The 144,179-nt window shown below is 44.8% G+C and overlaps 3 protein-coding genes across 6 annotated transcripts; all 3 read left to right on the forward strand.

Moving 5' to 3' along the window:
* The first annotated feature begins 3,613 nt into the window (after nucleotides 1-3,613).
* LOC115165370 (1-phosphatidylinositol 4,5-bisphosphate phosphodiesterase eta-2-like) lies at nucleotides 3,614-76,106 on the forward strand. 4 transcript variants are annotated; one of them, XR_003870138.1, is made up of 24 exons: nucleotides 3,614-4,390; nucleotides 15,273-15,419; nucleotides 21,014-21,257; nucleotides 23,017-23,146; nucleotides 26,881-27,051; nucleotides 29,030-29,123; nucleotides 29,653-29,856; nucleotides 31,568-31,688; nucleotides 40,024-40,195; nucleotides 48,073-48,180; nucleotides 49,527-49,682; nucleotides 50,128-50,226; nucleotides 52,630-52,730; nucleotides 52,892-52,977; nucleotides 57,974-58,159; nucleotides 58,369-58,476; nucleotides 58,697-58,821; nucleotides 59,181-59,265; nucleotides 61,238-61,384; nucleotides 62,123-62,202; nucleotides 69,097-69,481; nucleotides 71,820-71,848; nucleotides 72,322-72,401; nucleotides 76,023-76,090. XR_003870138.1 is itself a non-coding variant. In XM_029718451.1 (23 exons), exons 1-22 carry the CDS (start codon nucleotides 4,186-4,188, stop codon nucleotides 71,836-71,838), a joined length of 3,168 nt encoding a protein of 1,055 aa, XP_029574311.1. In that variant the 5' UTR covers nucleotides 3,614-4,185; the 3' UTR covers nucleotides 71,839-71,848; nucleotides 76,023-76,106. The 4 variants fall into 4 exon arrangements, 3 of the variants coding, with proteins under 3 accessions (XP_029574311.1, XP_029574313.1, XP_029574312.1); XM_029718451.1 differs by lacking the exon at nucleotides 72,322-72,401 and having other exon boundaries at nucleotides 71,825-71,848; nucleotides 76,023-76,106; XM_029718453.1 differs by lacking the exon at nucleotides 72,322-72,401.
* LOC115166461 (1-phosphatidylinositol 4,5-bisphosphate phosphodiesterase eta-2-like) lies at nucleotides 72,642-79,851 on the forward strand. Its single transcript, XM_029720360.1, has 2 exons — nucleotides 72,642-72,651; nucleotides 76,023-79,851. The coding sequence occupies exons 1-2, from the start codon at nucleotides 72,642-72,644 to the stop codon at nucleotides 77,879-77,881; spliced, it is 1,869 nt and encodes a 622-aa protein (XP_029576220.1). The 3' UTR covers nucleotides 77,882-79,851.
* A 4,956-nt stretch (nucleotides 79,852-84,807) lies between these two features.
* On the forward strand, nucleotides 84,808-105,629 carry LOC115165371 (probable glutamate receptor). The gene is made up of 11 exons (XM_029718454.1): nucleotides 84,808-85,234; nucleotides 85,335-85,349; nucleotides 87,764-87,841; nucleotides 92,305-92,336; nucleotides 93,336-93,515; nucleotides 95,065-95,291; nucleotides 96,066-96,163; nucleotides 96,661-96,878; nucleotides 100,797-101,016; nucleotides 104,204-104,451; nucleotides 104,979-105,629. The coding sequence occupies exons 3-11, from the start codon at nucleotides 87,781-87,783 to the stop codon at nucleotides 105,075-105,077; spliced, it is 1,383 nt and encodes a 460-aa protein (XP_029574314.1). The 5' UTR covers nucleotides 84,808-85,234; nucleotides 85,335-85,349; nucleotides 87,764-87,780; the 3' UTR covers nucleotides 105,078-105,629.
* Nucleotides 105,630-144,179: the final 38,550 nt, after the last annotated feature.

The following is a 144,179-nucleotide window of genomic DNA, read 5'->3' on the forward strand; positions in this document are numbered from 1 at the left end:
GATGGATTGGTTTTATTCTCCGCCGCCTCAGGCTGGTTTGGTACGACTTAATGATATCTCCAGGTCACTCTCAGCGCCGCCTCACCAAGTCCGACCGCCTCGATATCGGGGGATACTCATGTTTTATTGAGGCAGTTCATTTCTCTAGTCACCTTGTGCTCCTCTTTTGTTTGTTTTGGGTGGCACTCGTAACCTCGTGTAATTGGAAGATGGAATGGGGAGCGAATGTGTTGAAGTTACGAAAGAGAGTCTTTAGTATGATCGTCTTCTGGAACGTCTGAGTGAGTGCTGATGTCAGTGCATCTCAATCCACTTCTCAAAGTAGCTCTCTTGGGGAAATGTGTTATAGCCCAGCACTAACACGCCTGTTTCAATAAATCAGGGTGATTTAAAATGTTGAATACGATGTGGTAGTACTGGGCTAGAAACAAAATGGTGCCCTCAGGAATAGGATGTGGTAGTACTGGGCTAGAACCAAAATGGTGCCCTCAGGAATTGGATCTGGTAGTACTGGGCTAGAAACAAAATGGTGCCCTCAGGAATTGGATCTGGTAGTACTGGGCTAGAAACAAAATGGTGCCCTCAGGGATAGGATGTGGTAGTACTGGGCTAGAAACAAAATGGTGCCCTCAGGAATAGGATGTGGTAGAACTGGGTTAGAACCAAAATGGCGCCCCCAGGAAAGGACTGAGAAACACTGGCCAATGCTACAAGATCACGGAGGCGGTAGGAGTATAGTTGTACTGTAGCTTGCATGAAAGGAATGCAGTGGATCAGTTATGGATTATTTTCCATCCAACAAGCGGTACGTGTCCAGATTCCCCCAGTGAGAGATGCTTTGTTTTCCTCAATCTGCACACTGCGGATGGTGTGTGGCTGTCAAGACCCACCTTAAGGGGTTGTATGAAACCGTTTGTTCCAGGGCTGGGATAACAACTAGACAGATATTGTATGATGTAGCAGAGAAACTGACATTCTCTCTCTCTCTCTCTCTCTCTCTCTCTCTCTCTCTCTCTCTCTCTCTCTCTCCTCTCTCTCTCTCTCTCTCTCTCTCTCTCTCTCTCTCTCTCTCTCTCTCTCTCTCTCTTTCTCTCTCTCCCTCATACACACACACCAGAGAGAGAGAGAGAAACCACATATTCACCCTGCACACGCTAATTGACAAACAAACAAACCAAAACAAAGGCAAAAAAGCCTTCGACTCAATTTGGCATGAGGGTCTGCTATACAAATGAATGGAAAGTGGTGTTGGGGGAAAAACATATGACATTATAAAATCCATGTACACAAACAATAAGTCTGCGGTTAAAATGGGCAAAAAACACACACGTTTCTTTCCACATGGCCGTGGGGTGAGACAGGGATGCAGCTTTAGCTCCACCCTCTTCAACATATACAATATCAATGAATTGGCGAGGGCACTAGAACAATCTGCAGCACCCGGCCTCACCATACTAGAATCTGAAGACAAATGTCTACTCTTTGCTGATGATCTGGTGGTTCTGTCACCAACCAAGGAGGGCCTACAGCAGCACCTAGATCTGTCCCCAACCAAGGAGGGCCTACATCAGCACCTAGATCTGTCCCCAACCAAGGAGTGCCTACAGCAGCACCTAGATCTTCTGCACAGATTCTGCCAGACCTGGGCCCTGACAGTAAATATCAGCAAGACCAAAATAATGGTGTTCCAAAAAAGGTCCAGTCGCCAGGACAACAAATACAAATTCCATCTAGACACCGTTGCCGTAGAGCACACAAAAAACTATACATACCTTGTCCTAAACATCAGCGCCACAGGTAACCTCCGCAAAGCTGTGAACGATCTGAGAGACAAGGCAAGAAGGGCCTTCTATGCCATCAAAAGGAACAGAAAATTCGACATTCCATTAGGATCTGGCTAAAAATACTTGAATCAGTTATAGAACCCATTGCCCTTTATGGTTGTGAGGTCTGGGGTCCGCTCACCAACCAAGAATTCACAAAATGGGACAAACACCAAACTGAGAATTCTGTAAAAATATCCTCTGTGTACAACGTAAAACACCAAATAATGCATGCAGAGCCGAATTAGGTCGATACCCTCTAATTATCAAAATCCAGAAAAGAGACGTAAAATTCTACAACCACCTAAATGGAAGTGATTCCCAAACCTTCCATAACATAGCCATCACCTACAGAGAGATGAACCTGGAGAGGAGTCCCCTAAGCAAGCTGTTCACAAACACAAACAGACCCCACAGAGCCCCAAGACAGCAACACAATTAGACCCAACCAAATCATGAGAAAAGAAAAAGATACTTACTTGACACATTGGAAAGAATGAACAAAATAAAAGAGCAAACTAGAATGCTATTTGGCCCTAAACAGAGAGTACACAGTGGCAGAATACCTGACCACTGTGACTGACCCAAACTTAAGGAAAGCTTTGACTATGTACAGACTCAGTGAGCATATCCTTGCTATTGAGAAAGGCCGCCATAGGCAGACCTGGCTCTCAAGAGAAGACAGGCTATGTGCACACTGCCCACAAAATGAGGTGGAAACTGAGCCCCCCCCCCCACCCGACCCGAAGAAAGCATGCCTCCCTCCCACCCCTCCACATTCCACCCAGCAACCGAGGTTGCCCATCAAATGTAGGGTACACAGTAAACAGTTCAGGGCCAATTTCATCATAAAATGTTTCCTTGGTGTTAAATACAGCCTGTCAACCAACTTAAAACATATCATTTGATGTTTCAGAATATGGGATGCCAAGGTCATATGTTTCCATATTCTGTTCCAGTTAAAGGGTTGTTCAGATTCACATATATCTGTGGACCATACGTTTTTATTTATGGTTAGCACAGAATGCGATTTCCAAGAGTTGTTTATTTATCAAAGAGATCTGTCCTCTCGGGAAGGCCAGATCATTAATTTATACATCTTATCATTGGATGGTTTGGTAGTTAGGTTTCCCGAGGGACTCCATGGGCCAGCTGAGCTGACCTAACTAAATTGTAAATATAAAAAAGAGGAGTTGCCTGGTGTGTATGTGTCTTTCAAATCTTGGGATGTTCTCAACCCGTTACTGTCCATGATATTGGCAAGGGTACGGGTTCCACATTTGGACCATTGGGGTGGATGCAAAAGGCCACGAGGGCTGATTTGGTTAGATGGCGATCTGTCTTTTGAAAAGGAAACATGGGAAGGAACACAAGCTGGATGCTGCTGTTGCGCTAGCCATGGTTCTGAAATGATTCCTACTACAGTGTGCCTATACAATACTAAGTATTGCTTATTTATCTTATAAGTGTGACGTAGCCTATGCGGGTAAACAATCATATTTTACATTTGACATTTTAGTCGGTTTTATCCAGAGTGATTTACAGGAGTAATTAGGGTTAAGTGCCTTGCTCAAGGGCATATCGACAGATTTTTCACCTAGTCGACTCTGGGATTCGAACCAGCGATTCGATCCAGCAACCTTTCCGTTATTATTAATTAGATGACACATGTAGACATATCTGCGAATAGGTGGTTTGGAGACCATAACCTTACTATCATGCCCAAATGATGAAATTGTGTCAAAGCACAGCGAGAGATTTCACTTTTAGAGGTGGTGTATACTGCAAACTTGCTTCAGTGGGTCACTCCATTCCCCCAAGGGGCCTGCGGGGAGGCTTCCCGCCGTTTCAGCGTGAGGGTCACTGAAGCATCCACTCTGCCTCCCATCCTTCAGGATAAATTACAGGAGCTCTGTTTTGTTCTGTTTCCTACACACGTCTCCTATCTCCTGCGTGTGATTAACCTGCCTTTGGAGAGGGACAGTCTGTGGATAGCTGCTAGGGATAGTTAAACACTATGAGCCATTTTCGGTTTGTGTTGGGGGTTTTATTTACTGTTTTAATAAATTCACAAAGTACGCTATAACACGTTTTTGGGTCAAGTGACAGTGTAGGAATATAACAATGTCAAATAAGGATACGTAGTCTGGTGTTTCGAGCTTTACTTGATTGAAAACGGCGCGATTTCCACAACAAGTTGTGTCGCATTGTTTGTCACCGTTTACATTATATAACCTTCGTATTGCCCTTGTTGCCGTTCTTGAGCTGCAATTAGGAAAGTTTTTCCCCTCTAGGGGACATTCTTTGTGTGGGATAGTGATTGCATTATCAATTTCCCAGTCACTTGACTTGAGACATAATTATGTCAAAGGGTTCAAGTTGCCAAGAACCAGACTCTCAGTGGTACTTCAATGATAAGCCATTGAAATGTCGTATTTGTGCGACTTGGTCCAAGGGGAAAAGACGCTACCTTAAATTGGATGACCACCTATTTTCAGTCAGTTGGATAAAATGTCCCAAAGGCTCAGCCGTAAAACCAACGCGTCGAAATCGACCAAAAGGCCAAGGTGAGTTAACGTTAATTCATGGTATTTATATATCATTTTTTCATGTTTTTGTTGGTTGTCATTCAATTCAAATTTAAAGTGCAGCTTCACCAACGTTTGTTTGGGAAACAGGCGAACCATCAAAACATCAGAAGTTGACTATTGTAATGTGTTGTTTTACTCCAAGTTGAGTCATACTGTATACTTCAAAATGCAGTTTATACTGCGCAACAGGGCAAAGCTGTGGGCTATTTGCAGATGTACATTATTAGTCTACTATATCACTCTCCAAAATACATGACAGGTAAAACACAATTTCCCTTAAAATGTTTTTTTCAAGAGAAAGCCAATATGTTAATTCCAATTTGTCTTGTAAATACTAAATGAGCTGCCCTTTGTTTGTTGTTATCAGTTGTAGCCTTCTGGATTACACTTAAAGTTGTAGGTGTAGAATACGTTGTATTCAGGTTATCATTGAACTACATTCACTATTCTCAACAAGATATGCATTGTTATATTGTGTCACAGCAACTGGGAAATAATGGTCCTGGCGGCAGTCTTTAGTTTGGCAGTGAGCTGGCACCATATTGAATATGTCTATAGCTGGCATGCTGCCCCAGGGCAGTTTACTGGCCTGCCCACCCCTGGCTGGCTGTTAAGTTGTAATTGAAGTGCCCCTTATAGCGAGTTGATGCAATGGCAATGACCCCCTGGCTTTCTCTTACTGTAGACCTATCATTGATGAGATTATAATACACTCTTTCTGAAGGCTTATGACTCTGTGGCTCTACATTGAAGCCCCCCAAAGGATGTTCTGGCCAGAGAAACTTCATTGGCCAGTGAAACTAGTACATTGGCCAAGATAGATATATTGGGGGGATAAGGCCCTGTGATAAGCTAGTGTCTTATTTAGGGAGTGTACTGGTACATCAAGCTGCCTCATGCTACATAAACAGGAGATTGGCTCATAGGAGCCTATCTGACTCGCACAAGCCAAGGCTCATGGAAAGCTACTTACTATACATGCAAATTAAAATCCACTTTTTTAATAGTCAGTCTATATTATGAAGGCAATCAGTTTTGTTTGTTATTTAATAGTTGAGTATGTGTTGTGTATTCAATTTTATGTCAGCTTTTGTGCTGAGAAAATTGCAAAAGATAACATTGCAATAGAAAAATACTATATATGCTGCTCTATCTAGACGTAATGCATGGGAACATGTCCTCGAGCACCCTGATAGGAGGAGATGTTAAAGTGTGTGCACAGAGACCAAGCCCCCCCCCCACACACACACACACACTTGTAATCACCCTAATTAATTACACTGACTGCTGGTTGAAGATTTAACGGAGGCATTTTGAATACACGATATCACTTCAATAATCTACTGTTTGTCTTCTGTGTTTCTCACTAAGCGTTGTTGCCGTGTCAGATGTAAGGCTTTGTAACCTCTCTTCCCGCAAGATATAGCATCTTTCAAGTCATTTCATAAGCACCTCTGCTGAAGATGCATACTAGTATTCTATCATGTCTTTGTACGCTAATTTTAGTAGGCCATTAAATTGATATTTTGGAGGGGGGGGGGGTTCAAAACGGGACGCAAGGTGTTTATACAGGTAGTCCCCTCCATTGAAGGTAACTGGAGATTTAGCTGTAATAATGATCCTGTATACCACTGCCTTACTCTGAGAGAGCGAGAGAGACAGCGAGAGAGTTAAAAGGAGTGTTTGTCTCCCCTCGACTGGAGGAAGTGTGTTAGTGTGCGAGTGTCGTCACTTTGATTCCCTCTGATAGCCCCACAGGAGACACTTTCAGGGATGAATAAGACATTTTAATTGGTGCGCAGGAAAATCAATACTTTTTACATCTCTATTAGGGTGCTTTGTTCATTCTCTGCGTCTCTCTCGCTCTCTCTTTCTCCCCCATTTTCTCTTTCTCGCCACACGTTAAGTAAATCCCTCAGACCTGGATTAGAGAGATGTCGCACAGTTTGTAGTTGGCAATCTCTCTTTCTCTCACTACTGCTGCACCCGCATCTCCCTTCTCCCTCGTCTGAGAGGCAGCCTTTTGAAGCCCAGCTGAAGAAACAAATGAGATATAATGGCACAACCCCAGTCTCGCTGCAGGTGCAGGTGCACCTTGTGCACAACAAGATGCAGGTGCACCTTGTTGTCATCCGAGATGGAGGGATATTGACGAGAAGCTGAGAGGAAAATAAGAGGTCTTCTGCTTATTGCCTGTTTATCACTTGGACAGTAGGAGCGCTGGCTACTAAAAAGGCTGTTTAGCAGATATTGTGATTTACTAAAGTCTCTGCAGTCTACCAAGGAAACAGTGGCTGTAAACTAATGAACTATACCAAGGAAACAGTAGCTGTAAACTAATGAACTATACCAAGGAAACAGTGGCTGTAAACTCATGAACTATACCAAGGAAACAGGGGCTGTAAACTCATGAACTATAACAAGGAAACAGTAGCTGTAAACTCATGAACTATACCAAGGAAACAGTGGCTGTAAACTAATGAACTATACCAAGGAAACAGTGGCTGTAAACTCATGAACTATACCAAGGAAACAGTGGCTGTAAACTCATGAACTATACCAAGGAAACAGTGGCTGTAAACTAATGAACTATACCAAGGAAACAGTGGCTGTAAACTCATGAACTATACCAAGGAAACAGTGGCTGTAAACTCATGAACTATACCAAGGAAACAGTGCCTGTAAACTAATGAACTATAACAAGGAAACAGTAGCTGTAAACTCATGAACTATACCAAGGAAACAGTGGCTGTAAACTAATGAACTATACCAAGGAAACAGTGGCTGTAAACTAATGAACTATACCAAGGAAACAGTGGCTGTAAACTAATGAACTATACCAAGGAAACAGTGGCTGTAAACTAATGAACTATACCAAGGAAACAGTGGCTGTAAACTAATGAACTATACCAAGGAAACAGTGGCTGTAAACTAATGAACTATACCAAGGAAACAGTGGCTGTCAACTAATGAACTATACCAAGGAAACAGTGGCTGTAAACTCATGAACTATACCAAGGAAACAGTGGCTGTCAACTAATGAACTATACCAAGGAAACAGTGGCTGTCAACTAATGAACTATACCAAGGAAACAGTGGCTGTAAACTAATGAACTCTACAAGGACAATAGAAGCATACATACATGCAAATCATAACAAAACATTTTCCCTCATTTTGACCTCGGTCAATCCTTTATTTGTCCTTGTTGTATTTCCGTTGGCTTTGCCAGCCAGACGGAACATAGACCTAACTCTACCTGAGTGAATGTAGCCGGAGGCATCCAATCTCGCATTGAGAGATGCAAACGGTGAACCGGTGGCGGGTACCCGCCATCCTTCAGCCATGAGCGACTCAGTGATGACGCGCGGCCTCTTTCCCGTGTCCTCTGTGCTAATGCGGTCTGCGGTGGCGGCCCAGGAGCCATGCCCAACTACGGACCAGGCCCTCGTCCAGAGGGGCGTGAAGGAGACAGTTGTGTGTAAGAGCCAGCAGCATGCCGCCTCGTCCCGCCTGGTGGAAGAGCTCTTCTGGATTGGCAGCAGCATATTGTCCTTCTCCAAGTGGAGGCTGGGAGACATGGGTAAGGATGGATGGATGATACAGTAGCTAGTGTCCTGGAGGACATTTGTTGTTGAAACCGAATGGGGAACTTAGTTCTGCGTGTGTCTCAGGATTGTGGTACTAGATGTTGTTGGCACATGACTTATTTGCTATGCAGCCCTGGTGAGACATGGTACTAGGTTCAAACACTGCTCTACCAGGTGACTGTAGTGAGTGGGTCAGAGGGACTGTGATGGAACAACTTCTCCTATGAGCCTTGTTATTGGTTTCTACTTTTAACTTCAGCGACAGACACCTGTGTGTGTGTGTGTGTGTGTGTGTGTGTGTGTGTGTGTGTGTGTGTGTGTGTGTGTGTGTGTGACATATGGACTCCAGGCAATCCCCTCGAGTTTAGCCTAGTGCTCTAGTCTGCTCTGACAGAGTGCACTAAGGACAACATGACTCCACCCCTTTGGCTCTCCTGGGCTCTTCTTCCACCCAGACTGCACTCCCTCTGGGGCACCAGCTGTCCTGGGCTCGTCTTCCACCCAGACTGCACTTTCCTCTGGGGCACCAGCTGTCCTGGGCTCTTCTTCCACCCAGACTGCACTCCCTCTGGGGCACCAGCTGTCCTGGGCTCGTCTTCCACCCAGACTGCACTCCCTCTGGGGCACCAGCTGTCCTGGGCTCATCTTCCACCCAGACTGCACTCCCTCTGGGGCACCAGCTGTCCTGGGCTCTTCTTCCACCCAGACTGCACTCCCTCTGGGGCACCAGACAACCGTCACTATGGTTTCTTTAACAGCATTAAGGTTGACACCAGCTGACCTCTGACCTCACTCTCAGCTGCCTCCTGGCGGAAAATGTGTCAATGTGTCCGTCACCTGTTGTCTGGCTTCTATTGTAACCACGTAAATAGCTGTTAAGCCCTCACACGGTAAGTAGTAGTCTGAGTGTTGTTACCAATCAAGGTCAAGGGGTAATGTGTTTCACTATAATCATGTAGAGTCACCACAAAAAAAATGTTTGTTATTTTTGTCTTTGTAATTGTTTTATTGTTGTTGACGATCAATGTAATTAATTTGATTCGTTTTCAAGCGAGCAGTTTATTTTTTACATTTTTTTTGTCATAAAAAAATATCTGTAGAATCTCAGTAGCTTTTACGTTGCTGTTTGGATGAAGGTGAAACAAACAAACCACTTGTGTATTTTAAATCAGACCTTTTTGACATAAAGTGATTTCTCCCCCTCAGATTTGATTGTTTTCCTTCTTCTCTGGCACGTTGTTCCACTTGTACGTTGTACATGTGTGATTCTGACATTCTCCAGTAATTGCAATCAAAGAAATTAAGACAAATATGCGTGTTAAATGGTTACTGTAGGGATAATACCATAACAATTGATCTGTTTAATTTCAGTAGTTGTTCCAAGTTTTCTGGGCCGCGGTGCCATTTCGTTGTTGGCTGTCCTCTGTATACAGCAGGCTCATCAAGCACAGAGACTGTATTTCTATCACTGTAAAGTAGGCTCATCAAGCACAGAGACTGTATTTCTATCACTGTAAAGTAGGCTCATCAAGCACAGAGACTGTATTTCTATCACTGTAAAGTAGGCTCATCAAGCCCAGTCATGACATGAGACTGTATTTCTATCACTGTAAAGTAGGCTCATCAAGCACAGAGACTGTATTTGTATCACTGTAAAGTAGGCTCATCAAGCACAGAGACTGTATTTCTATCACTGTAAAGTAGGCTCATCAAGCACAGAGACTGTATTTCTATCACTGTAAAGTAGGCTCATCAAGCACAGAGACTGTATTTCTATCACTGTAAAGTAGGCTCATCAAGCACAGAGACTGTATTTCTATCACTGTAAAGTAGGCTCATCAAGCACAGTCATGACATGAGACTGTATTTCTATCACTAGTCTATGCTGCTGTCCTCTTCTCCTTGTACTGTATAACCCTGAGTGTGTTTCCATAGCAACAGCTCTGGACCCAATAAAGGGTTAGTTTGGAGTGGCCAGTCGCTGGGCGACCTCTTACCCAATAAAGGGTTAGTTTGGAGTGGCCAGTCGCTGGGTGACCTCTTACCCAATAAAGGGTTAGTTTGGAGTGGCCAGTCGCTGGGCGACCTCTTACCCAATAAAGGGTTAGTTTGGAGTGGCCAGTCGCTGGGTGACCTCTTACCCAATAAAGGGTTAGTTTGGAGTGGCCAGTCGCTGGGCGACCCCTGAGGTTTAACTCCGCCTGTTAGAGGAAGTCTTTGCTACAGTACTACTGCAGTATTTCTCTGCCACACTGTACCTGCCTGTTATCTCTTAGCAGGAGCATCTCACCTCAACCTTCATTTGTCACCAGTGTTTTACAATACATTCCTGAGGGACAATTGTTTTGTTGTTGGGAGGGGCACATTTTGATTCTACCCACCTGAATCATTAAGCTGAAACCAAAATGTGCGCCCCCTGTGTGTTCCCAAGAGGGATGGCTGGAGAAACCCTGCATTTTACACACAGCTAGAACACGTTTTATTTTCCTTAACTTCTTTTTAAAACACCTCCCAGTTCTTACCTACAGTGCTTCTGTGCAGTGGAGTTGCATTGTGCAACGTTTCCTACAGGTTCCTTGATGTTATCGTCCTCCTTTATGTGTATCTAACCCAGGTAGACGAGTTTGTCCATAATTGCTCCACTAGCAGCAAATCCACCAGCTGCTGCTTCTTAGAGCTGCTGCATAACTCCAAGAGGGAAAGAGCAAGAGAAGTCCCTCTGGAGGAGTCCTGGAGAAGTCCCTCTGGAGGAGTCCTGGAGAAGTCCCTCTGGAGGAGTCCTGGAGAAGTCCCTCTGGAGTCCCTCTGGAGGAGTCCCTCTGGAGGAGTCCCTCTGGAGGAGTCCCTCTGGAGGAGTCCTGGAGAAGTCCCCCTGGAGGAGTCCTGGAGAAGTCCCTCTGTCCCGTGTGGCTCAGTTCATAGAGCATGGTGTTTGCAACGCCAGGGTTGTGGGTTCGATTCCCACGGGGGACCAGTATGAAAAACAAATGTATGAAATGTATGCATTCACTACTGTAAGTCGCTCTGGATAAGAGTGTCTGCTAAATGACTAAAATGTAAATGGAGGAGTCCCTCTGGACTATTGCCTAATTGATTACAAGACCTTTGATTGTTCAGGCTTCCATGAGCTGTGAATAGCCTTGATGTTTTGAGGTGGGTCATAGCCACTTTGGAAAAACATGCAGTATTCTTTTTCCCATTGCAGAATATCAGGGTGGGGTCAATTCCAGCCAATTGCACTGGATACAATTGAATCGCATTCCAATGGAGAAATCCCATGTCCAAGTCAACAAAGGAATTGAATTGAACTGAAGTGACCCCAGCCAAGTAGAATGATGTGGTGTTCTGTGCACTTTACAGTAGACTGTGGATGACCCAACAACCAATTTATTGACACATTCCATCTGCCCATACCGGCGGTATTTCCTTCTATCATAACTCCTTGACGGCATCGTCTCAGCCATCTTTGTCTCCCCTTCCTCTCTCCTATTTTTGTATGCTGTTCTGTACAGTGCAATCAGAATGTGGCTCACTTTAAAGAGTTTCGTTAGATCAGATTTATAAATTAGTCTGCCTCTTAAAAATCCAACATGGGCATCATGACGGCAGTGGGCGGAGAGGGCTTTCTGCTCTGCTAATTTACCCCTCTCTACCAATTTATCTAACCCCCTCTCTCTAACCCTCACCCCTCTCTCCCCCTCTCTCTAACCCTCTCTCCCCCCTCCACTCTTCTCAGCTGACTTAATTAATCCATCTGCAGGGGAATCATGGGGCACCACTGGGGTTGTCGACTTCTAACACACACACACACACACACACACACACACACACACACACACACACACACACACACACACACACACACACACACACACAGTAGCATAGATTCTGTCTGTCCTGGAGTAGCTACCTGTATCAGGGGATATGAAGAGCTAAGATGAAGGCAGGGTGTTGAGGGATGGATGCAGTCTGTGATGCAGTGTTGTTCTTCCAGAGGGCTGTGATGGTAGCACTGCAGCAGATGGTGGTCTTCACCAGAGGGCTGTGATGGTAGCACTGCAGCAGATGGTGGTCTTCGCCAGAGGGCTGTGATGGTAGCACTGCAGCAGATGTTGGTCTTCACCAGAGGGCTGGGGCTGTGATGGTAGCACTGCAGCAGATGTTGTTCTTCCAGAGGGCTGTGATGGTAGCACTGCAGCAGATGTTGGTCTTCACCAGAGGGCTGTGATGGTAGCACTGCAGCAGATGTTGGTCTTCACCAGAGGGCTGGGGCTGTGATGGTAGCACTGCAGCAGATGTTGTTCTTCCAGAGGGCTGTGATGGTAGCACTGCAGCAGATGTTGGTCTTCACCAGGGGGCTGTGATGGTAGCACTGCAGCAGATGATGGTCTTCACCAGAGGGCTGTGATGGTAGCACTGCAGCAGATGTTGGTCTTCACCAGGGGGCTGTGATGGTAGCACTGCAGCAGATGTTGGTCTTCACCAGGGGGCTGTGATGGTAGCACTGCAGCAGATGTTGGTCTTCACCAGGGGGCTGTGATGGTAGCACTGCAGCAGATGTTGGTCTTCACCAGGGGGCTGTGATGGTAGCACTGCAGCAGATGTTGGTCTTCACCAGGGGGCTGTGATGGTAGCACTGCAGCAGATGTTGGTCTTCACCAGGGGGCTGTGATGGTAGCACTGCAGCAGATGTTGGTCTTCACCAGGGGGCTGTGATGGTAGCACTGCAGCAGATGTTGGTCTTCCAGAGGGCTGTGATGGTAGTGATGGCAGCAGATGTTGGTCAAGGACTTCCAGAAAGGTTGGAAGGAGACGGCCTTCCTTATTAAATGTGGAACTGTTCTGGACACATTCAGAGCTGAAGAGGCAGACACAGTTCAGACTGGGACAGGGGGGAATACAGGCCTATTTTATTATTCATGCTCTGCTGGTGATGTGTGTGTGTGTGTGTAGATGAGTGAGCACTGGTAGCCTATGGGTAGTGTGCAGCAGAGTGACGGTATTGATCAAGCTCAGAGTGTGAGAGAGAGAGGATCCTCCCTCTTGCCGTCTGTTATTTTTGTTTCTGGGTTGGCGCCATGGTAACCCACAGGTCAGTCAGAGGTCCTGCCAATAAAGAGCTCTGCTTGGCTCAACCACTTGCACATAAGGGAAAAGGGGATACCTAGTCAGTTGTCCAACTGAATGCATTCAACTGAAATGTGTCTTCCGCATTTAACCCAACTCCTCTGAATCAGAAAGGTGCGGGGCTGCCTTAATCAACATCTCCGTCTTCGGCACCCGGGGAACAGTGGGTTAACTGCCTTACTCAGGGGCAGAATGACAGATTTTTACCTTGTCAGCTCAGGGATTTGATCCAGCAACCTTTATTTTACTGGCCCAACGCTCTAACCACTAGGCTGCCATGAATACACTATAGAAATAGAAGGACTAGAATGGGAATTCCAATTAAGGTCAATGGGTGGTCTGTTTCTATTTTTCTTAAATAGCCTGACATTGGAATAATATGAACACCCACAATAATAAAGGTGTTGTATTGTTTGCATAGCCCGGCGTGTTTACTTGTTGTTGTTGTTGATATATCCAGGTCTAGTTGGAACTAGTATTTAAAATGTTCTTCTATCCATGTACAGCGAATGAAATGATTGAAACTTTATTGATCCCTGGAGGGGAGGACACAACGGTTTTCACTGGCAGCAGACAGACTGGGCAATAAAAACACAAAGACACAAGTCAGAAGAACACCTGGAGTCTTAGCTGATGTAATGCCTGATAGAAGTGTTTCTCAATGTTCTCATCTCTATAGACTTCCCACAGTCTAATCTGTTGATCTCAGTTAGCCCCACCTACAGCAGTAGAGAGAGAGTTGGCCATATGACTGTATTTTCTGGGTTAAATACACAGAATAGTAGGGTCTTGTTCAGCTTATTGCTGGCACGTGAGGTTAATGGTATAGTGCCATACACTGTAGCCTGTATCATTAGCATCTACGGAGCAGTAATTGGTAAAGCACTTTGAAGTAAGTAGCGATCCGGCTTGTGTCCTGCGTTATGCCCTAGAGGAAATGGGCTGTTTGGGGTTCGGGACTGAATTAACCTGGGCCCCGGGTGCCCATTCTCACTATTGCCCGATGAGAGCCCAGGGAAGCCAAATCAATGGCCAATTAGAGCAATTCATCAGTGGGATGTCTATTACTTATACCCCACGCCCACACACACACACACACACACATATATATATATATATATATATATATTACACACCCTGGTTATAGATCAAGTTGGAGAGTTGGCCATTTCTGTTTTACCCTCGACTCCTAAGCAAATGTCAATGAAGATGTTTATGATTGGTAACCAATGGTAATATATTATTAAATTATGTTGTGATTTGATCAATGGGATTTGATTGATCAATATGATGTGATTTGACACCTGACAGTTGAGAATCTGTAATTGGAAACCTCCGCCTTAGCCAAGGGCTGTGTAGGCCTAGAAATGTGGCACAGCACCAGCTTAATATGGATGCCATTAACTGGGCTACCTGTGAAGGAGCTGTCAAACTGAAACCAAAATAATGCACTGAATTTGGGAGTGATATTTTGGTACCTCTCTCTTTACATGAAGTGTCTCTATCAGTGTTACCCATTTTCCTCTTGAAGTATGTTCGGTGTTTAACAAGCGCTCTGGCCTCGACACCTGTCTTCAACACTGGATCCTACACAAACCGATGGATTCCATTAGCTAACAACAACTGGTCCATGTTTTCCCCTTTAACGTGCTGTGAACTGCACTATGTTTCTGGTTAATTTCCCCTTTAACATGCTGTGAACTGCACTATGTTTCTGGTTAATTTCCCCTTTAACGTGCTGTGAACTGCACTATGTTTCTGGTTAAGGGTATTTTGGGGAGAAGTCTACTCATTCACTCCTACCAAGCAAAAAAACTGGCTATGACAGCCATATTCCTGTGTGTTTGTGTGTGTGCGAGTGAGACCGTGTGTGCGAGCGAGACGACTGTGCGTGTTTATGTGAGTAAATGTTTATCTGCTTGAGCTCCAGACTGGAATTATTTAATTGGTGCTCGACAACATACCTACTCCAATGCAAATGCATGGTATCCCTCATTATCTCAGAGAGACTCTCAAATGAACGCGCACACTCACTCACACGAAAGTGCTCGACACACGTCATACACATGCAGGAACAACGACTCATGTAACAGCTCTCTCATACTCTAACCCCCCCCCCATCTCTCTGTGTTTCTCTCTCCAGTGGAGAAATGCATGAGCTCCATGCAGACAGGGACCCAGATGGTGAAGCTCCGCGGCGGGTCCAGAGGACTGGTGCGCTACTTTTACCTGGACCAACACAAGTCCTGCATCCGCTGGCGGCCCTCGCGCAAGAACGAGAAGGCCAAGAGTGAGTGGTTTTGCTGTCTCGTTTACTGACTGAATGGCTGACCTGCTTAGACTGGGAATTAACAGGAGTTGAGACTTATCTGTTTTAATTGTGCTTGAATAACAAGTCTAAGAGTAAATCTCTTTGGCTAACTGACTGATCCTCATCCAGTGTCTTACATTTTACTTCCCTACTTCTGTATTGCCCTGGAATTAAAAGGAATGAATGATTTCCGCGGTTGGTTTGGTATACATATCAACGTAAAAGTCCTTTTACACTGTCTCACATCAAAAGTCCTTTTACACTGTCTCCCACTAAGCCTATTACTGTAGTCCCAAACAGCACTTCCATCTCTCCCACTAAGCCTATTACTGTAGTCCCAAACAGCACTTCCATCTTTCCCACTAAGCCTATTACTGTAGTCCCAAACAGCACTTCCATCTCTCCCACTAAGCCTATTACTGTAGTCCCAAACAGCACTTCCATCTTTCCCACTAAGCCTATTACTGTAGTCCCAAACAGCACTTCCATCTCTCCCACTAAGCCTATTACTGTAGTCCCAAACAGCACAGGGATCATTTAGGATTCACTTGAAACAAATTAACAATGAATATACATTGTCAAGACGGCTTCTTTTTTTTTTACATTTAAAATGTATTATTTAATACAGATTTGAATCTAAGGCAGTAAAATGTATAAAACTGTACAAGGATGTGAAGTCTGTCACTAGGCACAGTATATAACCATTTCTCTTGATCAGTATACAGTATATAACCATTTCTCTTGATCAGTATACAGTATATAACCATTTCTCTTGATCAGTACACAGTATATAACCATTTCTCTTGATCAGTATACAGTATATAACCATTTCTCTACTGCCTCACCTGTACAGGACACATAATTACTGCAGTGCAGTGAGCTGAGACTGCCATGGTTACTGGGGTGCAGTGAGCTGAGACTGCCATGGTTACTGGGGTGCAGTGAGCTGAGACTTCTAAAATGAACACTCTCTCTGTCTATGCAGTTTAACTGAAATGCATCAACAAACATTATTGTATTATTCTATTTGAAGATTCATTGATTACCATTAAGGCGTATGTAACAGTGTAGGTTCCGTCCCTCTCTTCACCCCAACCTGGGCTCGAACCAGGGACCCTTGCACACATCAACAACTGACACCCCACGAAGCATCGTTACCCATCGTGCCACAAAAACCAACGCAAGGGGAAACCCTAATTCAAGTCTCATAGCGAATGACGTCACTGATTGAAACGCTATTAGCGCGCACCACCGCTAACTAACTAGCCATTTCACATCAGTTACACGTACACTGCCTGAATGTAAGGGAAATGTGTTGTGTGTGTGTGACTGACCTCGTTTCGGTCGTATGCAACAACATTTGAAATTGTGTTTTTTACATTGGATAAAGTAGAGACTTGGAGCTACAAAATGGTATCATACACTGCAGTTGAGGAACAATGGGAAAGCAATTCTGCTTTGAAAGTTGATCAACTTGTTACTCCACTTTTGAGAAAATGTCCCTTGAATGTTTTAGTACATCTACTGGAGAGCTGTTCTTTGTCTACACCCATTCAGCCTTGTTCACACCCTCTAAAGCATTAGCCCCACCCATCTCTTTAAGGATTTTATTATGAGAAAGGAACAACGTGTATGTTGGGTAATGTGCAGTGTTATTATTATGTTGAGTGTATAATATACAGTATCTTTTGTGTACAGGCCGATTTTTTTCCCTTGGGGACATTGAAGTTGGTGTCTTATCTTCCCGGCATGAATCAAAGGCCACAAAGGCTTTTGGACTGATTGTTTTTTCTCAGGTTGGATGACCTATAGACCTGCTAGTTAGTCTTTCCAAGGGGATTACGCATGTTTAACAGGCGCTGGCATATAGAAGAATGATGTGGAGAGAGCTCCTTGGAACCAGACAGAATGCATACATATATAATTAGAAACCAAATGAGGTGATCATCATTCCAAAAGGTTACTTACGACTGAGTCAATCTTCCTGAAAACAGGCCAACGTGAAAGTTGTACACTACTCACCTTTTAGGTGTCAGAAAATTGAATGGGCTTGAGGTAAACTCAAAATGGTCACCGCGTAAGGTGAACTCAAAATGGTCACCCCCCCCAAAAAATAAAAGGGATTACATTGGATTTTTTTTCCGTAGATCTACACTACTCCTCATTTTCAAAGTGAAAGAAAATTATAGAGTATTTTCCTGAATGAACAACATATATCCATTGTTTTTGTAAAAATTGTTCAAGCTCAGAAAATTTAATTGCGAATCATTGATGGACAGCAATATTTAAACTTTGCACATTTTAGTCATGACTGTGTCTGGACCAGTCAGGAACACTCAACTCCTCTTGGGAAGCCATATTAGTATGTATTTTGCATTAATATATGTGTAATTGTCTTGCTGAAAAATACAACTCTGTCCCGGGGTTAGGTTTTCAGAGGACTACGGTGGGTTTTCCGCTAACATTTTACCTGGGCTCGGCTACTTTTCATATTTCTTTTGATCCTGACAAACTCCCCAATCTCTGCTGGTGATAAGCATACCTATAACATGGTGCTGCTTCCACATTACATAAAAATACAGAGGATCAACATGGCATGCACTCTACATTACTGGCCTGTATGACAAAGTGAAAGAAGGAAATCTGCATTGTAAAAAAATATTTTCAGCGACTTAGCAAATAGGACCCCAAAAATTCTATGATTTTCACATAAAAATGCTGGTTTATGGTTTAACTTTGTCTTAATACCTTAGTTTTTGTGTTAAAGCATGACATTCTAAAATGTAAATTCTATTTAATATACTGTTTAATTTACACATTTTTCATATTTACTCTAAATTTAAAGTTTTTGCAATTACTTGCCATGTGGCTGTTTTTAGAGGATTGTGGGTATTTAATTTTTTTTGTTGACTTTATGATACTTTTTCTCAACGTTATCAGCATGTTTGAAGAAAGAAAAGCATGTATTAAGCAGTTTGTTGCGTTATGAGGTGTAATGGATCATGATGAATGGATTTCAAAACTGTCGGGCAAATTGACGTTCAATGACCCAAACCCATTCCCACCATCAACAAAGTCATGGGCACAACCTTCAATGCTAGAAGCACATACATCATCATTCAATGCTTGTAGTTCTACCTCCATTGACTACTAGTGGAATGAGCACTGTGCTCAGCAATGTCTGCTAGTGGGTCAAAATGGCAAATAATAGAAGACCTACATCTTTTTAACATAAGACATGATCACTGAAACTAACTGATCGAAAATATGAAGTAGATCTAATGAATAATATACGTTTTGGAATTGATCAAATTAAGTTTGGACTCGGTTGTTGGACTTGGTGTTTCAAACACTAATATATTATACATAAGAATACCTCATGTTGGAAATAATAAGAAAAGCTGATGAAGAATAGTTACGTAGAACCAACACAACTTATATCCTGTGTTTAAAAAATACACTCCAAATCATCCATTCTGTTTGCAACAAGGCCGTTAAGTAATACTGCAAGACAACACGGCAAAGACATGAACTTTTTGCCCTAAATTAAAAAACTACAAGCTTGGGTCAAATCCAATACAACACAACACGGAGTGAAATCCTCGAATTTTAAGTGTGGTTGTGGCAGCATCATGTTATGGGTATGCTTGTCAATGGCAGGGCCTGGGAAGTATGTCAGGATCAAAATAAATATATGAAAGGGGCAAAGCCCAGGTTAAATGTTAGCGGAAAACCCGCCGTAGTCTTCTAAAAACCTAATCCTGGGATAGTTCTCCTTTTTGAGAGGGTAAATTACAAATTTTAATGCAAAAATCACACGCATGGCTTTCCAATAAGTATTGAGTGTTCCTGAATGGTCCAGTCTCAGCCCTGACTTAAATCTGCCAACCAAATTGACTAATCTTGAGCAATTTTGACAAAAACGATGGATATACAGTTAACTGCCAAAATAAAGGAAACACCAACATAGTGTCTTACTAGGGTGTTGGGCAACCATGAGCCAGAACAGCTTCAATGGGCCTCCTGAGTGGCACAGTGGTCTAAGGCACTGCATCGCAGTGCTTGAGGTGTCACTACAGACCCGGGACAAGACTGTAACTACCAATTTGAATATCATGAAAAAGAGGTAAAAGTACCAAAAAAAAAGAGAACCTGCTTCTTTGTCCCTTGGTATAGATTCTACAAGTGTCTGGAACTCTAGTCGAGGTATGTGACACTATTCTCCACAAGAAATTCCATAATTTGGCATTTTGTTGATGGTGGTGAAAAACACTGTCTCAGGCACCACTCCAGAAAGTGTTCAATTGGGTTTAGATCGGGTGACTGTGACGGTCATGGCATATGACATTATTTGTTTTAATGCTCATCAAACCATTCAGTAACCACTCGTGCCCTGTGGATGGGGGCATAGACATGGTTGCCAAATGAATGGCCTACCCAGCATTTTTATACATGATCCTAAGCTGGATGCTAATGCTTAATTAACTAGGGCAGCAGGTAGCCTAGCGATTTTAAGAGCATAGGGCCAGTAACCGAAGGGTCGCTGGTTCGAATCCCAGATCCGACTAGGTTACAAATCAGATGTGCCCTTGAGCAAGGCACTTAACCCTAATTGCTTCTTAAATTCACTCTGGATAAGACTACACCTGCGTGGAAGCACATGCTTTCAATATACCTTTTATCCCTCATTTAATCAAGTGTTTGCATTATTTTGGCAGTTACCTGTATGTTGCCCTGACAGTTGTTAAAGGTTGGTAGAATCTTATTCACAGCTGTAACGACTCTCAAAGCAGATTCCACAAAGTATTAACTCTGGAGTCTGAAGACATAAGCAATCAACACATTTTTTGTTTTGTTATTATTTGGAAGATTTTTGCTAATTTCTTTCACTTTGAAAATGTGGAGTAGGTTGTGTAGCTCTGTAGGGGGAAAAAAAAAATCCCAATTGAATCCCTTTTTTTAAATGGTATTTTAGGGCAGAAAAAATGTGAATGGGCATATACAGTTGCTAGTGAGTCTACACACCCTTCCAGTCTTCAATCTGTTTGGAGAAAAGAAGCTACATGTTAATGAATTTCCTGTAAAATGTCATTACTATCCCACAAGAGTTTCATCTTAATAACATAGCTCTCCGGGCACAGCAAGCTAAATCGTAGCAATTATTTTTTTTTGCCATATCATATTGCCTAAGTCTCGTAATAAAGACTTCTAAGTTAAGCTTCCATCCCTCCCTGTGCCTCGAACGATTTAGCTGCCCGCTGCATTTCAGCCTCGTTATACACCAAACCGGGTTAAAATAATTCCAATCCCACCAAATTGAATGAACTCAATATAATATGAATATAAGGGTTATGTAAATGGATTTGCTCCATCAAGTGACTTCCTGATTCTCTAAGTTTTAATAGGCTACATTTGAAGTGCCTCTGGTTTCCCTCGAATACTTCCCCCGTCTTTTAACGTGTTCCAGTTGGCAGTGTGAAAATGGTGGCGTTAAGGCCCAAATTCAACGGTCAGAGTTTGTTTCACTTTTTCAGAGTGATGGTGAACTAACCATTTGATTCCTTGCTCCCTAGTCTCCATCGACTCCATCCGAGAGGTGTGCGAGGGTAAGCAGTCGGAGATCTTCCAGCGCTACTCTGAGGGCAGCTTTGATCCCAACTGCTGTTTCAGCCTGTACTATGGAGAGCGCTTGGAGTCCCTAGACTTGGTTTCCAGTACGGGCGAGGAAGCACGCACCTGGATCACCGGCCTCAAGTACCTGGTGGCAGGCATCAGCGACGAGGACAGCCTGGCCAAGAGGCAGCGCACCCGCGACCAATATCCTTACCTGTGCATGTATGGCTCTTTCTGGGCATGGGTTTAAGTCATTGGAGAGCAGGGTCAGGGTCATGCACTGCAGCAAAACGTCTTTGCAACAGAAAAGGAGCGCATGTAATTGGGCAAGTTCAGGTGGTCCCTCCTGGTTTCTTCCCTTGCCTTGTGAATACGACCCACAGGTCAATTGGATTTCTATTCAGGTCAGGAGAGGAATTAAAGTACCATATCTTTTTTGTTGTAGGGGTGTAATTGCACACGTATTCGTACTAAACCGTTCAGTACCGGGACCTCGGTTTGGTCCACACTGTGACCCCCAATGAATACATAAAAAATTATTATAATAATAATAACATTAGGTGATATAAGCTATGCCTACGTTGTGTAAATGAATAAATCTGAGCTGACAAAACCATTTCAGGCTATTCCTTTAAAACAATCATAATAATACATGTTGACGTCACCTCAGTATTCCTACCACCGGAGGGCAGTATTCAAGCAACCCTCCACAGCTGATTCTGCCCACTCAAAATTAATTACAAGAGCGATGGATATGTTTTATACCTACGCATATGTGGCCATTCTCGGTGGTTGAGTAGAATAAGGGGTTTCAACACCTCGTGTGAAAGTGCTCGAACCACGTTACGAACTTCCTCCTCCCACACCCGTTTTCAGCAAACATTTAGTACCCTAAAGCCGAAGTTGTCAATGAATTGGCCAATGCAACGTTGTGTGGCCCTCCCAGGGCAACAGAGCTACTTCAGTGACAGCCCATCACATTACCCCAGAGGGGAAATGAAAGTGAACCGTGATAGACACACCCCTTTTATGAGAGTGCACATATTTTTCTCTTTGTAAGAAAACCTTATAGCATAGGCCTATACAATGTCTGTGCCATGGATTTCACACGCATATTGCATTTTTAATTTAGTGTTGTTGACTAATCGTGTGTTTTCATTCAAGAAAAACCAAAGTGTTATTCCTGATGGTGAGCTCATCAGGCGTTATATGATTCATGATCATATATGGAGTCAGGAATACCAACACTTTTTCTAAAATGAAAAGAAAAATAACTAGAGTGACTGTTGGCATGTCATTTTCCCGCTGTACTGAAAATGAAATGAACCATGACCCCAAAACCGCAATATGTACCGAACTGTGGGTTTGGAGAACTGCTTCTCCCCTACATTTTTGGTGAGGACTTTTCTATACTTGAATCGGTTGGTGATAATTAATAATGATGTAAGCATGGGTGTGCACACAGTGCACTCGCTCTTACACACACACAAGTTATTTCTCTCCCCACACGCAGACATGCGTACACACACTGCGGTTTCGGCATGCCAGCGAGCCTGATGTGCTGATGAAAGGTACATCCAAAAGCTTCCACCTCCTATCACATTGTCTCTGTCAGACGCACACAGACGGCTTGTGTTAAAATTAGACTCTGCTGCAGGGAGTAAGAGCTGTGTTAGAGAAACAGAAGGTTTTGCATTGTTTCACGACTGTTTTGGGCTCTGAACCGAGATGCACTTAGACGACCTATGCTGAACATTGTGAAACGCTAGCTGTACACTTTCTGTTGCAGTCTATACGTGATCAATCAATGACTGATTAATCGCATCAATGTGACCACCTGTGCATAATTAATGGGACAGATCTCTCACAAAGGACTATTTAAAATAAAGTATAACCTAAGTAGGTTTTCACAGGGCTTGTTGTTGTGTGTGTTATCTATCCGTAACCCCTGGTTGGTTTGTACGTGGCTGAAGCAGACGTTTGCGGAGGCGGATAAGAACGGCGATGGAAGCCTGAGCATCAGCGAGGTCCTGCACCTCCTACACAAGCTGAACGTCAACCTGCCCCGCCAGAAAGTCAAGCAAATGTTTAAGGTACACTACAGTCATATTTTTTTATGTGTATATATTTTGAAGGTATTTTCTGACTTTATTGAACAGATAGCGAGGATCACAGTGGTAATAGACAGAGGTCAAAGGGCCCGGATTCCAAACCATGCCGACAATGTAGACGTGTGCCAGAGGCTGCAGCATTACAACTAGACCAGCCAGGACAATGCTACGGTCATATTTTAATAAGAATAATTTCGGTTTTATAACATTTTTCATTACAAAGAATCTCAAAGCACTTAGAAGCAAAATACACAGGCCATTTAGAATTAGAAAGGCTACAGGCGGCTTTTATGGAGGGAAGGAGGAGAGGAGGAGGAGGGGGGGAGGGAGAGGAGGAGGAGGAGAGAGGATGCCTAGTCAGTTGTACAACTGAATGCATTCAACTGAAATGTGTCTTCTGCATTTAATCCAACCCCTCTGAATCAGAGAGGTGCGGGGGACTGCCTTAACATCCACGTCTTCAGCGCCTGGGGAACAGAGGTTTAACTGCCTTGCTCAGGGGCAGAACGACAGATTTTTACCTTGTCAGCTCAGGGGATTCAATCCAGCAACCTTTTGGTTACTGGCCCAACACTCTAATTACTAGAGGGAGGAGGGGGAAAGGAGTGTTATCAATGATAGCAGGGCTCAGTAGTGCATAGAGAACAGGGTGCCATGTAGGATGCAGACAAAATGTCAACAAATCAAGGTATTGAATCAACGTGGGTTGGTGGTTTTAAATAGTCCAAAATCCGTGTTATACTTTCCTTTCTGAGATATTTAGTGATTATTTATCTTATGAAAGAGAAGATGGCCCTTTTGTTGCCAATATGCTTCACTGAAACCATAAAGCCTATGAAAATGACATGTACCCTTGATTTCTTAGCTAGCTTGGCACAGTCTGTGTGGATACACGTCCTGTTAGCATCCGCTCAGGTCCAAGAAAGGACCAGACTGCTTTCTCCAAATGAGCCAGTCATGGTGAAAAAAAGAGTGAGCTGTGGCTTCATTATTTCACAACTTTTAAATTGAGTTCATTCAAGACAGTCTTGACTGAGGTTGTTAAAAGTTTGCATTCAAACAGGTCTCACTCAGTGGGAATGGGGATGTGTCGTCGTGACTGTTATGAAATTTGGGACAGATTTGTCACAGGAAACTATATAACAGGAAAGGCAATTGAGAGGCACCTAGAAATTGCTGATGTGCCTTTTTCATAATGACTCCTGGGCTCCTCCTCAATTTATCCTGCCTAGATTCCTTGTATCCTCTATCCGTCTCCTCTAAACACATTATAGAAGGTCTGATGGAAGGGTCCTTGGACTTTTCACTTAGCAAACAGGCTATGCTATTAGCTACAAACTCCCAGCCATGACACAGCCTAGTGGATCCAGATGGTCCTTTGACAGCCCTGCTAAGATTAGTGAGTTAGCACTGTGTTATCATGTTGTTAGTCTGTTAGCGCTGGCGCCTGTGGCAGTTCCTTCACCCCCAGCCTGTGGCGTAGCTAGCTGCACTAAGCCCTGCCCCCCTTGGGGGGGTGTCACCCATATGGTGCGTAGGAAAACAGACGGCCTCCGGTGTAACACACGATAACACACCAGGGACCAATCTGGACCTTGGTGTTTGTGTGGGTGGGTGTGCGAATTCTTGCTACACTTAGTGTACCACATTAAGTCAATTTCTCCCCCTCTGTCCCTCGAGAGATTTGACTTCCTGTTCAGTGTTGAGACACAGAGGTACGTTGTTTCTGCCAGGTGCTCTTTTTGCCTCTCCGTTGAGCGTGCCGATGTTTGTTTGGGTTTGTACTGGGTCAATATTCAAGTGTTATGTTACATGCGCTGAATACAACGGGTGTAGACTTAACGGTGAAATGCTTGCTTACGAGCCCTTCCCAACGATGCAGAGGTAACAACAGAATAGGAAGTAGTAACACAAGGAATCAAATACACAAGATTAGAGCTACAGTACCAGTCAAAAGTTTGGACACACCTACTCATTCAATGGTTTTTCTTTATTTTTTACTATTTTCTGCATTGTAGAATAATAGTGAAGACTTCAACACTATGAAATAACACATATGGAATCATGTAGTAACTAAACAAGTGTTAAACAAATCAAAATATATTTTAGATTCTTCAAAGTATCCACCCTTGGCTTGATGACAGCTTTGCACACTCTTGGCATTCTCTCAACCAGCTTCATGAGGTAGTCACCTGGATTGCATTTCGAAAAACAGGTTTGCCGTGTTAAAAGTACATTTGTGGAATTTCTTTCCTCCTGATCGGCTCAAACGCACTAAGTTGTGTTGTGACAAGGTAGGGGTGGAATACAGAGGATAGCCCTATTTGGTAAAAAACCAAGTCCATATTAAACTTTGAAAGTTTCTTCAAGTGCAGTCGCAAAAACCATCAAGTGCTATGATGAAACTGGCTCTCATGAGGACCCAGAGTCACCTCTGCAGAGGATACGTTCATTAGTTACCAGACTCAGAAATTGCAGCCCAAATAAATGCTGTACGGATTTCAAGTAACACACATTTCAACATCAACTGTTCAGAGGAGACTGCGTGAATCAGACCTTCATGGTCGAATTGCTGCAAAGAAACCACTACTAAAAGACCAATAAGAAGACGAGACTTGCTTGGGCCAAGAAACGCTAGCAATCGACATTAGACCGGTGGAAATCTGTCCTTTGGCCTGGAGTCCATATTTTAGATTATTGGATCCAACCACAGTGTCTTTGTGAGACGCAGAGTAGGTGAACGGATGATATCTGCATGTGTGATTCCCACCGTGAAGCATGGAGGAGGCAGCGTAATGGTGTGGGGTGCTTTGCTGGTGACACTGTCTGTGATTTATTTATAATTCAAGGCACACTTAACCAGCATGGCTACCACAGCATTCTGCAGTGATACGCTGCCCCATCTGGTTTGCACCTAGTCCCACTATCATTTGTTTTTCAACAGGACAATGCCCCAAAACACACCTCCAGGCTGTGTAAGGGTTATTTGACAAAGAATGAGAGTGATTGATTGAGTGCTGCTTCAGATGACCTGGCCTCCACAATCACCCAACCTCAACCCAATTGAGATGGTTTGGGATGAGTTGGACCGCGTAATGAAGGAAAAGCAGCCAACAAGTGCTCCGCATATGTGGGAACTCCTTCAAGGCTGTTGGAAAGGCATTCCAGGTGAACTGGTTGAGAGTGTGCAAAGCTGTCAATGCAACGGGTGGCTACTTTGAAGAATCTAAAATATGTTTTGAGTTAACACTTTTTTTTGGTTCCTACGTGATTCCATATGTGTTATTTAATAGTGTTGATGTCTTCACCATTATTCTACAATGTAGAAAATAGTAAAAATAAAGAAAAACCCTTGAATGAGTAGGTGTGTCCAAACTTTTGACTGGTACTTTGATCTGGTACCTCCAGTATATAATGTGGAGCTATGTACAGGCAGTACCAGATCAATGTGCAGAGGTACGAAGTATTTAAGGTAGATATGTACATGAAGACAGAGTAAAGTGACTAGGCATCAGGATAGATAATAAGAGTAAAATAAAGAACAAGAGTAGCAGCAGCCTTTGTGTTTGTTGTTGGTATGCAAGTGTGTGTTTTGTGTTTGTGTGAGTGTGTGCAAATAGTATGTTGTCTTGTGAATATGCATAGTGAGTGCAACATAAGGTCACTGCAGATAATTACTGGTTACCTGGACTAACTATTTGCACTCTTCTCCCCAGGAGGCAGACACTGACGACAACCAGGGCACCCTGGGCTTTGAGGAGTTTTGTTCTTTCTACAAGATGATGTCGACACGCCGTGACCTCTACCTGCTCATGCTTACCTACAGTAACCACATGGACCACCTTGACACCAGCAACCTGGCCCGCTTCCTGGAGCTGGACCAGAAGGTACAGTGAGCAGAGCTGGAGTGTATGCAGACAGGCACACACACACGTGCGATCATGCATGCACGCTAGCATACACACCCGGGATTACACACACTGCACATCTCCAGATATTGAAAAGGTATCCATAATGACATGCCTCTGGGTTAACTCTTGCTTTGTCGGAAGTTACTTCGGTGGACCCCTTTAATATATTTCTGTGACTCCACTTTTTTTGTAATTGCTTTACTCTGAGGCAAACACCTGATTTTTAAGATTTGAGTCTCAATAATGGCAGCATGAGGATACACTTGTCGGGACATTTTCCCCCCCTTCCTTCCTGTTTCCATGTCCATTCAACAGATTATGCATATGGCCCACAATATTACTATTGAATTGCAGTGAAAAGCTGTTTGACATTTTGACTCTAATCCTTGACAAAGACGTTTCAACCATTATAGACCAAACGGATAGAATAGACACTTGACTGAAGAAAATACCATCACTTTTGTATACATGCATCCCATTTGGAATGGTTATCCAATACATTTTGTCATTCTAAGTGGTATGCTAGTAACAGAGTCAATATAGCTTTATCTAAAGTGTATAATGTTCAACTTATCAATGTGGAAAAGCTCTTGCTACTGCAAGTTAGAGGAGAGGTATTTTTGCTGACATCCCACTTAGCCCTGCATGCTAACTAAACGAGGAAGGATCTTCTGTTGTGACTCACCCCCATAGAGACTCCGCTAGGTGACAGACTGACACAGTCGTTTCATGGATTTTCTATTAGGGCCTAAAACAAAGGCTTAATAGTGGTGAGTTTGTGCAGACATAGACCCCTACAAGGCTATTAGAATAAGCAGTGCCAATTATAAAGGCTTTGGGTGTCTAAAATAAAATATGATCACCTATCTAATGGTTCTGCGGTAAAAAATAAATCAAAGGGGCGGTAATGAATGAATTAGCTCTGTGCTTTTATAATGAGCATGTGCTTTTTGGGCTAATTTGCAGTGAAGAAAATGAAGCGGGGAGAAAATGCATTTCTTTGGTGTTTGGATCCCAGTTGATGTTTAGTCTGCCCATTTCAGAAGCTGGGGTATATTATTTGGGCTAATTGTGTTTGATGTTCCACAACTCCCTACTTTGTCGGGGAGGTTTGTTGTGGTTTAACTAGGTGAGTTATATCAAACATGATGCAGCTGGGCGGTCTCCAGCTCCTCTCCTCTCTGCTGGCATCATTAGCTACAGCCTGCCTTGGTTTCTCTGATTAACTGTGTTTACTAGCTCTCTCTCTTGCTGTGTATGTGTGCGTGCATTAACTCTCCCATCTCATCACCATTTTCTGCCGCAATACCCAAAGTGTCTCCACTGTACTCACTCGTTAGCCAAACCCATTTATCCACATTTACCCACTTTTTAAAAAGCCCTTCAGCCTCTAGTGATCGGGAATCGGGGCAAAAGCGCGGCCAGAAAGCAGTTTGATGTCAAATCCTTAATGTTTGTAAGTGACCAGGGGAAAGTGGCACAACCTTTTCGCTAGCTAGCTTCTCATTCTGTCCTTGAAACGGCACTTTCCTATTTCCGTCAGTAGTCCAAGCTACTTAGTCCAAACCTCTGTCTCCCAGATCTAGTAGTGTGCAGCACTCAACTGGGGGGGGGACCTGACACTGCGACAAAGTGAGTGTCATCCCCCCCCCCCCCCCCACCCATTTTGGGTCGGCCTGACGATGATTGACATGGATGGGTATCATATCGACCAATCGGCCAGTTTAAAAAGCCAGCTGTCAGGCGGACAATTGGATTTTAGCACAGGGATGGGGGCTAGAAGCCGCATGTGAGGACATGTCTTCATTGGATTAACAGGAATTTATCTTCACCAACTCTCCCAATGTTTACTGTTATGCTGGGGGATTTGATTATTAGTTACTGTAGTCAATCTGTATTTTTTTAAAACTATTTGTTTATTGTGCGTTTGTTCTTGTCTTTTTCTGTTTTGTAGATGACAAAGGTGACCAAAGACCATTGCCTTGAGATTGTGAACAAATTTGAGCCATGCCCCGAGAACCAGATGCAGGGGGTTCTGGGTATTGATGGTAAGAGCTGTCTTCTTGGTTCCCCTTTCTATTGTCCTTTTATCAGTCGAATGTCGCATGTCTCTCCAATCCCATCCCCCTTCTACAACGTCTCTCCAATCCCATCCCCCGTCTACAACGTCTCTCCAATCCCATCCCCCGTCTACAACATCTCTCCAATCCCATCCCCCGTCTACAACGTCTCTCCAATCCCATCCCCCGTCTACAACGTCTCTCCAATCCCATCCCCCGTCTACAACGTCTCTCCAAGACAACCTGAATGATGGCTTCTATGTGGTTGTCTTAATGGTTGCGTTCATTAGGCGCCAAACGGACAACAACGGACTGAAACGGGGAGGCGACTACCTGGATGTTATTACATTTACATTTTACATTTTAGTCATTTAGCAGACGCTCTTATCCAGAGCGACTTACAGTAGTGAATGCATACATTTCATTTCATACATTTTTTTTTTTCTGTGCTTATTGGTTGCAGAATGTTATTTTTTTGTATTTCATTTTTTAAAATTCTGTTTGCTTTGTGACCCAGGTTTCACCAGCTACATGCGCAGCCCGGCGGGGGACATCTTCAACCCAGAGCACAACGAGGTGACCCAGGACATGTCTCAGCCGCTCTGCAACTACTTCATCGCCTCGTCCCACAACACCTACCTGATGGGGGACCAGCTCATGTCCCAGTCCCGCCTCGACATGTACGCCTGGGTGCTGCAGGCCGGCTGCCGCTGCGTGGAAGGTCTGTGGAAGGCGCCGTTCTCTGAATAACGTGCACTCATGCACGCCCCAAAAAAACATTTATTCAAGCAAGCGTGTACCAGTGCACATACAGTTGATGTTGGAAGTTTACATACACCTTAGCCAAATACATTTAAACTCAGTTTTTCACAATTCCTGACATTTAATCCTATTAAAAATTCCCTGTCTTAGGTCAATTAGGATCACCACTTTATTTTAAGAATGTAAAATGTCAGAATAATAGTAGAGTGGCTCAGTTGGTAGAGCATGGTGTTTGCAACGCCAGGGTTGTGGGTTCGATTCCCACGGGGGACCAGTATGGAAAAAATGTATGAAATGTATGCATTCACTACTGTAAGTTGCTCTGGATAAGAGTGTCTGCTAAATTAATAAAATGTAAATTTATTTCACCTTTTATTTCTTTCATCACATTCAAAGTGGTTCAGAAGTTTACATACACTCAATTAGTATTGGTAGCATTGCCTTTAAATTGTTTAACTTCGGTCAAATGTTTCGGGTAGCCTTCCACAAGCTTCCCACAATAAGTTTGGTGAATTTTGGCCCATTCCTCCTGACAGAGCTGGTGTAACTGAGTCAGGTTTGTAGGCCTCCTTGCTCGCACACACTTTTTCAGTTCTACCCACACATTTTCTATGGGATTGAGGTCAGGGCTTTGTGATGGCCACTCTAATACCTTGCCTTTGTTCTCCTTAATCCATTTTGACACAACTTTGGAAGTATGCTTGGGGTCATTGTCAATTAGCAAGACCCATTTGCGACCAAGCTTTAACTTCCTGACTGATGTCTTGAGATGTTGCTTCAATATATCCACATCATTTTCCTCCCTCATGATGCCATCTATTTTGTGAAGTGCACCAGACACTTCTGCAGCAAAGCACCCCAACAACATGATGCTGCCACCCCCGTGCTTCACGGTTTGGATGGTGTTCTTCGGCTTGCAAGCCTCCTCCTTTTTCCTCCAAACATTACGATGGTCATTATGGCCAAGCAGTTCTTTTTTTGTTTCATCAGACCAGAGGACATTTCTCCAAAAAGTACAATCTTTGTCCCCATGTGCAGTTGCAAACCGTAGTCAGGCGTTTTTATGGCGGGTTTGGAGCAGTGGCTTCTTCCTTGCTGAGCGGCCTTTCAGGTTATGTCAATATAGGACTCGAAATACACCTTGAAATACATCCACAGGTACACATCCAATTGACTCAAATTATGTCAATTTGCCTATCAGAAGCTTCTAAAGCCATGACATCATTTTCTGGAATTTTCCAAGCTGTTTAAAGGCACAGTCAACTTAGTCTATGTAAACTTCTGACCCACTGGAATTGTGATACAGTGAATTATAAGGGAAATAATCTGTCTGTAAACAATTGTTGGAAATATTACTTGTGTCATGCACAAAGTAGATGTCCTAACCGACTTGCCAAAACTATAGTTTGTTAACAAGATATTTGTGGAGTGGTTGAAAAATCGAGTTTTAATGACTTCAACCTAAGTGTATGTAAACTTCCGACTTCAACTGTACTTAGAGGTTACATACTGGTACAAATATTGTCTGTCTTGTCTTCAGTCAGAGAATGTAATGGGTCCCTTGTATGTAACAGTTTGTGAGCTGAAGGATTAACAGGGGGGTATTAATTAGCTTTGAGTACACTACCTTCTCATGGTCACGCCATTATTTTTCTTTCCCTCCACCGCAGTGGACTGCTGGGACGGGCAGGACGGCGAGCCTATCGTGCACCATGGCTATACGCTCACCTCCAAGATCCTCTTCAAAGACGTCATCGAGACCATCAACAAGTACGCCTTTGTGAGAAACGAGTAAGAATGTCCTCCTCTGAGTTCTTAAATCTTGTTTTGTCCACAGACATCCTAGCTAGCTTCTCAGGTTAACTCCCTAACAAAAATACCTATATAAATCAAAACGTTTTTTTTTATAGCAATTTTACATTTCTCTCCCACATACCATCTTTTAATGCCTGTCCTTCATCCTGAGCTTGTATGGGAGAATGAGAGGGAATGAGGCGGTGAATTCAATTGCGTTCCGCGTGGTTTTTCATGAGATATAGGTCAGATCTTTTTGTCGTGCACACAATAGCTAAGCCTACCAACATCGTTCCTACATCTTAATGGTAACAATATATCTTTCAGATGTAGCCTACTTTACCTTAGGCTTTCTCATATACTCCAGATATGGTATTCATTTTTATTTTATTTAACCTATATTTAACCAGACATATTTAACCAGACAGTTAAGAACAAATTCTTAGCTACAATGACGGCCTACCAGAAGGGGCGGGGTCTGGGATTAAAAATAAAATTACACATCACGACAAGAGAGACAACACTACATAAAGAGAGACCTAAAACAACAACACAGCATGGTAGCAACACAACATGGTAGCAACACAACATGGTACAAACATTATTGGGCAAAGTCAACAGATTGCATACCCGAGAGAATACTATAAACATCAAGAAAGCCAGTCAGTTGATTATTTATTTATTATTTAAAAAACTTTTTTTTTTTACACTTTTGGTAAACATGGCAAAATAGAAAAAGGCCTATAAAAGGTAGGATCAGCTTGATCTCCCCCTTTAAATAAAAGACACACCGTGGCTGCCTTCCAAGCAATGGGAACCTCCCCAGAGAGGAGAGACAGGTTAAAAAGGTCAGAGAGAGGACTGGCGATGATAGGGGCAGCAACCTTAAAGAAGAAAGGGTCTAATCCATCTGACCTAGATGTTTTTTTAGGTCAAGTTTAACCTCTCTAGCGTCCCACCTGGCCAACATCCAGTGAAATTGCAGAGCTCCAAATTCAAAAACAGAAATACTCACTATAAAAATTCATGAAACATACAAGTGTTATACATCGGTTTAAAGATGAACTTCTTGTTAATCCAACCACGGTGTCAGATTTCAAAAAGACTTCACGACGAAAGCAAATAAATGTTTGTTTTGTTCGATCAAGTCCCTCTTTATATCCAAAAACCTCTGTTTTGTTAGCGCATTTTGTTCAGTTAAACACTGTCTCAAACAACATCTGGTGAAATTGCAGAGCGTGAAACTCAACAAACAGAAATTCTCAAAATAAACATACATAAAAGATAAAATGTTATACACCAGCTTTAAGATAAACTTCTTGTTAATCCAACCGCTGTGTCAGATTTCAAAAAGGCTTTACGGCGAAAGCAAACCATGCGATTATCTGAGAACAGCATCCAGCAGACAAATCTTTTCAAACAGTTAGCAGTCAAGAAGAGGAGTAACAAAAGTCAGAAATAGCTATAAAATTTCTGACTTACCTTTGATCTTCATATGGTTGCACTCCAAAGACTCCATGTTACACAATAAATGTTCATTTTGTTTGGAAGCGCGTGCAAATGTCACGACGAAAAGTCAAAAAAAGTTATATTTACGTTCGTAGAAATATGTCAAATGATGTATAGCATCAATCTTTAGGACGTTTTTAACATAAATCTTAAGTAATATTCCATCCGGACAATTCCAATGTCTTCAGAAAAGAAAAGGAACACAGCTAACTCTCACGTGAGGGCGCGCCTCTGAGCTCATGTCATTTTCTCCCTCATCAACTTCCAGGCCCTCTTGTTCGTTCCATATTCACAGTAGAAGCATGGAACAACGTTCTAAAGACTGTTGACATCTAGTGGAAGCCTTAGGAAGTGCAAAATGAACCCTAAGTCACTGTATACTGGTTAGGGAATCACTTGAAAACTACAAGCCTCAGATTTCCACACTTCCTGGTTGGATTTTTCTCAGGTTTTTGCATGCCATATGAGTTCTGTTATACTCACAGACATCATTCAAACAGTTTTAGCAACTTCAGAGTGTTTCTATCCAAATCTACTAATAATATACATATCCTACCTTCTGAGCCTGAGTAGCAGGCAGTTTAATTTGGTCACACCTTTCATCCGGACGTCAAAATACTGCCCCCTACCCTAGAGAAGTTTAAGATCTCAGCCATGTGGTCCTTGTCAGTAACAACCACATCATCAACATTAAGGGACATGGGCAGCTGTGAGGAGGAGGGTTTTTCTCCAGGTCTTTAACCTTCCTGGGCAAGGTGGGACGCAAACGTCAACAGCCAGTGGAATCGCGTGCCGCGAAATACAAATACCTCAAATGCTATAACTTCAATTTCTCAAACATATGACTATTTTACACCATTTTAAAGACAAGACTCTCGTTAATCTAACCACATTGTCCGATTTCAAAAATGCTTTACAGCGAAAGCAAACCATTAGATTATGTCAGGAGAGTACCCTGCCAAAAATAATCACACAGCCATTTTCAAAGCAAGCATATATGTCACAAAACCAAAACCACAGCTAAATGCAGCACTAACCTTTGATGATCTTCGTCAGATGACACTCCTAGGACATTATGTTATACAATACATGCATGTGTTGTTCAATCAAGTTCATATTTACATCAAAAACCAGCTTTTTACATTTAGCATGTGATGTTCAGAACTAGCATACCTACCGCAAACTTCCGGTGAATTTACTAAATTACTCACGATTAACGTTCACAAAATACATAATTATTTTAAGAATTATAGATACAGAACTCCTTTATGCAATCGCGGTGTCAGATTTTAAAATAGCTTTTTGGCGAAAGCACATTTTCCAATATTCTGAGTACATAGCCCGGCCATCACGGCTAGCTAATTTGACACCCACCAAGTTTGGCCTCACCAAACTCAGATTTACTATAAGAAAAATTGGATTACCTTTGCTGTTCTTCGTCAGAATGCACTCCAAGGACTTCTACTTCAACAACAAATGTTGTTTTGGTTCCAAATAATCCATAGTTATATTCAAATATTTTGTTCGTGCGTTCAGGTCAGTATCCGAAGGGTGACGCGCGAGCGCATTTCGTGACAAAAAAATTCAAAATATTCCATTACCGTACTTCGAAGCATGTCAAACGCTGTTTAAAATAATTTTTTATGCAATTTGTCTCGTAAAATAGCGATAATATTTCAACCGGGCGACGTTGTATTCATTCAAAGGCTGAAAGAAAAAAATTGAGAATTCACATGAACGCGCGTCTCCAGTGTCACTGTTCTCAGCCTGACCACTCACAAAATCTCCTGCTGTTTTTTTGCCCAGAGACTGGAGAGACGTCATTCCACTTTCTGGCGCCTTCTGAGAGCCAGTGGAAGCCTTAGAAAATGTCACCTTACAGCAGAGATGCTATATTTTCGATAGAGATGCCACAGAAGGAGAACAAATTGTCAGACAGGGCACTTCCTGTATGGCATCTTCTCAGGTTTTATGTGCATATTCTCGTTTCTGGGCAAGAGTAGTAACCAGTTTAAATCAGGTACATTTTTTATCCAGCCGTGCAAATACTGCCCCCTAGCCCCAACAGGTTAAATTTTCCAAAACTTATTGGGGTTAGACCCACAGAGAAATAACTGCTCCTTAAAGTAACTAACGTTGGCCTTCTGGATAGCCTGAGTGAACTTATTTCTAATTTGCCTGAACGAGAGCCAGTCAGCCTGAGTATGCGTATGCTGAGCGATTTGCCAAATTGAATTCTTGAGGTGGAGTAACTGCCAGTTCACATTCAAACCATTGGCTGAACCTGTTTTTAATACTCATTGTCTTTATGGGCACGTATTTGTTAATGATACCACTGAAAATATCAAAAAAGGTCTAAGGCCAGGTCTTAAAGGAAGGCTTGCTCATTAAATTTTTTTAGCAAGCGTTTATGACCAATCAGGACAAGTTGTTTCACTGAGCAGCCATTACGAACACAGGCTGTAAAACAGTGACCACTAAGGTCATTACAGAAAACACCAGACTGATACCTATCAGGATTATTTGTGAGGATAACATCAAGGAGAGTAGCCTTTCTTGGGTGTTTGGAGTCATACCTTGTGGGATTGGTAATAATCTTAGAAAGATTTATGGAGTCTCATTGCTTTAGGACTTGGTCAGTTGGTTTAAGCATGTCCCAGTTTAGGTCACCTAGCAGGACAAATTCAGACTTAGTGTAAGGGGCCAGGAGAAAGCTTAGGGCAGGTAGGGTACAGGCTGATGGAGGACGATAGCACCCAGCAACAGTCAACAAAGAGTTATTTGAAAGTTTTAATGCATAAAACCAGCAAATCAAATTGTTTGGGGACAGACTTGGTGGAGACAACCGAGCACAGAAGGTGATCCTTGGTAAAGATTTGCACTCCACCACATTTGGAAGATATGTCTTGCTGAAAAAGGTTATAACCAGAAAGGTTAACATTAGTCTTCAAAACACTCTTTTTTTAACCATGTCTCCTGTAATGTGGATTGGAGCTGTGAACCCACACTTTAAATGTATCAGTTTTAAGTAATAAGCTTCTCGTGTTAATGTGCAGAAAACCCAGGCTTTTACGAGACCAGAAATCAGTGAAGCAGATATTAGAGCACAAGTCAGAATTGGGGCTAGCAACAGTAGATGGGCCAGGGTGTACATGCACATTTCCAGATATAATCAGCAGTAATACAATCAGGGCACGGCAGAGGACAGGGAGAGCTTTGCAGTGTTGATTTATAACATTTGAATGTGTATTCGATCATATTGTACAGCAATTTCATCAGGTAACATGAATACAAAGCCGGCGAGAGGTGGTTAGAATAGGATGGGAGGCCAGAAGTCTGTGTAGCCAATAGTCAGAGTCCCAAGTGTGGGAACAAACAGTCTGTCCCACGGTTGGGTAAACAAGCAAGTTTATAGTCAACAAAGCAACCAGGAGTCATGAGGTAAATAGCATAAAGCACAAGAGAAAAATATAACTTGGGGCTAGCCATTGTAAGTTCAGTCACTTGCCCCAGCAGTGCGTGTGTGTGCTGGAGGTGAGCAAAAGCTCGGGAGAGAGAGGAGTGTAGCGGGTGTACCTCTACCACACAGGGGGAGACAGGCCAGGGCAGACGGTGAACAGATCGCCAGGTGGAATCCAAGCAGCAGTGCAGCAGGCAACGGAAGTAGGTGTCACACCCACTTGGGAGAAGCTTTTATTTCTGGAGGCAGATTTCTTTTAGAAAATCCCAGCTAGCTAACGTAGCTAGCAAGTCTGTCAGTCTTTTCCACGTGGAAAAGGAGGTCGTTAGCTAGCTTTATCTTTTCAGTGTCGGCAAATGGTCCTTTACGACGTCCAAACAAAGTTTACTCAAGGTAGTGCTTTCAGAAAGTATTCGGAACCTTTGACTTATTCTACATTTTGTTTCTACAGCTTGAAATATGTTATGTATTTGTTATTACACACAATACTACATAATGACAGTGATTTTTTTTTTTTTTATTCTTGCAAATGTATTGAAAATGAAATACAGAAATACCTAATTTAACAAAGTATTCCCCCCCTTCCCTCTGGGTAAGTCTCTAAGAGCTTTGCACAACTGGATTGTACAATATTTGCCCATTATTCTTTGTAAAATTCAAGCTCTGTCAAGTTGATTGTTGATAATTGCTAGACAGCCATTTTCAGGTCTTGCCATAGATGTTCAAGATGATTTAAGTCAAAACTGTAACTAGGCCACTCGGGCACATTCAATGCTGTCTTGGTAAGCAACTCCAGTGTAGATTTAGGTTTTTGTTCTGCTGAAAGGTGAATTAGTCTCCCTGTGTCTGATAGAGGGAAAACCTGGTTCAGCCTGATTTCTATGATTTTTCCTGTGCTTAGCGCTATTCTGTTTCTTTTTATCAAAAAAAAAAACTGCCTAGTCCTTGCCGATAACAAGCATATCCATAACATGATGCAGCCACCACCATGTTTGAAAATATGAAGAGTGGTACTCAGTGATCATTTTGTTTTTTTATTTAAAAGAATAATAATTTTTCACCTTTATTTAACCAGGTAGGCCAGTTGAGAACACGTTCTCATTTACAACTGCGACCTGGCCAAGATAGAGCAAAGCAGTGCGACAAAAACAACAGAGTTACACATAGGATAAACAAAAGTACAGTCAATAACACAATAGAAAAGTCTATATACAGTGTGTGCAAATGAGGTAGGATAAGGGAGGTAAGTCAATAAATGGGCCATGGTGGATTTGGTTTTGGATTTGCCCCAAACATAACGCTTTGTATTCAGGACATAAAGTTCATTTCTTTGCAGTATTACTTAAGTGTGGTTGCAAACAGGATGTATATTTTGGAATATTTGTATTCTGTACAGGCTTCATTTAGGTTCATATTGTGGCATAACTACAATGTTGTTGATCAATCCATCCTCAGTTTTCTCCTATCACAGCCTCTCTGTAACTCTGTAACAGTTTTAAAGTCACCATTGGCCTCATGTTGAAATCACCAATCAGTTTCCATCCTCTTCTGAGTCAGGAAGGACACCTGTAACTTGGTGTATTGATACACCATTCAAAGTGTAATTAATAACTTCACCATGCTCAAAGGGATATTCAGTGTCTGCTTTTTCCCCCCCTTCACATCTACCAATCGGTGCACTTCTTAGTGAGGCATTGAACAACTTCACTGGTCTTTGGTTGAATCTGTTCTTGAAATTCACTACTTGATTGAGGGACCTTACAGATAATTGTGTGTGGGGTACAGAGATGGAGTACATTTACATTTTAGTCATTTTCCAGACACTCTTATCCAGAGTGACTTACAGTAGTGAATGCATACATTTCATACATTTTTTTCTCCGTACTGGTCCCCCATGGGAATCGAACCCACAACCCTGGTGTTGCAAACACCATGCTCTACCAACTGAGCCACACGGGACTAGGAGTAGTCATTCAAAAATCATGTTAACCACTATTACTGAACACAGAATATGTCCATGCAACTTATGTGATTTGTTAAGCACCTTTCTACTCCTGAACATATTGAGGCGTGTCATAGCTAAGGGTTTGAATACTTAACTGAAGAAATTGCAGCTTATTAATGTTTTTAATTTTCAAACCATTCCTAAAAGCAAAATTCCGCTGACATTATGGGGTGTTGTGTTTTAGATGAGTGACATAAAATATCAAGACATTTTAAATTCAGGCTGTAACTACAAAATGTGGCCAAAGTAAAGGGGTGTGAATACTGTACTTCCTGAAGGCACTGTATGGTATGCGCCGGATGAACAAGGCTCATGGGGAATTATAGTTATTTCTAAGTCATAAACTATTAAATATGGTTTCCTCAGAATATTCCTATTACTTATAAGTTGTTCTCAGTGCCTCAGTCTCTTTCATTGAATTGGTTCCCTTGAACCAAGCAAGCGTACAAATTGATGCCCCGCTAGAATCAAAGCAATCATAGACTACACAGTGAGTCCCCGGGATCTTTGTTGAAAGACACTGCTCAACGATGCATTGTATTGTACTCCTATGGGCTCACTGGAGCGAGCGAGTGTTTCCACATGACCTGCACACCCACACAGACCTCATCAGAGATGCGGTGCTGCTGTAGGTGATAATCCTATCAGAATGCATGCAAACTGTATACAAGAGACTGTATATAGACCCACAGGTAACAGAAAGCAATGGGGGGCTGTGTGCGCCTTTTATTCTTCTAGTACAATGCATTCTGTAGATAATTGATAAGAACGGCCAGGAATGTATTCAACTTACAACAAAGAATGTTGTTAATTTTTGTTGTTGACTTTTTAGAGGGGTTGAGGGTGATCACATCAGAATGAAACTGAGAACCCATAGCTGTGCTGTCAAGTGTCTGAATAGTGAGAACCCATTGCCAAGGCTGTACCAAAGATGTAGAACTATCTAGATTAGGGGTCTCAACTTACTGTTAAGAGTTAGAATAGTAGAATACACAAGGTGCAATTACGATTTTGTTTTGTGCATCAGCATTTTTCCGTTTGAAACTGTATGCCAGTCACTGACATTCACACAGTTAACCATGCTAGCTAACAATTTTTAGATTGGTAAGTTAGTTTAGTGGCCAGCTACCTAAACTTAGTGGGGTGGGGGGTGTGTATGCACTGCGGCCCCTCATGAGTTCCGATTTTGTGGCCCCACCCCCATCAAAGTTGCCCATTCCTGATATAGATATATCTCTGTCAGTATCTGTGTCTTTGTCCTCAAGTCTCGTATTGATGGTAACCCACGGCCGTACCTGTCTCTGTGTAACCCACGGCCGTATCGGCGTCTCTGTGTAACCCACGTCTGTCTCTGTCAGCTACCCAGTGATCCTGTCCATAGAGAACCACTGCAGCGTCCCCCAGCAGAAGAAGATGGCTCAGTACCTGGTGGAGGTGATGGGAGACAAGCTGGACCTCTCGGCCATCAAGGCAGATGAACGGGGCCGCCTGCCCTCCCCAGACACCCTCAAAGGGAAGATACTCATCAAGGTAAATACTTTGAATTAACACACACACACACACACACACACACACACACACACACACACACACACACACACACACACAGAAGTCTGATCCTCAGCAGCCAGTCTATCCTTATAGACCAGGGGTCTCTCCACCCTCTGTCCCAGAGAGATCTACTGGGAGTGCAGGCTTTTGTTCCTTCCCAACCGTAATAAACCTGATTCAACAATCATGGTTCTGCGGCCTGCAAAAGCCTGCTGGCGTGGACACTTAACATGTCACATCAGCGAAAGGAAGGCGTGGATAGTGTTGCACATTTTGGGGAATATTCAGAGGTGGAAACTTTCCGTGGGAATATATGGGAATTAAAGGGAATATATGCAAAAAAAGAAACGTCCCTTTTTCAGGACCCTGTCTTTCAAAGATAATTCGTAAAATTCAAATAACTTCACAGATCTTCATTGTAAAGAGTTTAAACACTGTTTCCCATGCTTGTTCAATGAACCATAAACAATTAATGAACATGCACCTGTGGAACGGTTAAGACATTAACAGCTTACAGACGGTAGGCAATTAAGGTCACAGTTATGAAAACTTAGGACACTAAAGAGGCCTTTATACTGACTCTGAAATACACCAAAAGAAAGATGCCCAGGGTCCCTGCTCATCTGCGTGAATATGCCTTTGGCATGCTGCAAGGAGGTATGAGGACTGCAGATGTGGCCAGGGCAATAAATTGCAATGTCCGTACTGTGAGACACCTAAGACAGCGCTACAGGGAGACAGGACGAACAGCTGATCGTCCTCGCAGTGGCAGACCACGTGTAACAACACCTGCACAGGATCAGTACATCCGAACATCACACCTGCGGGACAGGTACAGGATGGCAACAACAACTGCCCGAGTTACACCAGGAACACACAATCTCTCCATCAGTGCTCAGACTGTCCGCAATAGGCTGAGAGAGGCTGGCTGGAGTGAGGGCTTGTTGGCCTGTTGTAAGGCAGGTCCTCGCCAGACATCACCGGCAACAACGTCGCCTATGGGCACAAACCCACCGTCGCTGGACCAGACAGGACTGGCAAAAAGTGCTCTTCACAGACGAGTTGCGGTTTTGTCTTACCAGGGGTGATGGTCGGATTTGCGTTTTGTTGTCGAAGGAATGAGCATTACACCGAGGCCTGTACTCTGGACCGGGATCAATTTTTGGAGGTGAAGGGTCCGTCATGGTCTGGGGTTGTGTGTCACAGCATCATCGGACTGAAATTGTTGTCATTGCAGGCAATCTCAACGCTGTGCGTTACAGGGAAGACATTCTCCTCCCTCATGTGGTACCCTTCCTGCAGGCTCATCCTGACATGACCCTCCAGCATGACAATGCCACCAGCCATACTGCTCGTTCTGTGCGTGATTTCCTGCAAGACAGGAATGTCAGCGTTCTGCCATGGCCAGCGAAGAGCCCAGATCTCAATCCCATTGAGCATGTCTGGGACCTGTTGGATCGGAGGGTGAGGGCTAGGGCCATTCCCCCCAGAAATGTCCGGGAACTTGCAGGTGCCTTGGTGGACGAGTGGGGTAACATCAATCTGGTGTAGTCCATACTGACTGTTACTTTTGATTTTGACCCCCCCCCCCCCTTTGTTCAGGGACAAATTATTCTGTTTGTTAGTGACATGTCTGTGGAACTTGTTCAGTTTGTCTCAGTTGTTGAAACTTGTTATGTTCATACAAATATTTATACATGTTAAGTTGCTGAAAATAAACGCAGTTGACAGTGAGAGGACGTTTCTTTTTTTGCTGAGTTTATTAATACCATTTAATTGTAGATGTTTTTTGCATTGGATATACAGTTGAAGTCGGAAGTTTACATAGTTATGTTGGAGTCATTAAAACTCGTCTTTACACCACTCCACAAATATCTTGTTAACAAACTATAGTTTTGGAAAGTTGGTTAGGGCATCTACTTTGTGCGTGACACATAATTTTTCCAATAATTGTTTAGACAGACAGATTATTTTACTTAGAATTCACTGTATCACAATTCCAGTGGGTCAGAAGGCTGTGCCTTTAAACAGCTTGGAAAATTCCAGAAAATGATGTCATGGCTTTAAAAGCTTCTGATAGGCAAATTTACATCATTTGAGTCAATTGGAGGTGTACCTGTGGATGCATTTCAAGGCTTACCTTCAAACTCAGTGCCTCTTTGCTTGACATCATGGGAAAATCAAAAGAAATCAGCCAAGACCTCAGAAAAAGAAATTGTAGACCACAAGTCTGGTTCATCCTTTGGAGCAATTTCCAAATGCCTGAAGGTACCACGTTCATCTGTACAAATAATAGTACGCAATTATAAACACCATAGGACCACGCAGCCGTCATACCGCTCAGGAAGGAGACGCGTTCTGTCTCCTAGAGATGAACGTACTTTGGTGCGAAAAGTACAGATAATTCCCAGAACAACAGCAAAGGACCTTGTGGAGATGCTGGAGGAAACGGGTACAAAAGTATCTATATCCACAGTAAAACGAGTCCTATATCGACAACCTGAAAAGCCGCTCAGCAAGGAAGAAGCCACTGCTCCAAAACCGCCATAAAAAAAGCCAGACTACGGTTTGCAAATGCACATGGGGACAAAGGTCTCTGGTCTGATGAAACAAAAATAGAACTGCTTGGCCATAATGACCATCATTATGTTTGGAGGAAAAAGAGGGAGGCTTGCAAACTGAAGAACACCATCCCAACCATGAAGCACGAGGGTGGTAGCATCATGTTGTGCTGGTGCTTTGCTGCATTAGGGACTGGCGCACTTCACAAAATAAATGGCATCATGAGGCAGGATAATTATGTGGATATATTGCAGCAACATCTCCAGACATCAGTCAGGAAGTTAAAGCTTGGTCACAAATGGGTCTTCCTAATGGACAATGACCCCAAGCATACTTCCAACCTTGTGGCAAAATGGCTAAGGACAGCAAAGTCATATTATTGGCGTGGCCATCACAAAGCCCTGACCTTAATCTTACTGACCTTAATCTTATAGAAAATGTGTGGGCAGACCTGAAAAAGTGTGTGCGAGCAAGGAGGCCTACAAACCTGACTCAGTTACACCAGCTCTGTGTTGAGGAATGGGCCAAAATTCACCCAACTTATTGTGGGAAGCTTGTGGGAGGCTACCTGAAGCGTTTGACCCAAGTTATTAAACAATTTAAAGGCAGTGCTACCAAATACTAATTGAGTGTATGTAAACTTCTGACCCACTGGGAATGTGATGAAAGAAATAAAAGCTGAAATAAATAATTCTCTCTACTATTATTCTGACATTTCACATTCTTAAAATAAAGTGGTGATCCTAACTGAACTGAGACAGGGATTTTTTACTAGGATTAAATGTCAGGAATTGTGAAAAACTGAGTTTAAATGTATTTGACTAAGGTGTATGTAAACTTCCAACTTCAACTGTATTTACCATATCGTATGGAGACAGAAACATAAACATTTTACCTTATCATAAGTAGACATTGCAAATGATTAAATCCTTGCAATAGAAATGAAAACAATTTACTTACGAATGTAACTTTATTTAAATGAGGTAACTCTTCACATGGGATTATTACACTGAACAACAAAAGAAAGGGAATATTGAATGATCCACCGCATCTCCCAAAAACGTTTTAAACATACATCTGTGAAATGATAGTCTAGAAACTAAAGCTTTGGTTGTCTTCCTCTTAGGCTTCCATGTCTTCTCCCTGGACCTTCTCAATGTCCACCTCTTGAACATCAGACTCAGAGGCCTCATCTTCACTGTCACTTTCCAACCTTGTTGAGGATGGCTCGTTGTCAGGCTCAAAAGCCTCAAATATCCCCGGATGGCCACCATTTTGTCAACCCTTGTATTGGTCAACCTGTTGCGTGCTTTGGTGTGTGTTCCCAAACCACGACCAGTTGCTCTCTGAGGCGGTTGATGTTGGTGGGATTTGTTGGATGATGGAGGCAACAGAGGAAAGAGCCTCAGATCCACAAAGTCCCTTCCACCAGGTGGCTGATGAGTTATGTTGGCACGACTGCCATATTGCATTTCCATTCCAAAGCCCTTGCTTGGAAGTGTACTTCGCCAGAATGCCAAGAACCTTGCCCTCATCCAGGCCAAGGTGGCGAGACATGGTAGTGATGACACCACAGGCTTTGTTGATCTCTGCACCAGACAGGATGCTCTTGCCAGCATACTTGGCGTCCAACATGTACACTGTGGCGTGTATGGGCTTCAGGCAGAAGTCTTCACGCTTTTTGATGTATTTCAGAACTGCGGTTTCTTCTGCTTGGAGCAACAGTGAAGTGGGCAGGGCGGTACAGATTTCTTCTCTTACATCTGCAAGCAGAGTCTGAACATCAGACATGATGGCATTGTCTCCCTCAACCCGTGCAATGGCTACTGCTATAGGTTTTAGGAGTTTCAGGCTGCTTTCCACTCTCTCCCAAAATACATCATCCAGGAGGATCCTCTTGATGGGGCTGTCCATATCGGCAGACTGTGATATGGCCATTTCTTGGAGAGACTCCTTCACCTCCAGGAGACTGTCAAACATGATGACGACACCACCCCAACGGGTGGTGCTCTTTTTCTTCTCACTTTGCTTGGTGAGGTAGATTGCAGCTATAACTTGTTGACCCTTCACGTACCTGACCATTTCCTTGGCTCTCTTGTAGTGTATCCATTGTTTTCAGTGCCATGATGTCCTTGAGGAGCAGATTCAACGCATGATCAGCACAACCAATGGGTGTGATGTGAGGGTAGGACTCCTCCACTTTAGACCAAGCAGCCTTCATGTTAGCAGCGTTGTCTGTCACCAGTACACATACCTTCTGTGGTCCAAGGTCATCTATGACAGCCTTCAGCTGATCTGCAATGTAGAGACCGGTGTGTCTGTTGTCCCTTGTGTCTGTGCTCTTGTAGAATACTGGTTGAGGGGTGGAGATGATGTAGTTAATTATTCCTTGCCCACGAACATTCAACCACCCATCAGAGATGATTGCAATACAGTCTGCTTTCTCTGTTTTGCTTGACCTTCACTTGAACTCTGCATCCAGCAAATTAGTAGATAAAGCATGTCTGGTTGGAGGGGTGTATGCTGGGCGAGGAACATTCAGAAATCTCTTCCGATACACTTTGCCTGTGAGCATCAGAGGTGAAGCAGTTGCATACACAGCTCGAGCAAGACATTAATCAGCGTTATTTTGACTACGTTCCTCCATTCAGTCAAAAAACTTTTGATTCCAGGAGGACCATGAGCTGTTGCTATGGATAAGGTGTCTGATTCATCATTTTCACCTTGAATAGAAGTAGAGGGACTTTTGTCAGAGGTTGCTTGTTGTGAGCGATGAGGGAACTTTATTCGCATGGCCAGATGATTCTGCATCTTTGTTGCATTCTCCACATATGATTTGGCACGGTATTTGCAAATGTACACAACTTTTGCTAATGTACACAGCTGCAGTGAAATGTCTCCACACATCGGATAGTTCCCGTGGCATTTTCCTGTAAAGATTAGAAACAAATGAGTAAAACATAAATAATACAATTCCATGTACAGAAATAGTTAAGCAGTTAGATTAAACAACTCCTTTGTAAGATAAATGTTTTCAAATTAAACATGTATGGAAACAGGTGAATTAACACTCCTCAGTTAGCAGGCTCAAGCAAACTAAACCCCACATGGTAGCAAAAACTAACTAGCAGAAATTGTTAACAAGTTACAAATTATTTAAACACACTTTGCTGTAGGCTACTATTTACTAGTTAACAAAAAATAAATACTGTATGTCACACAAAATATATTCACCCCACCCAGTATTGTAATTATAACTTACCAGAAAGCATGTTGTCCTTGGCTCAGACAGTGTAGTAGTGTGGGCTCAATAGCATCTCATTAGTGTGCAAGATCTTGAGAATCAGCTGTACATGTGATGGAAGAGTGAGTACACTGCACATGTGATGGAAGATTGCACTGTTCATGCAGAGGGTTGCAATTCCATTGAATTGGGGATAGTTTAACCAAAATATGCCACAAGACCTAGAATTGCCTTATGGAAATTGTTCAATCTAGCTGACTTTAGCCTAGTGGATGGTCGTGACAAATCGGTCCACGTCAGATGGTTATGGGTCAATGAGCACTCCACTTCCCAGTGCTAGTTACCACACTGTTCTGAGTACCGTCTCACCTCGCAGTGCTAGTTACCACACTGTTCTGAGTACCGTCTCACCTCGCAGCGCTAGTTACCACACTAATCATTTTTACATACTGTTTTACTAATTTCATATGTACTGTATTCTACTGTGTTTTAGTCTATGCCACTCCAATATTGCGCGTCCTAATATTTATTTACATATTAATTCCATTCTTTTACTTTGTGTGTTGTGAATTTTTAGATATTACTGCACTGTTGGAGCTAGGAACACAAGCATTTCGCTACACCCACAATATCATCTGCTAAATATGTGTGTCCAATCGAATTTGATTTGTTCTGAGTACAGTCTCACTTTGCAGCGCTAGTTACTACACAGTCTCACCTCAGCACGTCGGCCCCTGACAGTCAGCCTCATTAGTCGGGAAGTAAAAAATCACTCTGATTTGGCCCTAGTGGGCTTCGGTAGTAATCATCTCCTTCATGCCCTCTGATCATGAAATGATGGTGACTGGCCAAATCAATATGGCCGACTGCTATCCAGCTTTTTTGGTGGGGGGGTACGGAGACGTGTGTCTAACAGACTGAGGCTGAGTATCCCTCCACCATCTGGGGCCCAGGCCCCGCTGTAGTGAATCCAGGCCCCAGTTCTGAAGTCTGCCTTGTGTGATATACTGACTGCCATGTGGCCGCTGCCCAGTAGAGCTGCGTGTGATGGTGCAATAACTGTTACAAGATCATTTGGAACGAGCTGAGGGGACAGATGTTCACTGCAGTTTTACAATCTCATTTTGATTGTGGATCGTTATAGTTTTGTCTGCGTTTTTCAGTGAACTGTCAACTGTAAGTGGGTGGGGGGGTGCACCTGAATGGATTTCCTATGATGGTTGTAAAAACACTTCATACCAGTAGCACACTGACATGATTAACACGGCTCTCTCTCTCTCTGTCCCCCTCTTATGGAGGTATTTGTGGTTGCAGGGCCGTTTGTCATTCAATCAAACTGTTACTTAACAACATGCTAAGAACATGTAACAAAATGGAGCCGTGTTGAGAACGGTGACAAATAGAAACCCATGTAGAACCTACAGACATTCTTTGTCAAGGAGAATGAGCATTTGTCATCTTTATGAATGATATTTCTATTTACAACATTTTGAACGTGAACTTTCTGAACTCTACCCCAGATATACTGGTCTGGGATCAATTCCTGGTGGCAGCTGTAGCTGTTACTGCGGTTACACCTGAAGCACTCTGGGGGGGGAGCTTAATGGTTTAGATATTGGGTAAATGTGTTGTAAAGCCACCTCCTAAGCATTAACAAACAATTCAGAAAGTAAACCCAATTCTACGTTTTCCTTATTGAAAAGTTTTAAAGAGAATTGGAATTGTCCCCGACACACACAGAGGCCATAGAATGGAGTCCTGGTAAAGTTTCCCCACACAAGACACTGATTTTTAAGGTCAGTTTTGTGTCCCCACCCCCTAAAGGTTAAGGTCCAGTACTTACTGGAGTGTTAACTGGTCATAGATCTGTGCCCAAGGGGGATTTCTTCCCATAAAATAATGCTATTGTTAAAACTCTTTGCAATGGAATATGAAACCGTGCGATTCGTATTGGTCGTGATCAGATAGTCCCTCCCTCTTTCGGAACGTTTTCTTTCGTTTGGTGCCTAATGAATATGACCCATGTATTAACGGCACATTTGTCTGCCAGGGAAAGAAGCTCCCATCGAACATCGACGAAGACAACGAAGAGGGTGACGTGACGGATGAAGACAGTGCTGACGAGATGGAGGATGACTGCAAACTGATAAATGGCGCTGTAAGGACCCTACTCTTCCTCCCTCTATCCCTGCGGCCGTTCTATTCTATTGCTGTATCTATTCTATTCTACTGTATATTGTGCTGGATGTTTGATGCCAATTGGAGTCTAGAAACTATCTTTGTCTGACTGTTGCTGTTATATTGTACCATTGTGTTCTGGTAAATGTGTGTGTGCTCGTTTCTGTTTGTTTGTTCTTGATGAATGTAGTCTCAATTAAGCATCTGTCACTGTGAGTTGGGGCTCCCTGCTCATGTCTCGTCTTCGCTGTCATAAAGCTCTGTTTTTAAGGCTACGTCCCAATACATCTCAATGGTGACATCTCCTCGTCCCCTTTCCTTACCCAATCATATGACAATATGGTTGTCATCAAGACCTTTCAGGTTAATGGACCTGAAGGAAAGGAGTTGTGGAATGAAAACCAGAGCCATATGCCTACATGTATGGCTCTGATGGAAACTATTATGATTACTGGAATATAGAGCTTGTTATGTACATATGTCTTGATAAAAAAAAATGCTGAAATGTGCTGCTTACTTACAGTACATCTCAAGGCGTTGCTTATGTGCAGGTGGAGAGGACTGGGAGTTGGTTTGTGGTAAACTTCACCACCTAGTGGTAGAAGCATGCAAATGCTTTTAAACCATTTTGAAATTAAATTAAGCTGCATGTTCAACTTTCATACCCATGGTGTCATTTCAACCTTTACATATGAAACATATTATATAGTACATAATGAACAGTAATCCAATTCTCCAGGATGTCACACAAAATGCAGTGTGACATCCATTATGCATCATTTACATGTTAGTCGTTTACCAGACACTTTATCCAGAGCGACTTACAGGAGCAATTCGGGTTAAGGGCCTTGCTCATGGCCACATCGCCAGTTTTTTCCACCTAGTCGGCTCAGGGATTCAAACCAGCAACCTTTCTGTTACTCGCCCACCACTCTTACCCACCTCCCTGTCATGTCTGTCTTCTATCAGTCAGTTATAAGGATCTTGAAGTCACCAGGCATATTTTCATCAAGTTCTCAACTGATGAAATATGTTATATAATGAAATATGTACACGTTTCAAATGGCGACTTATTCCCTATAGTGCACTATTTAAGGATATTAGTGTTGTCTTCCCTCAACTGCAACAGTTTTCTATCAATGTTGTTGTGTATCTAGTGTCATTGCTGGCATATTGCATGACCAATCATTCCTTTTGTCAATCAGAAAAGGCAATTAGCTAGCTCTGGTTATTGCTCTGTTTTCAGTATCAGTAACAGCCCTTTTTTTTTTTTCTTCACTGTTTATTTTTGCTCCCCCATTCCCTCCCTCCCCTCTCTCCCTCCAGACGTCCATGACCAGGAAGCAGGTGGAGAACGTGGCTAAGAAGAAGCTGGACAACCTGATGAAGGAGTCTAAGATCCGTGACCAGGAGGACCCCGACAGCTTCACCATCGCTGCTCAGCCCCCCTCGGGAAAGACCACCAACAAGTCACCCTCCAAGGTAACACCCACGGCTCTGTAGACCTGACCTGAGTTCAAATGCTACTTGAAATGTTTCTTGTAGTTCTTTGCACTATTGAGACTTTTCAATTGGTTCCATTACAACAGGCAAGCTCACCCACTGCAAATGTAGTCTGCCACACGCACACCCACTGCAAATGTAGTCTGCCACACGCACACCCACTGCAAATGTAGTCTGCCACACGCACACCCACTGCAAATGTAGTCTGCCACACGCACACCCACTGCAAATGTAGTCTGCCACACGCACACCCACTGCAAATGTAGTCTGCCACACGCACACCCACTGCAAATGTACTCTGCCACACAAAATATTTCTATCTATATTCTGCTAGGCTTATTCTACCACTCTCAGTAATATATGTGGTATTTTGTGTATGTAAAGTCTATGTATATAAAGTGTTTGTACTCTCTTTCTCTTCCAGGGTAAAGGTGATGATGGTGCAGAAATAGGGGACGAAGCCAACCCCAGCACGAACAAGCGTCTGGGTAGGACCTTCATGGGCAGCTTCTCTAAACGCAAGGTGGGCATCACCCCCTCCCCCTCCTCTCCACTTTCACAGTTCATCTCTCTCGCCTCTCCACCTTCACAGTTCATCTCTCTCCACCTTCACAGTTCATCTCTCTCCACCTTCACAGTTCATCTCTCTCCACCTTCACAGTTCATCTCCCTCTCCTCTCCACCTTCACAGTTCATATCTCTCTCTCCCCTCTCCTGTCCACCTTCCCAGTGCATCTCTCTCAAATCATTTCAAAGGGCTTTATTGGCATGGGAGAAATATGTTTACATTGCCAAAGCAAGTGAAAAGGATAATTAAGCAAAGTGAAATAAGCAATCAGAAATTAACAGTAAACATTACACTAACAGAAATGTCACAGGAATAGAGACATTTCTAATGTCATATTTTGTCTATGTACATTGTTTTAATGACGTGCAAATAGTTCAAGTACAGAAGGGAAAATAAATAAACATAAATATGGGTTGTATTTACAATGGTGTTTGTTCTTCACTGGTTGCCCTTTTCTTGTGGCAACAGGTCACAAATCTTGCTGCTGTGATGGCACACTGTGGTATTTCACCTAGTAGATATGGGAGTTCATCAAAATTGGATTTGTTTTTTTGTGGATCTGTGTAACCTGAGGGAAATATGTCCCTAATATGGTCATACATTTGGCAGGAGGTTAGGAGGTGCAGCTCAGTTTCCACCTCATGTTGTGGGCAGTGTGCACATAGTCAGACCTGGCTCTCAAGAGAAGACAGGCTATTTCAATAGCAAGGCTATGCTTACTCTGTACATAGTTAAAGCTTTCCTTAGGTTTGGGTCAGTCACAGTGGTCAGGTATTCTGCCACTGTGTACTCTCTGTTTAGGGCCAAATAGCATTCTAGTTTGCTCAGTTTTTTTGTTAATTACTTGACACATTGGAAAGAATTATCTTTTTGTTTTCTCATGATTTGGTTGGGTCTAATTGTGTTGATGTCCTGTGAGTCTGTTTGTGTTTGTGAACACAGTCCCAGGACCAGCTTGCTTAGGGGACTCTTCTCCAGGTTCATCTCTCTGTAGGTGATGGCTTTGTTTGGGATCAGTACTTTTAGGTGGTTATAGTATTTAACGGTTCTTTTCTGGATTTTGATAATTAGCTGGTATTGTCCTAATTCTGCTCTGCATTTGGTATTTTACGTTGTACACGGAGGATGTTTTTGCAGAATTCTGCATGCAGTCTCATTTTGGTGTTTGTCCCATTTTGTGAATTCTTTGTTGGTGAGCGGACCCCAGACCTCACAACCATAAAGGGCAATGCGTTCTGTAACTGATTGAAGTATTTTTAGCCTGATCCTAATTGGGATGTCTAATTTGATGTTCCTGTTGATGGTGTAGAAGGCTCTTCTTGCACAGCTTTGTGGAACTTACCTGTGGCGCTGATGTTTAGGCTGAGTTAGGTATAGTTTTCTGTGTGCTGTCAGGCAACGGTGTCTAGAAGCAATTTGTATTTGCAGTCCTGGCAACTGGACCTTTTTTGGAACACCATTATTTTTGTCTTACTAAGATTTACTGTCAGGCCCCAGGTCTGGCAGAATCTGTGCAGAAGATCTAGGTGATGCTGTAGGCCCTCCTTTGTTGGGGACAGATGCATCAGATCATCAGTAGACGTTTGACTTCAGATTCTAGTAGAGTGAGGTCAGGTGCTGCGGACTGTATTAATGCCCTCGCCAATTCGTTGATATAAAATATTTACAGAGCATTCAAAAAGTATTTCCACCCTCTGACTTTTTCCACATTTTGCTGTTACAGCCTTATTCTAGAATTGATTAAATTGTTTTTTTATCCATCAATCTATACACAATACCCCATAATGACAAAGCAAAAACTGGTTTTTAGACATTTTTGCAAATGTGTTAAAAAAAACTGCAATACCTTATTTACCTAAGTATTCAGACCCTTTGCTATGAGACTTGAAATTGAGCTCAGGTGCATCCTGTTTCCATTGATCATCCTTGATCTTGATTGGAAACAATGGATGATCTCACTCCATTACCAGTGCATCTCTCTCTCTCAGTGCGTCTCTCTGGGGTCCTGTTCAGTTAGGCCCCGGTGAAATGTTTTGGAGCAGAACAGAATGTTGTGTCCACTTCTATCCAGCTGTCTTTGCTTCCTGGTGTCTTCACTCCTGTCCAGGTGTCCCTGCTTCCTGTTGTCTCCACAGGCCCATTTTTAGATCCATGTGTTTGACATGGCAGACTAGACTCAGACTAGACCCTACATAGTCCAATACTTCTGTAGTAAAGTACTGTATAGGGATAGGATGTAGTAATACTGTATGGGATGTAGGATGTAGTAATACTGTATGGGATGTAGGATGTAGTAATACTGTATACTTGCCTGAGTCTATAGTGCCGTTGTGACTGTATTTGACCTTTTCCTTCCAGAAAAAGGCTGTCAAGCTGAAGAAGACCAACAGCCTTGAAGACACCGACACAGACCAGGAGAGCACCAGCAGCACCTCCCGCGTCCCCCTGCATCACAGCAGGTGCTGTTACCGGAGCGACATGGTCTGTTACCATAAACACATGTTATAACTGCACCACAGTTACAGTACACATGAAAAACACTTGTACTGGGAGACACTCTACTGTAAGCATAGATGTACCATAGAACTGTCCCTCTGGCTCATTGGCTGTTCTCCTGCAGGAAGAAGACCATGAAGCTGACCAGGGCTCTGTCAGACCTGGTCAAATACACCAAGTCAGTGGGCGTCTCCGACATAGAGAAACAAGGTGAGCAGGGAGAACAAAAATCTCCCTACCTGAACTTGCTTCGTTATACTGACACTGGCCCATCTCCCTACTTGAACCTGCTTCATTATACTGACACTAGCCCCGTCTCCCTACCTGTACCTGAACCATAATACTGACACTGGCCCCGTCTCCCTACCTGAACCTGCTTCATTATACTGACACTGGCCCATCTCCCTACCTGAACCTGCATCATTATACTGACACTAGCCCCGTCTCCCTACCTGTACCTGCACCATAATACTGACACTGGCCCGTCTCCCTACCTGAACCTGCTTCATTATACTGACACTGGCCCCATCTCCTGACCTGAATCTGCTTCATTATACTGACACTGGCCCCGTCTCCCTACCTGAACCTGCTTCATTATACTGACACTAGCCCCGTCTCCCTACCTGAACCTGCTTCACTATACTGACACTGGCCCCGTCTCCTTACCTGAACCATAATACTGACACTGGCCCCGTCTCCCTACCTGTACCTGCTTCATTATACTGACACTGGCCCCGTCTCCTGACCTGAACCTGCTTCACTATACTGACACTGGCCCCGACTCCCAACCTGAACCTGCTTCATTATACTGACACTGGCCCCGTCTCCCTACCTGAACCTGCTTCATTATACTGACACTGGCCCCATCTCCTGACCTGAACCTGCTTCATTATACTGACACTGGCCCCGTCTCCTGACCTGAACCTGCTTCACTATACTGACACTATCCCAGTCTCCCTACCTGTACCTGCTTCATTATACTGACACTGGCCCCGTCTCCCAACCTGAACCTGCTTCATTATACTGACACTATCCCAGTCTCCCTACCTGTACCTGCTTCATTATACTGACACTGGCCCCGTCTCCCTACCTGAACCTGCTTCACTATACTGACACTGGCCCCGTCTCCCAACCTGAACCTGCTTCATTATACTGACACTATCCCAGTCTCCCTACCTGTACCTGCTTCATTATACTGACACTGGCCCCGTCTCCCTACCTGAACCTGCTTCATTATACTGACACTATCCCAGTCTCCCTACCTGTACCTGCTTCATTATACTGACACTGGCCCCGTCTCCCTACCTGAACCTGCTTCATTATACTGACACTGGCCCCGTCTCCCTACCTGAACCTGCTTCATTATACTGACACTGGCCCCGTCTCCCTACCTGAACCTGCTTCATTATACTGACACTGGCCCCGTCTCCCTACCTGAACCTGCTTCATTATACTGACACTGGCCCCGTCTCCCTACCTGAACCTGCTTCATTATACTGACACTGGCCCCGTCTCCCTACCTGAACCTGCTTCGTTATACTGACACTGGCCCATCTCCCTACTTGAACCTGCTTCATTATACTGACACTAGCCCCGTCTCCCTACCTGTACCTGAACCATAATACTGACACTGGCCCCGTCTCCCTACCTGAACCTGCTTCATTATACTGACACTGGCCCATCTCCCTACCTGAACCTGCATCATTATACTGACACTAGCCCCGTCTCCCTACCTGTACCTGCACCATAATACTGACACTGGCCCGTCTCCCTACCTGAACCTGCTTCATTATACTGACACTGGCCCCATCTCCTGACCTGAATCTGCTTCATTATACTGACACTGGCCCCGTCTCCCTACCTGAACCTGCTTCATTATACTGACACTAGCCCCGTCTCCCTACCTGAACCTGCTTCACTATACTGACACTGGCCCCGTCTCCCAACCTGAACCTGCTTCATTATACTGACACTATCCCAGTCTCCCTACCTGTACCTGCTTCATTATACTGACACTGGCCCCGTCTCCCTACCTGAACCTGCTTCATTATACTGACACTATCCCAGTCTCCCTACCTGTACCTGCTTCATTATACTGACACTGGCCCCGTCTCCCTACCTGAACCTGCTTCATTATACTGACACTGGCCCCGTCTCCCTACCTGAACCTGCTTCATTATACTGACACTGGCCCCGTCTCCCTACCTGAACCTGCTTCATTGTACTGACACTGGCCCCGTCTCCCTACCTGAACCTGCTTCATTATACTGACACTGGCCCCGTCTCCCTACCTGAACCTGCTTCATTATACTGACACTGGCCCCGTCTCCCTACCTGAACCTGCTTCGTTATACTGACACTGGCCCATCTCCCTACTTGAACCTGCTTCATTATACTGACACTAGCCCCGTCTCCCTACCTGTACCTGAACCATAATACTGACACTGGCCCCGTCTCCCTACCTGAACCTGCTTCATTATACTGACACTGGCCCATCTCCCTACCTGAACCTGCATCATTATACTGACACTAGCCCCGTCTCCCTACCTGTACCTGCACCATAATACTGACACTGGCCCGTCTCCCTACCTGAACCTGCTTCATTATACTGACACTGGCCCCATCTCCTGACCTGAATCTGCTTCATTATACTGACACTGGCCCCGTCTCCCTACCTGAACCTGCTTCATTATACTGACACTAGCCCCGTCTCCCTACCTGAACCTGCTTCACTATACTGACACTGGCCCCGTCTCCTTACCTGTACCTGAACCATAATACTGACACTGGCCCCGTCTCCCTACCTGTACCTGCTTCATTATACTGACACTGGCCCCGTCTCCTGACCTGAACCTGCTTCACTATACTGACACTGGCCCCGTCTCCCAACCTGAACCTGCTTCATTATACTGACACTGGCCCCGTCTCCCTACCTGAACCTGCTTCATTATACTGACACTGGCCCCATCTCCTGACCTGAACCTGCTTCATTATACTGACACTGGCCCCGTCTCCTGACCTGAACCTGCTTCACTATACTGACACTATCCCAGTCTCCCTACCTGTACCTGCTTCATTATACTGACACTGGCCCCGTCTCCCAACCTGAACCTGCTTCATTATACTGACACTATCCCAGTCTCCCTACCTGTACCTGCTTCATTATACTGACACTGGCCCCGTCTCCCTACCTGAACCTGCTTCACTATACTGACACTGGCCCCGTCTCCCAACCTGAACCTGCTTCATTATACTGACACTATCCCAGTCTCCCTACCTGTACCTGCTTCATTATACTGACACTGGCCCCGTCTCCCTACCTGAACCTGCTTCATTATACTGACACTATCCCAGTCTCCCTACCTGTACCTGCTTCATTATACTGACACTGGCCCCGTCTCCCTACCTGAACCTGCTTCATTATACTGACACTGGCCCCGTCTCCCTACCTGAACCTGCTTCATTATACTGACACTGGCCCCGTCTCCCTACCTGAACCTGCTTCATTGTACTGACACTGGCCCCGTCTCCCTACCTGAACCTGCTTCATTATACTGACACTGGCCCCGTCTCCCTACCTGAACCTGCTTCGTTATACTGACACTGGCCCATCTCCCTACTTGAACCTGCTTCATTATACTGACACTAGCCCCGTCTCCCTACCTGTACCTGAACCATAATACTGACACTGGCCCCGTCTCCCTACCTGAACCTGCTTCATTATACTGACACTGGCCCATCTCCCTACCTGAACCTGCATCATTATACTGACACTAGCCCCGTCTCCCTACCTGTACCTGCACCATAATACTGACACTGGCCCGTCTCCCTACCTGAACCTGCTTCATTATACTGACACTGGCCCCATCTCCTGACCTGAATCTGCTTCATTATACTGACACTGGCCCCGTCTCCCTACCTGAACCTGCTTCATTATACTGACACTAGCCCCGTCTCCCTACCTGAACCTGCTTCACTATACTGACACTGGCCCCGTCTCCTTACCTGTACCTGAACCATAATACTGACACTGGCCCCGTCTCCCTACCTGTACCTGCTTCATTATACTGACACTGGCCCCGTCTCCTGACCTGAACCTGCTTCACTATACTGACACTGGCCCCGTCTCCCAACCTGAACCTGCTTCATTATACTGACACTGGCCCCGTCTCCCTACCTGAACCTGCTTCATTATACTGACACTGGCCCCATCTCCTGACCTGAACCTGCTTCATTATACTGACACTGGCCCCGTCTCCTGACCTGAACCTGCTTCACTATACTGACACTATCCCAGTCTCCCTACCTGTACCTGCTTCATTATACTGACACTGGCCCCGTCTCCCAACCTGAACCTGCTTCATTATACTGACACTATCCCAGTCTCCCTACCTGTACCTGCTTCATTATACTGACACTGGCCCCGTCTCCCTACCTGAACCTGCTTCACTATACTGACACTGGCCCCGTCTCCCAACCTGAACCTGCTTCATTATACTGACACTATCCCAGTCTCCCTACCTGTACCTGCTTCATTATACTGACACTGGCCCCGTCTCCCTACCTGAACCTGCTTCATTATACTGACACTATCCCAGTCTCCCTACCTGTACCTGCTTCATTATACTGACACTGGCCCCGTCTCCCTACCTGAACCTGCTTCATTATACTGACACTGGCCCCGTCTCCCTACCTGAACCTGCTTCATTATACTGACACTGGCCCCGTCTCCCTACCTGAACCTGCTTCATTGTACTGACACTGGCCCCGTCTCCCTACCTGAACCTGCTTCATTGTACTGACACTGGCCCCGTCTCCCTACCTGAACCTGCTTCATTATACTGACACTGGCCCCGTCTCCCTACCTGAACCTGCTTCATTGTACTGACACTGGCCCCGTCTCCCTACCTGAACCTGCTTCATTGTACTGACACTGGCCCCGTCTCCCTACCTGAACCTGCTTCATTGTACTGACACTGGCCCCGTCTCCCTACCTGAACCTGCTTCATTGTACAGGCACTGGCCCCAAAGATACAGCAGTCGGAATAGAGAAACGTGCAGTATCTGTCTTTAGTGTCCAGACAGTGGTCTCATTTTGTCACTGCAATGAAAGATCAACACATGTTATTCATATATGTTTTTATCCCCAAAGCCAAAATAAAGGGTGTGTGTGTCTCTCGTGTATGTGTGTGTGTGTGTCTTCCAGCCGCCAGCTTCAGTTGGCAGGTGTCTTCTCTGAGCGAGACCAAGGCCCACCAGATCATGCAGCAGAAAGCCGCCACCTTCATCCACTTCAACCAGCGGCAGCTCTCGCGCGTCTACCCCTCCTCCTACCGTGTGGACTCTTCCAACTTCAATCCCCAGCCCTTCTGGAATGCTGGATGCCACCTGGGTACTGGGGGGGGATCCATTTCCAGTTTTAAACTTTTAACATGTTTGGTAATATTGAGCCCCATGCTAGCCAGTGAATTCTCCAATGGCTCGCTCCGAATTTTGATCCATTTGCCCAAATATTTTCTGATTTTAGAAGTGTAGTTGAAATGTTTTTTGATGTTGTTTTTTTTCACTAATTGGAAATGTTTTGATTTGTGTGGTTGTCAGTGGCGTTGAACTACCAGTCAGAGGGGAGAGTGCTCCAGCTGAACAGAGCCAAGTTCAACAGCAACGGCAACTGTGGCTACATCCTGAAGCCGGCCTGTATGTGTGAAGGTGGGCAGCAGCCTCCTCACATTGATTTCATAGCTAAAGGGTTGTGCACACCGTAGCAAAACGTTTTTGCAACAGAAAACGAAAATGAGCGTTTCTTATTTCACAAGTTCAGCCTCCCTGTTTCAGTTTTGTTTTTCTTTAGTTTTGTTCATATTGAATATGACCCAGGTATCTACCATGGGAAAGACTAAGTCTTGTTGTCCCTCCCTGCCTCCTGTAGGTGCCTTTAACCCCATGATAGAGGATCCATTTCCAGGGCAGATGAAGAAACAACTGGTGCTGAAGATCATCAGTGGGCAACAGCTGCCAAAGCCCAAAGACTCTATGCTGGGGGACCGAGGAGAGGTCCTTATTTATTTATCCCCCCCAAATAATTCAATACCGATTTCTCCAAATGACCTTTCTACGGATTTATTTTGAGGAATATCCAAAACCTCAATCATTTGTGGGTCAAATTCACACGGAATGTCCCCATCACAGGAGGCAGGTGAGGGGAGGACCACATCATAATGGCTGGAATGGAATAGTATCAACCACATAGAAAACATGTTTGATGTGTTCGATTCCATTTATTCCGTTCCAGCCAATTACTATGAGTCCATCCTCCCCAAGTAAGGTGCCACCAGCCGCATGTGGTCCCTATTAGTGCTACTACTTGGTTTGTTGAAGCCTCTAACTTTTTTTCTCTCCATCTGCCTTGTCAGATTATTGACCCTTTTGTGGAGGTGGAGATCATTGGTCTACCAGTAGACTGCTGCAAGGAACAGACCAGGGTGGTGGATGACAATGGTGAGTATGTTTGAATAATACGTTGGCTAAATGTGTGTTGCACCGGCTACTATGTCCTATAGGTTGGGTTAAGTCGTCGGTTTAATTTTTGTGTGTGTCTTGTATAATTGAGGAGGTTAGCACCGGCGCAGTGCACTGCTAGCACCACTTGGTCTGCAGACACACCATACCTGAATGATTTATGACTGCTGAGACCGGCTCTCTAACTCCTCTCTCTCTGTATCTCTTTCTCCCACTCTCCTACTTTCCCTCCCTCTACTTTCCATTTCTCTTACTCTCTCCTACCTCCCTCTCTCCTCTCTCCCTTTCTCCTACCTCCCTCCTACTCTCCCTCTCTCCTGCTCTTCTTTCTTTCTTTCTTTCTTTCTTTCTTTCTTTCTCTCTCTGTTTCACTCTTTCTTTCTCTCTGTTTCTCTCTCCTCTTCTTTCTTTCTCTCTTTTTCTCACTCGCTCTCTCTCCTGCTCTCTTTTTCTCGCTCGCTCTCTCTCCTGCTCTCTTTTTCTCGCTCGCTCTCTCTCCTGCTCTCTTTTTCTCGCTCGCTCTCTCTCCTGCTCTCTTTTTCTCGCTCGCTCTCTCTCCTGCTCTCTTTTTCTCGCTCGCTCTCTCTCCTGCTCTCTTTTTCTCGCTCGCTCTCTCTCCTGCTCTCTTTTTCTCGCTCGCTCGCTCTCTCTCCTGCTCTCTTTTTCTCGCTCTCCTGCTCTTTCTTTCTCGCTCGCTCTCTCCTGCTCTCTCTTTCTCGCTCGCTCTCCTGCTCTCTTTCTCGCTCGCTCGCTCTCCTGCTCTCTTTCTCGCTCGCTCGCTCTCCTGCTCTCTCTTTCTCGCTCGCTCGCTCTCCTGCTCTCTCTTTCTCGCTCGCTCGCTCTCCTGCTCTCTCTTTCTCGCTCGCTCGCTCTCCTGCTCTCTTTTTCTCGCTCGCTCGCTCTCCTGCTCTCTCTTTCTCGCTCGCTCGCTCTCCTGCTCTCTCTTTCTCGCTCGCTCGCTCTCCTGCTCGCTCTCCTGCTCTCTTTTTCTCGCTCGCTCACTCGCTCTCCTCTCTTTTTCTCGCTCGCTCGCTCGCTCGCTCTCCTGCTCTCTCTTTCTCGCTCTCGCTCTCCTGCTCTCTCTTTCTCGCTCGCTCTCCTGCTCTCTCTTTCTCGCTCGCTCTCCTGCTCGCTCGCTCTCCTGCTCACTCACTCTCCTGCTCGCTCGCTCTCCTGCTCGCTCGCTCTCCTGCTCGCTCGCTCTCCTGCTCGCTCGCTCTCCTGCTCGCTCGCTCTCCTGCTCGCTCGCTCTCCTGCTCGCTCTCGCTCTCCTGCTCGCTCTCCTGCTCGCTCTCGCTCTCCTGCTCGCTCTCGCTCTCCTGCTCGCTCTCGCTCTCCTGCTCGCTCTCGCTCTCCTGCTCGCTCTCGCTCTCCTGCTCGCTCTCCTGCTCGCTCTCGCTCTCCTGCTCGTTCGATCTCGCTCTCCTGCTCGTTCGCTCTCGCTCTCCTGCTCGTTCGCTCTCGCTCTCCTGCTCGTTCGCTCGCTCTCCTGCCCGCTCGCTCGCTCTCCTGCCCGCTCGCTCGCTCTCCTGCCCGCTCGCTCGCTCTCCTGCCCGCTCGCTCGCTCTCCTGCCCGCTCGCTCGCTCTCCTGCCCGCTCGCTCGCTCTCCTGCTCTCGCTCTTTCTCGCTCGCTCGCTCTCCTGCTCTCGCTCTTTCTCGCTCGCTCGCTCTTTCTCGCTCGCTCTTTCTCGCTCGCTCTTTCTCGCTCGCTCTTTCTCACTCGCTCTTTCTCACTCGCTCTCCTGCTCGCTCTCTCTGCTGCTCGCTCTTTCTCGCTCGCTCTTTCTCGCTCGCTCTCCTGCTCGCTCTTTCTCGCTCTTTCTCGCTCTCTCTGCTGCTCGCTCTTTCTCTCTGTCCATATCTCCTACTCACTGCCCATCTCAATCTGTCTTTCTCCCTTTGTCTCTTTTTCTCTTCCTCGCTCGCCTGTTCTCCCTCTCTCCTCTCCAGGCTTTAACCCCATGTGGGAGGAGACGCTGGTGTTCATGCTGCACATGCCCGAGCTGGCGCTGGTACGTTTCCTGGTGTGGGACCACGACCCCATCGGCCAGGACTTCATTGGCCAGCGCACCATTGCCTTCAACAGCATGATACCAGGTGCCTACCTACCTACCTACCTACCTACCTACCTACCTACCTACCTACCTACCTACCTACATCTTCCTTCAATCCAGCAAACCCCCAACCACTACTGTTCTGCCGCCGGACACTCAACTGGCCTGTTAGTATAGGGCAGGGATCATCCTACTAGATTCAGCTGCGGCACAATTTTGTTTCTTGAGCGGCTGGTCAGGGGGCTGGAACATAATTACAAATCATTTGTAGACTACAAATTGACCGCAAGAAGCCCAAGCAGATATATTTGACTAAAACATAATAATTTCAAACCTTGCTTATATACAATATATCTTTCAATTACACGTGGGGATACTTTAGAACAGGCTTCCCAAAGTTTAATCACTTGGAGATGATTAGCTGGTACCTTTTATGTCAAAATTTGACCCCGGGCCGTCAGTAGGGTAACCCTAGTATAGGCTGTGTGTATATAACTGTTAGCAGTTTGTGTACTAGTGTTATGTTATGAACTGGGAACAGTTCAGTATGTGTTCGTACTGTAGTTGATATAGCTGTTCATAGTTTTATTATTTGTACTGGGAACAGTTGTGCTATTGTGTTGTGCTATTTGAAAACTTTTGAGGCCTTCTCTGATTTTAGTAGTGCTTCATGGTTGTTTCATTGATCTTCAAACATAGTGTCCTGAGATATGAAACATTGTTCTCTTTCCATGTCGCTGGGCTCATTGTCATATTTTGTGTTTATGCTTTTTTTTTTTAGGTTATCGCCACGTGTATTTAGAAGGTATGGAGGCGGCCTCCATCTTTGTTCATGTGTCTGTACATGACATCACTGGTAAGGTAGGTAGGAAGGGAAGTGACGATGGTATTTCACCCACAAGGCCTTTTTAATTGGACCACTTTTTAATTGTGCGTCTCTCAATAATTTTACATTGGACTTCTAAAAAAAAAAAAAAAGAAGTTCCGCTCCAAATACTTTTCAACACAATATTTCAGATAGAATTGAAGTGAATTTTCCCACTAGTCATCAACAGATGGTGGTTATTGAAAGGAAACAAATCTCCATTATTATACAGATGAAGGATTGTGAGTGCCAAAGCTGGGAAATAAATATAATAATTGAAAAATCTATTCAATTAGGAGCTCTCTCTAATTGCCCCGGTAGCAGCTCAATAGAGAATAATTATTCAGAGGTGCCTAATTAAGTAATGAAGTGTCCTTAGCAGCAGCCAACCACGGCCCAGACAGCCCAGCTGTGTCATCTGTGCGTTACAGTTGAGTGGCAGCTGCTGCAGCCGCCACCGTTCTCACAATTAGCACATTTTAAATGGGGACAGATATAGATTACAGTCGCCTCAATAGTGATTATATTTTCTTCAAGCCAGATGCTACTCTCCCTATAGCCAGGCAGTGATATGAACTTGTATTTATGATATAGGATTTTCAGATTAATGACTCAAGTCGCTCTAAATTGATGAACAGTCGACTTTGGATAAATCTAATGTTGTTGGACTGTCATAACATCTTGCATTGAACCAGAAAGGTTAATTGAATAGGTATTGGAAAACTGTAGGCATATTCTACTACAGTTTGCACTTATCTAAAGTGTTCTTACCGGGAGTCAATCAATGCACTTTGAATCAAATTAAACAATTGACTACTAGAGAACTGAAACCATCTTCAATAGTCTCTTTACTAGAGAACTGAAACCATCTTCAATAGTCTGACTATCTACTAAAGAACTGAAACCATTATTATATAGTCTCTCTACTAAAGATCTGAAACCATCTTTGAATAGTCTATCTACTAAAGAACTGAAACCATCTTTCAATAGTCTGACTATCTACTAAAGATCTGAAACCATATTTCAATAGTCTGACTATCTACTAAAGAACTGAAACCATCTTTCAATAGTCTGACTATCTACTAAAGAACTGAAGCCATGTTCTAGTCTCTCTACTAGAGAACTGATACCATATAATATAGTCTGTTTTCTAGAGAACTGAAACCATCTTCAATAGTCTGTCTTCTAGAGAACTGAAACTATATTCTATCGTCTATCTACTAGAGAACTAAAACCATCTTGCAATAGTTTATCTAAACTCAGCAAAAAACGAAACGTCCTCTCACTGTCAACTGTGTTCATTTTCAGAAAACTTAACATGTGTAAATATTTGTATGAAAATAAGATTCAACAACTGACACATAAACTGAACAAGTTCCACAGACATGTGACAATGTGTCCCTGAACAAAGAGGGGGTCAAAATCTAAAGTAACAGTCAGTACCTGGTGTGGCCACCAGCTGCATTAAGTACTGCAGTGCATCTCCTCCTCATGGACTGCACCAGATTTGCCAGTTCTTCTCTTCCACCAAGGCACCTGCAAGTTCCCAGACATTTCTAGGGGGAATGGCACTAGCCCTCACCCTCCGATCCAACAGGTCCCAGACGTGCTCAATGGGATTGAGATCTGGGCTCTTCGCTGGCCATGGCAAACACTGACATTCTTGTCTTAAAGGAAGTCACACACAGAACAAGCAGTATGGCTGGTGGCAATGTCATGCTGGAGGGTCATGTCAGGATGAGCCTGCAGGAAGGGTACCACATGAGGGAGGAGGATGTCTTCCCTGTAACGCACAGCGTTGAGATTGCCTGCAATGACAACAACCACAGTCCGATGATGCTGTGACACACCACCCCAGACCATGACGAACCCTCCACCTCCAAATCGATCCCGCTCCAGAGTACAGGCCTCAGTGTAATGCTCATTCCTTCAACGATTAACGCGAATCTGACCATCCCTCCTGGTGAGACAAAACTGCGACTCGTCTGTGAAGAGTACTTTTTGCCAGTCCTGTCTGGTCCAGCGACAGTGCGTTTGTGCCCATAGGCGACATTGTTGCCGGTGATGTCTGGCGAGGACCTGCCTTACAACAGGCCTACAAGCCCTTTGTCCAGCCTCTCTCAGCCTATTGCGGACAGTCTGAGCACTGATGGAGAGATTGTGCGTTCCTGGTGTAACTCGGGGAGTTGTTGTTGCCATCCTGTACCTGTCCCGCAGGTGTGATGTTCGGATGTACTGATCCTGTGCAGGTGTTACACGTGGTCTGCCACTGCGAGGACGATCAGCTGTCCGTCCTGTCTCCCTGTAGCGCTGTCTTAGGCATCTCACAGTATGGACATTGCAATTTATTGCCCTGGCCACATCTGCAGTCCTCATGCCTCCTTGCAGCATGCCTAACGCACATTCACGCAGATGAGCAGGAACCTTGGGCATCTTTCTTTTGGTGTTTTTCAAAGTCAGTAGAAAGGCCTCTAGTGTCCTAAGTTGTCATAACTGTGACTTTAACTGCCTACCATCTGCAAGCTGTTAGTGTCTAATTAACGACCATTCCACGGGTGCATGTTCAGTAATTGTTTGGTTCATTGAACAAGCATGGGAAACAGTGTTTTTAAACTCTTCACAATGAAGATCTGTGAAGTTATTTGGATTTTTACAAATTCTTTGAAAGACAGGGTCCTGTAAAAGGGACGTTTCTTTTTTAGTTTTTAGTTTACTAGAGAACTGAAACCATCTTCGATAGTCTGACTATCTACTAGAGAACTGAAACCATCTTTCCATAGTCTAACTATGCCTATCTCCTAGTGAACTTGTCATTCTTTTATTTCTATACTGCATTCTATTGTCTCTGTCATCAACACATACTGTAATGACCACACTGTTGTTCATATCTCGTCCTGTTTCCAGATCTCCTCTTTGTCTGCTCTGACTGTATGTTCATCTATTTGCTGTACTCTCCCTCAATTCCCACACTCCCTTCTCTCGCTCTCCCCTCTCTCGCTCTCTCCCCTCTCTCGCTCTCTCCCTTCTCTCGCTCTCCCTTCTCTCGCTCTCTCCCTTCTCTCGCTCTCTCCCTTCTCTCGCTCTCTCCCCTCTCTCGCTCTCTCCCCTCTCTCGCTCTCTCCCCTCTCTCGCTCTCTCCCCTCTCTCGCTCTCTCCCCTCTCTCGCTCTCTCCCCTCTCTCGCTCTCTCCCCTCTCTCGCTCTCTCCCTTCTCTCGCTCTCTCCCTTCTCTCGCTCTCTCCCTTCTCTCGCTCTCTCCCTTCTCTCGCTCTCTCCCTTCTCTCGCTCTCTCCCTTCTCTCGCTCTCTCCCTTCTCTCGCTCTCTCCCTTCTCTCGCTCTCTCCCTTCTCTCGCTCTCTCCTCTCCCTTCTCTCGCTCTCTCCCTTCTCTCGCTCTCTCCCTTCTCTCGCTCTCTCCCTTCTCTCGCTCTCTCCCTTCTCTCGCTCTCTCCTTCCCTCTCTCTCTCCCTCCCTTCCCCTCTCTCGCTCCCTCCCTTCCCTCTCTCGCTCCCTCCCTTCCCTCTCTCGCTCCCTCCCTTCCCTCTCTCGCTCCCCCTCCCCCTTCCCTCTCTCGCTCCCTCCTTCCCTCTCTCTCGCTCTCTCCCTTCCCTTCTCTCTCGCTCTCTCCCTTCCCTCTCTCTCGCTCTCTCCCTTCCCTCTCTCTCGCTCTCTCCCTTCCCTCTCTCTCGCTCTCTCCCTTCCCGCTCTCGCTCTCTCCCTCTCTCGCTCTCTCCCCTCTCTCGCTCTCTCCCTTCCCTCTCTCGCTCTCTCCCTCCCTTCTCTCGCTCTCTCCCTCCCTTCTCTCGCTCTCTCCCTTCCCGCTCTCGCTCTCTCCCTCTCTCGCTCTCTCCCTCTCTCGCTCTCTCCCTTCCCTCTCTCGCTCTCTCCCTCCCTTCTCTCGCTCTCTCCCTCCCTTCTCTCGCTCTCTCCCTTCTCTCTCTCGCTCTCCCTTCTCTCGCTCCCTCCCTTCCCTCTCTCGCTCCCTCCCCTTCCCTCTCTCGCTCCCTCCCTTCCCTCTCTCGCTCCCTCCCTTCCCTCTCTCGCTCCCTCCCTTCCCTCTCTCTCGCTCTCTCCCTTCCCTCTCTCTCGCTCTCTCCCTTCCCTCTCTCTCGCTCTCTCCCTTCCCTCTCTCGCTCTCTCCCTCTCTCTCTCTCCCTTCCTCTCTCTCTCTCCCTTCTCTCGCTCTCTCCCTTCTCTCGCTCTCTCCCTTCTCTCGCTCTCTCCCTTCCCTCTCTCTCGCTTTCTCCCTTCCCTCTCTCTCGCTCTCTCCCTTCCCTCTCTCGCTCCCTCCCTTCCCTCTCTCGCTCCCTCCCTTCCCTCTCTCGCTCCCTCCCTTCCCTCTCTCGCTCCTCCTCTCGCTCCCTCCCTTCCCTCTCTCGCTCCCTCCCTTCCCTCTCTCGCTCCCTCCCTTCCCTCTCTCGCTCTCTCCCTTCCCTCTCTCTCGCTCTCTCCCTTCCCTCTCTCGCTCTCTCCCTCTCTCGCTCTCCCTCTCTCGCTCTCCCTTCTCTCTCTCGCTCCCTCCCTTCTCTCGCTCTCTCCCTTCTCTCGCTCTCTCCCTTCTCTCGCTCTCTCCCTTCTCTCGCTCTCTCCCTTCTCTCGCTCCCTCCCTTCCCTCTCTCGCTCCCTCCCTTCTCGCTCCCTCTTCTCGCTCCCTCTTCTCGCTCCCTCTTCTCGCTCTCGCTCCCTCTTCCCGCTCTCGCCCCCCTCTTGCTCTCCCTTCTGTCTCGCTCTCCCTTCCCCTCTCTCGCTCCCTGTCCCTTCCCCCTCTCACACTCTCTCTTTCTTTCTGTCCTTTCTGTGATTTCAGTTGAACCTTCTTTGTCCAAACGCTGCTTTTAGAGGCAGAAAATTGTTAGGAGTCCTGAAGGCGCCACTCTGAACCCAGGTGTAGTGAAATCCAGTCAGCACCCTGCATGTGCCACATGCTCCTTCCCTGCCACCCCAATAATTTCGCCCATCTGCACCCGCAAGGCAATAACGTCCACCCGTAGAGGCTAACTCATGCCGAACATGAGTTGCGAACATGATTGTGACAGCTTGACTCGTCAGTATCCTCCACCGACCCAAAGTAGATCCAATGTCACTAACATGCGCCGGAGGGAGGGAGAGGTGGGGGAGAGAGCGGGACACAAACACAGGGGACTAGGGGTATTTTATCCATACTCAGGAGATTCCCAGCAAGGAGCACTGCAGGGGTATACAGTTCCTACTGTGTAAGCCACTTGAATGAAGAAAAAAATAAATGTGTTAACGTCATAAAGCATGAACTCTGTCAGACTTGCTCGGATCTTGCAGGAGGGCGTGTTGGGGATCGGGGTGCAAAACTCCGTGTTTGTGGTATTAGTCGGTTGGCATCATTTGTACTGTAATGCCTTGGGCACTCAGTCTTGGTGTAATTCCACTTGGATCTACTTGATGACATTGGGTTGCTGCACATCATGTGCTGAAAGGCAAGCATTTTGAAATGAACAGACACACACACACCAGTCATAATGGTTGTCTCAGTGCAAAGAGTGTTACAGCAGTGTTAATTCGATCGGTGAATGTCAAATTGTGATCTCCATCTCTACATCCCCCACTATGTACATGGTGACCTCCCCCCACTATGTACATGGTGACCTCCCCCCACTATGTACATGGTGACCTCCCCCCACATTGTACATGGTGACCTCCCCCCACATTGTACATGGTGACCTCCCCCCACATTGTACATGGTGACCTCCCCACACATTGTACATGGTGACCTCCCCCCACATTGTACATGGTGACCTCCCCCCACATTGTACATGGTGACCTCCCCCCACATTGTACATGGTGACCTCCCCACACATTGTACATGGTGATCTCCCCCCACTCTGTACACGGTGACCTCTCCCCCCCACTCTGTACACGGTGACCTCCCCCCCCTCACTCTGTACACGGTGACCTCCCCCCCTCACTCTGTACACGGTGACCTCCCCCCCTCACTCTGTACACGGTGACCTCCCCCCCTCACTCTGTACACGGTGACCTCCCCCCCTCACTCTGTACACGGTGGCCTCCCCCCCTCACTCTGTACACGGTGACCTCCCCCCCTCACTCTGTACACGGTGACCTCCCCCCCCTCACTCTGTACACGGTGACCTCCCCCCCCCTCACTCTGTACACGGTGACCTTTCCCCCCCTCACTCTGTACACGGTGACCTCCCCCCCCTCACTCTGTACACGGTGCCCTCCCCCCCTCACTCTGTACACGGTGACCTCCCCACTCTGTACACGGTGACCTCCCCCCCTCACTCTGTACACGGTGACCTCCCCCCCTCACTCTGTACACGGTGACCCCCCCCCCTCACTCTGTACACGGTGACCTCCCCCCTCACTCTGTACACGGTGACCTCCCCCCTCACTCTGTACACGGTGACCTCCCCCCTCACTCTGTACACGGTGACCTCCCCCCTCACTCTGTACACGGTGACCTCCCCCCCTCACTCTGTACACGGTGACCTCCCCCCCTCACTCTGTACACGGTGACCTCCCCCCCTCACTCTGTACACGGTGACCTCCCCCCCTCACTCTGTACACGGTGACCTCCCCCCCTCACTCTGTACACGGTGACCTCCCCCCCTCACTCTGTACACGGTGACCTCCCCCCCTCACTCTGTACACGGTGACCTCCCCCCCTCACTCTGTACACGGTGACCTCCCCCCCCCTCACTCTGTACACGGTGACCTCCCCCCCCTCACTCTGTACACGGTGACCTCCCCCCCCCTACACTCTGTACACGGTGACCTCCCCCCCCCCTACACTCTGTACACGGTGACCTCCCCCCCCGTATGTCAGTACTGTATGTTCAGTTAAATGCTTATCGTGAACCAGTTCATGATGTTAGTTTGTCTCATCTCTTGTTCTCAGGGCAAGGTGACCAGCGGCATCAAAGGGCTGTTTCACAGAAACCCAAAGCAGGCTTCTCTCGACAGCCATGCTGCTGCACAGCTTAGCCATAAGCACACGTTCGGCGCCCACCTGCTGCGCCGCACGGCCAGCGCGCCCACCAAGGTCCTGCCCAAGGTCAAGAAGGGTTTCCCCGAGATCGCCATCAACACCAAAGACTACCGCTCAGAAGGCACCAGCGAGGACCGGGAGTTAGAGGACAGCCACCTCATTGCTTCCTCCCAGCCCCCGCTGCTCCACCAGGGCACCTGGGATACCATGGGCGCCGTTGCCCCCGCCGCATCATGCCAAGGCACCAACAGGCACCACGGCACCAACGAGGCTTTCCACCCCGACGAGGGCAAAGGTAAGGGCTCACCTCTCTTCCTCCGATATTCTGTGAGCGAGCCCCTAAAGCAGGTCAATCGGCTGCACTGCCATGACTCCCTGAATGACAAACATGGAGTGTTTGCCCGTGTGGCCCTCAACAGCAGTGGCAGGATGGGGGTGTCCTCCAACTGCATGATCTGTGTAATTAGCTCCAAGGAAAGCCCAGAGGAGATGGAGTTCAAGGATGAGGAGAATTGGGGAGAGAGGACCAAGGCGTGGACAGAGATGCCTGAGAGAGCCTTCCGCTGTCCCATTCCCTTCAGGCAGGTTCAACCCGAGCCAATGCCCTGGTCGCAGCCCAGCCTGATAAGTCCCTGGCCCAGTCCAAGCCTACAGTGGAGGCCCTGCCCCTGTTCCAGCCCCAGGCGTTCTTCCGACCTATCTCCTTTCCCAGGTCTTGGGCCAGAGCCCATCAAACTCTGGACACCTGTCCCACTGAGGCGCACCCTGACCCCGCTGAGAGGAAGGCCTGCTCCTGCATCATGCCCCACCGGCGCTTCCCCTCCCCTCCTATCTCCTATCTCCCCGCTTGCGACGCTCACCCCCGACTGCCGGAGCAGCGCCCCGCTGCCCAACTACGGCAGTGCTTGCGGTCCGGCCCCTGGCACTACCATCAGCAACTACCAACTACCCTGGCACTACCATCAACTACCATCAGAGCTTGTTGCTCTGTGACAGTCGCAGCAGCTGTGAGAGCCTGGGGAGCCTCGAGCTGGCCCCTATGCTGCCTCCGCGAGGGGTCCTTGACAGCGGCAGGCGTGCCGTGGGCACCCTGCAGCTTGAGATGAACCTCCTCTTTGCTCAGAAGATGGACGAGCTGCGCAGTAATTCCCCTATGTTCTTTGCCAGTAAGGTGGAGCTGCAATTGCATTGTCCACAGTAGTACCCATAGAGGTGTCTTAGAAGCACCCATAGCAGTCCCTTACAGCTGCCATAGAGAGCCCATTGTGCAGTGCTGATCCCCTAGTTGTAAGCCATGTGCTGTGGGCAGTCCCCCCAGAGGACCCATCCTTCAGAGAGCCGATGTCTATGGGTTTATACTGTAGTCTTGACACCCAGGTCCCCTCACTAATCAAAATCAGCCTTTGTCTAGACCTCCGGTTCTTCCACCAATCAAAAGGAACCTTTAGTGTTCTAGACCCCTGGTTCCCTCACCACTCAGTCACCCTTTTGTCTAGACCAACTCTGGACCTCAGTTCCACAGCCTTTCCTCTCCATTGTTCCCCTCTAACCAAGGTGTGAACAGGGCTGATTTAGACCTGGGACACAGGCTGGATGCAATTATTTGTCAGGTAGAACAGAAAACCAGCAGGCTCCAGACCTCGTAGAGTCAGAGTTAAAGAACGCTGATCCCCTCACCAATCAAATTATACTTTAGCTCATTAGCACATAAATTCCCACTAAATAACCATCGTTACTAGAATTGATAAGCTCAACGGTACTAAAAGGCAGTGCATAATTGTAATAATGTGTAGCAAACTAGTAATGAGTTGTAAGAAAAATATTTCATCACTCTGTGCCCAACAGATAAAAGTACAGCAAGTAAAAAAAATGACAACAAATAATGCGAAATTCACTATTCTATGGAATGTAAACCAACTTGTTTGACTGCAGAAAGGCCCCATATCACTCTAGAACTCAACCCCTTGGTAACAATGAACATAAAACATCTCCCCCAAAAGTGAAAGAGCCAAACCATCATATGACTTGACCCGGGGGAGCCCTCCACCCCTCCTTGTCCAAACCATGATGAACACAAGCTGTCCTCTCACCCAGACTTAGTATCTCCCACTCAGTGCATTACATCAAAGGAAATCACAAGTTGGATCATTTTTGGGGGGGAGGTTGTTTCTTCCTTTGGGTCTCAGATTTATGGCGACGTTACAATGAAGGATGTTCACCATACATTTAGCACAATGTATTTCTATTCTATTACTCGTCAGAGAATATTTCTCAACTTTTCTCTTCAATCTTTAAACTCAGCTTCAGCTGCTACCCTTTCACTGAACACAGAGGCTCTCTTGTGTTACTGTCTGTAATTAGTTTGTGGTAAGTTGTACTGTCTTTTCACAGCACAGTATATTTCAGTGGACTATCTGTTGTAGACATGGTTTTTAAATAGTTTAGAAACGTGATATTGTGAAGTTGATCGTTTTGCCCTTATAATTGAGTAGTATTCTGATACTTTATCAATTTTCTCAAATTACTCTACGCACTCTTGCTTCAGCGCTCTCCTCTGCACTGTTCTCTCTCGTTCATCCAGTTGTGCTAACCTCCTTTGTTCTGTCCCTCTTGCACGCTCTCTCTGTTCCTAGTGCAGAATTGAGGGGATGACAAAAGCCAGGTAACGAGAACCCTTGAATGTCTGCACCCTCACCCACTGTTTTCTGCTCATTCACTTGTGCCTTGACTGTCTTCATAATCCCTCCTTCACTCCCTTCCCCCAGTCTCTGTAAGCACCGTGCACGCAGACTGTATCAGCGACTACTGTACCAGACATTCTCCAATAGGAAACACTTGTTTTTGATTTCCGTTGCAAAACAGTTTTGCCTACGTTATGCACTAATGAATACGACCCAGGTAGTCAGAGTCACAGATGGGGTTTAACAACACACTTTGTTGTCAACACACTTTGCACTGTGTTAGGGGCCAGCATGTCGAGGTTGAGCTAGGGACACAGATTTCACGAGAAGGATTTGGGAGTATTTGACTGTGTTTTGGGGCACATGGAGTCTCACTTGTGTGAATCATCATTACGCTCATAACTACACTGCTGGTAATTCCCATTCCATTGTTAACATACTGTTATGTTTTCAGGTCAGAACCTTCCTGGTCATCAGTGTATGCACGCAATTCATCAGAATGAATATTGGTCATTTAGGCATCTATCCATCAAGGTCCCATTTTAATGCTCTATTCAGTCTTTATAGTTTAAACGTTACAGATTCCCTGATTTTTAGAAATGTAAAGGTCATTTCAGATTTTACCGTGAATGCGGTCTCCGCTAAAGAGAGAACACATTGCCTTTTTTTTTCAATCATGCTGTAAATCTGAACTTGCAGGATGCTGATTGAACCCATAAGCATATGTTGAATTGCAGTTATGTTTAGTGTGAAACATCATATTCTTGTACAGTCATGGCCAAAGGTTTTGAGAATGACACAAATATTAATTTCCACAAAGTTTGCTGCTTCAGTGTCTTTAGATATTTTTGTCAGATGTTACTATGGAATACTGAAGTATAATTACAAGCATTTCATAAGTGTCAAATGCTTTTTTTGACAATTACATGAAGTTGATGCAAAGAGTCAATATTTGCAGTGTTGAACCTTCTTTTTCAAGACCTCTGCAATCTGCCCTGGCATTCTGTCAATTAACTTCTGGGCCACATCCTGACTGATGGCAGCCCATTCTTGCATAATCAATGCTTGGAGTTTGTCAGAATTTGTGGGTTTTTGTTTGTCCACCCGCCTCTTGAGGATTGACCACAAGTTCTCAATGGGATTAAGGTCTGGGGAGTTTCCTGGCCATGGACCCAAAATATCGATGTTTTGTTCCCCAAGCCACTTAGTTATCACTTTTGCCTTATGGCAAGGTGCTCCATCATGCTGGAAAAGGCATTGTTCGTCACCAAACTGTTCCTGGATGGTTGGGAGAAGTTGATCTCGGAGGATGTGTTGACAAAAAGTCAAATGTCTCTCATTCTCTTTAGCCTTCCCTGTGGCTCAGTTGGTAGAGCATGGTGTGTGCAACGCCAGGGTTGTGGGTTCAATTCCCACGGGGGGCCAGTACAAAAAAAAGAAAAATGCATGAAATTGAAATGTATGTATTCACTACTGTAAGTCGCTCTGGATAAGAGCGTCTGCTAAATGACTAAAATGTAAAAAATGTACCATTCTCTATACATGGCTGTGTTCTTAGGCAAAATTGAGCCCACTCCCTTGGCTGAGAAGCAACCCCACACATGAATGGTCTCAGGATGCTTTACTGTTGGCATGACACAGGACTGATGGTTGCGCTCACCTTATCTTCTCCGGACAAGCTTTTTTCCAGATGCCCCAAACAATCGGAAAGGGGATTCATCAGAGAAAATGACTTTACCCCAGTCCTCAGCAGTCCAATCCCTGTACCTTTTGCAGAATATCCGTCTGTCTCTGATGTTTTTCCTGGAGAGAAGTGGTATTTTTTTGCTGCCCTTCGTGACACCAGGCCATCCTCCAAAAGTCTTCGCCTCACTGTGCGTGCAGATGCACTCACACCTGCCTGCTGCCATTCCTGAGCAAGCTCCGTGCTGGTGTTGCTCCGATCCCACAGCTGAATCAACTTTAGGAGACAGTCCTGGCGCTTGCTGGACTTTCTTGGGCGCCCTGAAGCCTTCTTCACAACATTTGAACCTCTCTCCATGAAGATCTTGATGATCCGATAAATGGTAGATTTAGGTGCAATCTTACTGGCAGCAATATCCTTGCCTGTGAAGCCCTTTTTGTTTAACTTCTTTGGGATAGGGGGCAGTATTTTCACGGCCGGATAAAAAACATACCCGATTTAATCTGGTTACTACTCCTGCCCAGAAACTAGAAAATGCATGTAATTAGTAGATTTGGATAGAAAACACTCTAAAGTTTCTAAAACTGTTTGAATGGTGTCTGTGAGTATAACAGAACTCATATGGCAGGCCAAAACCTGAGAAGATTCCATACAGGAAGTGCCCTGTCTGACAATTTGTTGTCCTTCTGTTGCATCTCTATCGACATTACAGCATCTGTGCTGTAACGTGACACTTTCTAAGGCTTCCATTGGCTCTCTAAAGCCGCCAGAAAGTGGAATGGGGTGTCTGCTGTCTCTGGGCAAAGTATAGGAGCAGAGTTTGTAAGTGGTCAGCCTGGGGACAGTGAGACTGGAGATGCGCGGTCACGAGAACTCGCCATGTTTTTCTTTCAGTCTTTGAATGAATACAACGTTGCCCGGTTGGAATATTATCGCTATTTTACGAGAAAAATAGCATAAAAAATGATTTTAAACAGCGTTTGACATGCTTCTAAGTACGGTAATGGAATATTTTGAATTTTTTGGTCACGATATGGGCTCGCGCGTTACCCTTCGGATAGTGACCTGAACGCACGAACAAAACGGAGGTATTTGGATATAACTATGGATTATTTGGAACCAAACCAACATTTGTTATTGAAGAAGAAGTCCTGGGAGTGCATTCTGACAAAGAACAGCAAAGGTAATCCAATTTTTCTAATAGTAATTCTGAGTGTAGGTGACCCCGAAGTTGGCGGATGTCAAAATAGCTAGCCGGGAAGGCCGAGCTATGTACTCAGATTATTCCAAAATGTGCTTTCGCCGAAAAGCTATTTTAAAATCTGACATAGCGATTGCATAAAGGAGTTCTGTATCTATAATTCTTAAAATAATTGTTATGTATTTTGTCAACGTTTATCATGAGTAATTTAGTAAATTCACCGGAAGTTTTCGGTGGGTATGCTAGTTCTGAACATCACACGCTAATGTAAAAAGCTGTTTTTTGATATAAATATGAACTTGATTGAACAAAACATGCATGTATTGTATAACATAATGTCCTAGGAGTGTCATCTGGTGAAGATCATCAAAGGTTAGTCCTGCATTTAGCTGTGGTTTGGGTTTTTGTGACATATATGCTTGCTTGGAAAATGGCTGTGTGATTATTTGTGCCTATGTACTCTCCTAACATAATCTAATGTTTTGCTTTCGCTGTAAAGCCTTTTTGAAATCGGACAATGTGGTTGGATTAACGAGTCTTATCTTTAAAATTGTGTAAAATAGTTGATTGTTTGAGAGAATTTAATTGTGGTACTTTAGTTGGTTTTGTATTACGCGCCGTGCGATGCCATTGGCTGTTGGCTAGGGGTTCCGCAGGCGGAACAGGGTTCCGCAGGCGGAACAGGGTTCCGCTAGCGGAACGTCTGTCCTCAACAGGTTAAAGCAATGATGACGGCACGTGTTTCCTTGCAAGTAACCATGATTGACAGAGGAGGAACAATGATTCCAAGCACCACCCTCCTTTTTGAAGCTTCCAGTCTGTTATTCGAACTCAATCAGCATGACAGTGTGATCTCCAGCCCTGCCCTCGTCAACACTCACACCTGTGTTAACGAGAGAATCACTGACATGATGTCAGCTGGTCCTTTTGTGGCAGGGCTGAAATGCAGTGGAAATGTTTTTGGGGATTCAGTTCATTTGCATGGCAAAGAGGGACTTTGCAATTAATTGCAATTCATCTGATCACTCTTCATAGCATTCTGGAGTATATGCAAATTGTCATAATACAAACTCAGGCAGCAGACTTTGAAAATTAATATTTGTGTCATTCTCAAAGCTTTTGGCCACGACTGTATATGCTGTATGCATCATAAGACCCACATAATGATACTATACGAACAGTATGCTACTTGTAGTAATAATTTTGACTGTTGATAATGAATGTAGTCCTGTGCTTACAGATCTTGTGTTTCTCTTCTCCCCTCCCCCAGACCATTACACAGTGCAGAGACCAGCTCCCCCTATTCGACTGCTCGCACCAATCTCTGATGAACTGGGGGACCGCCATCTCACTCACTCCTCTTCCACTCCAGCAGACCACTCATCCACCCGTCACTCCCCACGTCCACCGCTCCCTATATCCACAGCAATCACCATCTTCACCTCATCCCCGGCTTCTAAGAGTGAGGCGGACAGTCCTGTCAACGGTAAGGGGGAGGAGGGTCCCGTCAACGGTAAGGGGGAGGAGGGTCCCGTCAACGGTAAGGGGGAGGAGGGTCCCGTCAACGGTAAGGGGGAGGAGGGTCCCGTCAACGGTAGGGGGGAGGAGGGTCCCGTCAACGGTAGGGGGGAGGAGGGTCCCGTCAACGGTAGGGGGGACAACAAGAGACCACCTGCCCTTCACAGTACTACCTCGGCCCCTTTGACACATGACCCCAAAGACCTGAAACCCTCACAGTACAGCAGAGACCCCCGGGTCGATGATGGCACCTCGTCACTCATGGAGCAATCTCCAAGCCGAGCGGAAGCACCGTATACTCAGTCAGGCCACACAAAGGACGATGCCGAGCTTAAGACTGAGCCAACTGCAGAGTCCCCTGTTGCTCTCGCCTACCCCTCTGTAGACGCCAGCCCTCTGAAAGTCCAGGCCCTGAGAGCTCTGTTTGGCAGCAGCCCGTTGAACACGCCTGTCAGAAGGACCAAAATCGAGGACCACGTGCAGGCGGTGGCTGGGGAGCAGCAGCAGTCATCAGCCATGCCAGAGGTGTGCACCGACGCCACCCTGAACGACCGGCTGTGGAGCAAGCTGGAGCCCAAGCCAGGCAGCCACAGAGACAGCGTGTCCTCATCCTCCAGCATATCGTCCAACGACACCGTCATTGACCTGTCCCTGCCCAATCTGGCCAGGAAGAGCCTCACCTGTCTGAGCAACGGAACCTCCCCGGGCGACAACATCTTCCCGGACCCACCCTCCTGGGTCAACCGGCCACGCTCTGCCATAGCCTCCTTCGAGACGCTGCAGGTCAGCAAGTCCAACCCCAACCTCCTGCAGGGCCACCTGGGGGAACCAGAAGACGAACTGCAGCCCAGACCCCTTGGCGCCCCCAGGGAGCCTCCAGTGGACTCACCCAGCAGAATAACCCAGAGGAGGCACACCTGGAGCCGCCTCTACATGGAAGGGCTGAAGCATTCCTCCCCTCCAGCCAAGAAGCCCTCTGCTGCAGCAGCCCTTGCTGCTGCCGCCACCAGCCCCCTGGATACCGTGGCCTCTATGTCTAAGAGCCTGGGGGACTTGACGTCGGATGACATTGCCTGCAACTTTGACAGCAAGTACCGCAGCATCACCCGCAGCTTCATCATTAGGCCTTCCCGGAACGACCTGAGGCAGGGTTACCATAACCATAATCCCCAGAGGCCCCGGCTGCCCAGCTACTTAACTGAGCAGCTGAGGAGGCTGACCGACGTGGAGCCCCTGACTGCTCACGACTTCGCCCCCCAGGTACCCCTGGAGGAGCCTCAGGAGGAGCCCCTGCTACGGAGGACGTCGTCCCGGAGCCAGAGTAGGGTGCGCTACATCGCCAACAGGGCCAAGCAGGCCCAAGAGAGGCAGAGGCTGCAGGGTCTCAACCAGTCCCACCCTGCTACTGGCGCTGCTAATGCTAGCATTAGCGGTGGCGGTAGCCCCATGGAGGAGCGGGGGAACCCGGAGGGGGCGTGCTGCGTAGCCCGGAGCCCCTGCACAAGCCTGGACCTGCTGAGCCAGCTCAGCCCCCCAGGGCCCCCCAACAGACAGTCCCAGACCTCCCTGAACTCTGACAACAACGAGGTCTTTTTCATGCTCAAGCTCTGAGAATCAGACTCATTTTGGAACTGAGCGTGAGAGAGACACTGAAGCATAACTCATTTAAAATTCCATCCAGCTTTCTAGGAAGGTAAATTGTAATTTTTAAAGAAATGACATTCTGTATATCTTGATAGGATGTGTTTTTAAATGTATTTAATCAAGCAGAATAATACTACTTCCAGACAGTCACAAGCACAGTTTTACTCTGATCAATGTGTTCGCTGCTCAGTAACTCACATCAACTATGAACACCTATACACAGCAAATGCCTAGCTGGTCACAAAGGATAGACTAGTCATTTTTACTACAATGGTCACAACAAACACCAAGTAATTGCTCAGAAATAATAGAAACAGCAATGAGTTGTCTAATGAAAGCAACCTTTACCAATGCACTCATTTGTTTGCACCAAATGAGGAATGTTGGAATGTGATTGAAAAAGCAATGCCTGCCTGACTGTCTAGGTAAACCGTGACTTCCATGTTTGTATATGCCTGACTGTCTAGGTAAACTGTGACGTCCATGTTTCTATATGCCTGACTGTCTAGGTTCACAGTGACGTCCATGTTTGTATATGCCTGACTGTCTAGGTACACAGTGACGTCCATGTTTGTATATGCCTGACTGTCTAGGTACACAGTGACGTCCATGTTTGTATATGCCTGACTGTCTAGGTACACAGTGACTTCCAAGTTTTTATATGCCTGACTGTCTAGGTTCAAAGACTTGTTATGTTTTGAGTATTCATTGTGAGTTGAGCTGATCCTAAAGTAGCAATAGACAACCATTAGTGGAGTTTTACTATTCTAAAACCCTTTTTAAACTTCAAATTTTAACGATATGTATATACTGTACTTTTAAAATGTGTAGAGATGTTCTGTTTTTGTTTTTTTACATATTTATTGAGCCAGTAGTTCTGAAAGTAGCGCTCATGAGACAAAACTTGTCCCCGAAAATTGTGTATTACGACACGTGCAGATATGTGCATCACGTCTTAGCTCTCTCTCTGCTGTGTGTGCATCTTGCTAGCTGTTACTCAAATGGCGAGGGGCTGAAGCTCATTGGCTTGAACTTGAATTGCTAGGGGGCTGACCCATGTGGGGAAAAATGTAGGGAAAATGGCACCGCACACCTTCCAGCTTTCAAACTAGAGATTTCGTGGCAAATTTGAGGTTAGACAGTAATTATTCTCATAGATCATGCATGTATGATTTACACGTTGACACATCCAGCCCAAAGTGTGAGGTTTATAAAATACATACTAGTCGCCAAAGTTCTTGAGCATGTCTTTTAAGATTGAATAATACTGTGTTAACTCATTATATATCACCAGTAGCCCAAACATGTGCTAGCAACATTTTTAAACAACTTAAACAAGTGTAATATATTGCAGATTATGGATTTTTTTTTTTAAAGATTGTTGTTTAGTCAATGTGGAGTCTTTACTGAAAAGAATAAGAGAAAATGGCAACAATTATTTTTTTTCCGCTAAAAAGTCTTAAATCCAACTTTAACTTTTTTTGTGAGTACAGTGAAGTGTGATTTGAGTGAGCTGCCAGCGATTTGGAGAACTGTTATTTTATTCTAGACAACACAGTGGGAGTGTTGTTTTTACCATCAAGACTCTACTCCCGCTACCTGTTTTTTATTTGACTGCATGCTTTTTAAACACTTATGTACGTCTCTCTTATTTTATTATACAAAAAACGTTTTTTATATGGGAACTGATCTGTCGACGACTTCTTGTCTTGCTCAGTGTTCAGGCTGTTGAATGATGATTGGTTACACTGTCTTTGTAGATACTCAACCAGATAGCATTGATCCCATTTCCAAGCATGTTTATTTGTTCTGTACTGTTTGCACTGCCATGCCAGTTCTCTGCAAAACTTTAGGAACAATATTGAAGTAAAAACCAGATGTAATTATGAACTGAATAAAGCTCCTGTATATTAAACAAGCTTATTTTGTTAATTCAACGTCGCACTTTTGTCTCAGTGTTTGGACCGGAGATTTATATTCCAACAAAATGGGCAGCCAGTTGAACTTATCCCTACAAAAGTTGACATGGTTGCACCATGTAGGCTAGTGGTTAGAGCATTGGGCCAAATCAAATTTTATTTGTCTCGTGCCGAATACAACAGGTGTAGACCTTTACAGTGAAATGCTTACTTAAAACACAAGCCCTTAACCAACAATGCTTTAAGAGTAAGAAAAAAATAAAAGTAACAAATGATTAAAGAGCAGCAGTAAATAACAATATCGGGGCTATATTTCCTCGGGGTACCGGCACAGAGTCGATGTGCGGGGTCACCGGTGTCGTTGCTGGATCGAATCCCTGAGCTGACAATATAAAAATCTGTTCTGCCCCTGAGCAAGGCAGTTAACCCACTGTTCCCTGGGCTCCGAAGACGTGGATGCCGGTTATGGCAGCCCCCCACCCCCGCACCTCTCTGAAATGCGGAAGATGCATTTCAGTTGAATACCTTCAGTTGGACAACTGACTAGGTATCCCCCTTTCCCCATGTAAAAGCGCTCGGTTTTGGCAATGCGGCTTCGCTAGCTGCCATAATAATGGACTGACTGCTTGGCTGGAATGTTTTGACCAACCATCAACTCTCCCAACCTCATTATGAACTGCCTGCCTGGACTGTGTTGACCAACCATCACCTCTCCCAACCTCATTATGAACTGCCTGCCTGGACTGTGTTGACCAACCATCACCTCTCCCAACCTCATTATGAACTGCCTGCCTGGACTGTGTTGACCAACCATCACCTCTCCCAACCTCATTGGCGTAGTTCATCACACTCCCTGATGGCGAGAAATGTTCCAGAACAATGACTCGGTCCACAATACATGCCATATATATACATACATACATACATACACACACACACACACACACACACACACGGGCAAAAAAGTATTTAGTCAGCCACCAATTGTGCAAGTTCTCCCACTTAAAAAGATGAGAGGCCTGTAATTTTCATCATAGGTACACGTCAACTATGACAGACAAAATGAGAAAAAAAAATCCAGAAAATCACATTGTAGGATTTTTTATGAATTTATTTGCAAATTATGGTGGAAAATAAGTATTTGGTCACCTACAAACAAGCAAGATTTCTGGCTCTCACAGGCCTGTAACTTCTTCTTTAAGAGGCTCCTCTGTCCTCCATTCGTTACTTGTATTAATGGCACCTGTTTGAACTTGTTATCAGTATAAAAGACACCTGTCCACAACCTCAAACAGTCACACTCCAAACTCCACTATGGCCAAGACCAAAGAGCTGTCAAAGGACACCAGAAACAAAATTGTAGACCTGCACCAGGCTAGGAAGACTGAATCTGCAATAGGTAAGCAGCTTGGTTTGAAGAAATCAACTGTGGGAGCAATTATTAGGAAATGGAAGACATACAAGACCACTGATAATCTCCCTCGATCTGGGGCTCCACGCAAGATCTCACCCCGTGGGGTCAAAATGATCACAAGAACGGTGAGCAAAAATCCCAGAAGCACACGGGGGGACCTAGTAAATGACCTGCAGTGAGCTGGGACCAAAGTAACAAAGCCTACCATCAGTAACACACTACGCCGCCAGGGACTCAAATCCTGCAGTGCCAGACGTGTCCCCCTGCTTAAGCCAGTACATGTCCAGGCCCGTCTGAAGTTTGCTAGAGAGCATTTGGATGATCCAGAAGAGGATTGGGAGAATGTCATATGGTCAGATGAAACCAAAATAGAACCTTTTGGTAAAAACTCAACTCGTCGTGTTTGGAGGACAAAGAATGCTGAGTTGCATCCAAAGAACACCATACCTACTGTGAAGCATGGGGGTGGAAACATCATGCTTTGGGGCTGTTTTTCTGCAAAGGGACCAGGACGACTGATCCGTGTAAAGGAAAGAATGAATGGGGCCATGTATCGTGAGATTTTGAGTGAAAACTTCCTTCCATCAGCAAGGGCATTGAAGATAAAACGTGGCTGGGTCTTTCAGCATGACAATGATCCCAAAAACACCGCCTGGGCAACGGAGTGGTTTCGTAAGAAGCATTTCAAGGTCCTGGAGTGGCCTAACCAGTCTCCAGATCTCAACCCCATAGAAAATCTTTGGAGGGAGTTGAAAGTCTGTGTTGCCCAGCGACAGCCCCAAAACATCACTGCTCTAGAGGAGATCTGCATGGAGGAATGGGCCAAAATACCAGCAACAGTCTGTGAAAACCTTGTGAAGACTTAAAGAAAACGTTTGACCAGTGTCATTGCCAACAAAGGGTATATAACAAAGTATTGAGAAACTTTTGTTATTGACCAAATACTTATAGTTAAGTAATGTGGCAAGAAGGTTTGCTGTGTCTGTCAGCGTAGTGTCCAGAGCATGGAGGCGCTACCAGGAGACAGGCCAGTACATCAGGAGATGTGGAGGAGGCCGTAGGAGGGCAACAACCCAGCAGCAGGACCGCTACCTCCGCCTTTGTGCAAGGAGGAGCAGGAGAAGCACTGCCAGAGCCCTGCAAAATGACCTCCAGCAGGCCACAAATGTGCATGTGTCTGCTCAAATGGTCAGAAACAGACTCCATGAGGGTGGTATGAGGGCCCGATGTCCACAGGTGGGGGTTGTGCTTACAGCCCAACACCGTGCAGGACGTTTGGCATTTGCCAGAGAACACCAAGATTGGCAAATTCGCCACTGGCGCCCTGTGCTCTTCGCAGATGAAAGCAGGTTCACACTGAGCACGTGACAGACGTGACAGAGTCTGGAGACGCCGTGGAGAACGTTCTGCTGCCTGCAACATCCTCCAGCATGACCGGTTTGGCGGTGGGTCAGTCATGGTGTGGGGTGACATTTCTTTGGGGGGCCGCACAGCCCTCCATGTGCTCGCCAGAGGAATCCTGACTGCCATTAGGTACCGAGATGAGATCCTCAGACCCCTTGTGAGACCATATGCTGGTGTGGTTGGCCCTGGGTTCCTCCTAATGCAAGACAATGCTAGACCTCATGTGGCTGGAGTGTGTCAGCAGTTCCTGCAAGAGGAAGGCATTGATGCTATGGACTGGCCCGCCCGTTCCCCAGACCTGAATCCAATTGAGCACATCTGGGACATCATGTCTCGCTCCATCCACCAACGCCACGTTGCACCACAGACTGTCCAGGAGTTGGCGGATGCTTTAGTCCAGGTCTGGGAGGAGATCCCTCAGGAGACCATCTGCCACCTCATCAGGAGCATGCCCAGGCGTTGTAGGGAGGTCATACAGGCACGTGGAGGCCACACACACTACTGAGCCTCATTTTGACTTGTTTTAAGGACATTACATCAAAGTTGGATCAGCCTGTAGTGTGGTTTTCCACTTTAATTTTGAGTGTGACTCCAAATCCAGACCTCCATGGGTTGATAAATTGGATTTCCATTGATTCTTTTTGTGTGATTTTGTTGTCAGCACATTCAACTATGTAAAGAAAAAAGTATTTAATAAGATTATTTCTTTCTTTCAGATCTAGGATGTGTTGTTTAAGTGTTCCCTTTATTTTTTTGAGCAGTATATATATAATTTTTTTTAAAACAAACATCATCCTTTCTATTACATTTGCGACTCCAAGATTTTGGAAGATAAAATGTTGTCATCACACTTTAACTGAACTACAACTTTTTAAGGCTTAAAGCCCTCAAGGCCATCAAAAGGCTTTAAATGTCATCCAGGAACTAATGCCTTGCTTGCTAAAGGATGAGAAAAGGGTTATGCTACATTTTTGCAAAGCACCAGAAGCCTAGTGTTTAGACGGTTAAAGCCTCGTTTATACTTTCGCTCTGCTGACCTGTCACTCAACGGACAACAGTCGACCGTCAACATTTTTTTAGTCTGGCGTTGCCAAGGCAACGGACACCTCTGGTGGAGCTGTTGGCTATAGCCAGGCCGCTTATTTTGTACTGGGAAAGGCTTCACAAAAGACTGCTTCATTAGGATTCCAAGGGCACTTCGACTCCCCTCTTCAAACCATATTTATCAAGTCGGTTGGCCATGGTTCAATCTGGAGCCCTTTTGAGTCACTACTGAACTGAGGGAATGATAGTGTCACCGGGACTTGAATGCCTCACACCAAACTCCAGCCCCCCATAACTCCGAGCTCACAACTTTTGGATTTCTGTGGAAAAAATAGAGATGTATGGAATTAAGTAAATAAAGTTTGAGACTGAACTCCTCTATATGAATTCACCTTCTGTTGCCAGAGTCCCAGGCGTTCTTTTAAAGTATACAACATGAAAAAGACGAGTTAATTGCCCTGTGTTAATCTATTTAGTTAATTTGAATGGGCTGCTTGGGTAACTAATAAGTACTTCTCTGATTATTGAATAGAGTTATTCAAGTCTCTTGGATGTTGTCAAGGGGATTAACATAAACTAACCGAACAAGCTAACTCTGCCCAATACCAAAATAAACAGGTTGAACCTTCATTCAGCTCTTTACCAATTAACTAGGACAGAAAAAACAACTTGTTACCTCATCAAGATTTTTTAGATCTGTTATTCTGCACTAACTCTGGCCACTTCCTCAAAATAATTATTCTACAAACAGATATCTCTCCCTCTAGCACTGTTGTTCTGCAAATAACTCCTTTTAGAGTTAGCTTAAAGAATAGGACACTTGTTTTCAGTGACCACATATCTTCCCTCTGGTACCAACCTCCTGATGATTCCCAAAGGATTCGTCAAGGTCAGAAATCTGCCCCTCATTGCGCCGCTCTTCCCCCCTGATTTCTGGGAACAGTATCTGTTCCCTTGGCTGCCAATAAGGCAGGATGAGAGGGACTCTTGTGTAACCTGACAAAAACAAGCCTTGTCATCTTGATATGCATCACTCTAAGCTGCTAGTGTGCAGCAATCCAAGACTCACAGCCTGTAGTTCCAAATTAGAGAACCAGTCACAGTGGCCTGCTGCTTGGTTAAGTTGTGATCATAGTGTACAGACGGGATTCAGTCTACAGATAATACAAGTACAGTTATTACCGAATTGTTACACATGGACTTAAATAGGGAGATGTTGGGGGCTCTCTTCGGTAACCTGACAACATGCCTATCCATCTGGATTGTCACACATGGACTTAAATAGGGAGATTTTGGGGGCTCTCTTCGGTAACCTGACAACATGCCCATCCATCTGGATTGTCACACATTCACTTAAATAGGGAGATGTTGGGGCTCTCTCTTATGTAACCTGGCCATCTTGATGTGTAGCAACTCTATAAAGCTGCTAAGCTAGCATTTGTACCAAGGGAAGTGAACAAGTGCACACTTTGGGAGAAAGCAGAGATTTATTGGGATGCAACTCGCTGTCGTCCTTCCATGTCCAACCCCTTTATAAATGTGAGTCGTGTGATATCTGCCCCCCTCTCTTTAAACTGCTCCCAACCGGCCCTCTTCATTCACTACTTTGTTTCCATCCTTCCACTTCTCTACCACGTAGGACAGATCATCTAAGGTAAGGAATCCTTGTTGGACTTTTTCCTAGATTATTCAGACAGTACTATTTACTAGTGAATTTTGATTGGCAGCATCTTATTGCTGTTGTACTTACTAAAAAACATTTATAAACATTCTCTTCCATGTGTCATCTATTAATAATTATAAACTGGGTGGTTCGAGCGTTGAATGCTGATTGGCTGACAGCCGTGGTATATTCGACCGTATACCACGGGAATGACAAAACTATATATATATATATATATATATATATATATATATATATATATTTAACTGCTCTCGTGCCTAAGATCAGCCCTTACACATGGTATATTGGCCATATACTACACCTCCTCGTGCCTTATTGTTGAAGTTTATGTGCCGTGAGATGAGGCATGGTCTATTACATTTCCTTTGCATTATGACCCCCAAATTAGAATTTATTGGGAAATTCTGGTGTAGGACGTCCAATGTTTTTATTTGAAATAAAGTTGAATTTGAACCTTGTGACGAACCAGATAGAGCGAACCATGTGTTGTAACTACAACCCAATCTCTAGGTGTGGTCTGTCAGTGAGTTCCAATACACAATTTGGAAAGCTTGGTTAGCAAAAAAGCATTTGTTAAAAAGTCCTACATGAAATCCGATTGCTATAACCTAAGCCAATATTACCCTCAATCTGATAAAATAAATATATATACATATCAGTCAAAAGTCTGGACACCTACTCATTCAAGGGTTTTTATTTTTACTATTTCCTACATTGTAGAATAATAGTGAAGACAACACTAAAATAACACATATGGAATCATGTAGTAACCAAAAAAGTGTTAAATGAAAACATATTTTAGATTCTTTAAAGTAGCCACCCTTTGCCTTGACAGCTTTGCACACTCTTGGCATTCTCAAAACCAGCTTCATGTGGTAGTCACCTGGAATGCATTTCAGTGCCTTGTTAAAAGTTAATTTGTGGAATTTCTTTCCTTAATGTGTTTGAGCCAATCAGTTGTGTTGTGACAAGATAGGGGTGGTATACAGAAGATAGCCCTATTTGGTAAAAGACCAAGTCCATATTATGGCAAGAACAGCTCAAATAAGCAAAGCGAAACAACAGTCCGGCATTACTTTAAGACATGAAGGTCAGTCAATACGGAAAATGTCAAGAACTTTGAAAGTTTCTTCAAGTGCAGTCGCAAAAACCATCAAGCGCTATGATGAAACTGACTCTCATGAGGCCGCCACCGAAAAGGAAGACCCAGAGTTACCTCTGCTGCAGAGGATAAGTTCATTAGAGTTACCAGCCTCAGATTGCAGCCCAAATAAATGCTTCACAGAGTTCAAGTAACAGACACCTCAACATCAACTGTTCAGAGGAGACTGCATGAATCACCCCTTCATGGTCGAATTGCAGCAAAGAAACCACTACTAAAGGACACCAATAAGAAGGAAGAGACTTGCTTGGGCTAAGAAACATGAGCAATGGACATTAGACCGGTGGAAATCTGTCCTTTCGTCTTAGTCCAAATTTGAGATTTTTGTCTTTGTGAGAAGCAGAGTAGGTGAAAGGATGACCTCCGCATGTGTTGTTCCCACCATGAAGCATGGAGGAGGAGATGTGATGGTGTGGGGGTGCTTTGCTGGTGACACTGTCAGTGATTTATTTAGAATTCCAGGCACACTTAACCAGTTTGGCTTCCACAGCCTTCTGCAGCGATCCCATCTGGTTTTCGCTTAGTGGGACTATCATTTGTTTTTCAACAGGCAATGACCCAAAACACATCTCCAGGCTGTGTAAGGGCTATTTTATCAAGGAGGGGAGTGATGGAGTGCTGCATTATGGTTTGGGATGAGTAGGACTGCAGAGTGAAGGAAAAGCAGGCAACAAGTGCTCCGCATATGTGGGAACTCCTTCAAGACTGTTGGAAAAGCATTCCTCATGAAGCTGGTTGAGAGAATGCCAAGAGTGTGCGAAGTTGTCATCAAGGCAAAGGGTGGCTACTTTGAAGAATCTCAAATATAAAGTATATTTTGATTTGTTTAACACTTTTTTTTTGTTACTACATGATTCCATATGTGTTATTTCATAATTGTGATGTCTTCACTATACTACAATGTAGAAAATAGTACAAAAAAAGAAAAACCCTTGAATAAATAGTTGTGTCCAAATGTTTGACTGGTACTGTATATATTTTACTATGTATAACTCCCATCTGACCTCTGGACATGTATCATTATTATTTCTAGACGAATTGTCAGTTTGCTTAACTTAATTTGACACACAGCTTACAATGTTCAAGTTTTTATTACACTCACATATCTGTTGATACAAACTGAAATGAATGAGCTTCTAATCAACAAAATAAATTATGTAAAAATCTATTATACAGTTTAACTTTGTCAATGAGATCTGTGTTTTCGCCTTTTAATTCTCAGGTTCAGAAGGTGACGACATGAAAGCGTTTACCGGATCGGTTGTGTGTGTGGTGGCACTGCTAGCTGTTTGCACTGCAGGTAAATATATCACATGGTATACACTGAGTGTACAAAACATTAGGAGCACCTTCCTAATATTGAGTTGCACCCCCATTTGCCCTCAGAACAGCCTCAATTCGTCAGGGCATGGACAACGAGGTGTCAAAAGCGTTCCACAGGGCTGCTGGCCCATGTTGACTCAATTGCTTCCCACATCTGTGTCAAATTGGCTGGATGTCCTTTGGTGGACCATTATTGATACACACGGGAAACTGTTGAGTGTGAAAAACCCAGCAGCGTTGCAGTTCTTGACACATTCAAACCAATGCTCCTGGCACCTACTACAATACCCCGTTCAAAGGCACTTAAATATTTTGTCTTGCCCATTCACCCTCTGAATGGCACACATACACATTCATTCCATGTCTCAATGCTTAAAAATCCTTCCTCAACCTGTCTCCTCTCCTTCATCTACACTGATTTGAAGTGTTTTAGTAAGTGACATCAATAAGGGATCATAGCTTTCACCTGGTCAGTCTGTTATGGAAGGAGCAGGTATTCCTAGGAACAGGTATTCCCAGTAAAGCTGCTATTATTGCCATAAATCCAGGGTCAGGTTGGTAATAATCCTAATGGTGAAGTTAGATCCTATATCTGTGGTTGGGGCCAATTTGTTACGAATTTGTAACACAAATGATATGTCACAAATTCTCATTTGTGACTAACTTTAGCTTGGTGGTTAACTTTCTAATGTTAGCTAGGTTAGGGTCAAGTTTAGGAATTAGAGTTAGGGGAAGGGTTAGCTAACATGCTAAGTAGTTGAAAAGTTGATAAATAGCCTTAACATATCATACTAATTTGAGTGTCCCAGATTTACATTTATTTCTAGTCAATGAGACGAGGCTGTGTCCCTTATTAAAAACAATAACATCTCCCAGTATCACTTCCTCTGATTCAGAAGGGTTGGGTTAAATGCGGAAGACACATTTCAGTTGAATGCATTGTTGTACAACTGACTAGGTATCCCCTTTTCCCTGCTGCTGTGCAGGGTACTCGTTAACCGTTCTACTATAGTGACCCCTAGTGGTCTTATAGTATAAGTAGTCAAGACGCCTCTGAGATATCTTAGGTTATTTATAGAAATTTTGGGGGAAAATGTTGAATGAAATGAATACATTTAGAAAACATACTGCTGTGACAGACAATAGCCTCTTCTAGAGCAGTGCAGCTTTAATAGAACCAGCCTTTGAAAGTCGTCCAGCATCCCAGCATGTTTTAGCCTGTGGGAAGGCACCCCAAAATGGTTCGTGTCTCGACATCTGACTCTTCCCATTGACCGAGGCTGGACGGCTGGAACCACGTTCAAAGCACCAGGGTAGCATCAGATCTGGCAGCCAACAATTTCTCACAAGTAATCTGAGAGGATGTCTGCCATGGCCAACAAAAGAGTATAATAAATCAATTGAGCTTGAAGTCAATGGCTCGGGGCAAGCCCGCAAAATGACTGGCCTCTCCGTGGGCTTGTAGGTCAATGCCAGCGGTCTTTTTACAAATTACTGTTGATGCGTGTCAGTGTGTCACTGACACCATATGATACCAAGGGAGTACCCCGACTGCGCCGGCACCTCCGCTTCCCCGCCTCCAACTTTGGCAGGGCTTGTTAGGTCCTGAAGCGGACACGCTGAAATGGCATTGGTCACAGTCAATCGACGGCAAGGAAAACAAGTTTGAGCGCCATGCATAATGTCTAAAAGAGGGAGGGGGATTGGAAAGGGTGACTTTCCCTCTTCTGGTGGGGGGGTTCGTTCCAGAACATGTATTTAGGGCAGAACAGGGTGGGTAGGACCACACTTTAATCTCACCACAGGGGGTTTGAAACACAGCCCTGTGGTACCCCGTTACTGTCCCCCTGCATTGCCCCCAAAATGGAAGAGAAAGTAGTCTCTGACAATGAGAGGACGTTTCTTTTTGTGATCAGTTTATATTAAAACTACTGTTATAAGTTTGGGGTCACTTATAAGAGTCCTTGTTTTTGAAAGAAAAACACTTTTTTTTTGTCCATTAAAATAACATCAAATTGATCAGAAATACAGTGTAGACATTGTTAATGTTGTAAATGACTATTGTTGCTGGTGATGGGGTCAAATTGGGGTCATGATAGGGCTGCACCAAATGTTTGATGTATTATAAAAATGGATTATATGTTGTATTAATAGACGGGGATGGGCTATGGGACCCCCCCCTCCTCTACATTTATAGGGTCCTCGACTACAGATTAACTATATATATATATTATTTATTTATTTTTTCATTGTTAGGTTTTAGAATTGTTCCACAGTCTTTTCTTAAGTCTCTGCCTCTTATAAAGAAATGGAGGTCTGTGAGAAAGCATTTTGAAGATAAACAAAGAGCCCTGCAGGGAAGTAGAAGAGATAAGAGGCTAGTCAGACATACCTCTATTATTCAACTTGGGGGAGTGTACATTTACTGCTGAGGCCTTAGAAAACACTGGAACTATTGTATCTCTTGCAAGTTTCTATAGCTGTGTATTCATGGGCTTGTCTGAGGAGTAGCAAGTAATGACGTATGCAGTGACATCACAGGGGGTTGACTACAAGCATGATAAAAGCAACTTTAACTTTTCCTGTGGGGCAGAACTCAGGAGAGACATCAGTTGTATGGCTGATGTTTGATCTTTGACTTCTGTCTACAGCTGTATTTTGATTAAAATTGTTATGATTTATAAGTGCACATTTTGAGTGTTCCTTATTTGTTAAGTAAATAAAACGGAGCACAGAAAAACGGAACCAACACTGGAAACGGCTGATTTTAAAAACAATTTTTTAATGGAATATCTACATAGGCATACAGAGGCCCATTATCAGCATCCATCACTCCTGTGTTCCAATGGCACGTTGTGTTAGCTAATCCAAGTTTATAATTTTGAAAAACTAATTGATCATTAGAAAACTCTTTTGCAATTATGTTAGTACAGCTGAAAACTGTTGTGCTAATTAAAGAAACAATAAAACTGGCCTTTAGACTAGTTGAGTATCTGGAGCATCAGCATTTGTGAGTTTGATTACAGGCTCAAAATGGGCAGAAACAAAGCACTTTCTTCTGAACCTCTTCAGTCTCTTCTTGTTCTGAGAAATGAAGGCTATTCCATGCAAGAAATTGCCAAGAAACTGAAGATCTTGTACAACACTGTGTACTACTCCTTTCACAGAACAGCGCAAACTGGCTCTAACCAAAATAGAAAGAGGAGTGAGTGGCCCTGGTGCACAACTGAGCAAGAGGACAAGTACATTAGAGTGTCTAGTTTGAGAAACAGACGCCTCACAAGTCCTCAACTGGCAGCTTCATTAAATAGTACCCGCAAAACACCAGTCTCAACGTCAACAGTGAAGAGGCTACTCCGGGATGCTGACCTTCTAGGCAGAGTTGCAAAGAAAAAGCCATATCTCACACTGGCCAATAATAGATTAAGATGGTCAAAAGAACACAGACACTGGACAGAGCAAGATTGGAAAAAAGTGTTATGGACAGACGAATCTAAGTTTGAGGTGTTCGGATCACAAAGAAGAACATTCGTGAGATGCAGAAAAAATTAAACGATGCTGGAGGAGTGCTTGACACCATCTGTCAAGCATGGTGGAGGCAATGTGATGGTCTGGGGGTGCTTTGGTGGTGGTAAAGTGGGAGATTTGTACAGGGTAAAAGGGATCTTGAAGAAGGAAAGCTATCGCTCCATATTGCAACGCCCTGTGGACGGCGCTTAATTGTAGTCAATTTCCTCCTACAACAGGACAATGACCCAAAGCACAGCTCCAAATTATGCAAGAACTATTTAGGGAAGAAGCAGTCAGCTGGTATTCTGTCTATAATGGAGTGGCCAGCACAGTCACCGGATCTCAACCCTATTGAGCTGTTGTGGGAGCAGCTTGACCGTATGGTACGTAAGAAGTGTCCATCAAGCCAATCCAACTTGTGGGAGGTGCTTCAGGAAGCATGGGGTGAAATCTCTTCAGATTACCTCAACAAATTGACAACTAGAATGCCAAAGATCTGGAAGGCTGTAATTGCTGATTCTTTGACAAAAGCAAAGTTTGAAGGACACAATTATTATTTCAATTAAAAATCATTATTTTTAACCTTGTCAACGTCTTGACTATATTTCATATTCATTTTGCAACTCATTTCATGTACATACATATACAGTACCAGTCAAACGTTTGGACACACCTACACTTTCAAGGGTTTTTCATTATTTTTACTATTTTCTACATTGTAGAATAATAGTGAAGACATCAAAACTATGAAATGACATATGGAATCATGTAGTAACAAATCAAAATCAATTTTAAAGGTGAGATTCTTCAAATAGCCACCCTTTACCTTGACGACAGCGTTGCACACTCTTGGCATTCTCTCATATATTTACCCAGACACACTGAAGAGCAGTGTGTGGAGATTCTCATGTTTTGTTTTTGTCCTTCCAGGGCCCCCGGTGTTATCCGTCACCACTATATTGGTAAGATATTATATATACATCATGCTAATACTTGTCAAAATTAGTTTAATTGAGTACACTTGTTCAAACAACACTGTGGCTGCGTTTACACAAGCAGCCCAATTCCGATGTATTGAAAGATCTGGTACCATTTAGTCTTCTTCCCCAAAATGTTTAAATAGAAAAAAACACATAGAATCTGATCTTTTGAGTTCCAATTTTATTCCACATTCATATGTGGTTCTCAATGGCAGGAAATTAGTATTGCATCTGTGTGCTATTTCAGAGGATACAGCGGTGTGAATGCGCAAATCTGACATGCGAGTGTGGACAGAATTGGATCTCAGGATGGCTGTGTAAAAGCAGCTGATCATATACTGAACAAAATATAAATGCAACTTGTAAAGTGTTGGGTTCATGAGTTGAAATAAAAGATCCCAGAAATTTTGATAAGGTGCATTCATGGGTCTGAGACCAGCCAACCGGACAGCTGATGAATCTGAGAAGTATTTCTGTCTGTAATAAAGCCCTTTTGTGGGGAAAAACTAATTCTGATTGGCTGCGCCCTTGCCCCAGTCATGTGAAATCCATGGATTAGGGCCCAATGAATTTATTTAAATTGACTGATTTCCTTATATGAACTGTAACGCAGTAAAATCATTGAAATTGTTGCATTCATATTTTCGTTCAGTATAGATCTCGGATGACGTCATACACTAGATTCCACCATTTTAGGGAGCCATTCGTGGCCAGTCCCCATGTCGTTATGCTCTCAATATTGTAACATGACAAAACAGTTGATTTACTGGTATACATAGAATTAAATAGAACACTGCCATTCATTCATTCATTCATCAATTAGACTCATTTGAATGAATCCCTGACCAAGATGGCTGCCATTATCAGCATATTCCTGTCTTATGAGGGTCTATGACATAGCCACTCTGCTAATTTTATGTAACTCTATGCTAGTGTGCATGTTTTAAAATATGATCCACTTGTTGGATTCACTCCCACCAGCAAGAACCATACACTATGACCCAAGGGTCTGAGCTGGAGGGGTACTGCATTGACCTGCTAGCGGAGATTGCCAAAAAGTTGGACTTCAAGTACACCGTGCACCTGGTGAAGGATGGAAAATACGGGCAACAGGACGAGAGCGGCAACTGGTTGGGGATGATTGGGGAGGTGGTCCGAGGGGTGAGTGGCCTGGACAGAAGGGTATACGGTACGCTGGGGGGATTGGACAGAAGGGTATACGGTACGCTGAGGGGATTGGACAGAAGGGTATACGGTACGCTGGGGGGATTGGACAGAAGGGTATACGGTACGCTGGGGGGATTGGACAGAAGGGTATACGGTACGCTGGGGGGATTGGACAGAAGGGTATACGGTACGCTGGGGGATTGGACAGAAGGGTATACGGTACGCTGGGGGGATTGGACAGAAGGGTATACGGTACGCTGGGGGGATTGGACAGAAGGGTATACGGTACGCTGGGGGGATTGGACAGAAGGGTATACGGTACGCTGGGGGATTGGACAGAAGGGTATACGGTACGCTGGGGGATTGGACAGAAGGGTATACGGTACGCTGGGGGATTGGACAGAAGGGTATACGGTATGCTGGGGGATTGGACGGAAGGTACCAGGTGGTGGTATACGGTACGCTGGGGGATTGGACAGAAGGTATCAGGTGGTGGTATACGGTACGCTGGGGGGATTGGACAGAAGGTACCAGGTGGTGGTATACGGTACGCTGGGGGATTGGACAGAAGGTATCAGGTGGTGGTATCAGGTGGTGGTATACGGTACGCTGGGGGATTGGATGGAAGGTACCAGGTGGTGGTATACGGTATGCTGGGGGATAGGTTGCATCATTCAGACTTTATTTATAATTTTTTTTATTTTACCTTTTATTTAACTAGGCAAGTCAGTTAAGAATAAATTCTTATTTTCAATGACGGGCTAGGAACAGTGTGTTAACTGCCTTGTTAAGGGGCAGAACGACATATTTTTACCTTGTCAGCTCAGTGATTTGATCTTGCAACCTTTCGGTTACTAGTCCAACGCTCTAAGCACTAGGCTACCTGACCCCCCTACACTCTAACCACTAGGCTACCTGCCGCCCCTACACTATAACCACTAGGCCACCTGCCGCCACTACACTCTAACCACTAGGCTACCTGCCGCCCCTACACTCTAACCACTAGGCTACCTGCCTCCCCTACACTCTAACCACTAGGCTATCTGCCTCCCCTACACTCTAACCACTAGGCTACCTGCCGCCCCTACACTCTAACCACTAGGCTACCTGCCGCCACTACACTCTAACCACTAGGCTACCTGCCGCCCCTACACTCTAACCACTAGGCTACCTGCCGCCCCTACACTCTAACCACTAGGCTACCTGCCGCCCCTACACTCTAACCACTAGGCTACCTGCCGCCCCTACACTCTAACCACTAGGCTACCTGCCGCCACTACACTCTAACCACTAGGCTACCTGTCGCCCCTGACGATTTTTGTTAATAAGTAGACCGTGCATGGCTATATACAGTACTCATTCACGCTGTGTCACTACTCCTGTTTGTTTTGAACCTACTCGTGTGTGTGTGTGTGTGTGTGTGTGTGTGTGTGTGTGTGTGTGTGTGTGTGTGTGAGTGTGTGTGAGTGTGTGTGTGTGAGTGTGTGTGAGTGTGTGTGTGTGCGTGTGTGCGTGCGTGCTCTTGTCTCCTCCTGTCTCTCAGGAGGCCAACCTGGCGGTTGCCTCTCTGACCCTCACAGCGACCAGGGAGCAGGGGGTGGAGATGAGCACTCCCTTCATGCAGACGGGCATTGGTTTCATCCTGAGCAGGGACCTGGGCTCCGAGGAGAGCCACTCCCTCAGCTTCCTCTTCCCCTTCTCAACCGAAATGTGGGTGGGCATCCTCCTGGCCTTCCTGGTGACCGGCCTCTGCATATATCTGGTGGCTAGGTAAGCTAAAATAATCATCTCCGACCTTATTTTTTAAATGTTTTTATTTTACCTTTATTTATACAGGTTTTTCTCATTGAGATAACATCTCTTTTCCAAGAGAGACCTGGTCCAATAGCAGCAGGGGCAACAACGTTTCAGACAAAACAACTTACATACATTAATGCAACATTAAACAAAACTATAAACACACATACAGTACAACAATTACATATTATGTTAAAAAACACGAAAGTCTTGACTTAAAAAACAGCTGTCCTAAAGACAACTACACTCTTCTATGATGTATACATCGATCAAGTGTTTAAACTCCACCAACGAAACTAGATCATCAAATCGGGCCTCTGCATTTATTTGGTGGTCAGGTGAAAAATCATTATCTCCTTGGCCCCATTCCAAATCAAACCCCTAGCTAGCTATCCACACTAGGCACTTCGGGGGGAATCCTAACTTCCACTTAAATCAAATTTAACTTAGTCATCCTTTGAAGTCAATGAGATTAAATGAGAATTTGACTTGCATATAAATAGAAGTTAGGATTCATCCCTTGCATAAAAAGATGTCAACATAGAAATGATGCGTAATGCTATGGAACATATAGTCTACGTCCATCAAGTATACAAACCATAGCGTGGGAGATTGTAGTTAAAAGTATGTCAACGGAAGTAGAAACTGCACTGCTAATTCATTCTTTGTAAGAATGTGGTTTGGCCGCTGTCCAGAAAATGAAGAAGATGGATCTCAATGCTCACTTTGTTTTTCTGCCCACACCAGGATAAGCCCCTGTGAGTGGGCAGACCCCGAGACAGACGAACACAGCTTCACTCTCCTACACAGCTTCTGGTACATCACTGGAGCCCTGACCCTGCAAGGTAACACAGCTATGAGTCAAATCGCCCCCGGAGTCAAACCGCTGCTTCCATGTCACATGTAAAAGGGAGCCATGCTATTTTGGATAAGGGAGTCTAGACAGGGGTTTCTGTTCCTACTATGAAGACTAGAAGAGTCTAGAACACCATAGAATCTGCTTTACTGTGGGTACACTAAATATGTCCGCCAGTCTGGACAGGGGTTTATGTTCCTGCTATGTAGACAAGGATTGTCTCAACGCAGCAGGTGTTATTACTCTTACATGCATGAGAAATCTATATAATCTTTAAGTTATTTAAAAAAATATTTTTCTACATTGCTCAGTTTAAGAGAAAACTAAGACGGATAAGGAAGACATGAAAGTTTGCACCCTTTCTAGTGTTGTCCAGATGAAAGCAATGGAGTGAGAAAAGTTCCCTATATGTTTTCAGTTCCATTTCTATGTTTCAGTCATATAATTAAATGAAACATAATGTATGTTTGTGTTTTGCATTCTCAGGTGCTGGCCCACACCCTAAAGGCCTGTCTGGTCGCGTTATCAGCGCCATCTGGTGGGTGTTCGCGGTGGTGCTCCTGGCCTTCTACTTCAGCAACTTTAACGCCATGCTACGCTCGGATTCCAAACACGTCTCGGTGAATAACTTCGAGGAGCTGGCCAAACAGGACGTGATCGACTACGGAACAGTCGAAGGGGGATCCACGTTCAACTTCTTCAAAGTATGTGTTGCTTTAAAAAGAAAAAGAAACCACACATTTATTCCTTAGTAAACGTCAAGGTTGTATGGAGCCAGATACCTGCCAAAAGGTTGAACGTATGTATCGTTAGGATTGTAAGAAAATCCATATGTAAAGTGTTAAGATCGTAAGAAAAGCCATGCATGAAACGCAAACATGAAATTTCATCTGTGAACATATGTTGTGATTATGGACCAAGATTTTAGGCTTGAACAAATGTTGTGTAGCAATTCTGACGTACAATAATACCTTTGAGTTTTGACAGTTTCATCTCACCAACAAAAAAAACGTACACCAAACGGCCTATGAGGAGTGCTACCTGAACAAGAATAACACAGTATTAAAAAGCCAGGTAAACCAGAAATAGGTATCCTGCACATTTTCAAGTTAAGTCTCCATTCTTTAATACTCCTCAGTTGAGTTTACTTCACATTTAGGTAGCTAACGTCATGAATTTATTTGCCAGAGCAGGTCTAGATAACACTACCGGTAGTATGCCTATAATAGTGAAGTTTCAGTATGCTAAGTGTCTCTCTACAGCATGGACAAATCTCTGGGTGACGTGGACATCCCCTGCATGCACCTTATCAACATATGACTAATTCAATATTGCACCATCCCATTCTCTGGGCTCTGTCTGAAATCATAACCAGTAGTATCTACCAGAATAATGAAGCAGAACCAGTAGTATCTACCAGGAATAATGAAGCAGAACCTGTAGTATCTACCAGGAATAATGAATCATTACCAGTAGTATCTACCAGGAATAATGAAGCATAACCTGTAGTATCTACCAGGAATAATGAATCATAACCAGTAGTATCTACCAGGAATAATGAAACATAACGAGTAGTATCTACCAGGAATAATGAAGCAGAACCTGTAGTATCTACCAGGAATAATGAAGCAGAACCAGTAGTATCTACCAGGAATAATGAAACAGAACCAGTAGTATCTACCAGGAATAATGAAGCAGAACCAGTAGTATCTACCAGGAATAATGAAGCAGAACCAGTAGTATCTACCAGGAATAATGAAGCAGAACCAGTAGTATCTACCAGGAATAATGACTCAGAATTAGTAGTATCTACCAGGAATAAAGAAGCATAACCTGTAGTATCTACCAGGAATAATGAAGCATAACCAGTAGTATCTGTTTTTGCCGTCTCTCTAAATCTTGCCAAAGCATATTCAGTAGGGGGGGTTAATATGAATTTCAAATAATATGACTTGATTTATATGAGACTTTGAAATGAACAAGGAAGAGGTTAAACGTAGGCTGAGTCTGGCATAAGCTAATTCCCACACTTTACAATAACTCTGTTGCAGTGGTCTTAGGTAGTCTCTCTTCCCTCCATCACGACACCACTGCCCAGTTGAAGAGCTTGTGATCTCCATGCAGCACCACAGCACCATGCGTCTTCTTAAAAGCACCCCTCAGCCTCAGAAGATGCCCTTATGGAGGCATGCAGCCATAGTCATTATACCGTAATGTAGGACTATTTGCCTTCTAGACAAAGTGCAGAGCATGCATGATGCGTGCAACTCATCATTCCAAGATATTTGAACATCTAATTCATCTTTCGTTCCGCGTATGTCATCCGTTCAGTCAGTATGTCATCCGTTCAGTCAGTCAGTATGTCATCCGTTCAGCCAGTCAGTATGTCATCCGTTCAGCCAGTCAGTATGTCATCCGTTCAGCCAGTCAGTATGTCATCCGTTCAGCCAGTCAGTATGTCATCCGTTCAGCCAGTCAGTATGTCATCCGTTCAGCCAGTCAGTATGTCATCCGTTCAGCCAGTCAGTATGTCATCCGTTCAGCCAGTCAGTATGTCATCCGTTCAGCCAGTCAGTATGTCATCCGTTCAATCAGTCAGTATGTCATCCGTTCAGCCAGACAGTATGTCATCCGTTCAGCCAGACAGTATGTCATCCGTTCAGCCAGTCAGTATGTCATCCGTTCAATCAGTCAGTATGTCATCCGTTCAGCCAGACAGTATGTCATCCGTTCAGCCAGACAGTATGTCATCCGTTCAGCCAGTCAGTATGTCATCCGTTCAGCCAGACAGTATGTCATCCGTTCCGCCAGACAGTATGTCATCCGTTCAGTCAGTCAGTATGTCATCCGTTCAGTCAGTCAGTATGTCATTCAGTCGTTTGTCTGAGTTGCAATAGGAACTAAATCAAAGATATTAGAACAGTCTTATCCAGTCTTATCCATTAGTTTATTGAAATCCTTGTGTGTAATGATCTAAATTATCCATAGTTCTTAGCCTATCACTTTAATAATTAAATGTTTAATTTAGGCCTGTCCAAAAATATTTTTAAATAAGCCTTCATCTTGTAGGGATTGCAATTTAGGCTATCATGTAAGGGATAATGGTGTCTTGTGGAATAATTTTAGCACTCTGTGTTTAATAACAGTTTGTATTATAGGGCTCCCCTTAAAAACAGACCCTATCTCACAAGCCTCTAAATACATTTTAAACAAAATAGTTGAAGAAGCACATGCAGAGGCTGATTTAAGGAAAGATCTGGCAATAAGAATAGGCTATAGATCATCTTGACCATTTAGGACCCCTTGGCTATTTCACTCAGGACAGGTTATAGCCAAGACTTAATAAATATATTGTTTTCTCTCATTTATTGATATGGATATAGCCTCTGCGTTATGGGATTGTGCAACGCAAATGGATATAGCAAGTCTACATGCAGAGTGGAATTCACTAAAACAACAGTCAAAATGCCTAATATAAGACCTACAATCCATGCTCCTAAATACTGGAAACAGTGTGATTCATTAGGTTACATGAGCACCACAGTAGCCCCACACTGCTATAAAAATTAATTATGCAATTATTTGGCCATTAAATAACACAAGCAGCATGGCATATTTAGATTGCGGAATAGGCCTAGCCTAAATCATATTTACTTTCTATTTTGCAGCTCAGGCGGATATTCTAGACTCTTCTGTGTCTTTATCATTCTCACACAAGTAATTTGCTAAAGGCCTAAGCCTACACTACGTCATCTACTAGTATAACGTCGTTATTGAATGCAGTTCTAAAATAAGCTCTAGACTTTTATTTTGGAAATTAAACTGGAAGCTGCAAAGCAACTCTAACATCTGGGCTAGAGTTGATTGATTGACTAGCTAACTTTGACTAGCTATATTCAGTTCATGTCCTTTAGTTGGTTGATTGACTAGCTAACTTTAACTAGCTACATTCAGTTCATGTCCTTTAGTTGGTTGATTGACTAGCTAACTTCGACTAGCTACATTCAGTTCATGTCCTTTAGTTGGTTGATTGACTAGCTAACTTTGACTAGCTACATTCAGTTCATGTCCTTTAGTTGGTTGATTGACTAGCTAACTTCGACTAGCTATCTTCGGTTCATGTCCGAACTAGCTATGTTCGGTTCATGCAGATGCCACATTACTGACAAATGTTTGTACGCATAAAAAAGATTTGTAACCAAGTAAAGGGAGACGGAAAGTAAGAATTGAACGTGTAAATCTTAATTCATAGTCGTAACATAGGGTATGTACGTTTCCAGATCTATTTCAACGTTTACGTTTCATGTTTACGTTTCAAGTTTACGTTTCATGTTTAACGCATGGCTTTTCTTACAATCCTAACAGTTTACATATGGATTTTCTTAAAATCCTAACGATACATATGTTCAACCTTTTGGCAGGTATCTGGCTCCGTAATGGAAGTCAATAAATGTATTTTGTTATCTGTACCTGTTCATAGTTCTGTAGATTCCCTTCCATGGTGGGTTTCCTGATGAAAGTGTACACCTTGAACTAGAACGGCTTATGTCTCAACAACATCAGCCGAAATCAATCTTATCAATTTTGCATTTCTACGGTTCCCATTTCGCTCACATTTCCAGAACTCCAACAACCCCACCTACCGACGCATCTACCAGCATATGGAGAGGAAGAAGAGTTGTGTGGCTTCAGTGGAAGAGGGCAATCGACGCACCCAGGAAGGCAACTACGCCTTTATTGGAGAGGCAGCATCTCTGGACCTGGCTGTGGCTCGGTACTGCAACCTGATCCGCAGCAGCGAAGTCATCGCCATGAGAGGCTACAGCATTGCAGCACCCCTAGGTGAGCCGCTAGCAGCTGGTTCCACGGTACCCCTAGGTGAGCCCTTAGCAGCTGGTTCCACGGTACCCCTAGGTGAGCCCCTAGCAGCTGGTTCCACGGTACCCCTAGGTGAGCCCCTAGCAGCTGGGTCTACGGTACCCCTAGGTGAGCCCCTAGCAGCTGGTTCCACGGTACCCCTAGGTGAGCCGCTAGCAGCTGGTTCCACGGTACCCCTAGGTGAGCCGCTAGCAGCTGGTTCCACGGTACCCCTAGGTGAGCCCCGAGCAGCTGGGTCCACGGTACCCCTAGGTGAGCCTCTAGCAGCTGGGTCCACGGTACCTCTAGGTGAGCCCCTAGCAGCTGGATCCACGGTACCCCATTGTGAGACCCTAGCAGCTGTGTCCACGGTAGCCCATTGTGAGCCCCTTGCAGCTGGGTCCACGGTACCCCATTGTGAGCCCCTAGCAGCTGTGTCCACGGTACCCCTAGGTGAGCCCCTAGCAGCTGGGTCTACGGTACCCCTAGGTGAGCCCCTAGCAGCTGGGTCCTCGGTACCCCTAGGTGAGCCCCTAGCAGCTGGGTCCACGGTACCCCTAGGTGAGCCCCTAGCAGCTGGGTCCACGGTACCCCTAGGTGAGCCCCTAGCAGCTGGGTCCATGGTACCCCATTGTGAGCCCCTAGCAGCTGGGTCCACGGTACCCCATTGTGAGCCCCTAGCAATTGGGTCCACGGTACCTCTAGGTGAGCCCCTAGCAGCTGGGTCCAAGGTACCTCTAGGTGAGCCCGTAGCAGCTGGGTCCACGGTACCCCTAGGTGAGCCCCTAGCAGCTGGGTCCACAGTACCCCATTGTGAGCCCCTTGCAGCTGGGTCCACGGTACCCCATTGTGAGCCCCTAGCAGCTGTGTCCACGGTACCCCTAGGTGAGCCCCTAGCAGCTGGGTCTACGGTACCCCTAGGTGAGCCCCTAGCAGCTGGGTCCACGGTACCCCTAGGTGAGCCCCTAGCAGCTGGGTCCACGGTACCCCTAGGTGAGCCCCTAGCAGCTGGGTCCACGGTACCCCTAGGTGAGCCCCTAGCAGCTGGGTCCATGGTACCCCATTGTGAGCCCCTAGCAGCTGTGTCCACGGTACCCCTAGGTGAGCCCCTAGCAGCTGGGTCCACGGTACCCCATTGTGAGCCCCTAGCAATTGGGTCCACGGTACCTCTAGGTGAGCCCTAGCAGCTGGGTCCAAGGTACCTCTAGGTGAGCCCCTAGCAGCTGGGTCCACGGTACCCCTAGGTGAGCCCCTAGCAGCTGGGTCCACAGTACCCCATTGTGAGCCCCTAGCAGCTGTGTCCACGGTACCCCTAGGTGAGCCCCTAGCAGCTGGGTCCACGGTACCCCATTGTGAGCCCCTAGCAACTGGGTCCACGGTACCCTTAGGTGAGCCCCTAGCAGCTGGGTCCACGGTACCCCTAGGTGAGCCCCTAGCAGCTGGGTCTACGGTACCCCTAGGTGAGCCCCTAGCAGCTGGTTCCACGGTACCCCTAGGTGAGCCCTTAGCAGCTGGGTCCACGGTACCCCATTGTGAGCCCCTAGCAGCTGGGTCTACGGTACCCCATTGTGAGCCCCTAGCAGCTGGGTCTACGCTACCCCTAGGTGAGCCCCTAGCAGCTGGGTCCACGGTACCTCTAGGTGAGCCCCTAGCAGCTGGGTCCACGGTACCTCTAGGTGAGCCCCTAGCAGCTGGGTCCACGGTACCCCTAGGTGAGCCCCTAGCAGCTGGGTCTACGGTACCCCATTGTGAGCCCCTTGCAGCTGTGTCCACGGTATCCCATTGTGAGCCCCTTGCAGCTGGGTCCACGGTACCCCTAGGTGAGCCCCTAGCAGCTGGTTCCACCGTACCCCTAGGTGAGCCCCTAGCAGCTGGGTCCACGGTACCCCTAGGTGAGCCCCTAGCAGCTGGGTCTACGGTACCCCTAGGTAAGCCCCTAGCAGCTGGGTCCACGGTACCCCATTGTGAGCCCCTTGCAGCTGTGTCCACGGTATCCCATTGTGAGCCCCTTGCAGCTGGGTCCACGGTACCCCTAGGTGAGCCCCTAGCAGCTGGTTCCACGGTACCCCTAGGTGAGCCCCTAGCAGCTGGGTCCACGGTACCCCTAGGTGAGACCCTAGCAGCTGGGTCTACGGTACCCCTAGGTAAGCCCCTAGCAGCTGGGTCCACGGTACCCCTAGGTGAGCCCCTAGCAGCTGGGTCCACGGTACCCCTAGGTGAGCCCCTAGCAGCTGGGTCTACGGTACCCCTAGGTGAGCCCCTAGCAGCTGGGTCTACGGTACCCCTAGGTGAGCCCCTAGCAGCTGGTTCCACGGTACCCCTAGGTGAGCCCCTAGCAGCTGGGTCCACGGTACCCCTAGGTGAGCCCCTAGCAGCTGGGTCCACGGTACCCCTAGGTGAGCCCCTAGCAGCTGGGTCCACGGTACCCCTAGGTGAGCCCCTAGCAGCTGGGTCCGCGGTACCCCTAGGTGAGCCCCTAGCAGCTGGGTCCGCGGTACCCCTAGGTGAGCCCTTAGCAGCTGGGTCCGCGGTACCCCATTGTGAGCCCCTAGCAGCTGGGTCCGCGGTACCCCTAGGTGAGCCCCTAGCAGCTGGGTCCGCGGAACCCCTAGGTGAGCCCCTAGCAGCTGGGTCTGCGGTACCCCTAGGTGAGCCCCTAGCAGCTGGGTCCGCGGTACCCCCCCATAGATGGGCATGATAAATGGAACGCTGTCCTGTCAATAAACGAACATTGGGAATGTTGTCTTTGTGTTTTTATGGGTGGCCTGCTGTGGTGGTGAGTATTTGAAGTGTGATTCATTACTTGATACACACACACACACTCACACTGACCCCCTTCTCTCTCACATAAAATACTCACACACTAACTCCTTGCTCTCCCACCCTCCTCCGCGAATCTCTCTCTCCTCCCCGTATTTCTCTCTTTTGCCCTCCCCCCGTATCTCTCCCACCCTCCTCCCCGTATCTCTTTCCCACCCTCTTTCCCACCCTCCTCCCGTCTCTCTCCCTCCCACCCTCCTCCCCATCTCTCTCCCTCCCACCCTCCTCCCGTCTCTCTCCCTCCCACCCTCCTTCCCGTCTTCCTCCCTCCCACCCTCCTTCCCGTCTTCTTCCCTCCCACCTCCCTCTTCCTTTTATCTCCTCCCTCCTCCATCCCACTCTCTCCTGTCAGGCTTTCCAATGATGAAGAACATAACGGTGGCCATACTGCAACTGAGTGAGTCTGGGGAGTTGGCCTTCCTGCAGAGTAAGTGGTGGGCCAGCAGCTGCTTGCCAAAGGGTGGCCAAGCCCCACATACCCTCCAGCCCCACCTCCTGAGGGGCCTCTTCCTGCTCCTGGCCCTGGGGTTGGGCCTGGGACTCCTCATGGCCCTCCTGGAGCTTGCCTCCAAGGCCCGCAGTCAAGCCAAGGACCAGAAGGTAAGGGGACATGAGGAGCGGATAAAGAATGGACCTTTTAAAAATATGTTCTGTTTATTGCGATTTTCAAAACTACGCATGAATATTGAAAGCCAATACAATAATTTTCCTCCATCAATCCTCCATCCTCTTACTCATCACACCTTTTTCCTCTCCTATCCTCCCCTCTCTCTCCTCTCTCCTTCGATCCTCTCCTATCCTCCCCTCTCTCCTCTCTCGTTCTATCCTCCTCCCCTCTCTTCTCACCTCTCTCCCCTCTCTCCTTCTATCCTGCTCCCCTCTCTTCTCCCCTCTCCTATCCTCCCCTCTCTCTCCTCTCTCCTTCTATCCTCCCCTCTCTCCTCTCTCTCCTCTCTCCCCTCTCTCCTTCTATCCTCCTCCCCTCTCTTTTCACCTCGCTCTCCTCTCTCCCCTCTCTCCTTCTATCCTCCTCCCCTCTCTCTCCTCTCCTTTCCCCTCTCTTCTTTCCTCCCCCCTCTCTTTACTCTCCCCTCCCATCTCTCTCCTCTCCCCTCTTCTCCCCACAGAAATCCTGCTGCTCAGTGTTGTTGGGAGAACTGAGTCAGCGCTTGGGATTGCGTAGGACAAACGCAGACAAAGAGACGTCAGAGAAGAGCAAAGCGTAAAGGATGCGTTTCACTGGCTGGTTCCTAACAACACCATAGAGTTGGATATGCAAATAAGACCGTGTAAATCCGGTCCTGTCCTTGAGAGCAGCAGTATCTTCCCTATCACAGTGTATCTACAGCTATATGTTCTATTTCATAACGTACCACAAAGCTATCAAGTTCCCTACGTGTAAATACAAAGGCTTGTTAGAATATATTCTTACTAGAGTAGATTCCACTATAGATTCCACTCTGAAAAGGTATTATTAAGCCACTAAAGAAAACAGCAACAATAGCATTTCCTGTCCTCAGACGACATGGGCCACTGCAGAAATGAACTAACAGTGATTAAATATTAAGTTGATACAGGCTTTTCAACTAACCTCCAGATGAATGTGCAAACGTATGTTATTGTAGGCCTATTTGTTGTTGTTGATATGAACAGCTTTTTTTTTGTACTGCCAAAATATGTTGTACTAAATCACATCTGATTGGCTTTTAAGTTGTTTCATTAACTGTTCTGTGTAATGTTTAACTGTCTACCAAATAAATCCCTAGACATTATTTTAAGATGTTGGTTGTCACATGATTTCACACCTAACCTCTCTCTCAAAACTATTTGGATGGATGGAAAGCAAAGACAAAATGGTATGGATTGATAGGCCTACATTTCTTCTATGTTGCTTCTGGAAGGAAGGGGGAATGAACATGCACTTTAGGTTTCATACCGTTTTTTTCCCTCTTCTATGAATATTGCCGCTTCAGTGGTGTTTTCTAAAAGATGTTTCACGACCACTCTGGAGGGACGCCGGTGTTGTGCCGACAAGCTCCCCCCTGCCAGAATCCCCCCCCCCCCCTTTCGCGTGAACGCGTACGCACTCAATTCTTCATTGCTGCGACTTGTTTGCTAGTTGGAATTTTTGGATCACGTTAGGCTGCATTTCATTTTTTATTTTTTTATATCGGTTTGATTGTGGTGGAGGCACTGGTAATGTCAGCAGTTTTCGGTTTGGCTATTTGTTTCAAGTGTATTAGTCTATAAATAAATCTCTTTTCCAAAATGTGGCATCTCTGCCATGTCTTATTCGACTAGTAGTTGTTCTGAAATGTTTATTGCTTGCCTACATTTTACTCCCTCTATGTTTAATATAACACACATACATTCATTATTAATTTTGGTTGCCTATCCTGACGTGAAGTTGGTTCTATAGAAAGTATTTGACCCTGATGTGTGCCTCAGAAAGTATTTGACTCTAGCCACAAAATTATGGAAATTAGAAGGGGGGAGGATTTCGGCAAGGCTATTTTCTTGCCTGCCCAAATTCTCTGCAAGGCCTGGCACACTTCAGAATCATTTTGGTAGCTCATGTTGACCAGTAGTGTGTCCCCCAAAATTAGAGTATAAAGAAACAAACTTTTATATTAGGAACGTTTTGTAATGTTTAAGAAAATAATGATAATACATAAATATTGTAACACTAACACAAAAACATCACAGAAATGTTTTGTTAAACAAACATTAAATAAGAAATACATGTTGATCTTTGCATAATAGATATAAAATTAACAATAAATCAAATATAAAAGACAATAAATAACATAAACAAATATTGGAAAGCTGCAACAGCTCGACTGAACATTTAGTTAACTTTTTATGGAAAGTTTTCCAGGTGATACCGTCGCCTGGAACTCAAGCCTAACCTAGTCTTGACAGGCAGTGCAGACATAATCCTCCAATGATGGGATGGTTTTCATACAGGACTGGTGGAACCATCGTGGGCAGCGGTCACAACCAATCTGAAATGTATGATTAAAAATGTGAATATATTAAAAACATTAAATACATTTTCTTGAATTACAATTATTTCATTATCAGACAAAGCTGATGATTCTACCTCTAGAAATATTACTGCTCATACAAATTTGTGCTCCTAAAAATGTGCCTTTTAGAAGTGACCAAGCAATTACCCAGTTAGTGTCTTCCTCATTATTGTCCACCTCACCACCGAAGTGGCACAGTTAGCTCAGGTCATCTAGCAAAACATAATGTCAAGTAGTCTATATATCAATACATGTCTTTTTCTGAGCAAACAGGGAACAGGGGAATAGTATAGGTTTCTTGTAACACAATTATTTAAATACATGTGTTTAGTGGCCATCTAGTCAGAAGTTGGATCAAAGATAAACTTGAAAAATCCATATAAATGTTTTTTTTTTTTATCTACAATTATATTAAATTAGAAATTGAACATACCAGTGTTTTGGAGGAAAGTGACTGCTATTTCTTCTCTCATAATGTTAACATCTTTGTATTTGAAAAGACAATCGACTCCTCCTTCAGAACACATTCAGCAAACTGGGGGAAAAATTTGATGGGCATTTCAGTTTTCCCCAACAAAATTACGTTACACTTAAGATTATAATCACAAGTATACAACGACACAGCTATAACCTCTCTGGGATATCTGGGACGCTAGTGTCCCACCCGCGGTACACACTATCAACAGCCAGTGAAATAGCAGGGCGGCAAATTCAAAAACAACAAAAATCTCATAATTCAACTTTCTCAAACATACAACTATTTTACACCATTTTAAAGATAAACTTCTCGTTAATCTAACCACATTGTCCGATTTCAAAAAGGCTTTACAGCAAAAGCAAATCATTAGATTATGTTAGGAGAGTACATACATACATTTCCAAGCAAGGACATGTGTCAATAAAGCCCAAAACGCAGCTAAATGAAGCACTAACCTTTGACGATCTTCATCAGATAACACTCCTAGGACATTATGTTACACAATACATGTATGTTTTGTTCGATAAAGTTCATATTTATATCCAAAAACAGCATTTTACATTGGCGCATGATGTTCAGAAAATGTATTCCCACCAAAACGTCCAGTGAATGTGCACATCAATTTACAAAAATACTCATCATAAACGTTGACAAAATATATAACAATCATTTTAAGAATTATAGATAGACTACCCCTCGATGCAACCGCTGTGTCAGATTTTAAAATAGCTTTACGGAGAAAGCACATTTTTCAATATTCTGAGTACATAGCTCTGCCATCACGGTGAGCTATTACCGTGATAGCATATAGCTATTCAGACACCCGCCAAGTTCGGGGCAACCTAAACTCAGAATTTGTATTAGAAATATGCTCTTACCTTTGCCGATCTTCGTCAGAATGCACTCCCAGGACTGCTACTTCCACAAGAAATGTTGTTTTTGTTTGAAATAATCCATATTTATGTACAAATATCTCCATTTTGTTCGTGCGTACAGATCACTTATCCAAAGGCATGACGCGCGAGTGCAGAACGAGAGATGAAAAGTCAAAATGTTCCATTACTGTACTTAGAAGCATGTCAAATGCTGTTTAAAATCAATCTTTATGGTATTTTTAACGTAAAATTGCGATAATATTCGAACCAGACAATAGCATATTCATTCAAGAAGAAAAAGAAGGAGGGGCATGCTCGTGGGACCGAGCATATCCAATCCCTTTGTTGCCAGGCAGACCACTCAGTAACTGAGCTCCTATACTCTGCCCAGTGACAGGAAAATGCTCAAACCACTTTCTGAAGGCTTTAGACAGCCAATGGAAGCCTTAGGAAGTGCAACGTCACCCCACAGACACTGGAGCTTTAATAGAGAATCAAAAGAAGAACTACAATTCTCAGACTTTTCACTTCCTGCTTGGATTTTTCTCAGGTTTTTGCCTGCCATATGAGTTCTGTTATACTCACAGGCATCATTCAAACAGTTTTAGAAACTTCAGAGTGTTTTCTATCCAAATCTACTAATAATATGCATATTCTAGTTTCTGGGCCAGAGTAGTAACCTGTTTAAATTGGGTACGTTTTTCATCCGGCCGTGAAAATACTGCCCCCTAGCCCAGACAGGTTAATCCAACCACAGTGTCCGATTTCAAAAAGTCTTTACGGCGAAAGCATAAAATTAGATTATGTTAGGACAGCGCCGAGACAAGAAAAACCACCACCATTTTCCAAGCAAGGAGAGGCATCACAAAAACCAGAAATACAGCTAAAATTAATCACTAACCTTTGATGATCTTCATCAGATGACACTCCCAGGACTCAATGTTACAAAATACATGTATGTTTTGCTTGATAAAGTTCATATTTATATCCATAAACCCTATTTTACATTGGGGTTGAACTTTATTTTTCTTCCAGAGTACACATTTTTGATTTATTATTGTTATTTTATTATTAGTACTGTACCTACATTCTTAAAAACTAAAACAGAAAAAGTCTTTAAAAAATGTAGGGAAAGCCATAAGAAGATAAAGCACGATGGGATGGGGATTGAGGGATGGGTAGAGAGAACAGTAGAGGGCTCTGAAAACTATTATTGCTGAAACAACCACTTCCTTGTTTGACAAGAGTCTAATATGGCATGATAGGTCACAAAAATTATTATGAAGTATGCCAGGCCTTGCAGTCCCAAGATAGAAGGGGGGGGGGGAATTTCCCCCCTTCTAATTTCCTTAATTTTGTGGCTAGAGTTAAATACTTCCTGTGGCACACACTACTGATCAACATGAGCTACAAACATGTTGCTATTTTCTTGCCTGCTGAAATCCCCCCACTCCCCTTCTATCTTGGGACTGCAAGGCCTGGCACGCTTCAAAATAATTTTGGTAGCTCATGTTGACCAGTAGTGTGTGCCACAGAAAGTATTCTCTAGCCATAAAATTAAGGAAATTAGAAGGGATTCAGAATAATTTTAGTGACCTATCATGCCCTCTGATGTGTGCCACAGGAAGTATTAGACTGTAGTCACAAAAGGAAGTTGTTGTTTCAGCAATAATAGTTTTCAGAGCCCTCTACTGTTCTCTCTACCCATCCCTCAATCCCCCATCCCATCGTGTTTTATCCTCTTATGGCTTTTCCTACATTTTTTAAACACTTTTTCTGTTTTAGTTTTTAAGAATGTAGGTACAGTAGTAACAATAAAATAACAATAATAAATAAAAAATGTGTACTCTGGGAGAAAAATAAATATATAGTCAACATGAGTGCATATCCATAATCACAGTAAACTGTTATAATAATAGATTTTTTAAAATAATAATATAATAAACAAAACTATGACTGAATGTGCCCCATGAATAATCCCCTCCCCAATAGGTCCCTTGGGCCTCAATAGGACACCCCCAGCACCTCCCCCATCGCATCAACCTCCCCCCACCCCTCAACCACAAAACACAATAATAATAGAAATTAAAATAAAAAATATATATACCAAGATATATACAGTTGAAGTCGGAAATTTACATACACCTTAGCCCAATACATTTAAACTCAGTTTTTCACAAATCCTGACAATTAATCCTAGTACAAATTCCCTGTTTTAGGTCAGTTAGGATCACCACTTTATTTTAAGAATGTGAAATGTCAGAATAATAGTAGAGAGAATGATTTATTTCAGCTTTTAGTTCTTCCATCACATTCCCAGTGGGTCAGAAGTTTACATCCACTCAATTAGTATTTGGTAGCATTGCCTTTAAATTGTTTAACTTCGGTCAAACGTTTTGGGTAGCCTTCCACAAGCTTTGCACAATAAGTTGGGTGAATTTTGGCCCATTCCTCCTGACAGAGCTGGTGCAACTGAGTCAGGTTTGTAGGCCTCCTTGCTCGCACACGCTTTTTCAGTTTTGCCCACAAATTTTCTATAGGATTGAGGTCAGGGCTTTGTGATGGCCACTCCAATACCTTGACTTTGTTGTCCTTAAGCCATCTTGCCACAACTTTGGAAGTATGCTTGGGGTCATTGTCCATTTGGAAGACCCATTGGCGACCAAGCTTTAACTTCCTGACTGATGTCTTGAGATGTTGCTTCAATATATCCACATAATTTTCCTACCTCATGATGCCATCTACTTTGTGAAGTGTCTCTCCTGCAGCAAAGCACCCCCACAACATGATGTTGCCACCCCTGTGCTTCAAGGTTGGGATGGTATTCTTCAGCTTGCAAGCATCCCTCTTTTTTCCTCCAAACATAATGATGGTCATTATGGCCAAACAGTTCTATTTTTGTTTCATCAGAGCAGAGGACATTTCTCAAAAAAGTACGATTTTTGTCCCTATGTGCAGTTGCAAACCGTAGTCTGGTATTTTTATGTTGGTTTTAGAGCAGTGGCTTCTTCCTTGCTTAGCAGCCTTTCAGGTTATGTCGATATAGGACTCGTTTTATCTCTACTACCGCATGGCAAGCGGTACTGGAGTGCCAAGTCTAGGACAAAAATGCTTCTCAACAGTTTTTACCCTGAAGCCATAAGACTCCTGAACAGGTAATCAAATGGCTACCCGGACTATTTGCATTGTGTGCCCCCCCACCCCTCTTTATGCGGTTGCTACTCTCTGTTCATCATATATGCATAGTCACTTTAACCATACCAACATGTACATACTGCCTCAATCAGCCTGACTAACCAGTGTCTGTATGTAGCCTCGTTACTTTTATAGCCTCGCTACTGTATATAGCTTCGCTACTGTTTTTCACTGTCTTTTTACTGTTGTTTTTATTTATTTTCTTACCTATTGTTCACCTAATACCTTTTTTGCACTATTGGTTAGAGCCTGTAAGTAAGCATTTCACTGTTGTATTCGGATCACGTGACAAATAAACTTTGATTTGATTTGAACTGGGTGAGTCAACCAATATGCTGTAATAGAAATAAGGCCATGCTCATGAAAAAACAGCACTGACCACCACTGGTCTCAATCCACCGCATCCCCCAATGGTGGCCTTCCGCATCTGCAGTGGAAGGTGGCCAAGCTACAGCGATGTTTGTCAGACCATGAGACATCCGAAAATCGGTCTTCTCACGAAAACGGTAGGCACTTACACAGTCGAACAGTTTGGGCTACACTAATATGACCACCTATGGAAAGAAGAGACTTTCATGAACACGATGATGTTCTCTGTTTTGCTCTATGACCCCTCCCCCCAACAGGCATCACAGGACTCGTCTGAAGTCAATCTGCCAACTTCTGTCTGTAGCGTTGGAACAGAACACACTGTGACCCATCTATGGAAAGGTGAGACTCACACGAACACGTACAGTACCATTAATGTGATGACTGCTATTTATCTATTAATTACCTACTTAGGTTTAATTATTACTTGATTTAAATTCATCATGTAGCAATTAACTCATTAGGAATTTGGGGCACCACGGGAACAGTTGTTTACCAAGTTACTATCTCCCGAATTAAACTCTAAAGAGGATCTAAATATCTCTTACATCAACAACAGTCAATTATTAATTATTACCTCATCACCTTATTACCTCATCAGTCTCATTCTGAACGTCGCATAATCCTTGGATATCTGCATCGAACCCTAACCTAAGTGATGAATCAGCGATACACAAATTGGCTTAGTTATTTATTTACTAAATCATCACACGTAATACGTAAACACACACAGCATAGGTTATTGATTACCTACATAATAAAATGAAAACAGGTCTCTAGTGGACTAACAAAAGTATGACCGTTTGGTTACGCAATGGAAAGGGGATGGGGTATGTAAGGAGAGGGAGAGACAGAGTGAACTTCTCGTACATACATTTGGAAGCTACGCTCATGGGAATATGAAGACTTTGAACATGAACGACCGTTCATTCGGAAAAGAAATGCAATATATATGTATGCATAGATTTCTTTCTCTGTCGTCTCTCTGTTGAAACCACTCGATCCGTCTATGGAAAGTGATTCAATGTAAGTCTCTGGTAGTCCACCAGAGGTCACAATGTCCTTAGTTGTAGACTTCTTTTGTTCTGGAGTGTTCGTTAGAATAGATACTTCAGATGTACCACACGGTGTTCAGAGGGATCTGTCCTTCCCTCTCGTCAGCTGCAGACGGTACATGTTTTGGTCTGGTTAACAAACTTTGTCACCATTTCAACATGTGGACCACGGCCTCACGTTCTCTGGTCTCAATGGTTGATTATTCATCCATTATCTCATTTCGAAGGCTAAAATCACATTGCTATCTTCACACAAGTATTGTCATACTTAATCTTATATTTTATACAACATTTAGATGCAAACCTGACAACTAGAATGCGTACACCCTCAGTTATCTGGTTATAACATCCTTAATGACATCACAATAAGAAACACTTCGACAGGATTGTTCTTTCAATCTCCACTGACCATTTCCCACATTCTTCATGTTAGAAATATTGGTTCATTATCTACTTTTGGATGTTGGCGTTTTGGCTGCAAAGTCTCTCTGTGTAACAAAGGATTTTCAGCCTTCCATTTCTACAGAGCCAAAGGAAGAGTTTCTGCAAGGTATTTAAGTCATAAAACAGGCCAACCCCCCCCCCCCCCCCCCCCCTCCTGTGGGAGTGGCATTTGAGCCAATCAGTTGTGTTGTGACAAGGTAGGGGTGGTATACAGAAAATAGCCCTATTTGGTAAAAGACCAAGTCCATATTATGGCAAGAACAGCTCAAATAAGCAAAGAGAAATGACAGTCCATCATTACTTTAAGACATGAAGGTCAGTCAATCTGGAAAATTTCAAGAACTTTGAAAGTTTCTTCAACTGCAGTCGCAAAAACCAGCGGGCGCTATGATGAAACTGGCTCTCATGATTTATTTAGAATTCAAGGCACACTTCACCAGCATGGATACCACAGCATTCTGCAGTGATACGCCATCCCTTCTGGTTTGCACTTAATGGGACTATCATTTGTTTTTCAACAGGACAATGACCCAACACAGCTCCAGGCTGTATAAGGGCTATTTGACTAAGAAGGAAAGTGATGGAGTGCTCCATCAGATGACCTGCATCTACAATCACCCGACCTCAACCCAATTGAGATGATTTGGGATGAGTTGGACCGCAGTGAACAAGTGCTCAGCATATGTGTACTCCTTCAAGACTATTGGAAAAACATTTTGAGAGAATTGGTTGAGAGAATGCCAAGAGTGTATACCAAAGCTATCAAGGAAAAGGGTGGTTACTTTGAAGAATCTAAAATCAAAAATGTATTTGATTTGTTTAACACTTTTTTGGTCACTACATGATTCCATATGTGTTATTTCATTGTTTTGATGTTATAAAGGCACAAGGCAAGACCTCGATGCAGACACAGGAGGCAGATGGTTTGAGTCTTTGATATTTATTAACCAATCCAATAGGTGTAGGCAAGAGAATGGTCGTGGATAGGCAAAAGGTCAAAACCAGTTCAGAGTCCAGGAGGTACAGAGTAGCAGGCAGGCTCGAGGTCAGGACAGGCAGAATGGCCAGACAGGCGGTAACAGAGTCCAGAAAACAGGCAAGGGTCAAAACCGGGAGGATTAGCAAAAAGAGAATAGAAGCAGGAGTATGGGAAAACATGCTGGTTGACTTGAAAGACATACAAGACGAACTGGCACAGAGACACAGGAAACACAGGGATAAATACACTGGGGAAAATAAGAGACACCTGGAGGGGGTGGAGACAATCACAAGGACAGGTGAAACAGATATGGGTGTGACAGATGTCTTCACTATTATTTTACAATGTAGATCATAGTAAAAATAAAGAAAAACCCTTGAATGAGTAGGTGTGTCCAAACTTTTGACTGGTACTGTACATTTGTGTTTGTTGTGTTCGTGAGTCTTGTTAGGCCCACAAGCCCAACAAGACTCGTCTAAAGGTAGCCCTGGTACCAGTTAAAACAATGTATGGAAGTATACTGTATGCAATTCGTTTAGTCCCTGTTTCTCTCAGATATAGGACAGACACTTCCTTTTGATGTATTATTTGTCTCTGTTATTCAATATGCTTCTGTGGGCTAATAGCAGTAAAGGATTCATTAATACATACGTGTTTTGAGGAACTCATAGTTAAAACATTTATTTACCTGCTATTCATCCAAATTGCCACTGGGGGTCGCTGTTGTATTTCTACTGAGAGCACCATCCGGGGCACTGCATCCTAGGATCTAGTGCTGCTGATACCCTCTCTCATTCATTATGATTTAAAAGATAATTGATCCTAGATCAGCACTCCTACTCCGGGATGCTTTGTGTTGCCAGTTGCCTTTCTTTTAGATCATTTAAAGGTGTTCTTGCTTTTAATGTTAAAGTTGAGTCCATTTCAAAGCGACATTGATATACTGTAGTAAAAAAAAACGAGAAGAAAATAATTCACGAATTGACCGTAAAAAGGTTAATCTGAGGTGATTTTGAATGGATTTCTCTAGTCTCGGGTTGCTGTTGGTGGAAGTCACAATGATACTTTAACTATTGATTAATTACTATCTGTTACACATTCTCAGGAATGGAAGTGAACTGTAGAACTGAGGGAGACGTTTTGAGGGAGACGTTTTGAGGGAGAAGTTTTGCAAGTCTTATTGTCTGAGTATAGGCTGAAGGACAGTGCTCAAACCCTGTTTCACATGTGCGCTATATATTAGATACAATATGATGAATTCTAAGGCAAAATCAGTAATAGTCTCCTAAATGTTTGCAGTAAATGTGCTACGGATGTCCTCCCTACAGTACGCACTTACACAGTCAGTGAAGATGCAGTAACTGGGATAGCTACACAAAGGCCTTGTGTACACTTTCTATTGAAACAAATTGTAACAATTTGTTTGTCTGTTGGAAATAGTGTTATACACAGTGAGAATGGTCCCCTACCCTACAGTACCTACCAACTTTCAAAGTAGGATATTTAGCCACACCTGACCCTCAATCGAGTATTTCTATAAAAAATTGAAAGGAAACGTAACTCCTCTCTGACCTGAATTTGAGAGAGAGTCTGAAAATTGATTATTATGAATGTGGAAATACGTGATTTTGTTTGGTATGATGAAATTTAATAAGATAGTTCACCAATATGAACTCACTGCTATATTTGCAGGGAGTTTATGACGCAAACGTCCAGTTCTTCCGCTTGGTATGTCATCAAAATTCCTGTTGCACTTGGGCAATGGTCCAGCAACAAATAAAGCTTGATTTCTTGACTGTACTGTGTCCTGTTGAACAACTTTCTGTCTACACTACCTCTCAAGTCCTCAAAGGTTAAATTACTGACGAGGCTAATGTTTATTTTCTTTAGGTTCAAAGGAAAGATGCATAAAATTCTCTCTCTATCTCCACCTCTCTCTTTCACACAAACACTCTCACGCTCACTGAACAGTGGCCTAGATTTCCTCTGCAGATTTCTGCCTGTGCGGTAGCCTTAGGCCTGTCGATGCGATCAGAATTAGACATTCTAATGGACGTGTCACCACTTTGAAGTAGTGCTGGAGACCTTGGATCTGCCAGGCAGTCTGTGCATTGATCTTCCTCAATTTGATTGACTTTGACACGCTCTTTCTCTCTCTCCCTCTAAGCTCTTCCTGACAGCATGGTGTAATAACCTCTTCCTGACAGCATGGCGTAATAACCTCTTCCTGACAGCATGGCGTAATAACCTCTTCCTGACAGCATGGTGTAATAACCTCTTCCTGACAGCATGGCGTAATAACCTCTTCCTGACAGCATGGTGTAATAACCTCCTTCCTGACAGCATGGCGTAATAACCTCTTCCTGACAGCATGGCGTAATAACCTCTTCCTGACAGCATGGCGTAATAACCTCTTCCTGACAGCATGGCGTAATAACCTCTTCCTGAAAGCATGGTGTAATAACCTCTTCCTGACAGCATGGCGTAATAACCTCTTCCTGACAGCATGGTGTAATAACCTCTTCCTGACAGCATGGTGTAATAACCTCTTCCTGACAGCATGGTGTAATAACCTCCTTCCTGACAGCATGGCGTAATAACCTCTTCCTGACAGCATGGTGTAATAACCTCTTCCTGACAGCATGGTGTAATAACCTCTTCCTGACAGCATGGCGTAATAACCTCTTCCTGACAGCATGGCGTAATAACCTCTTCCTGACAGCATGGTGTAATAACCTCTTCCTGACAGCATGGTGTAATAACCTCTTCCTGACAGCATGGTGTAATAACCTCTTCCTGACAGCATGGCGTAATAACCTCTTCCTGACAGCATGGTGTAATAACCTCTTCCTGACAGCATGGTGTAATAACCTCTTCCTGACAGCATGGTGTAATAACCTCTTCCTGACAGCATGGAGAAATAACCTCTTCCTGACAGCATGGTGTAATAACCTCTTCCTGACAGCATGGTGTAATAACCTCTTCCTGACAGCATGGCGTAATAACCTCTTCCTGACAGCATGGCGTAATAACCTCTTCCTGACAACATGGCGTAATAACCTCTTCCTGACAGCATGGCGTAATAACCTCTTCCTGACAGCATGGTGTAATAACCTCTTCCTGACAGCATGGCGTAATAACCTCTTCCTGACAGCATGGTGTAATAACCTCCTTCCTGACAGCATGGTGTAATAACCTCCTTCCTGACAGCATGGTGTAATAACCTCTTCCTGACAGCATGGTGTAATAACCTCTTCCTGACAGCATGGCGTAATAACCTCTTCCTGACAGCATGGTGTAATAACCTCTTCCTGACAGCATGGTGTAATAACCTCTTCCTGACAGCATGGTGTAATAACCTCTTCCTGACAGCATGGCGTAATAACCTCTTCCTGACAGCATGGCGTAATAACCTCTTCCTGACAGCATGGCGTAATAACCTCTTCCTGACAGCATGGTGTAATAACCTCCTTCCTGACAGCATGGTGTAATAACCTCCTTCCTGACAGCATGGTGTAATAACCTCTTCCTGACAGCATGGCGTAATAACCTCTTCCTGACAGCATGGCGTAATAACCTCTTCCTGACAGCATGGTGTAATAACCTCTTCCTGACAGCATGGCGTAATAACCTCTTCCTGACAGCATGGCGTAATAACCTCTTCCTGACAGCATGGCGTAATAACCTCTTCCTGACAGCATGGCGTAATAACCTCTTCCTGACAGCATGGCGTAATAACCTCTTCCTGACAGCATGGCGTAATAACCTCCTCCTGACAGCATGGTGTAATAACCTCCTTCCTGACAGCATGGTGTAATAACCTCTTACTGACAGCATGGCGTAATAACCTCTTCCTGACAGCATGGTGTAATAACCTCTTCCTGACAGCATGGTGTAATAACCTCTTCCTGACAGCATGGCGTAATAACCTCTTCCTGACAGCATGGTGTAATAACCTCTTCCTGACAGCATGGTGTAATAACCTCTTCCTGACAGCATGGTGTAATAACCTCTTCCTGACAGCATGGTGTAATAACCTCTTCCTGACAGCATGGCGTAATAACCTCTTCCTGACAGCATGGTGTAATAACCTCTTCCTGACAGCATGGTGTAATAACCTCTTCCTGACAGCATGGTGTAATAACCTCTTCCTGACAGCATGGCGTAATAACCTCTTCCTGACAGCATGGTGTAATAACCTCTTCCTGACAGCATGGTGTAATAACCTCCTTCCTGACAGCATGGCGTAATAACCTCTTCCTGACAGCATGGTGTAATAACCTCCTTCCTGACAGCATGGTGTAATAACCTCTTCCTGACAGCATGGTGTAATAACCTCCTCCTGACAGCATGGTGTAATAACCTCTTCCTGACAGCATGGGGTAATAACCTCTTCCTGACAGCATGGTGTAATAACCTCTTCCTGACAGCATGGCGTAATAACCTCTTCCTGACAGCATGGTGTAATAACCTCTTCCTGACAGCATGGTGTAATAACCTCTTCCTGACAGCATGGCGTAATAACCTCTTCCTGACAGCATGATGTAATAACCTCTTCCTGACAGCATGGTGTAATAACCTCTTCCTGACAGCATGGTGTAATAACCTCCTTCCTGACAGCATGGCGTAATAACCTCCTTCCTGACAGCATGGTGTAATAACCTCTTCCTGACAGCATGGTGTAATAACCTCCTTCCTGACAGCATGGCGTAATAACCTCCTTCCTGACAGCATGGTGTAATAACCTCTTCCTGACAGCATGGCGTAATAACCTATTCCTGACAGCATGGCGTAATAACCTCTTCCTGACAGCATGGTGTAATAACCTCTTCCTGACAGCATGGTGTAATAACCTCTTCCTGACAGCATGGTGTAATAACCTCTTCCTGAAAGCATGGTGTAATAACCTCTTCCTGACAGCATGGTGTAATAACCTCTTCCTGACAGCATGGTGTAATAACCTCTTCCTGACAGCATGGCGTAATAACCTCTTCCTGACAGCATGGTGTAATAACCTCCTTCCTGACAGCATGGTGTAATAACCTCTTCCTGACAGCATGGTGTAATAACCTCTTCCTGACAGCATGGCGTAATAACCTCTTCCTGACAGCATGGTGTAATAACCTCTTCCTGACAGCATGGTGTAATAACCTCTTCCTGACAGCATGTACGCACGCACCCACTGCCTAGTCAGCCTGTCTGCCCCCTTGATCCTAGCCCAATAGGCCCATCTAATAGATCAGTAAGGATCACATGAGTGTAAACAACAGGGTGAGAGCTTGTTGTCCCAGAATAAACCATTCAACAAGACTAGACTTGTGGCTCTGGCCCATTCCAAGAAGACCGTGAATGTGTCCCAAATTACATCATATGCCCTATTTAGTGCACTACATTTGACTTGAGCCCTATGGGCCTTGATCAAGAAGTAGTGCACCAGAAAGGGAATAGGTTACCATTTGGGATGGACCATTACCACGCTATGCTCTAGTTAGTGCACTACATTTGCCAAGGACCCATAAGTCTCTGGTCAAAAGCAATAGGGTGTCATTTTTGACACAGCCAGTGACAAAGCAGGAACAGAATGTTATATTAGTTACCAAGGTTACCCTATTCCGTACATGACAGCAACGAGCCTGTCTCCCACACACTGCACCTTGTACAGTAGACTCAGTAGTCATTGATTTAGCTGTACAGTAGACTCAGTAGTCATTGATTTAGCTGTACAGTAGACTGAGTAGTCATTGATTTAGCTGTACAGTAGACTCAGTAGTCATTGATTTAGCTGTACAGTAGACTCAGTAGTCATTGATTTAGCTGTACAGTAGACTGGTAGTCATTGATTTAGCTGTACAGTAGACTGAGTAGTTATTGATTTAGCTGTACAGTAGACTCAGTAGTCATTGATTTAGCTGTACAGTAGACTGGTAGTCATTGATTTAGCTGTACAGTAGACTGAGTAGTTATTGATTTAGCTGTACAGTAGACTCAGTAGTCATTGATTTAGCTGTACAGTAGACTGAGTAGTCATTGATTTAGCTGTACAGTAGACTCAGTAGTCATTGATTTAGCTGTACAGTAGACTCAGTAGTCATTGATTTAGCTGTACAGTAGACTCAGTAGTCATTGATTTAGCTGTACAGTAGACTGAGCAGTCATTGATTTAGCTGTACAGTAGACTCAGTAGTCATTGATTTAGCTGTACAGTAGACTGGTAGTCATTGATTTAGTTGTACAGTAGACTGGTAGTCATTGATTTAGCTGTACAGTAGACTCAGTAGTCATTGATTTAGCTGTGTTTAGGCCTTGAATTAGGATGAGTCTACAACTTGGCATAACAGTATCTTGGGATTTGTACTGTTGTCATGGCGATGACATCATCAGGCATGCATGGCAACCTTTTTCCACCCAGGAAAATCTGAGGAGCTTCCATGATGATGTACATCTCCTGATTGGTGTTCGAGGACAACTATAACTGCACCATTGTTAAGCTTTATCTTGGTACTTTCAATAAATACTGCATTCTCTTGGTGGTTACCCTGGCCTCAGCCATATCACAAACCACTGTACTCCAAACCACTCAGACTGTGGAGTGGATCCCATTGTCGTTGACAAACGTCAAACTTGAGGCATATTCAAGAAGGCTCAACGCTAAGAACTTTTAGGTAGAAATGCATAATGTAAAACAGATTTTTTGCTTTGTAACAGAACAGACAATCTTGTCAGCTCTATGAGTTACATTTCTATCTGCAACGTTGTGAATCTGCGACCTTTCTGAACACACCCCAGGACTGTATACAGTAATATGTCTAGTTACTCTCAAACCTTTTTTTATTTTCCATGTGGCTGGCTGACTGATTCACTGACTGACAGACTGACTGGCTGGCTGACTGATTGGTTAACCCACTGGCAGGCGGGCTGACTGAGTGGATAACCCACTAGCTGGCTGATTGACTGGCTGACTGGTTAACCCATTGGCTGGCTGAGTGGTTAACTGACTTGCTGGTTAACTGACTTGCTAGTTAATGTACTGACTGACTGACTGACTGGATGACTGACTGGCGGAGGTGGTGAAATATTAGGCAGGCCAGGCTGGCTGCTTTCCAGCCTCCGGTCGGCCCCGTCGGTCGGCCCCGTCGGTCGGCCCCGTCGGCCCCGTCAGTCGGCCCCGTCGGTCGGCCCCGTCGGCCCCGTCGGTCGGGTCGGCCCTGTCGGACGCTGAGTGAGCCCCTGCACTGTAACCCCTAGGTCCCCCGCCTGTCATTTATTGATGTCTGCAGATGTGCCTGCATGGTAATGGCAGAGAGAGCAACAGCACTACGGTACGTGTAACAATCACACAGTGAAGGGACAAAGTGAAGGGATAGCGGAGGGAAGGATGGATGTATTGCATTATTTATGGTCCTTGGGGAGGGATGAAAGTGTGCCTACTGGCAACGGGGAAGAGAGAGAGAGATGTTTTAACACATTCCATAGTGTAGCTCGCTGCAGACATCCACAGGTTGAGCCCCCCCACACTCCTGGTCGATGTTGGACCCCCCCACCCACCTGGTCGGTGTTGGGCTAGTGGCAGGACCCTGGACAGGTCTGGGGTTAGGAGTGGGGAGGTGGGGTACCAGGAGGAAAGGGCCTTCCTCCTCTGGGAAGCAGGCAGGCTGGGGCATCAAGGGATCTGGGGCATCAAGTAACTGTCCATCAAGTAACTGTCCAGTGAAAATCTCACTTCTAAAAGTTGGTATTCTTTTAACTCATACCCAAAACTAATTGTGGACTCATCTTATAATAGTATTTGAGGCCAATGAAGAAAAAAACCACTTCAAAAACATCACCTCAAACTTTCCGGCTTGCTATTTCCTCATGGAGAATGTCATCCTGCCTCATTGTATGAGCTGGCCAATCAGCTGTCTACTCACATTAATAGTTCTAATGACTGGTATTCTGTTGTTGTGTTATGCCCACAACATTCCAACACAGAAAGTTGCTTTTTAATATAAAACAAAAGCATTGGAATGAAAAGTATTTCCCTGTGGCTCAGTTGGTAGAGCATGGTGTTTGCAACGCCAGGGTTGTGGGTTGGATTCCCATGGGGGGCCAGTATGAGAAAAAAAAGAAGAAATATGTATGAATTGAAATGTATGCATTCACTACTGTAAGTTGCTCTGGATAAGAGCGTCTGCTCAAATGTAAATGTAATTAATTATAGGTCATATTTTCTAGAAATCTACTTTAAGCAGGCTTGACGTCACCTCTCATTGGCAGGCTGCTGCTGTTCAGGATGAGACAGGTGGGGAGTGGGGATCACTCCCATCGCTGGATTTCCTGTGTGGGTCAAGGTTTCCGTTCGGAAAATGTGGCGCCGGACATTTGACAGGCAGCATTTTAATTTACCAGACATAAAGAATTTACTGGACCCATGTGCATTGGGTGTGTAACCTGATTAGGGCGTCCACCCACGGTGCTCAGAATGACAGAAATCACATTTAGATTATGGTCATTCATATTCACGGAACATGCAACTCGATGATGCAATGGCGTGCGTACTTCTTACTGATGCGCAATTTGGAGATGTAACTGTCCACATGACCTTTACTTCAGCCAACAAGACGAGTAAACTGTATGTTAGTCTACAATCCCCCATAGTAGAAAAGTTGACCTATTCCATTGGTCAGCTTGTCGTTCTGAGAGAGAATATAGCCTATTCCAAACTGACTCTGGGACAGTTGTAGGATGATAGATCCCAGATTCATACAACCAGTAAGACTACGCTGCATGTTAAAAAACTCATGCAACAGATCAGAGCGTTTAGCTTAAAATGTTGAAAAACTATTAGTTCTTCACATTATAAGCGCAGCAATGCAAACAAGGCAGTAGGCTATGCGCGGATGTGCATTCCATAATGCAATTAGCAGGAAACACCGTTGTCAAAAGCACACCGCATATGCGGTTTTATGAGACGGAGATGAAAATATACAGTGAGGGAAAAAAGTATTTGATCCCCTGCTGATTTTGTATGTTTGCCCATTAAAATGATCAGTCTATCATTTTAATGGTAGGTTTATTTGAACAGTGAGAGACAGAAAAACAACAACAAAATCCAACAAAACGCATGTCAGAAATGTTATAAATTGATTTGCATTTTAATGTAAATAAGTATTTGACCCCCTCTCAATCAGAAAGATTTCTGGCTCCCAGGTGTCTTTTATGCAGGTAACAAGCTGCGATTAGAAGCACACTCTTGAAGGGAGTGCTCCTAATCTCAGCTTGTTACCTGTATAAAAGACACCTGTCCACGGAAGCAATCAATCAATCAGATTCCAAACTCTCCACCATGGCCAAGACCAAAGAGCTCTCCAAGGATGTCACGGACAAGATTGTAGACCTACACAAGGCTGGAATGGGCCACAAGACCATCGCCACGCAGCTTGGTAAGAAGGTGACAACAGTTGGTGCGATTATTCGCAAATGGAAGAAGCACAAAAGAACTGTCAATCTCCCTCGGCCTGGGGCTCCATGCAAGATCTCACCTCGTGGAGTTGCAAGGATCATGAGAACGGTGAGGAATCAGCCCAGAACTACACGGGAGGATCTTGTCAATGATCTCAAGGCAGCTGGGACCATAGTCACCAAGAAAACAATTGGTAGCACACTACGCCATGAAGGACTGAAATCCTGCAGCGCCCGCAAGGTCCCCCTGCTCAAGAAAGCACATATACATGCCCGTCTGAAGTTTGCCAATGAACATCTGAATGATTCAGAGGACAACTGGGTGAAAGTGTTGTGGTCAGATGAGACCAAAATGGAGCTCTTTGGCATCAACTCAACTCGCTGTGTTTGAAGGAGGAGGAATGCTGCCTATGACCCCAAGAACACCATCACCACCGTCAAACATGGAGGTGGAAACATTATGCTTTGGGGATGTTTTTCTGCTAAGGGGACAGGACAATTTCACCGCATCAAAGGGACGATGGAAGGGGCCATGTACCGTCAAATCTTGGGTGAGAACCTCCTTCCCTCAGCATGACAATGACCCAAAACACACGGCCAAGGCAACAAAGGAGTGGCTCAAGAAGAAGCACATTAAGGTCCTGGAGTGGCCTAGCCAGTCTCCATACCTTAATCCCATAGAAAATCTGTGGAGGGAGCAGAAGGTTCGAGTTGCCAAACGTCAGCCTCGAAACCTTAATGACTTGGAGAAGATCTGCAAAGAGGAGTGGGACAAAATCCCTCCTGAGATGTGTGCAAACCTGGTGGCCAACTACAAGAAATATCTGACCTCTGTGATTGCCAACAAGGGTTTTGCCACCAAGTACTAAGTCATGTTTTGCAGAGGGGTCAAATACTTATTTCCCTCATTAAAATGCAAATCAATTTAAAACATTTTTGACATGCGTTTTTCTGGATTTTTTTGTTGTTATTCTGTCTCTCACTGTTCAAATAAACCTACCATTAACATTATAGACTGATCATTTCTTTGTCAGTGGGCAAACGTACAAAATCAGCAGGGGATCAAATACTTTTTTCCCTCACTGTATTCTAGACACTTTGTAAGAGGGGAGATCTAAAGATGCAACAACTATCATGGGTTACTAATAAGACTAGGATTGTGCCTTTTGGCTGCTGGAGAATGAAAGATAGTTGATTTGAAAACCATTAGAATATGAGAGAAAAGGCTACTGGTTTCAATAGCATATGGAAGTCTTTATATAAGAATTGCCTGCACGTTTGGTTCGATTTTGGCTAGGCTACTTTAAAGCAAGGTAAGACAAGCCTCATATGTTGTAAAATGTTTGGGTTTCTAACAATGAAGTATATGTTTTCAAAATGAATTCTGCCTCCAGCTCATTGCAAGGTGGTGTGTTACGTGCTGAAGCCTGCCTAGTTGCCTATCCACTTGACTGGCAAATGGGAAGCGCGCTTCACCTACCAGTTGAGAAATAAAAAAATAGTAGCTATTTTTAATTGTGGCCATCAAAACTGTTTTTTTTAAACACGCGATTGCATTTAGAATTGCTTGCACAACGTTTGGGCTTATAAAAGCAAGTTTCACTTCAGCAGCAACAAACAGCTGTTTGATGAGCAGCAGCAGCAGCTCTCATCGACTGGTATTTTAATCAATAGGCTAAAATACATTATTTGGCAATGAGCTTTTTCTTCTCCCAGACTATTGGTCGGTGCCAACTTTATTTATCGACTTAACATTTTTTGGGGGGCCAAAAGACGGCTATTACCGGCTAACTGAAACCTTGGTGTGTGTGTGTGTGTTTTTGTTGTTGTGTGCGTGCATTAACACATGCACGTGTTGGTGGGCGGGGGGGTACTTACACCTGATTCATTTGAACAAGAGCCTTACCTGACAGGAGTGTAAATTGCTCCGATTAGGATTCCGACAGTCCTGGCATCTGGTGTCTCTTCCCTGTAATGCCCGCTGTCAGCGAGGAGCCATCACTCCCAACGTTATTGATCTACCTCTCATCTCTGCCCATTGTTTTCACGAGACGCCTAACTCTGGGGTGATCATCTCCAATCATAACACTACTGTGCATCACACCCTGCACTGAATGCTAATGACCAACGCGGATAGTAGTTCACATAGTGCTTCTCGGCACTGAGATAGCAGACTGATGATGGATCTTATTACAGCCGTCTGCTATTGAATGCTAAGACAGTGTACCGTACTGCATGACAATGCCATGTGCACCTCACACAACCTACTGGGCCCGTATTCACAACGTGTCTGAGGGTTGATCTAGGATCAGGTCCATGTAATCGTATTGATTATGATCCCGAATGTCAGGAAGGCAATGCTGATCCTAGATCAGCACTCCTACTCTGAGACACTTTATGAATACGGGTCCAGCTCTTAGACTGGCAGCATTTGTTTTTGTTCTTGTAGATGAGCGTACATGACATGATGTGATGACTTCCTTCAAATAACAGGGCAGGGTGTGTCAATGGAGTGGTCTGTTCTGCATGCTAACCAATGGAGTGGTCTGTTCTGCATGCTAACCAATGGAGTGGTCTGCTCTACATGCTAACCAATGGAGTGGTCTGCTCTGCATGCTAACCAATGGAGTGGTCTGCTCTGCATGCTAACCAATGGAGTGGTCTGCTCTGCATGCTAACCAATGGAGTGGTCTGCTCTGCATGCTAACCAATGGAGTGGTCTGCTCTGCATGCTAACCAATGGAGTGGTCTGCACTGCATGCTAACCAATGGAGTGGTCTGCTCTGCACGCTAACCAATGGAGTGGTCTGCTCTGGATGCTAACCAATGGAGTGGTCTGCTCTGGATGCTAACCAATGGATGGGGATGGGATGTAGATGTGATCTATTCATGAGATGGAACCTGGCAGGCGCTTCGACACAACTCCGAACAGTGTCATATGCTAATCACCTATCCTACTGACGGGAAAGGGAGGGAGAGAGGGAGCTCAGGGGTGGGAGGGAGACAAAGAGGGCTCGCTTTCCTTTTGTTATAACACGTTGACCTGTCTCAGTGTAGCTCCCGATCAAGGGAGCATGGCTTTGGATGTCGAGTGGGATTGAAAAGAAGTCTCTTTGGCGTTGCAGTGCATGGAAAACTGAATGACCTTGATTATTCATTGAAGCCTGTTTGTATACCACAATAGGTGATGCTATCAAAATTATTGAAGGAGGAAGTGCAACTGCGGATTGAGGGAGAGAAAACAACGGGTGACACACAAAATGGACGCCAGATAGGAGTATATCAAAATTTCACTTGCGGTTACCAGGGTTGGGGATTGGGTCAATTCCATTCCAATTCAGGAAGTAAACTGAAATTCCAACACTGACTATTGGACAATACATTTGTTGGGAACTGTGAATCGTGTACTTCAATCCCTCTTCTATTTCCAGGTGAAGACAGCAGTCTTACAAATATCAGCTGCTATCAGACTCTGTGATCTCTCCCCATCGACGACTCAAGCCAGCCTACTGAAGATGATGGAAGACATCAAGGAACCGCCAACGCCCACACCACTGTAGGTTATGCCAATGTTATGCCAACCATAGAATTAAATAGAGAATTTATCCCTGACCAAGATGGCTGGCTGCCTATTTCAGCACATTCTAGAGCACGGACAGGCAATAGGGGGATGCGGCTGGCAAGATGATTAAATACGGTCTATTTAGTCAAAATAAATAAATAGAGTCCATTCGTTAAGTATTCAGACCCCTTGACTTTTTCAAAAAAAAAATGTACATTACAGCCTTATTCTAAAATGGATTAAATTGTTTTTTCCTCTCATCACTCTACACACCATACCACATGATGACAAAGCAAAAACAGGTTTTTATACATTTTAGCAAATTTATACAAAATGTGCAAACTGAAATATCACATTTACATAAATATTCAGACCCTTTACTCAGTACTTTGTTGAAGCACATTTGGTGTTCAACCTTCCCAAGTTCTCTCACGTCACCCCGCTCCTCCGCTCTCTCCACTGGCTTCCAGTTGAAGCTCGCATCCGTTACAAGACCATGGTGCTTGCCTACGGAGCTGTGAAGGGAACGGCACCTCCGTACCTTCAGGCTCTGATCAGGCCCTACACCCAAACAAGGGCACTGCGTTCATCCACCTCTGGCCTGCTGGCCCCCCTACCTCTGAGGAAGCACGGTTCCCGCTCAGCCCAGTCCAAACTGTTCGCTGCTCTGGCACCCCAATGGTGGAACAAGCTCCCTCACGACGCCAGGACAGCGGAGTCAATCACCACCTTCCGGAGACACCTGAAACCCCACCTCTTTAAGGAATACCTAGGATAGGATAAAGTAATCCTTCTAACCCCCCCCCTTAAAAGATTTAGATGCACTATTGTAAAGTGGTTGTTCCACTGGATATCATAAGGTGAATGCACCAATTTGTAAGTCGCTCTGGATAAGAGCGTCTGCTAAATGACTTAAATGTAAAATGTAAATGTAGCGATTACAGCCTTGAGTCTTCTTGGGTATGACGCTACAAGCTTGGCACCACCTGTATTTCGGGATTTTCTCCCATTCTTCTCTGCAGATCCTCTCAAGCTCTGTCAGGTTGGATGGGGAGCGTCGTTGCACAGTTATTTTCAGGTCTCTCCAGAGATGTTCGATCGGGTTCAAGTTCGGGCTCTGGCTGGGCCACTCAAGGACATTCAGAGACTTGTCCCGAAGCCACTCCAACGCTGTGTGCTTAGGGTCGTTGTCCTGTTGGAAGATGAACCTTCGCCCTAGTCTGAGGTCCTGAGCGCTCTGGAGCAGGTTTTCATCAAGGATTTCTCTGTACTTTGCTTCATTCATCTTTCCCTCAATCCTGACTAGTCTCCCAGGCCCTGCCACTGAAAAACACCCCCACAGCTTGATGCTGCCACCACCATGCTTTACTGTAGGGATGGTGCCTAGTTTCCTCCAGATGTGACACTTGGCATTCAGGCCAAAGAGGCAAACTCCAAGCGGGCTGTCATGTGCCTTTTACTGAGGAGTGGCTTCCATTTGGCCACTCTATCGAAAAGGCCTGATTGGTTGAGTGCTGAAGAGATGGTTGTCCTTCTGGAAGGTTCTCCCATCTCCACAGAGGAACTCAGGAGCTCTCTCAAGTTAACCATCAGGTTCTTGGTCACCTCCCTGACCAAGGTCCTTCTCCCGCGATTGCTCAGTTTGGCCGGGCGGCCAGCTGTAGGAAGAGTCTTGGTGGTTCCAAACTTTTTCCATTTAAGAATGATGAAGGGCACTGTGTTCTTGGGGACCTTCAATGGTGCAGACATTTTTTGTACCCTTCCCCAGATCTGTGCCTCAACACAATCCTGTCTTGGAGCTCTACGAACAATTCCTTCGACCTCATGGCTTGGTTTTGCTCTGACATGTGGGACCTTATATAGACAGGTGTGTGCCTTTCCAAATCATGTCCAATTAATAGAATTTACTACAGGTGGACTACAATCAAGTTGTAGAAACATTTCAAGGATGATCAATGGAAACAGGATAAACCTGAACTCAATTTTGAGGTTTTGAATAATTATGTAAATTAGTTATTTCTGTTTTTTAGTTTGAATACATTTGTAGAAATGTCTAAAAACCTGTTTTCACTTTGTCATTATGGGGTATTGTGCGTAGATTGATGAGAAAATATATAATTGATCCTTTTTAAAATAAGGCTGTAATGTAACAAAATGTGGAAAAAGTCAAGGGGTCTGAATACTTTCCGAATGCACTGGGGAAAGAATTATTTTGGATAAAAAAACGACCATACTTGACCGCCTAAAACCAGAGGTGCATTCAACAAGGCTTTCATTTGCGGTGAAAGTGTTCCCTACAATTTCAATTGGACAATTTGAATGAACATTTGAAAATGTTCTGGTGAAACAAACAGCTAATATTTGGAAGGATTATTGTGGCATTTTAGCATCAATAATCAAACTATTTAGCTATTCCTACTACATGTAAATAAAAGCCTACATGACCACGTTATTGCTATTGGCAGTTCAGGCCCGAAACAGACAATTTTATTTGCCACACGCACGCTACCTTCTCAGACTGTTAGCTAACGTTGCGAATGTCCACTTTTTTCCCAGCCTTCCATTCAATTTTGACGTCCCGGTGTGGCTTTCAAGCCTCAGTGTTGCCCATCCTATGCCCCTTTTGTAGAGCTATGCAGGTCTATGACATCAGCTGCCCTAGTTTATCATCTCTGACACTAGCATTACGTCAACCTAGTGCCAAACTACAGCTATGTTCCCACAGCTTCCACCATTTTCTTTATCCCATGTTTTGCCCGTTTAGTGTTGGGGTTAGTGTTGCATTACATGGATGTGTATTCTCTCTCTCTCTCTCTCTCTCTCTCTCTCTCTCTGTCTCTGTCTGTCTGTCTCTCTCTCTCGATCTGTCTCTCTCCCCTCTCTCTGTCACACTCTTTCTCTTCCCCTTTACACTCCCTAACGCTTACTCCCTTCCAATTTCTCCTCCACCTCCCTCTTCCACTATCCTGTCTCCCTCTCTATCCCTCCTTATTCTCTCTTTCTCTCTCCCCCCCACTCAGTGGCTTTCAGGTTGTCAGCTACCCTTTGATGGAGAGAGGCTTTGAAAGCCAGGACTCCAGAGGCACTGCAGCCCCCCTCGCTGTGGTTGCCGTGGCGGCGGCTAAATCGAGCTCGGCGCAGGCTGACTCGCCGCTGCTCCCCGAGGGCGAGTGGAAGTCTGGAAGCGGATCAGACAGGCCGCCACTCGGGGGTGGGCACCCCCAGCTACCTGGATGGTGAGGGATGGGTAGATAGTCACGGCAAGCCATTTGACACGCCGCCCTCTCTCTCTGTTTACTGAGCCTTCTGTTATTTTTACACACCTCTCTCTCTTTCCCTTTCTCTCTCACACACACACACACATTTTTTTTTCTCTCTTTCTCTCTCTCTCCCCCTTTCTCTTCATGCCTTTTCCCTCTCTCCCCCGCCTCCTCTCTCTCTCTTCCTGAAACCGCTAATACCAGGGCCTTTTACTAGGTCAATTACCTCTGAGCCTGTGGCTCTCTCTGGCTGAGGCTGGAGAAAATAATAGCTTCTTTGCAGAAAATGTCTGGAGAGCAGTCTCTACCAGTCTGGAGAGCAGTCTCTACCAGTCTGGAGAGCAGTCTCTACCAGTCGGGAGAGCAGTCTCTACCAGTCAGGAGAGCAGTCTCTACCAGTCTGGAGAGCAGTCTACCAGTCGGTAGAGCAGTCTCTACCAGTCAGGAGAGCAGTCTCTACCAGTCTGGAGAGCAGTCTACCAGTCGGTAGAGCAGTCTACCAGTCTGGGGAGCGGTCTCTACTAGTCGGGAGAGCAGTCTCTACCAGTCTCTACTAGTTGGGAGAGCAGTCTCTACCAGTCTCTACCAGACTCTACCAGTCTCTACCAGTCTGGAGAGCAGTCTCTACCAGTTGGGAGAGCAGTCTACCTGTCGGTAGAGCAGTCTACCAGTCTGGGGAGCGGTCTCTACCAGTCTGGGGAGCGGTCTCTCCTAGTCGGGAGAGCAGTCTCTACCAGTCTCTACCAGTCTCTACTAGTTGGGAGAGCAGTCTCTACCAGTCTCTACCAGACTCTACCAGTCTCTAACAGTCTGGAGAGCAGTCTCTACCAGTTGGGAGAGCAGTCTACCAGTCGGGAGAGCAGTCTCTACCAGTCGGGAGAACGGTCTCTACCAGTCGGGAGAACGGTCTCTACCAGTCTCTACTAGTTGGGAGAGCAGTCTCTACCAGTCTCTACCAGACTCTACCAGTCTCTACCAGTCTGGAGAGCAGTCTCTACCAGTTGGGAGAGCAGTCTACCTGTCGGTAGAGCAGTCTACCAGTCTGGGGAGCGGTCTCTACCAGTCTGGGGAGCGGTCTCTCCTAGTCGGGAGAGCAGTCTCTACCAGTCTCTACCAGTCTCTACTAGTTGGGAGAGCAGTCTCTACCAGTCTCTACCAGACTCTACCAGTCTCTAACAGTCTGGAGAGCAGTCTCTACCAGTCGGGAGAGCAGTCTCTACCAGTCGGGAGAACGGTCTCTACCAGTCGGGAGAACGGTCTCTACCAGTCTCTACCAGTCTCTACCAGTATGGAGAGCAGTCTCTACCAGTCGGGAGAGCAGTCTCTACCTGTTAAGATGTCTTTACTGTTTTGGTTGTAATGTATTTAACAAGTCTATGTGGCTTCACAGACATCTCAATCAGCTATGGAGGTCTTGGCAGTAAAATGTTGTTTGTTGTTAGATGTATCAAAATTAAATAATATGCTTAATTTATAGCAAAATACACAGGCTCTACTTTTGTCTCTGTCATGGGAAAGCTTGTGCTTGTGAACAAACAAGCATAATCATCATATCTGCTCACTAACAGCTTTTAACTGATAAGTTCACAGCCTGTGTCAGTGATGTCAGAGGAAGGCCTTAAAAATTGCCAAAAACTCCAGCCACCCTAGTCATAGACTGTTCTCTCTGCTACCGCACGGAAAGCGGTACCGGAGCGCAGAGTCTAGGTCCAAAAGGCTTCTTAACAGCTTCTACCCCCAAGCCACAAGACTCCTGAACAGCTAATCAAATGGCCATCCAGACTATTTGCATTGTCCCCCCATCCCCTTTTTTTACACTGCTGCTACTCGCTGTTTATTATCTATGCATATTCACTTTACCCCTACCTACATGTACATATTACCTCAATTACCTCAAGTAACCTGTACCGCTGCACATTGACTCAGTACCGGTACCCCCTGTATATAGCCTCCACATTGACTCAGTACCGTTACCCCCTGTATATAGCCTCCACATTGACTCAGTACCGGTACCCCCTGTATATAGCCTCCACATTGACTCAGTACCGTTACCCCCTGTATATAGCCTTCACATTGACTCAGTACCGTTACCCCCTGTATATAGCCTCCACATTGACTCAGTACCGGTACCCCCTGTATATAGCCTCCACATTGACTCAGTACCGTTACCCCCTGTATATAGCCTCCACATTGACTCAGTACCGTTACCCCCTGTATATAGCCTCCACATTGACTCAGTACCGTTACCCCCTGTACATAGCCTCCACATTGACTCAGTACCGGTACCCCCTGTATATAGCCTCCACATTGACTCAGTACCGGTACCCCCTGTATATTATCTTTGTTTTGTTATTTTATTGTTGCTCTTTCATTTTTTACTTTATTTTATTTAGTAAATATTTTTCTTAACTGCATTATTGGTTAAGGGCGTGTAAGAAAGCATCTCACGGTAAAATTTGATTTAACTGAGACATTATTCAATAGCTCAACCTATTGCGACAGATCATGCGACTCATCACAACATCTAAGTTGCCCCCCTTTTAAAAAAGGCTTTCCACAATTCACATCATATTCAGTCGCTCACTACTGTCCAGGGCGGGCAGAGGGCGGGCAGAAGGCTCAGGTATTTGATGAACGGTATTAATCTCCACTAAACATCACTAACCTGCTGTCAGGATAACAGCATTTTAACCTTAAGCCACTGCTCCACCCCACTTTCCACGCTAACCGCCCGCCCCTCCACCCTGACTCTGAAAACCAGCGTGTCACTAGCTCGCTGCCCTTCTCTAACCGTTAGCATGCTGGAGACAATTACCTCGGCAGGCAGGATGTAGGGGTGATAAATATTTCATATGGTCATCCATTAAAGACACGAGGTTCCTCTTCATGGAGATGAAAGAGGCCAGGCCTCCCGCTGTCTGGAGTGTTAATGATTGTGTAGTGCAGTAAAGAGTGAATCTGTGTTGGGCTGTTTGGTGATGCACTCCATTACTGTTGTCAGTGTTCTGGGTGGTTGGTTGTTGTTCATTTTGCGAGGGAATTGTTCCTTATGTAGACTAGTATCCATATTATAGTCTGACTTACACATTCCATTTCCCTAACCAAACTGCATCACTGTCACTATGACCTACAGAGTTGTGTTTCTGGGTTCCTCCGAATGAGGCAGATAATGATGATGTACTATCTGGACATGATGCATTAAATCATATATACCAGATCCTCATATACACTGAGTGTACAAAACAGGAAGTCCCCGCTACCCTCCCACCCCTCAGAACAGCCTCAATTTGTTGGGCGTTCCACAGGGATGCTAGTCCATGTTGACTCCAATGCTTCCCACAGTTGTGTCAAGTTGGCTGGATGTCCTTTGGGTGGTGGACAATTCTTGATACACACAGGGAAACTGTTGAGCGTGAAAAACCAGCAGTGTTGCAGTTCTTGACACACTCAAACTGGTGCGCCTGTTCAAAGTCACTTATATATTTTGTCTTGCCCATTCACTCTCTGAATGGTACACATACACAATACGTCTCAATTGTTTTGAACTTAAAATCCTTCTTTAACCTGTCTCCTCCCCTTCATCTACACTGACTGAAGTGGATTTAACAAGTGACATCAATAAGGAATCATAGCTTTCAAACGGATTCGCCTGGTCAGTCTCTCATGGAAATAAAAGGTATTCTTAATGTTTTGTAGACTGTGTATATACAGTATATCTCTACATGCACTATATACAAAAGTATGTGGACACACCTTTAAATTAGTGGATCCGTTGCTGACAGGTGTATACAATCGAGCACAGAGTCATGCAATCTCCATTGACAAACATTGTCAGTATAATTACGTTACTGAAGAGCTCAGTGACTTTTAATGTGGCACTGTCATAGGATGCCACCTTCCAACAAGTCGGTTTGTCAAATTTCTGCCCTGCTAGCTCTGCCCCGGTCAACTGTAAGTGCTGTTATTGTGATGTGGAAACGTCTAGGAGCAACAACGGCTCACCCGGGAAATGGTAGGGCGGCACAAGTTCACAGAATGGGACCGGCGAGTGCTGAAGTGCTGCTGCTCCAGTTTCAACTGTTCTGCCTGCGGCTACGGAACCCTGACCTGTTCACCGGACGTGCTTGTTGCACCCTCGACAATTACTATGATTATTATTATTTGACCATGCTGGTCATTTACGAACATTTTAACATCTTGACTATGTTCTGTTATAATATCCACCCGGCACAGCCAGAAGAGGACTGGCCACCCCTCATAGCCTGGTTCCTCTCTAGGTTTCTTCCTAGGTTTTTGGCCTTTCTCAGGAGTTTTTCCTAGGGAGTTTTTCCCAGCCACCGTGCTTCTTTCACATGCATTGCTTGCTGTTTGGGGTTTTAGGCTGGGTTTCTGTACAGCACTTTGAGATTTCAGCTGATGTACGAAGGGCTATATAAATAAATTTGATTTGATTTGATTTGATTTGAAGTGCATAGCATGTAAAAATCATCTGTCCTCGGTTGCAACACTCACTACCGAGTTCCAAAGCAACGTCAGCACAAGAACTGTTCATCGGGAGCTTCATGAAATGGGTTTCCATGGCTGATCAGCTGCACACAAGCCTAAGATCACCATGCGCAATAATAATGGTCTGGGGCTGTTTTTCATGGTTCAGGTTAGGCCCCTTAGTTCCAGTGAAGGGAAATCTTAACTCTACAGCATACAATGATATTCAAGACGATTCTGTGCTTCCAACTTTGTGGCAACAGTTTGGGGAAGGTCCTTTCCTGTTTCAGCATGACAACACCGCCGCGCACAAACCGAGTTCAATACAGAAATGGTTTGTTGCGATCGAAGTGGAAGAACTTGACTGGCCTGCAAAGAGCCCTGACCTCAACCCCATTGCCTTTAAGAAGAATTGGAAAACCGACTGCAAGCAAGGCCTAATCGCCCAACATCAGTGCCTGAGCTCACTAATGCTCTTGTGGCTGAATGGAGCAAGTCCCTGGAGCAATGTTCCAACATCTAGTGGAAAGCCTTCCCAGAAGAGTGGAGGCTGTTATAGCAGCAAAGGGGGGGGACCAACTCCATATTAATGCCCATGATTTTGTAATGAGTCGTTCACATACTTTTGGTCATGTAGTTTGTGTGTGTATGTGTGTGTGTGTGTGTATGTATATATATATATATATATGAGCTTTGAGCCGGTTCGTGACAAGTGGAGGCTCATCCGAGATCTTGAACGGATTGTGTTTGGGAGAGAACGTGGAGTTAATGTTAAGTTCTGTAGGTGCTCTGTTTGCATATTTTGCTAGTTTGTTTGAGTTTGATCCCGGATGAGCCTCCACTTGTCACGAACCGGCTCAAAGCTCGTAACAAAAGGGAGACAACGTGGAGACAAGGAATACCAAAATATATATTTATTAACTAAAGTAAACTAATTACAATTAACAATGGTGTGTGTGTGTAATCAGTAGTGTAAGTGAGTGTTTTGCATGCATAAATGTAATAATGCAGGGTGTTGAAAGGTGCCAAAGCAAACAACCAAAAGACCACAAAAATACCACAACAAAAATCAATAAAGGTGTCTGCATGGTGAGAGTCTCCCCAATCAATGTGGAAGAGGTCCATTTATCATGGGACACACCCGGGCCCAGGTGCTTCCCATGTAGCTGACAACCCTCCCAACTCCGCCCACCGGCATCCTAATAAGGAAACAAGAACAAAGAGAGAGAATACGGCAGACAGAGTGGGAGGGTCGTCACAGTGTGTATATACTGAACAAAAATATAAAGGCAACATGTAAAGTGTTGGTCCCATGTTTCATGTGCTGAAATAGAAGATCCCAGAAATGTTCCATACACACAAAAAAACGTGTTTCTCGAAAATGTGGTGCCCAGGTAATCCATCCACCTGACAGGTGTGGCATATCAAGAAGTTAATTAAACAGCATGATCATTACATAGGTGCACCTTGTGCTGGGGACAATAAAAGGCCACTCTAAAATGTGCAGTTTTGTCACACAATACAATGCCACATATGTCTCAAGTTTTGAGGGGGCATGCAATTGGCATGCTGACTGCAGGAATGTCCATCAGAGCTGTTGCCAGGTTATTTAATGTTCATTTCTCTACCATAAGCCGCCTCCAACTTTGTTTTTGAAAATTTGGCAGTACGCCCAAACAGTTTCACAACCGCAGACCATGTGTTACCACGCCAGCCCATGACCTTCACATCCGGCTTCTTCACCTCTGGAATCGTCTGAGACCAACAATCCGGAAAACTGATGAATCTGTGGGTCTGCGCAACCAAAGCATTTTCTGCAAAAACTGTCAGAAACCGTGTCAGGGAAGCTCATCTACGTGCTCGTCGTCCTCACCAGACTCTTGACCTGACTGCAGTTCGGCGAAGTAACCGACTTCAGTGGGCAAATGCTCACCTTCGATAGCCTCTGGCATGGCTTTTATCGATGGCAATTTGAATGCATAGAGATACCTTGATGCGATCCTGAGGCCCATTGTCGTGCCGTACATCCGCCGCCATCACCCCATGTTTCAGCATGATAATGCACGGCCCCATGTCGCAAGGATCTGTTCACAATTCCTGGAAGCTGAAAATGTCCCAGTTCTTCCATGGCCTGCATACTCACCAGACATGGCACCCATTGAGAATGTTTGGGATGCTATGGATCGACATGTATGACAGCATGTTCCAGTTCCCACCAATATCCAGCAACTTCATACAGCCATTAAAGATGAGTGGGACACAATTCCACAGGCCACAATCAAGAGCCTGATCAACTCTATTCCAAAGGAGATTTCACGCTGCGTTAGAAAAATGGTGGTCACACCAGATACTAACTGGTTTTCTGATCCACGCCCTACTTTTTTTTAAAGGCATCTGTGACAAACAGATGAATATCTGTATTCCCAGTCATGTGAAATCCATAGATTAGGGCCTAATTTATTTATTTAAATTTACTGACTTCCTTATGAACTGTAACTCAGTAAAATCTTTGCAATTGTTGCTTGTTGCGTTTATATTTTTGCTCAGTGTGTATATATATACACTACACTACTGTTCAAAAGTTTGGGGTCACTTAAGAATTTCCTTGTTTTTGAAAGAAAAGCACATTTTCTGTCCATTAAAATAGCATAAAATTGATCAGAAATAAAGCTTAGACATTGTTAATGTTTGAAATGACTATTGTAGTTGGAAACGGCTGTTTTTTTATGGAATATTTATATAGGCGTACAGAGGCCCATTATCAGCAACCATCACTCCTGTGTTCCAATGGCATGTTGTGTTAGATAATCTAAGTTTATCATTTTAAAAGGCTAATTGATCATTAGAAAACCCTTTTACAATTATGTTAGCACAGCTGAAAACTTTTTCTGATTAAATAAGCAATAAAACTGGCCTTCTTTAGACTAGTTGAGCACCTGAAGCATCAGCATTTGTGGGTTCGATTACAGGCTCAAAATGGCCAGAAACAAAGACTTTCTTCTGAAACTTGTCAGTCTATTCTTGTTCTGAGAAATGAAGGCTATTCCATTCGAGAAATTGCCAAGAAACTGAAGATTTCGTACAACACTGTGTACTACTCCCTTCACTGTCTCTAACCAGAATAGAAAAAGGAGTGGGAGGCCCCGGTGCACAACTGAGCAAGAGGACAAGTACATTAGTGTCTAGTTTGAGAAACACCAGTCTTTTTTCCACATGTTGTTACATTACAGCCTTATTCTAAAATTTATGAAATTGTTTATTTCCCTCATCAATCTACAGACAATGACAAAGCAAGAACAGGTTTTTTGAAATTTTTGCAAATGTATAAAAAAAAATGGAAGAAATTAAATATCAAATATGCATAAGTATTCAGACCCTTTACTCAGTACTTTGTTGAAGCACCTTTGGCAGCGACTCCAGTCTTGACTATGACGCTACAAGCTTGGCACACCTGTATTTCGGGAGTTTCTCCCATTCTTCTCAGCAGATATTCTCAAGCTCTATCAGGTTGAATGGGGAGCGTCGCTACACAGCTATTTTCTGGTCTCTCCAGAGATGTTGGATCGGGTTCAAGTCCGGGCTCTGGCTGGGCCACTCAGGGACATTGTCCCGAAGCCACTCCTGCGATGTCTTGGCTGTGCGCTTTGCTGGGTCGTTGTCCTTTTGGAAGGTGAACCTTTGCCCCAGTCTGAGGTCCTGAGCGCTCTGGAGCAGGTTTTCATTAAGGATCTCTCTGTGCTTTGCTCCATCCTGACTAGTCTCCCAGCCCCTGCCGCTGAAAAACATCTCCACAGCATGATGCTACCACAACCATTCTTCACCGTAGGGATGGTGCAAGGTTTCCTCCAGAAGTGACGCTTGGCATTCAGGCCAGAGTTCAATCTTGTTTTCATCATACCAGAGAATCTTGTTTCTCATGGTCTGAGAGTCCTTAGGTGCCTTGTGGCAAACTCCAAGCGGGTTGTCCTGTGCCTTTTACTGAGGAGTGGATTCTGTCTGGCCACGCTACCATAAAGGCCTGATTGGTTGAATGCTGCAGAGATGGTTGTCCTTCTGGAAGGTTCTGCCATCTCCACAGAGGAACTCAGGAGCTCTCTCAGGGTAACCATCAGGTTCTTGGTCACCTCCCTGACCAAGGCCCTTCTCCCCCGACTGCTCAGTTTGGCTGGGCGGCCAGCTCTAGGAAGAGTCTTGGTGGTTCCAAAGTTCTTCCATTTAAGAATGATGGAGGCCACTGTGTTCTTGGGGACCTTCAATGCTGCAGAAATGTTTCGGTTCCCTTTCCCGGATCATTGCCTTGACACAATCTTGTCTCGGAGCTCTACGGACATTTCCTTCGACCTCATGGCTTGGTTTTTGCTCTGACATGCACTGTCAACTGTGGGACCTTATATAGACAGGTGTGTGCCTTTCCAAATCATGTCCAATCAATTGAATTTGCCACAGGTGGACTCCAATCAAGGTGTAGAAACATTTCAAGGATGATCAATGGAAACAGGATTCACCTGAGCTCAATATCAAGTCTCATAGTAAAGGGTCTGAATACTTATGTAAATAAGATATTTCTGTGTTTTATTTTTAATATATTTGCAAACATTTCTAAAATGCTGTTTTTGCTTTGTCTTTGTGGAGTATTGTGTGTAGATTGAGGAGTGAAAAAATTATTTTATCCATTTTAGAATAAGGCTGTAACGTAACAAAATGTGGAAAAAGGGAAGGGGTCTGAATACTTTCTGAATTCTTTCTGAATACTTTCTGAATACTTCCTGAATACTTCCTGAATACTTTCTTAATTGCATGTCAGGACCGTGGTTAAGTTTAGTGTATCTTCGCTGCTCATGAAAGGAAGTAAGTGGGTAGTAGAATCAGTCAGGAGAAGGTGAATCGACCTCTATCACTTTGTCCTTCTCAGGTAATCATGCCTCTCGTTCACACACCTCCATCTTTAACTTCTTCATGATTCATGTGGATGGTTTGGAGATCTGCAATGCCATGCAAAGTCAATAACAAAGCTGAGCATTGTAAGTTATAGGCTACATTCACAGAGAGAGTTGGAAAGAGAATCCATTGAGTTGACCACCTTAAAATGGTGAAAGCCTGCAGTGACGCTGCCAATGCTAAAATGGGCTTAGTGGCAAGTGTGCCTTCTATCTAACTCTATGGACAGCAGGATTCTGAGGAGTCCTTTCTCAGCCACACCACTAATGGCCTTGAAATCTAATTTGCAGTCGGAACAATGGTCCTCCTTATTGTCATTATATCCTCTTGTTGAGTTTTTATTGACAACAGAATTGATGTTCTCTAAGATTTAAGTGAAAGTACACAATATTCTTCTCTTTAATTTCCATTTTAAGGAGCTCTTTTGCAGGGTCGTTTTTTGACCGACTTAACAGTTGTTTGTGTTGTCTGTTGTCCAAGCTCGGCGGATCAATGCCAGTTGATCGAGTCTGAGCTCTAGCTCGAGATGTGAACTTGAGCTTAGCTTTGTTCAAAGTGCGACTGCCCGCATAAATCCATCGCCGCTCTGTTCAGTCAGCGTGAGCAGCTCTCTCTCTCTCTCGCTGACTAGCTATCTTGCATTCCCCCTGAAAGGCAGTGGACTGTGAGGGGTTTCAGCCGCAAAGTTCAAAGGAATCCCTCGCAGTCCACTGGGATGATAATCCAGTGCTCTCCATGCTGTGTGTGAGTGTGTGAGAGAGAGATTTTATTATTATTCACACCGGCATCAACAACCTGTGAGTGGAGCAGGAGAGAGTAGGCAGCCAGGTCAACTGAATAGCAGAGAGGGCCTCTGAGCGGTTCCCCAACTCCCACATCACCATCTCCACTCTGCTGCCCCACAAAGACTTTCATCCCCGAACCATTCAGAAAGTCAACGCTGACATCACCAGAGGGTGTGGCCTACTCCCGAAAGTGCACGTTGCTCACCCAACAATCACCCCAGAGCATCTGCACAACCACTCCCACCTGAGGAAGCTGACAGTTGGGATGTTTGCCAAGTCTCTAAAGGATGTGGCACTTGGTAGACAAACACCCCATGCCGCACTGGACAGAGGACCACCCAGAGACCCCTACCAGACCACTGCACCAACAAGGAGCCCCAGGCCCCTTCAACGCCACACCAGACCCAGTGCACCCCACAGGCCCCACCCAACCCCAGAGCATCACCACTTCCATTGGCTTAGCCAGACTGGAGCGGGCCCAGCCTACACCAGACCACCATCTCTACCAGACCAGAGAGGAAGCCCCGCGGCCCAGACATGGGCCCACTCCACAGGGCCCAACAGCAGGACCAGCGCAGCTAGGCGGAGGTCGTCAGAGAACAGGAGAACCCTGTAGGATTGAGTGAGATTAAACAGCTCCTCCAATACATCTGCAATAAACCAGCACACACACACAAAAGCATGCATACACACACACATACACACATACACACACCTGCCTACTGTACTAACAGTTCACTTGTTCAATGAATAGGAATATATTTACTGTTGAAGTCGGAGGTTTACATACACCTTTGCCCAATACATTTAAACTCCGTTTTTCACAATTCCTGATATTTAATCCAAGTAAAAATTCCCTGTTTTAGGTCAGTTAGGATCACCACTTTATTTTAAGAATGTGAAATGTCAGAATAATAGTAGAGAGAATTATTAATTTGAGCTTTAATTTCTTTCATCACATTCCCAGTGGGTCAGAAGTTTACATACACTCAATTAGTATTTGGTAGCATTGCCTTTAAATTGTTTAATTTGGGTCAAACGTTTCGGGTAGCCTTCCACAAGCTTCCCACAATAAGTTGGGTGAATTTTGGCCCATTCCTCCTGACAGAGCTGGTGTAACTGAGTCAGGTTCGTAGGTCTCCTTGCTCGCACACGCCTTCAGTTCTGCCCACACATTTTCTATAGGATTGAGGTCAGGGCTTTGTGATGGCTACTCCAATACCTTGACTTTGTTGTCCTTAAGCCATTTTTCCACAACTTTGGAAGTATGCTTTGGGTCATTGTCCATTTGGAAGACCCATTTGTGACCAAGCTTTAACTTCCTGACTGATGTCTTGAGATGTTGCTTCAATATATCCACATAATTTCCCCACCTCATGATGCCATCTATTTTGTGAAGTGTACCAGTCCCTCCTGCAGCAAAGCACCCCCACAACATGATACTGCCACCCCTGTGCTTCACGGTTGGGGTGGTGTTCTTCGGCTTGCAAGCACCTTTTTCCTCCAAACATAATGATGGTCATTATGGCAAAACAGTTCTATTTTTGTTGCATCAGAGCAGAGGACATTTCTCCAATAAGTACGATCTTTGTCCCCATGTGCAGTTGCAAACCGTAGACTGGCTTTTTTATGCGGCTTTGGAGCTGTGGCTTCTTCGTTGCTGACTTGTTTTACTGTGGATATAGATAATTGTGTACCGGTTTCCTCCAGCATCTTCACAAGGTCCTTTGCTGTTGTTCTGGGATTGATTTGCACTTTTCGCACCATAGTACGTTCATCTCTAGGAGACAGAATGTGTCTCCTTCCTGAGCGGTATGACGGCTGCGTGGTCCCATGGTGTTTATACTTGCGTACTATTGTTTGTACAGATGAACGTGGTATCTTCAGGCGTTTGGAAATTGCTCCCAGGGATGAACCAGACTTGTGGAGGTCTACAATTTCTTTTTCTGAGGTCTTGGCTGATTTCTTTTGATTTCCCATGATGTCAAGCAAAGAGGCACTGAGTTTGAAGGTAAGGCCTTGAAATACATCCACAGGTACACCTGAAAAATGGTTTGCTGTTATCCTGTTTATCTCACTCTTAACAACTTAATGGTTAGTAGTTACTGTATTTATGACTGCTATTCTTTCTTTTGCAACATTAAATCACTATCAACCTTTGGACTGAAGAGTTTAGCACTGGAGTTCAACAAAACTCTTAAAGATGTTGACGTCAGCATTCTGCAGGATACATGGTATAAGACTGACATTGTCACTCACTGTCCCACAGGCTACAGAGAGGTAGGTCATTGTGGCATCACAGAAACACAGCTCAATAGATGCAGAGACTCTGGAGGACTGATCATTTGGTACAAATCCAAACTACAAAATCTAATTGTTTCCCTCAAATTTGATAAATATCACATTAGGTTAAAACTGCAAGAAGAACTTGTACTGACTGAAGAATATGTGTTCCTTTGCGCAATATATCCCCATATTACTCAGAGGAGATCTTCCCCACCCTTGAGGAAGAGACGTGCCATTTCCAGGCCCAGGGAAATGTGCTCATCTGTGGAGACACAAATGCGCGCACAGGAACAATACCTGATCTAACGACCACAAGAGAGGACAGCTTTATTATAGGCCATACTGTTTCTAACTGTCTTCATCTCCCCCATAGAAACAACAGTGACAGCACCATCAACAAAAATGGAAGGGATCTGTTGCAGCTCTGTAGAAGCCTGGGTCTGTACTTTGTCAATGGTAGGTTACGGGGGGACTCTTTGGGGAGATTCACCTATTGCTCACCTCTTGGCCACAGTACAGTAGACTATGATTACAGACATTGACCCTTTCTCTCTCATCTCATTCATCGTCAAGCCACTAACACCTCTGTCTGATCACAGCCAAATTACCTTGTTCCTCAAAAGAACAGACATGGAAACAACCACACATTCACAGCTCAGCAAGCTGTACAACATCAGAAATTCATACAGATGGGCGCAAAACAGCATGGAAGAATACCAGAAAGCAACCGGTAATTAAAATATCCAAACTCTCTTAGATAACTTTCTGGATACCACATCCACTCACAGTAAAGCAGGCATCAATCTAGCAGAAAAACACATCAACTATATATTCAGGCAAACATTTGACATAATTAAATCAATGTATACTGGCAGTACGTGCAGCATCAAAATTGGCAAGAAAATAACAGAATTCTTTAACCAGGGGCGGGGCCTTCGCCAGGGTTGCAATCTGAGCCCTGCACTCTTCAATATTTACATCAACGAATTGGCAACTATTCTAGAAAAATCCTTAGCCCCTGGTGTTAGTCTCCACAATTCAGAGGTTAAATGCCTGCTCTTGGCAGATGAACTATGCCTGCTGTCTCCCACAGCACATGGTCTACAGCAGAGCTGGGACCTGCTAGAGCAGTTCTGCCAGACCTGGG

Source organism: Salmo trutta, chromosome 28 (assembly GCF_901001165.1).
Source record: "Salmo trutta chromosome 28, fSalTru1.1, whole genome shotgun sequence".
Lineage (NCBI taxonomy): Eukaryota > Metazoa > Chordata > Actinopteri > Salmoniformes > Salmonidae > Salmo > Salmo trutta.

Coding starts and splice junctions, on each gene's coding strand:
- LOC115165370 (XM_029718451.1), top strand. CDS start 4,186: ATGTCAAAGGGTTCAAGTTGCCAAGAACCAGACTCTCAGTGGTACTTC. Junction 4,391..15,272: donor AAATCGACCAAAAGGCCAAG/GTGAGTTAACGT, acceptor TTCTCTCTCCAG/TGGAGAAATGCATGAGCTCC. Junction 58,477..58,696: donor GCCGGCCTGTATGTGTGAAG/GTGGGCAGCAGC, acceptor TGCCTCCTGTAG/GTGCCTTTAACCCCATGATA.
- LOC115165371 (XM_029718454.1), top strand. CDS start 87,781: ATGAAAGCGTTTACCGGATCGGTTGTGTGTGTGGTGGCACTGCTAGCT. Junction 101,017..104,203: donor CAGCATTGCAGCACCCCTAG/GTGAGCCGCTAG, acceptor CTCTCCTGTCAG/GCTTTCCAATGATGAAGAAC. Junction 104,452..104,978: donor GTCAAGCCAAGGACCAGAAG/GTAAGGGGACAT, acceptor TTCTCCCCACAG/AAATCCTGCTGCTCAGTGTT.